The sequence below is a fragment of the Notamacropus eugenii genome, chromosome X, assembly GCF_028372415.1.
Source record: "Notamacropus eugenii isolate mMacEug1 chromosome X, mMacEug1.pri_v2, whole genome shotgun sequence".
Classification (NCBI taxonomy): domain Eukaryota; kingdom Metazoa; phylum Chordata; class Mammalia; order Diprotodontia; family Macropodidae; genus Notamacropus; species Notamacropus eugenii.
In genome coordinates, this window is record NC_092879.1 from 26,332,469 (window position 1) to 26,457,374 (window position 124,906).

Sequence of the window (124,906 nt, forward strand, 5' to 3'; positions counted from 1 at the left end):
CTTAGGAGGTAGGTGCTATTATGATCCCCATTTCCCCGGGAAACTAAGATAGATAGAGGTCAAGTGACTTGTCCAGAGTTGTACAGATACTAAGGGTCTGAGGCTGGATTTGAACTTACTTCTTCCTGAGGCCAAGATCAGTGCTCTAACCATTGTGCGACTTAGTTGCCCCAAACATAAGGTATCGTATTAGATGACCTCTGAAGTTCCTTCAGTCTCTAAATGTATATGGGGCCTTGGGCAAGTCTTCCCCACCCACACACCCTGGGCCTCAGTTTCCTTATTTGTAAAAAGAGAGGGTTGGAATGAATGACCATGACAGCCAACTCCAGAAGCAGTCTCATCATAGTCATTGTCTTCAAAGTCTTTCCCCTTTTCCTGATGTCTACTAACCCAGCCCTTGGAACCTTGGCTAGCCCTGTGCTCTGAAGACCCATCTTTTTCTTTAGAAAGAACACCAGACTTGGAATGGTGAAAGACCTGGGTTTGATGCCAGTTTGTTCACCTTCTAGCTCTATGATCACATCCTGGCCACTTAACGTAAACAGCAGGGGCCTATCTGTAGAATAAGGCTAATAAACTTAGTCTTCCCTCCCTCGAGGCAGGGTGATAAAGTGCAAAGAGAGCCGATCTCAGCACCAGGAAGAGCTAGGTTTAGATCCTGCCCGTGATACACTCTGGCTATGGGGTCCTGGGCAAGTCTCTGGTCTCTCTCTAAGCCACAATGGTCCAAACAATGGTCGTTCTGCTTCCCCCACAGCAGGGTTATGAGACAAGTACTTTGCAGACTCTTACGTACAAGACAAAGATGTGTTTTTCTTGTAATAGCTGCTCACATCACTTGACACTTAATGAGGGACTTTCTGTCTGTGATCAGATCGCAAAATCTCTGTGATCCAGGTGGCCCTGTTCATTACTCTGCGGGAATTCTTGTCTTAAATTCCATTTTTGTGTTTTAACTCTTTTTTTTTCCTTTGGCAATCTGGGGAAGTCTATGGACCCCTTCTCAGAATCAGGTTTTTAAATGCATAAAACAACATGCATACATTCCCCAAGGTCATTACTTGAAATACAGTTATCAAAATCTCTTCTGAAAAACAAGTTCATGGACTTCAGGTTAAGAACCCTTGGTTTACATGAACCAGGTTTAATCTCAGGGACTACCCCGAAATCAACAAACGCTGGGGTTTGTACACCCCCACCCAAAGTTTACTCTGGGAAATCGCAGAATCTAGCTCAAATATGGGTCTGAGTATCCCAGATGTGGGTAAAAGGGGATCTAGTTTTCATGTCATAATTCATGCTAAAATAAATATAGAGGTGCCACTGGACTGCTATCCACTCTGTGGAGAATACAAAGCCACGTAAATCACAATCAACACAACTGTCCTCTTTCCCACCTTCCTCTAGACTCTTGAAGGCCCGCAGGATTATAGTACCACCCAATGGGTTGGCTTCCTTTTAGAAGGGAAACAAATTTGGGATTGAGTCTGCAGAGTACCTCTTTAAGCCCTATTCAGGTATTCACTGTATTACTGGAACCCTAGTGGGTAAACTCCCCCTAAAAGAGAAACGTACCTGGGGTTGTAAGATAGGAGACCTCCTGACCTGCCTGTTCACTTCCTGGTGTTTTTTTTTAAAATAAATTTTCACATTAGTCATGTTGTAACCAGTAGGAGAAACCACGAAAAAGAAGAAGAAGAAGAAGAGGAAGAAGAAGAAGAAGAAGAAGAAAGAGAGAGAGAGAGAGAGAGAGAGAGAGAGAGCGAGAGAGAGAGAGAGAGAGAGAGAGAGAGAGAGAGAGAGAGAGAGAGAACAAATAGTCAACTTTGCTCTGTATTCAGACACCATAGTTCTTTCTCTGGATGTGAATGGCGTTTTCCATCGTGATTCTTTTGGAGTTGTCTTAGATTGTTGTATGTCTGAGAAGATCTAAGTCTATCATACTTAGTCACTGCATAATGTTGCTGTTACTGTGTACAATATTCTCCCGGTTCTGCTCACTTCATTCAGCATCAGTTCATGCAAGTCTTTCCAGATTTTTCTGGTCTGCCTGCTCATTGTTTCTTATGGAACAATAATATTCCACTACACTCACATACCACAATTTGTTCAGCCATTCCCCAATGAATGAGCATCCCCTCAGTTTTGAAATCTTGGCCATCACAAAAAGAGCTGCTATAAATATTTTTGTCCATGTAGATCCTTTTCCTACTTTTATGATCTCTTTGGGATACAGACCTAGAAGTGGTATTGCTGGGTCAAAAAGTATGCACAGTTTTATAGTCCTTTGGGCATAGAATCAAATTACTCTTCAGAATGGTTGGATCAGTTCACAACTCCACCAACAATGCATTAGTGTTCCAATTGTCCCATATATTCTCCAGCATTTATCATTTTCCTGTTTGGTCATGTTAGCTAATCTAATAGGTGTGATGTGATACCTCAGAGTTGTTTTAATTTGCATTTCTCTAATCAATAATTATTTAGAGCATTTTTATACACTCTATATAATTTTGATTGCTTTATCTGAAAACTTTGTATCCTTTGACCATTTATCAACTGGGGAAAGACTTGTATTTTTGTAAATTTGACTCAGTTCCCTATATGTTTTAGAAATGAGGCCTTTATCAGAGACACTGGCTGTAAAAATTGTTTCCCGGTTTTCTGCTTCCCTTCTAAAGCATTGGCTTTGCTTATGCAAAAACTTTTCAATTTAATGTAATCAAAATTATCCATCTTGCATTTCATAATGTTCTCTATCTCTTGTTTTGTTCACAAATTCCTCCATTCTACATAAATCTTATAGGTAAAACATTCCTTGCTCTTTTAATTTGCTTATAGTATCAGCCTTTGTATCTAAATCGTGTACTCATTTTGACTTTATCTTGGTGTATGGTGTAAGATGCTGTTCTATGCCTAGTTTCTGTCATGCTATTTTCCAGTTTTCTCAGCAGTTTTTGTTAAATAGTGAGTTCTTATCTCAGTTATTGTTTTTTCTAGCTCTATGAAATAAATTTTTGGTAGTTTGGTATGGCACTGAATAAGTAAATTAATTTAGGTAGAATTGTCATTTTTATTATATTATCTTGGTCTACTCATGGGCAACTGGTATTTTTCCAGTTGTTTAGATCTGACTTTATTTGTATGGAAAATATTTTGTAATTGTGTTCCTGTAGTTCCTGGGTTTGTCTTTCTGCCTGTTCACTTTCATCCTAGGAAGCCACCATGGCATCCAAAGAAATGGTACTGTACTAAGGGATTTGGATTCATGACCCACAAGGAAACAAACTTGAGGGTTTCTAAAAAGGACACCTCATTTCTCGAACTGAACCTCATGGGTGATGACAGAGGACCTAATCCACTCTTTTCCTCCCCCATATGATGGCTGATACCAAAGCGTCAACGGCAATTCTCTCTCCTAGAGGTTGAGGCTGCCCAGGAACTCCCCTTCTCTTGGTAAAGAATTAGACTCCCAAGCTCTGGTTGCAGGCAGTGGGTGCTACGTACTGCCTACTAGGCAGGTGTTACAGCAAGGACCCCAGCATACACAGGAGGGCCTGTTGTATAGGTTCTTAGATCTGCCTTTCTAAAAGGCAGCCAACTTTTGAGGGGTCAACAATCACTTTAATTAAGTATATATATCATTCACTTAGTTCAGGGGAAAAAGTCAGCACCCAGAACTTCAGAGAAAATACAAAGAAATAGTGATCAACAGACAGGGCTTGCAACTTTCTGACTGTAAGCAATACATACATAGTTACCAGAGAGAGAAGCACTAGCATCTGGGTTTTCAAAGCCGGGGGGCTCCTTAGGGGCTGTCCAGAGTCTTGTATGGTCAAACAAGCACTTTCAATGAGTAAGCCCCAAAGTAAAACCTCACTTTGGAGTATTTATACACTTTACAGTACCAGAGGGCTTCACGAACCTTGAAAACCACTCCCTCATTAGAAATTAACAAAAGGTATGAGGCCTTCGTACAAAACAAATCTCTCCTAATCAAATTTCCCTTAATGGACAGGTCCATTAATGGGTGGAGAAGTGTGGCACTGTCTGGGACCTCCCCCCTCCTTTATCTAAGATGACTGGGATTCAATAACTCTCACCACTCTGGCTATCTGGGACCATAGATTTAGATTTGAATGGGACCATAGTGGCCATGGCTTCTAATCCCCTCATTTTACAGATGAAGAAACTGAGGCACACTGCAGTTACAACTAGGGAGTCTGTAAAGGCAGGGTTTGAATTCAGGTCTCATGTCTCCAAGTTCAATGGCATATTCATTCTATCATACTACCTCTCAAAATAGTTCCACTCTCCATGGGGATTATCACTCAGGTAGAAATGTTATTCGGCCACCTTTCCAAGGCTGAGGCCAGCCTAGGTTAGTGCACATGGAGTGTTTCCATGAGTTTCTCTCCTTCCCTCCACCAGGAAGTCATTGACCACTGTTAAGGCGGGGAACTTTGGGGAAAATCACATACTTCCTCCAGGGCCCAGGGTCCCTTATCTGACACCAGCTGATCTGTCCTGTTTCCAATGGGAAAAAGGCTCATCTTTTAGGAAATTTCAAAGGGCATGAGAAAATACAGCCCAAATCCCAGGTCCCCTCCCAGTTGGTGCATCAAACTGATCAAGAAACTCTCCAGATTGATCCCCCAGGAGGTGCCCATAGACCTCTCAGTGTGGTGCATGTCCTCTCACAATCTCCACACGCTCACAGTGAGACTTTTCTCAAAGTCCCAAGCCAATTCTCTTTCTGAAAGATCCCTGTGAGGTAAGAGATAGGGCCTAGCCCTGGGTTCTAATTGGTCTATGGGACTTCCAGCTGAGAGGATCTCCCCTACCAAAGCAAAGGCTTAGAGCTTTGCATGATACACTGAGAGTAAAGGACTTTGCCCAGGGTCCCACGGCAAGTGTGTATTAGAGATAGAACTTGTCAGGTCTTCCTGGTTCTGAGGTCAGCTCTCTATTCGCTATCACTCTGTCTCAAGGGAGGGCAGAATAGTCTTATTAACCCCATTCTACAGATGGGCACCCTGTTGTTTAGGTTAAGTGACCAGGGCATGATCACAGGGCTAGAAGGTGGCCAAGGTGGCATCCAAACTCAGGTTTCTCTGTACTCCAAGTCTTCAGAGAGCAGGATGGACCTTGCCTAGAGGCAGTATGAATGGCCCTTTGGGAGGGGTTGCCCAGTTCTTTCCATGAGATCTCTGCTTTTTATTTCCTCCTATAAAAAGATCCCTGAGAGTAGACAGAGGGGTGGGGGATCTAATGTTAGCATCCTGTTGCTTATTGATCCAAAAATGGCTGTAGGGAAGGGACACCTGGGTCAATTTGGCCCATATTCCTTCCATGTTTGGAGCTGGTGGTTCCCAGGGGCATGGTAACAATGCTTGGCACTGAAACCCATCAAGATGGCCTATTACTATCAATCGCTTCCATTTCATTCAATAATATTTCTTGTGTACGAGTCTCTCTGCTAGTCCTTGGAGGAGGCAAAGATGACCAGGAGGGAAGATGGCATGGAACGGAGATATGGTATTGGGACACCAAATATTGGCCACACTTCTAAAAGGAGAGCTCTTTGGAAAGAAAGAAGTAAGGAAGTTGTATTCCAGTCCCGTGTCTGACATAGACTTGTTGGGTGACCCTGGGTAAGTCACTTACATCCTCAGTGCTCTTGGTAGTTCTCTAAGACCATGTAGGTGCTGCCCTGTAGCCCCAGGGAAGGCTCAAAGGTTAGAAGTAGCAAAATAGACACTGACCTCTATTGGTAAAGGGAATTTCCATACCAGGAGGTCCCAATGGATGGATCAAAACTACAAACACACTGAAAAATCACACCAATTAGAGTTCACATTTAGAAAGTTTAGGTTCAAGTCTGAATCCTGTCCCACAGCAGTTGAGGGTCTCTGAGCAATCAATCAGTCAGCCACTTGAAAACCTTCCGTGACAGGAGGCTTACTCCCTCACTGGAGGCAACTCAGAGTGTCAGGAAGTTTATTCTGACCTCAACTGTAAATCTTTTTCTCGTTTCTGTATGCTTTGAGGCCAAGAAGAACAAACCGCATCCTCCTTTCACACGTCAGACCTTCTCAAATACTTGAACACTTCACCTTGTCTCCCATTAGTCATCTCTTCTCCCTGTACTCTCATGCTATCTGCATAGGGCATAGACTGAAGGCCCTTCACTATCCTGACTTCTCTTCTCTATTCCCACTCACACCTATGATTTCCCCGTTTATCAATGTTTTTAAAATGAAGGCCCAAACAGGGCATTGCCTGACCAGGGAAGAGGCCAGTGGAACCATCTATCACCTCCCTGTTCCTGGAAGCTCTATTTCTCATTGCAGCCTCAGATCCCATTGGATTTTTTGGACTGTCATGTCATGCAGCTAATGAGGCCTAGGTTCAAATCCTGCCTCTCACATTTACTGTGAGAACTTGGGCACATTATTTTCCCTCTTGGGGTTTCAGTAAAATGAAGAGGTCAGACTAAATGCCCTCTAAGGGCCTTTGATGGTCTGATATTCAGTGCCCCTGTGATACAGATAGTCTAATAGTATAGGACTTCTGAAGAGGGAGAGGTCACCAGGAGGGGAACCTGTTGGGGAATGGGCTTTTGAGCTATGTGTCCCGAAGGATCAAAGGACCAAGGAGGGATAACCATGAGTGAAGGCATAGATCTTGGGAAGGTCTAATTAGTGCCTGGATAGCAGAAGACACCCCAGTGTAGCTGGAACTGGGAGTTTGAGTAGGTGGCCAGAATGTCCTAAGAAGGCATCTGTTGCAACTTTCTGCCTCCTAGAGAGATCCCCTTTAAAGAATACCTGGAATGAAAGAATAACTCTTAACCTCTGCTTGAATACTTTCAGTGACAGAGAGATCACTACTTAAAAAGGAGTTCATTTCCACTCAGCTGACTTAAATTGGTAGATAGATCTTGCTTCATATGGAGTTAACATCTGTTCCCTTCCCCGCCCCCCCAGCATTGTTCGTCTTCAGTGCAACAGGTGTATTTTAATGCTGTGTGTTATATTGTACAATCTTGGAGTAGGGTAGCAGGAACGGATGACAGAGGGTCTCTGTAATGCCAAGTTGAGGAATATTTCATAGGGGATCACTAAAAGTGGCTGACCATGTGAGTGGTACAGTGGAATTATTTCAAGAAAATGAATCTGACAGTGTGTGTAGAACACCAGTGCATGAGACTGAAGGCTGGAGATGACAAGTATGAGCCTTTAGAAACAGTGCAGGTAGGAGCCTGTGCTTAGATGGGGGACATTGGCAGTGGAGAAAGGGGGAGCAAAGCATGCTCAGAATAGTGGTGAGATAGAATGGATGAGATTTAGCCACTGAATAATGGAAGCACAGTACTATGGGAAAGGATTAGGGTTTGAAGTAAAATGATGCGGGTAGAAATCCCAAGCTCTTCCATTTACGTTACTGTTATTCAGTTAATTAGGGGGGTGTCTAGCCCAAGCAAGACTTCCCTTGGTGGAATGGGTGGATGAAAACAATTTGTTCCAATGGCCATGAAGGTGGCTGAAGCAGGTGATGTGGAGCGCTTAGAGCTTGGTCAGACATGGAAGATGCCAAGGTCACACACTGCATCCTGAGCCATTGGCCGCTGTCTTGACTCTGTCCTGCCACTGGACTGTGATGACTCTGGTGGAGAGAGTGAGGCTGATGACTTTGTGCAACCCTGCCTCACTTAAATCCAATCTACAGACAAATCAAAAGACATCACCCATGCCATTTTACCATTTTACTTATCTTAGAGTCCTGTGGCCACAGGCAAGTGAGGAAGCAGCAGGTACACTGGGAGCTGTAGTCACAACCCTGCACACAGGCTGCCCAGGCCATAGGGTCGTTTCTCATTGGAAGCAGCCGTGGGATTAGGCAGTACCCTGGGTGTCTGAGCAGCCCTTTAAGGACTGCCCTGCTCACTTCCTGGTGTGAGGAAGGGGCTAGAAAAGGTGCCCCTAAAATTTTCTGCTGACCCAACATTGGCCTGATTACCACGGCAAGTGGGGAATCCCACTCTGTGATTGAAACACAAAGAAATGTACAAAAAAATATTCTGCAAAGATGATTCCACTCACGACTGGTACATGGAATGTGTGCACACAAAATCCAGTGGACCTGAAAGAGAAATAACTCGTGTTCCAAGAGAACTCAACAAGTACAGCATCCAAATTAGAGCCCTGAGTGAAACAAGGCTGGCAAATGAAGGCCAGCTTGCCAAAGGTGGTGCTGAACATACGTTTTTCTAGAGTGACCACGGTGAATGGGAGCACTGTGAAGCTGGCATAGGTTTTGCAATCAAAACTAATCTAGACAGCAAGCTAGTATGTCTGCCAAAAGGAGCGAATGACAGGCTCATGATGAGGTGATTGCCCTTTGCAGGTAAACATCACGCCACCATCATCAGTGCATCTGCTCCCACCATGAAAAACCCTGATGAGGTCAAAGAAAAATTTTACGAAGACCTGGAGACCCTCATCATCAATGTACCAAAAGAGGACAAGCTTATAATTCTGGGTGACTTTAACGACAGCGTAGGCTCAAACTACCAGCCTTGGCAGGGGGTCCTAGGGAGAAATGGAGTTGGAAATAACAGCACTGGTCACTTACTACTGAAGACTTGTGCATCTCATGACCTCATCACCAACACTGTCTTTCGCTTACCTAAATGCAATAAAACTTCTTGGATGCACCCTCGCAGTACACATTGGTATTTAACAGACTATGTGACTGTAAGGAGAAGAGACAGACAGGATGTGAGAGTGATGAAGGCAATGTTTGGTGCAGAGTGTTGGACTGATCATAAACTTATTTTCTCCATGCTAAATATTCTCAATCAACAAAAGTGGAGACCCCAAGGTAAATGACTACCAGAAGACTTAATGCTAACAGATTAGAGCACTTCTCATAGCAGGCACAGTTTGTTGCTGATCTGGAGGGAAAGTTGAACCAACAAACAGTTGGCAACAATGGAGCAGAAAAGGAATGGGTAGCTTTCAGAGATTTGGTGTACAGCACTGCATTTGCTCACCTGAGTCAGAACACTCACAAATGCCAAGACTCGTTTGATGAAAATGATGGGGAAATTCAGAAGCTGCTAAATGAAAAACAAGAACTCCACAGGATTTACTAGCAGGATACATCTCTAAGAAGGTAGCATTTAACTCCATCAAAGTAATATACAAGCAAAACTTAGAGAGATATAGGATTCTTGGCTCAGTAAGAAGGCAGACAAAATTTAGTTTTATGCTGATAGTAACAATTCAAAGAGCTTTTATAATGCTCTGAAAGTTATTTATGGGCCAAAGATCTGTGGTACATCTCAACTACTCAGTGCTGATGGAGCCACATTGATTAGTGATAAAGACATGATCCTGGAGAGATGGGCTGGACGCTTCCATAGTGTTCTCAACAGACCATCATCAATCAATACTGAGACCACTGACCATTTACCTCAGGTTGAAATCAATCCTTCCTTAGCTGAAGTTCCAACTGAAGAAGAGCTTTTGAGTGCCATTAGGTTACTCTCCTGTGGCAAAGCTCCTGGTGCTTCCAGCTGAGATTTACAAGGTGTGTGTGGGGGTATCCATTGCTCATACAAAAGCTGACTGAAATTTTCCAAGTTATACGTCAAGAGGAGATTCAAGGATGACTCCATTATCCATCTCTATAAAAGTAAAGGAAATAGATTGTCATGCGACAATTATGGGGTGAGGAGGGATGTCTCTCTCTTAGCCATTTTTGGCAAGATTCTTACCAGGGTCCTCCGTAATAGGCTGATCCTTCATGTAGGAGATGGTCATCTACCCAAGAGCCAGTGTGGCTTCAGAAAAGGCAGAGGAACAGTTGATATGGTGTTTGCTGCCCGACAACTCCAGGAGAAATGCCAGGAGCAGGACAGAGGCCTGTACATAGCATGTGTAGATCTGACCAAGGTCTTTGATACAGTCAGTCATGAGGACTTCTGGAAAATTATATTAAAATTTGGTTGCCCAGAGAAGTTCACCAGCATTGTATGTCAGTTTCACAATGGTATGCTTGCCTGGGTTCTGGGTAATGAATGATGCTCTCATTCTTTCCCAGTCAACCAATGGAGTGAAGCAAGGCTGTGTGCTTGCTCCCATGCTTTTTAGCATGATGTTTTCAACCATGTTGTTAAACACCATCAATTAGGATGAACTCAGCATCAAGGTCAGCTGCCACACAGATGGTAAGTTCTTCAACATGAAAAGGCTATAAGCCAAGATCAAAGTTGGAGAAGTGTATTGGTGCATGACATTTTGTTTTCAGATGATTATGTACTCAACGCAGCCCCTGAAGCTGAGATGCGATAAAATATGGATCTGTTCTCTGCTGCCTGTGCTAAGTTTGGCCTGACAATTAAAGCCAAGAAAACACAGGTGCTCCATCAGCCACCACCACACCATCTATATGTGGAACCATCAGTTACAGCAAACAGAGAAGTTTTGAATGTTGTGGATAAGTCCACTTACCTTGGTAGTGTACTTTCCAGGGATGTACACGTTGACAATGAGGTTGATGCACACATTGCCAGAGCTAGCTCAGTGTTTGAGAGGCTCTGAAGGAAAGTATGGGAGAGAAGAGGTATTAGACAGACTACCAAACTAAAGGTCTACAGAGCTGTTGTGCTGACCTCGTTGCTGTATGCTTGTGAAACATGGACAGTCTGCTAGTGCCATGCCAGGAAACTGAATCTCTTCCATTTGAATTGTCTTAGGAAGATTCTGAAAATCACCTGGCAGGATAAAGACACTGAACTCTTTAATCAAACTAAACTGCCAAGCATTCAAACTCTGCTTCAGAGAGCAGAACTCTGATGGGCTGGCCACATTGTTTGAATGCAAAATGTATGCTTGCCAAAAAAGACCATTTTATGGAGAACTCACATGGTAGTCAGAAGAAGCAATGCAAGGACACTCTCAAGGTCTCTCTCAAGAACTTTGGATTTCATTGTGGGACATGGGAGACACTGGCACAGGACCACTCAGCATGGCATGCCTACATCAGAAAGGGTGCTGTGTTCTATGAGCAAAGCAGAATTGAAGTAGTTCAAAAGAAACGCAAGATGTACAAATTTAGGGAATCCACCCCAAATATTCATATAGACTATTTGCGCCTGACCTGTGGTGGAGCATTCTGCACTTGCATTGTACCTATCAGCCACAGTTGGACACACCGTACCTCGACTCCAATATAGTGATGTCATTTTGATCCTCTGAGAATAAAGGACACCAATCAATGTTGTTCAGTTGTTTTTCAGTCATGTCTGATTCTTCATGATTCCTTTTGGGGTTTTCTTGGCAAAATTACTGGAGTAGTTTGTCCTTTCCTTCTCCAGTTCATTTTACAGGTGAGGAAACTGAGGAAAAAGGGTTAAATGACTTGCCCAAGGTCATATAGCCAGTAAATGGCTAAGACCAGACTTGAACTCTGGAAGATGAGTCTTCATGATTCCAAGCACAGTGCTTCATCCACTCAGCCACCTAGCTGCTCCCTTCAACTTACTACTTGTGTGATATTAGATAAGTTGCTTGACCTTCAGGTCTCCGTTTCCTTTCCTGTAAAAGGAAGATGTTGGACTAGATGGTTTCTAAGGTTCCTGTTAGTACTAGGTTTGGGTTCCTATGACTAGTTTATTTTTAAGATTCTACAAAATGATTGGACATGAGGGAAGGGTCTGGGATAACTTTGAGGTTCTTAGGCCTAATGACTGAGAAGAATGAGAAGGAGACTGACAGAGAGGGAAGCCAGAAGGAGAAACTGGTTTGGTTGAGGAAAGATGATGAGTTATGTTGGGGTCGTGTTGAATTAGATGGGATGGGATGTCCAAGGGGAGACAGCGAGAAGGCAGGCAGATATGAGAGTGTGGGATTTAGGAGACAGGACAAAGACAGATACAAGAAGCAATGAAAGTTGATGAATTCACCAGGGGAGAGAACACACACAGAGGATCCCAGGCAGCTGAATGCTGAACAGGAGAGATTCTCATGATTTCTGTCATAGGCACTTCTAGAAGGGCACCTCCCTTCCCCAAGGAGTATGATATGACCTACTCTTCTTGACAGTGTCTCCAAGGTCATGGTGAAGCAGGTGTGGAGAGCTCATTCTCTTTCTAGGACTATAAGAGTTCTCCTGCAGGGTCAAAATGGCCAGTAGTGCATAGTAGAACAGGTCTAAAGCTGGAGGGGAACTCAGGGGCCATCAATTCCAACTCCATCATGTTGTTCAGTTGTTTTTCAGTCATGTCCAGCTCTTCATGACTCCTTTGGGGTTTTCTTGGCAAAGATACTGGAGTGGTTTGTCATTTTCTTCTCCAGCTCATTATACAAATAAGGAAACTGAAGCAAACTGGGTTAAGTGACTTGTCCATGGTCACACACCTAGTCAATGTCTGAGGCCAGATTTGAACTCAGGTCTTCTTGACTCAAGGTTTGTCACTCTATCCACTGTACCATCCAGCTGCCCCTCATTTTAGAGATAAGAAAACTGAGCCCCAGAGATCTGAAATGATTTGCACTAGGTGATACAGACACTTCTGAGTGTCTGAGGTGGAATTTCAATACTCTAACCACTACACCATGCTATCTAGGACACATATTAACAAAGATTGGGAAAAAGACTGGTGAAGGATGAAGGTATGAGGGTATAATAGGGCACTCCCAAACCTCAGAGAGCTGCCACCATATTCCTTCTTCCCTTGGCTCTGTAAATCTCTCTCTACTCATTACCTTCCTAGGACTAGTCCTTAAAACAAACTTAAAATACTTTTTGAAGAGGATGCTGTACCAGTGACTTGCTACATTATGTAGAGCCACTCACTTGACATTTCTGAGTCTCAGTTTCTTCCTCTGAATTTTGATCTGTCTCCCAGGTCAATATAAGGTCAGTCCCAAATCATAAAAAGCAATGATGAACCTTCATTCCTTTTTTTTTGAAGGGCTTTATAAATCTTTTTTAGATTTTTTAAAAATTTATTTAAGTTTTCTACATTCATTTCCACAAAATTTTGAGTTCTAAATTTTCTCCCCATCTCTCTCCTTCCACACCCCAAAGTGCTGAGCATTCTAATTACCCCTACCACCAATCTGCCCTCTCATCTAACATCCCTCCCTTCCCTTATCCCCATCTTTGCTTTTGTTCTGTAAGGCAAGATAAATTTCTATACCCCATAACCTGTATTTCTTGTTTCCCAGTTGTATGAAAGAAGAATACACAACAGTTGTTCTTAAAACTTTGAGTTCCAACTTCTCTTCTTTCCTCCCTCTCCACCCATCCCCATTGGGAAGGCAAGCAATTCAATATAGGTTATATATGTGTAGCTTTGCAAATGACTTCCATAATAGTTATGTTGTGTAAGACTAACTATATTTCTCTCCATCCTATCCTGCCCCCCATTTCTTCTATTCTCTCTTTTGACCTTGTCCCTCCCAAGAGTGTTGATTTCTAATTGCTCCCTCTTCCCATTGCCCTCCCTTCCATCCTCCCCCCAACCCAGCTTATCCCCTTCTCCCCCACTTTCCTGTATTGTAAGATAAGTTTTCATACCACAATGAGTATGGACTTTATTCCTTCCTTGAGGCAAATGTGATGAGAGTAAGCTTCACATTTTCCCTCTCACCTCCCCCATTTCCCCTCCATTGAAAAGTCTTTTTCTTGCCTCTTTTATGAGAGATAATTTGCCCCATTCCTTTTCTCCCTTTCTCCTCCACAATACATTCCTCTCTCACCCATTAATTTCCTTTTTTGTAGATATTATCCCTTCCTATTCAACTCACCCTATACTGTGTGTGTGTTTGTGTGTATGTGTGTGTGTGTGGGGGGGGGGTGGGTGGGTGTGCATAATCCCATCAACTACCCAGATATTGAAAAAAGTTTTAAGAGCTACAAACATTGTCTTTCCATGTAGGAATGTAAACAGTTCAAGTTTAGTAAGTCCCTCATGATTTCTCTTTCTTGTTTACCTTTTCAAGCTTCTCTTGATTCTTGTGTTTGAAAGCCAAATTTTCTTTTCCGCTCTGGTCTTATCTTTAAGAATGTTTCAGAGTGGGGGGCGGAGCCAAGATGGCGGAGTAGAAAGACACACATACGCTAGCTACAAACCCACAGCCCACAAAATATCTGTAAAAAAGAACTCCCAACAAATTCTGGAGCAGCAGAAGCCACAGAACAATGGAGAAGACGAGATTTCTGTTCCAGAGAGCCCTGAAAACCTCTCATAAAAGGTCCGTCATGCTGCATACCCAGAGCTGAGCCCAGCCCTGCCTTGGCTGCGCTGCACTGAGAGGAGCAGATCCGAGCAGACGGAATCTCCAGCGGCCACTTGGGTCCCTCTACCCATGGGCCCCCGAGGTTGGTGAGAGGGTCATCTTGTCTTGCTGAGAGGGGAGTGGGGTGCCCCCATAACTCAGGCCCCCTCGGGAGGCAGCAGCAGAGGTGGGAGCAGACTGGGGATCCCCAAGCAGGCAGGAGCCCAGATCCATTGTTGAAGGTCTCTGCATAAACCCCCTGAGGGAACTGAGCCCCGAGAGGCAGCCCTGTCCCCACCTGAGCACCCGAACTTAATCTCACACTGAGTAGCAGCCCTGCCCCCGCTGAAGCCCTGAGGCTGGGAAGCAGCATTTGAATCTCAGACCCCAAGCTCTGGCTGGGCTGATCTGGAGGCAATGTGGGTGTGAAGAGAATATACAGAAGTCAAGTCACTGGCTGGGAAAATGCCCAGAAAAGGGAAAAAAATAAGACTATAGAAGGTTACTTTCTTGGTGAACAGGTATTTCCTCCCTTCCTTTCAGATGAGGAAGAACAATGCTTACCATCAGGGAAAGACATAATAGTCAAGGCTTCCATATCCCAGCCCACTCAATGGGCTCAGGCCATGGAAGAGCTCAAAAAGGATTTTGAAAATCAAGTAAGAGAGGTGGAGGAAAAACTGGGAGGAGAAATGAGAGACACACAAGTAAAGCATGAAAAACAAGTAAACACCCTGCTAAAGGAGAACCAAAAAAATGCTGAAGAAAATAACACCTTGAAAAATAGGCTAAATCAATTGGCAAAAGAGGTTCAAAAAACCAATGAGGAGAAGAATGCTTTCAAAAGCAGAATTAGCCAAATGGAAAACTGGTTCAGAAGCTCACTGAAGAAAATAGTTCTTTCAAAATTAGAATGGAACAGATGGAGGCCAATGACTTTATGAGAAACCAAGAAATCACAAAACAAAACCAAAAGAATGAAAAAATGGAAGGTAATGTGAAATATCTCATTGGAAAAACAACTGACCTGGAAAATAGATCCAGGAGAGACAATTTAAAAGTTATGGGACTGCCATGACCAAAAAAAGAGCCTAGATATCATCTTTCATGAAATTATCAAGAAAAACTGCCCTGATATTCTAGAACCAGAGGGCAAAATAAATATTGAAAGAATCCACCAATCACCTCCTGAAAGAGATCCAAAAAGAAAAACTAGGAATATTGTGGCCAAATTCCAGAGTTCCCAGGTCAAGGAGAAAATATTGCAAGCAGCTAGAAAGAAACAATTCAAGTATTGTGGAAATACAATCAGGATAACACAAGATCTAGCAGCTTCTACATAAAGGGATTGAAGGGCATGGAATAGGATATTCCAGAAGTCAAAGGAACTAGGACTAAAACCAAGAATCACCTACCCAGCAAAACTGAGTATAATACTTCAGGGGAAAAATTGGTCTTTCAATGAAATAGAGGACTTTCAAGTATTCTTGATGAAAAGACCAGAGCTGAAAAGAAAATTTGACTTTCAAACACAAGAATGAAGAGAAGCATGAAAAGGTAAACAGCAAAGAGAAGTCATAAGAGACTTACTAAAGTTGAACTGTTTACATTCCTACATGGAAAGACAATATTTGTAACTCTTGAAACTTTTCAGTATCTGTGTACTGGGTGGGATTACACACACACACACACACACACACACACACACGCACATGCACATGCACATGCACACACACATAGAGACAGAGTGCACAGAGTGAATTGAAGAGGATGGGATCATATCTTAAAAAAATGAAATCAAGCAGTGAGAGAGAAATATATTGGGAGGAGAAAGGGAGAAATGGAATGAGGCAAATTATCTCTCATAAAAGAGGCAAGCAAAAGACTTATTAGTGGAGGGAAAAAGAGGGGAGGTGAGAGAAAAACATGAAGTTTACTCTCATCACATTCCACTAAAGGAAGGAATAAAATGCACACTCATTTTGGTATGAAAACCTATCTCACAATACAGGAACATGGGGGATAAGGGGATAAGCAGGGTGGGGGGATGATGGAAGGGAGGGCAATGGGAGGAGGGAGCAATTTGAGGTCAACACTCATGGGGAGGGACAGGATCAAAGGAGAGAATAGAAGTAATGAGGGAGAGGATAGGATGGAGGGAAATATAATTAGTCTTATACAACATGACTATTATGGAAGTCACTTGCAAAACTACACAGATTTGGCCTATATTGAATTGCTTGCCTTCCAAAGGGAAGGGGTGGGGAGGGAGGGAGGAAGAGATGTTGGAACTCAAAGTTTTAGGAACAACTGTCGAGTACTGTTCTTGCCACTAGGAAATAAGGAATACAGGTAAAGGGGTATGGAAAGTTATTTGACCCTACAGGACAAAAGAGAAGATGGGGACAAGGGCAGAGATGGATGATAGAAGAGAGGGCAGATTGGTGATAGGGGCAATTAGAATGCTTGGGGTGGGGGAGGGGACAAAAGGGGAGAAAATTTGGAATCCAAAATTTTGTGAAAATGAATGTTAAAAGCTAAATAAATAAATTAATTAATAAATTAATTTTTAAAAAAAGAGAGAAAAAAAGAATGTTTCAGAGTCCTCTATTTCATTGAAAAATCATTTTTCCCCTGAAGTATTATACTCAGTTTCTTGATTTTAGTCCTAGTTCCTTTGACTTCTGGAATATCCTATTCCATGCCCTTCAATCCCTAAATGTAGAAGCTGCTAGATCTTGTGTTATTCTGATTGTATTTCCACAGTACTTGAATTGTTTCTTTCTGGCTGCTTGCAGTGTTTTCTCCTTGACCTGGGAACTCTGGAATTTGGCCACAATGTTCCTAGGAGTTTTTCTTTTTGGATCTCTTTCAGGAGGTGATTGGTGGATTCTTTCAATATTTATTTTGCCCTCTGGTTCTAGAATATCAGGGCAGTTTTTCTTGATAATTTCATGAAAGATGATATCTAGGCTCTTTTTTTGGTCATGGCAGTCCCATAACTTTTAAATTGTCTCTCCTGGATCTATTTTCCAGGTCAGTTGTTTTTCCAATGAGATATTTCACATTACCTTCCATTTTTTCATTCTTTTGGTTTTGTTTTGTGATTTCTTGGTTTCTCACAAAGTCATTAGCCTCCATCTGTTCCATTCTAATTTTGAAAGAACTATTTTCTTCAGTGAGCTTCTGAACCAGTTTTCCATTTGGCTAATTCTGCTTTTGAAAGCATTCTTCTCCTCATTGGCTTTTTGAACCTCTTTTGCCAATTGAGTTAGCCTATTTTTCAAGGTGTTATTTTCTTCAGCATTTTTTTGGGTCTCCTTTAGCAAGTTTTTGACTCAGTTTTCATGCTTTTCTTGCATCTCTCTCATTTCTCTTCCCAAATTTTCCTCTACCTCTCTTACTTGATTTTCAAAATCCTTTTTGAGCTCTTCCATGGCCTGAGACCACTGAATATTTATTTTGGATGTTTGGGATACAGAAGCCTTGACTATTATGTCTTTCCCTGATGGTAAGCATTGTTCTTCCTCATCTGAAAGGATGGGAGAAGATATCTGTTCACCAAGAGAGTAACCTTCTATAGTCTTATTTTTTCCCAGTTTTTGGGCATTTTTCCAACTAGTTACTTGATTTTGGGTTCTTTGTCAAGAGTAGGGTATACTCTATGGATCTGTAAGTTCCCTCAGTTCCTCCAAGGCAGTACAATCAAGCATGTACACTGGTCTGGGAGCAACCAGAAACTCTTGTGTCCGCAATCTGTGTGTACTAGAGTTTCCTCTCCACAACCACCTGGCCTCCAGTTCCACCAAGCCATCACTGATGGCTGAGATTCAGATAAGCTGCTCAATTCCCCCAGGGGCTTTTGGTGGGGGCAGGGCTGCCATTCAGTATGAGATAAAGATCAGCTGCTCAATTCCTCCAAGAGTATTAGGTCTGTGTGGAGCAGGGCTGCCACACAGGGCTGAGGTAAGGATCAACTACTCAGTTCCCCCAGGGGTTTTATGATTCAACAATGGATGTGTGCTGCTGTGGGAGCTGCTGCTGCCTGACACAGCCTCTGCCACAGCCACTGAGGGCGGAGCTGTGGGAAGACCCTGCTCCCTTCTTGGCCAGCCAAAAAAAACTCTCTCACTGACCTTTGGTGCCTGTGGGTTGAGGGATCTGCAAACTGCTGCTATTGCTGCTGAGGATTCCACCCCCGAGGCCTGCTTGGGTCCTCTTCCCAGTACCATGCCATGAGGCCAAGGCTGGACTGGGCTCCGCTCTATGTCGGGTGGGACAGACCTTTCCCATCAGCCTTTCAGGTCACCATGGGCTGGAAATCTCCTCCACTCCGTTGTTCTGTGGCTTCTCCTGCACTAGAATTTGTTGAGAGTCTTTCTCTACAGGTATTTTATGGGCTGTGGGGGAAGAACTAGTGTATATGTGTCTTTCTGCTCCACCATCTTGGCTCCACCCTCCTGAACCTTCATTCCTAAGAATCATAAAAATAAAGAACCACAACATTGTTGTGGTGAGGGCTAAACTTGTGCCCACAGCTTGATTTGTCAAGAATAGGAAGTAGGACTATGAAACAGAAACACACACACACACACACACACACACACACACATGCACACACAGAGTTAAAGTAAGGGACTGGGGCAGAATCTATTATACTTTAGCTGAAGTACAAAAGGCAGGAGTAGCAATCATGATCTCAGATAAAGCAACAGTCAAAATAGATCTAATTATAAGAGATAATTAGTGAAACTACATTTTGCTAAAAGGTACTACAGACAACAAAATAACATAAAAAAATTTATAGTTAGTTCCTCTGATAAAAGCCTCATTTCTGAAATATATCAGGAACTGAGTCAAATTGATAAAATAAGAGTGATTCCCCAATTGACAAATTATCAAAGGGTATAAACAGGCAGTTTTCAGGAGAAGAAATCAAATCTATTAATTTGTTGTTGTTCAGTCATATCGACTCTTCACGACTCTATGGACCATAGCATGCCAGACCCTTCTATCCTCCACTATCTCCCAAAGTCAGACCAAGCTCATATTCATTGTTTCCATGACACTCTCTATTCATCCCATCCTCTATTTAAGCCTCAGCTTCAGTAGTTGAACTTCCAGGGAACATTCTGAATTAATTTCTTTAAGTTTTGACTGATCTGACCTCCTTGCTGTCCAAGGGACTTTCAAAAGTCTTCTCCAGCACCATAGTTCAAAAACTAATTCTGCAGCATTCAGCTTTCAAAACACTCACAACCACACATTGTTACTGGAAAAACCATAGCTTTGACTATATGGACCTTTGTTGGCAAAGTGATGTCTCTGCTTTTTAATAGGCTGTCCAGATTTGTCATAGCTTTCCTTCCAAGGAGTATCTCTTAATTTCATGGCTGCAGTAACCATGATATTAGAGCCCAAGAATATAAAATCTGATAGTGCTTCTATTTCTTCTCCCTCTATTTGCAGGAAGCCAAGATTTTAGTAGTTTTGATGTTAAGCTTCAAGCCAGCTTTTACCCCCTCTTTTTTCATCCTCATCAAGAGGCTTCTGAATTCTTCTTCACAACTTCTGTATATCTGAGTTTGTTGATATATCTCCTGGCAACCTTAGTTCCGGCTTTTGATACATCTAACCTGGTATTTCGCATGATGTATTCTGTGTATAAGTTAAAATTATTTATAAGTTATTTATAAGGTGATGATATACAGTCTTATCATACTTTTTCCCCAATCTTAAACCAATAAGTGGTTCCGTGTTTGGTTCTAACCATTGCTTCTTGGCCTCCACAAAACTTCCTGATGAGACAAGTAAGATGAGCTGGTACACCCATCTCTTTGAGAACTTGCCAAAATTTGTTGTGATTCACACAAAGACTTTAGTGTAGTCAACAAAGTAGGAGATACTTTTCTGGAACTCCCATTCTCCATAATCCAGAGAATGTTAGCAATTTGGTGTCTGGTTCCTCTGTCTCTTCAAAAGCCAGCCTGCTCTTGCAGAATCTTAAACATAACCTTGCTGGAGTGTGAAATGAGCACAATTGTTTGTTAATTTGAACATTCCTCACCATTGCTCTTCTTTAGGATTGGGATGTAAACTGATCTTTTCCAGTCCACTGGCCACTGTTATGTTTTCCAAATTTACTGGAATGTTGAATGCAGCCCTTTAACAGCATGATCTTTTAGAATTTTAAAGAGCTCAGCTGGAATTCCATCACCTCCTCTAGCCTTATTGTTAGCAATACTTTCTAAGGCCCACTTGACTTCATTTTTCAGAATGTCTGGCTCTAGATCGGTGACCACACCATTGTAGTTATCAGTGATGTCAACATCTTTCTTGTATAGTTCTTTTGTGTATTTTTGCCACCTTTCCTTAATCTCTTCTGCTTCTGTTAAATCCTTACCATTTTTTGATATATAATTTATTTTTCAGTTCTTAGCATTCACTTGAACAAGAATTTGAAATCAAAATTTTCTCCCCATCTCTCCCCACCCCCCCACCCCAGGACAACATGTACTCCATCCACCCCTTCCTCCAGTCTGTCCTCCCTTCTATTACCCACTCTTCTTCCATCCCCCTTCCCCTCTATTTTCCTATAGGGTAAATAGATTTCTATACTCCATTGCCTGTATAGCTTAATTTCCAGTTGCATGCTAAAACAATTTTTAACATTCATTCTTAAAGCTTTGAGTTCCACATTCTCTCCCTCCCACCCCACTCAACCTCATTGAGAAAACAAACAATTCAATATAGGTCATACATGTGTAACAATGCAAAGCACTTCAATAATAGTTATGTTGTAAAAGACTAACCATATTTCCCTCTGTTCTATCCTAACCTTTATTTATTCCATTCTCTCCGTTTACCTGTCCTCCCACAATAGTGTTTGATTCTGATCATCCCTTTCCCCAATTTGCTGTCCCTTCTATTATCTTCTCTCTCCTGTCCTCTTCCCCCTTGCCTTGCTGCAGGGTAAAGTAGACTTCCCTATCCAGTGGAGTGTGTGTTATTCCCTCCTTAAGTCAAATCCCATAACAGTAAGGCTCAATCATTTCCTTTCATCTCCCCTTTCTTCCCCTCCATTGTAAAAGCTCTTTCTTCCCTCTTTTATGTGAGATGATTTGCTACATTCTACCTCTCGCTTTCTCTTACTCCTAGTACATTCCATTCAACAGTAAATTTTATTTTTTTAGGTATTCTCCCTTCATATTCAGCTCACCCTGTACCCTCTGTCTATGTGTGTACATACACACACATATACACATGTACATATACATACCTACACATATATAATATACACATACATACATACCCATACATACCTACATATAAATATATGTATTCCTTCTAACTACCCTAAAGCTGAAAAAGGTCTCATGAGTTACAAACAACATCTTTTTGTGTAGGAATGTAAACAGTTCTACTTTAATGAGTTCCTTAAGGCTTCTCTTTTCTGTTTACGTTTTCATCTTTCTCTTGATTCTTGTATTTGAAAGTCAGATTTTCTATTCAGCTCTGATCTTTTGAACAAAAATGCTTGGAAGTCCTCTATTTCATTGAAATTCCATTTTTCTCCTGAAGTATTAGACTCAGTTTTACTGAATCCTTACCATTTTTGTCTTTTATCACGCCCATTTTTGTATGAACATTCTCTTGATATCTCTTTCTTGAAGAGATCTCTTGTTTTCTTCTATTTCTTTGCTCATTTAAGAAAACCTCTGGAAGTTTTCATTCAGTTGAGTATATCTTTCCTGTTCTCTTTTCTCTCTCATTTTCCTTCTTTCTGCAGCATATTTGCAAGGCTTCATCAGACCGCCATTTTGCTTTCTTGCTCTTTTTTTTCTTTGGGATTTTTTTTGTTGCTGCCTCCTGTCCAATATTGCAAACTTATGTCCATAGTTCTTCAGGCATTCTATCTGTCAGACCTAAATCCTTAATTCTATTTATCACCTCCACTTCATATTCATAAGGGATGTTATTTAGGACATACCTAAATTGTCTGATGGCTTTCTCTTCTTTCTTCAATTTACGCCTGAATTTTGCAATAGAAAGCTCACGATCCAGTCATCTGGACACCTTATGACCTGAAGGGCTCCTCTTCTGCCATCATATCTTTTATCAGTCTGATATTGTCCATATAGTTTTCTTGGCAAAGATACTGGAGTAGGTTTGCCAATTCCTTCTCCAGTAGATCACCTTTTGTCAGAGCTCTGCCACTATGGATCTGTCTGTCCTGGGTAACCCTGCATAGCACAGCTCATAGTTTCGATGAGCTACATGGATCCCTCTGCCATCACAAGATAGTGATCCAGGAGGGGAACCTATCAATAGTCAGATGAAAAAAAAATGCTCTGTATCACTAATAATTATAGAAATTCCAATTAGAACAACTCTGAGGTACCATCTCATTCTTATCAGATTGGCTAATGTGACAGAAAAGGAAAATGCTAAATGTTGGAGGGGATGTGGGTAAATAGGGACACTAATGTACTATTGGTGGAGTTGTGAATTGATGCTCCCACTCTCGAGAACAATTTGGACCTAAGCCCAAAGGGCTATGCAATTGTGCATACCCTTTGACCTAGCAATATTGCTACTAGATCTGTACCCCCAAGAGATCAAAGAAAAAGGAAAAGGATCTGTATGTATAAAATATTTATAGCAGTTCTTTTTGTGATGGCAAAGAATTGAAAATTGAAGGGATGTCCATATGCCCATATGATTGTGATGTGGAGTATTATTGTACTGTGGGAAATGACAAGGGAGTGATTTCAGAAAACATGGTAAGACACAGAGATGAACTGATGCAAAATGAATTGAGAAGAACTGGGAGACCATTATATAAGGATGATCAATGATGAATGACTTAGCTATTTTGATCAATACAACAATCTAAGACAATCCCAAAGGACTCATGATGAAAAATTCTCTCCACCTCCAAAGAGAACTGAACAACTCTGAGTGCAGATTGAAGTATAATTTTCTCCCTTTATTTTTCTTACTTTTTTGCTATATGGCTAATATGTATTGCACGATTTCACATGTATAAGTGATATTATATTGCTTGCCTTCCCTAGTAGGCAGGGGAGTGGCTGAAAGAAAAGAGAGAATTCAGAACTCAACATTTTTTTAAATGTTAAAAATAGATTAAAAAAAAAAGGACAGGATTACAAAAAAATAGGAAGTAGAGCCAGATGTTGTGGTACTCCTTTGTAACCCTTGTTACTGGGGAGGCTGAGACTAATGGATCTCTTGAGTTCAGGATTTCTGTGCTACGATAGGCTAAGCAGATTGGGGGTCCACAGTGAGTTGGACAGGGGCACCAGTCTGCCTCAGAGCTGAACCAGGGCAAGTTAGAAATGGAGCAGGCCAAAGCTTCCAGGCCAATTAAAGTTGAATCTGGATTGTGCCTGGACCATGTGTTCATCTCCTTCTCTCCACTCACTCCAATTCAGTTCTTCACTGTGTCTCTCCTGTACTATTGCAATACCCAAATTGGTCTTCAAACCTTCACTCCAAGATCCACCTTTCACTTTCTGGACTTTTCCACCTACCAACCAACAATCTGACTCTGTTCATGTATACTCCTTTGCCCCTCACCCACTTTACAGCTTTCCTTTGTGGGTTGTCCTTCCCCATTGTAATGAAAGCATCTTGAGGGAAGAGACTGGCTTTTTTGCTTGATTTTGTATCCCTGGTGCATAGCACAGCGCCTCAAACATAGTAAGCACTTCATAAATGCTCCATTTATCTGTCTATCTATCTGTCTGTCTGTCTGTCTATCTGTCATCTATCTATTGTCTATCCATCTATCCATCTGTCTATCCATCTCTCTATCTATCCATACATCTATCCATCTATCTGTCTATCCATCTATCTATCTACTCTCTGTCTATTAATTTCTCTATCTACCCACCTATGTGTTTATGTATCTATTTATCAACCCAGCTATCTATCCATCTATCTACCTACCTATCTATCTATCTGTCTGTCTGTCTGCCTGTCTGCCTATCTACCTATCTATTCACCCACTCACCTATGTATTTATATATGCATCTATTTATTTATCTACCAATCCACCAATCGATCAGTCCATCCATCCATCTATCCATCCATCCATCCATCCAATCATCCATCTACCTCTCTATCCATTTGACTAGATATTTAATACATACTTGTTGACTGATTCACCCTACCTCCTTTACTATGTCTGTTCCTTGAATCCTTGAGTTCTTTCCTTTGTCAATTCTTAAGGATTCTTGGGAAGGAACTGAGGACCCTGAGTGCATTTACCATGCTCTTTAGCTGGGAATTCAGCTAGACAGACCTTGTGCAAATGATTTCTCTAGCAGGGCTTTGTCTTCTCCCTAGGTCCCTGGGTCATCCTCTCCATATCCGCTCTTCCATGTACTCCTAGTGACAAGGATTTAGGAAGGGAAAACTCAAGAAATGACAGCAAAGAGAAAGATTCTACTGGTCTTGTTATTCCTATAATCAAATGAAATATCTTTTAGTTGTAGCATCCTTATGAGTGCAGGAGCATCATGTTCTTTAGTCAATGAGATCCTCTCACTATACACTTTCAGGGTCTGCTAAGGGTGATGCCCCAGCCTGCTGTCACATCCCTATCCTGAGGTGACAGAAGGTAGCCTGACTTAGGCTACTTTGCACATGGAGAAAGGGCCTGGGCCTGGGACTTCATGGGCAGGCAGGATTCCTGGGAGGAGGAAACTCTCTCCCAATCAGTCTTATTGAATCACCTGGAGCATGTTGGATTAAATGACTTGCCCAGGGTCACATAACTATGATGTCTCAGAGGCAGGATTTGAATGGAGCTGTCCCTAACTTCAAAACTGGCTTTTTACCCACTTTACCATGCTCTTATTTTGCACACGAATTAATAACCAATTCATTAGACTGATAAATTATCCATGAATTACTCAATTGGAGACAGAAGACCTGTCTTCAAGTCCCAGCTGCAATACTTCCCAGATGAGCCATTCCAGGAAGGTCACTTACCCCAGTTATTTAAGTCATTTATGAAGTGATGTAATAATACTCCCAGAGTTTGGATTCCCTCATCTATAAACTAGAGGGATGTGGGTCACATGATCTATTTACCATGGCTTTATTCTCTATGAAAATGTAGACTGCCAGTATAAGACAAGCATGGCATTGGGAAAGGCAATGGGTCATAATGGAGACATTATGGACCTAGAAACAACCAATCTTGAATTGGAATTGGCCTCAGACCCATACTAGCTGCTCGGCCCTAGGTCAGTCCTCTGTGCCTCAATTTCTTCATGTATAAAATAAGGGGGTTACACTCTAGGGTCTCTGAGATATCATCTAGCTCTAAATCTGTGACCCTAGGCAGTTGGGTAATGCAATGAAGAGAGCACTGGACTTGGATTCAGGAAGACCTGAGTTCAGCTGTGTGACCCTGGGCAAGTCACTTTCCCTCTGTCTGCCTCTGTTTTCTCATCTATAAAATGAGGATAATAATAGTACCTCCCTCTCAGGGTTGTGAGGATGAAAGGAGACAGAATGTGTGAAGTGCTCTGTAAAACTTAAAAAGTTATGCTAGTTATGAAGATGATGATGGCTTGCTCCCTTCCACACTTCCACATCTGGCCTCATGGTCTCTCTCTAGGGTCTATCCCATTTTCTCTAGAAGCCAGAATTCTGGTTAAGGATGATACTAGGTTTCTGCTACACTTAATCTCAAGGGTGTCATCCAGATACACTCCTTTTGGGGGATGGGGAAGGGTGGCTGTGACCATGTTGAGGAAGGATGACAGATTTTATGTCAGGATAAAGGAAGGTTTCCTAACAGTCTGAACTGTGCAATAGCAGAACAGGCTGTTGATGGTTTGGGTTCAAGTACAAGTCATCCCAGATGTCTCACCCATCAAGTAATTTCCCTTGTTGTGTCTCTCTTCCCAGCGGTGACCTCTGTGCTCTGAGGATGATAATGTGACCCAAAAGGGAAGGGGAAGCATTTGGGGGTCAGGGCCAAGACTTCTCATTGATAGTAGAGTGGGGAAGGTTTGGATAAATGAGACCCTACTCCAGCTAGCTGTGTTGGTAAACAGAGGCCTTGACTAGGCATAGAGTATCATGTGACATCGAGGTGGCCTTGGAGTCCAAACTCTTCAGGGAACAGAGGAGTTTGGGAGGCCAAATAACTTGCTCAGGTAACTGTGGGAGCACCCATTTGCACCCAGGCTTTCCTGACCCATATCTAACCCTCCTTCCATTAATGGCCTTGAGAATGGATCAAATTAGATATTATCTGTCAATCACCTTGCAAACATTAAAGGGCTACACAAATATTAGTTGTTATTTTTATTGCTATATTGTTGATTATCTGCCCCTGGACTCCTGGTACTCCAGAAGCCTTTCTGTTGTCTGCTCATACAACACAATAATTCTCCCTCCTTCAGGTAACGCCAGGTTCTCCCATTCCTCCCCTCCTCCCACCCTAGCTGCTCTCCCTCGATTGGCCTCGGTGATGAAGGGGATGAAATTTAGAATGAAAGGCTTCATCCTACCAAACCTCCTACACTGGACTGCCTTGTCTCCTTCTGAATTGTACACACATTGATGGGATCACTCATTTGTCCCTTAGAGGTCAAGCAATCAGAGAAGGTCAGAGCTGGGAGGGGCCTTAGAACAGGGAATGTGAAGGCTGGGAGAGACCTTAGAATAGGGAATGGCAGAGTTGGGAGCGATCTTAGAACAGGGAACGTCAGAACTTGGAGGGCTCTTAGAATATAGAATGGCAGAACTGTATGGAACCTTAAAACAGGAAACACTAGAGCAGCAAAGATGGTCTCATTTTATGAAGAAACTGAGGTCCAGAGAAGAGAAATGACTTATCCAGGGTCTTACGGTGAGCTGGTAGCTGAAGTGGGACTTCTCCTCAGGCTCCATTCTCCTCTTTCCCCCTTTCTTCCTACTCTGCTTTTGACTTGAGGGAGAGGGGAAGGCCATACTGCCCCATCTCTCTGCCTGAATTTTCACTCTATTTCTTGTCATTTCATACACCAACCAGCTGGTCACCATCACATATTTAGCAGGCCTTTGCAGATTATTCATTGCATTTCAAAGTGTTCTCTTCTCCACAACAAACAACCCAAGCTATTAACCTTTCCCAGTAGGTGGGTTTTTTTCCATCGGTCTCATCACATTTTCCAGAACCATCTCCAGGACCTTCAGCTGTCAGCAAATCTTAAAGAACAAATACAATTGACCCCATGACTGTACCATTGGGAAATCCATGTACCCCAGAGAGTGGGCTAACCCAAATGGAGCAATATTTTCATCATGGGACTGACAGTGGACACACCCCCTCCACCCTCATGGGCAGCTTCCTTGTGCCATAGTTAGTGGAACCAGGGTGGGGTAGTCCAGATTGAAAGACTAGGGGATGGAAGGGTTGCATCTAAAAGTCTCTGGGATGCACAGAGGGCACAGGGAACCCTTTTCTCTTCACCCTTTTCCTGGCTTGAGCACAGTGGCCAGGATGAAAAGGATGGATCTGGGTTAGAGCTGGAGCTCTCTATGGAGTATCTCTTAGTCCCTGGATGATGGTCACAGGACCTCAGAGTTAGAAGGGATCTCAGAGCATCTAGGCAGGAATCCCTTCCATGACATCTTCAACAAGTAGCTGGAGCTCTCTAACTTTGACCAGAAGACCTATGGTCCTAGGAAATTCACTGCTACCCCACCCAAGGCAGCCCACCCCACTTTTGGACCAATCTAGTTATTAGGAAGTTGTAGTTTTCTTTCTGATATCAAGTTAAAACCTGTCTCCTTGCAACTTTACTGAACTGCTCTGAGTCCCACCAAGCAGGAATAGTGGCTAGGACCTTGGATTTAGAGTCAAGAAAACCTCAGTTAAAATCTTGTCTTTATAGGTACTTAGGATGTTTGTGACACTGGGCAACTTACTTCCTTCTGTGGTCTTAGTTTCCTCATCTGTACTTGTAGACTTATCCCTATTCCAGATGACCATCTTTTATAGACCTACTGATGGTTGCCACATCCTCCCCTAACCCTAATTTTTTCTCTTGGCATGCCTACTTCCTTCAGCTGATCCTCTTTTGCCATCTGAAGATTTCTCATTATCTTGATCCCCCTTGTCAGCCGCTTATCTGTGTCCTTAATCAATAGTGCCCAGATGGGGCCTGAACAGGGCAGAGTCAGACTAGATGTTCCTTTCTGACTAGAAATTCTGTGACTCTGTGGACAGTGGAGTTGTGACCTTGTTTACTTGGGACACTCGACCATCCTCATTGCAGTCTAAAATCATGCTGTAGTTCCTGGGCCAGGCCCCAGGTGTCAGAATTGGTTACTGGTTCTAGGTTAGGATCACTGGGAAACTTCAGAGATGCCAAAGGCCAGAAAAGTGCCTTCCTCTGTTCATATTCCATCCTATTTGCTGCTGGAGATCAACTAATTGATATGGACGATAAGCACTTTGCGTGTTGACCAGGGACCAGTTGGGCTCCTAAGGCCTCTGAGGTCCCTCTTTATAAGTCTAGATCAAGGAGCCTCTGTGTGAACTTGGACAGGTCACCACCCCTCTTGAGCCCTCTGTTATAGGGTTTCGTCTTTGAGCCCTTCCTGTTATGACGTCTGTGAGGTGCAGCATTTGCTCAGGGTCTACATGTCAGAACTGGGACCCAGGCACAGGGCTCCTGTCTCCAAATTCAGCACTGCTTTGGCTGCCCAAGAGGCATCGGTGAAGACAGAAAGAGCTTTGAAGAACTAAAGGAATCGTTGTGCTAGATGAATGAGTGACCCTGTGGGACAGGGGGTCTTGCCTGGCACCCCCTCAAGGAAGACTAACAATTGATGAGGTGTTTGATCTCATTTGTGCTGTGATGTCAGAAGCAGGGTTCCTTCTCTGAGCTGCAGTCCTGGGGTGGCACAGTTTGTACTGAAAGGACACTCTTTCCTTCAACCAGTGCCAAATGAGCAGATTGCTCTTTTCTTCTGGACATTTAGGGTACAGCTCAAAGCAATAATTAGCTTAGGCAGCTGGGGTTTGACCCCCGCTAGCTGAAGAATGCATTTGCTGCCTCTCTTGTTTCTGCCTTAATTTGGGGGGGTGAAGTAGACCCCAAGAGAGGGCAAAGAATCAGGGTCCTTGGAGAAGGAGGAGGAAACAGGCCACCCCCTCTTCTTTCATGCCTGAATTCCCAATCTGTCTCTCTCAGAGGGTCCTCCTGGTTTCACTCACCCACAAACCACTGGGGGCAGACACCGGATCTGGGCTCTCCATCCCCCACTCATCTTAATTTGGCTGAGGCGCCAGGCCTCTGAGTTACAGATCTAGCACTGATGGAATGTTTATGTTAATTCAAATATTCGCTCAACAAATATTTAGAGTGTCTGCTATGTACATAACTCTGGACTAGTTGCCTTGAGGCGTACAAAGAAGAAAGTGTATGAATAGTGAAAGGGTGGAAAGAACACTGGATTTAATGTCAAAATATCTGGGCTCAGACCCTGCCTCTGTAACTTACTAGCTGTGTGGCCTTGGGCAAGTCAGTTCCCCTCTGTGGAGAAAGGGAAGGGGAAGAGGTAGGGAATAAACATATCTAGAGCCTACTAAGTGCCAGGCACTTTTGTAAACTTATTCTCACTTGTTCCTCATAACATACCTGGGAGGGAGGCACTGTTATTATCTCCATTTTACAGTTGAGGATTCTGAGGCAGAGAGCAGTGAAGTGACTTGTTCAGGGTCACACAGTTAGGAAGTGACTGAGATAAGATTCAAACTCAGGTCTTCCTGACTCCAGGCTCAGCACTCTGTCCACTGTGCCACCTAGCTTCCTTTCTGAGCCTCACTTTCCCCCTTATGGCAGTTAGATGAAATGATATCTGAATAGATTATAGGCCATAAATGTGGAACTGGAAGACACCTCAGAGATCAAGTATTCCAATTCCCTGATTATGAAGATGAGAAAACTGAGGCACAGAGAAGTGATTTTCCCAAGGTCTGAAAGATGGCAGAGGGGCTCATTGAGGTGACAAGGCTAACACATGTGAAAATATCACTCCACATAAAACACAGCATGACAAAGCACTAGTGAGTGAGAAAGGTTGAAAGAAGTCAGAAAAGGGAGGGAGCAATAGGGTACTGGGCGAGGACATGAAGGTGGAGGGTGGATCATTGCTAAGTCTTGACTACCAGGCAGGATCCAGAGAGGCATTGCAAAGAGGAAAAAGAAACAGAGTCAGAGAAGTAGGAATGAATATGTTGGGGTGGGCAGACAGGGAGGCAAAGAGGAGACCCATCACCTAGAAGAAAAGGGTTTCCATTGGGAAGTAATGGGAGATTAGTAGAGGGTTGCTATGACCCCAGGTCTAGAGCTCGGAGGCTCTTGAAGCCAATACCTTCATTTTATAGATGAGGAAACTGAGGTACAGAAATGAGAAGTGACTAACCCAAAGTCGCATACAGGAGCAGAACGCGCGAGTTGACTCTAACTGATTATGTGACTTGCAATCTCAGGGAATCAATGAGTGAAGCCCTGCTTATTAAGAGCTTACTTTGTGCCAAGCAACATGATAAGTACTGGGGATTCAATTCCAGTAGCTCACATTCTAGTTGGGGAAAACAACCTATAGAGGAGGTTTCAGTTGCTGGAAGGCAGAGTGGCAAGGCCCTGAGGTCCTAACGGTCCACCAGCAGGAAGGATGACAAGGTTCAACTGTTTCTAGTGAGTTTGATGAGCTAGTTGAAAGCCCTCAATAGAAAAGTGTAAATCTAGGTAAAGTACCAAAGAGATGTATTCATTGAAGTCTGCTCCTGTACCTGCTCATGGTGTGTGAAGGGGACCCTCATTTTTCAAAGACCCTGCTAGTGGAGTGCAAACTTTGTTAGGTTCCACCATGTCGGGAAGGCTTGGAGCACAGTCTTGTCAACAGACTGTGTCTCCGGTCCTCGGGCCAGCCTAGGTGAGCACAGAGAGGCCCATCACCAGTAGGCTGAATTCTTTGGCCATTTCAAGTCATTAAGGAGACAGACATTATGCAAATTACAAGTAATAATTCAGTCTTATAAACAGCTACTTTCATGAAGGCCATGGCAAATTATTCAGAAAAGAATGAATGGCTTCTTTCAGAGAACCTCTGAGTTGGAAAGGACCTCAGAGGGCCTCTAGTCCACCCTGGACCTGAACAGAAACTCCCTGTACAACTTCCATGACAAGTGGTGATTGATTTTTACTAGGTATTTCGTGGAGGGCATAACAAATCATCAGAAAGAGGGCAGCAGGACTGGGAAATGCCTCTGAGGTCCCTTCCATAGAGGAGATTCCATGAACATTCAGGGCTCAACCAGATGGCAGAAATTCAGCTACACTGGAGAAATCTGCCCAAGTGTCGATCACTTCACTTTCCATCAGTTCATGTAAATTTTCCATATTTTTCTGAGAGCATCCTGCTTGTCATTTCTTATATATAGTACAATAGTATTTCATCACAATCATATACCACAACTTGTTCAGCCATTCCCCAACTGACGAGCATCCCTTCAATTTCCAATTCTTTGCCACCACCAAAAAGAGCTGCTAAAAATATTTTTGTATCCATGGGTCCTCTTCCTTTTTATTTTTTATCTCTTGAAATACAGACCTAGTAGAGGTATTGCTGGGTCAAAGGGTATGCATGGTTTTATAGCCCTTTGGGTATAGTTCTAAATTGCTCTCCAGAATGGTTGAATTAGTTTACAACTTCACCAATAGTACATTAGAGTTTTAGATTTCCCACATCCCCTCTACTATCTGTATTTTCCTTTTCTATCATATTAGCCAATTTGATACATGTGAGGTAGTAGCTCAGTTGTTTTAATTTGTATTTCTCTCATCAATAGTGATTTTGAGCATTTTTAATATGACTATAGACAGTTTTGATTACTTTTCTTAAAGCTACCTGTTCATATCCTTTGATCATTTATTACTTAAGGAATGGTTCTTATTTCTACAAATTTGACTCAGTTTTCTATGCTTGAGAAATAAAGTATTTATCAGAAAAACACTGCAATTTTTTTCACAGTAATGATTACCAACTATGCATTTGTCTCCATCCAATTTTCCCCATTTATCTTACTTTCTTTCCTTTTATCCTGTTCATTCTCAAGGGTTTTGCTTCTGACTTTTACCTCCCCCAAACTGCCCTCCCTTCTATCAGCTCCCCTTACTTTTCTTATCCCCTTCCCTTCCTACTTTCTTGTATGATAAAACAGATTTCTACACTCAACTGAGTGTGTATGTTATTCCTTCTTTGAGCAAATGCTTATGAGAATAAGATTCACGTTCTCCCTGATTCCTCCATTTTCCCCTCCACTGTAAAATCTCTTTCAGGCCTCTTTTATGTCAGATAATGTATTCCATTCTAACTCTCCCTTTCCCCTTCTCCCAGTGAAGTCTTCTTTATCATCCCTTAATTTTATTTTTTAGATAATCATGCCATCACATTCAACTCACACCTCTGCTTTCTCTCTGTATGCTCCTTCTAACTGTCTTAATAATGAGAAAGTTTTAGGAGTCATAAATATCGTTTTCCCATGTAGGAATATAAATAGTTTAATCTTATTAGAACTCTTATGATTTCTCTTTCCTGTTTACCTTTTTATGCTTCTTTTCCATCTTAAATTTGAAAGTCACATTTTCTCTTCGTCTCTGGTCTTTTCATCAGGAATGCTTGAAAATCATTAAATATCATTAAATATCACTTTTTCCTCTGCAGGATTACACTCAGTTTTGCTGGCTAGGTGATTCTTGGTTGTAATTCTAGCTCTTTTGCCCTCTGGAATATTACATTCCAAAGTCTCAGATGCTTTAACATAGAAGTTGCTAAATCTTGTGTTATCCTGATTGTAGTTCCATGATATTTGAGTAGTTTCTTTTTGGCTACACGCAGTATCTTCTCCTTGGTCTGGGAGGCCTGGAATTTGGCTAAAATATGGAGTTGGGATCTCTTTCAGGAGGTGATCAGTTGATTCTTTCAAGTTCTACTTTACCTTCTGTTTCTAGAATATCAGGGCACTTTTCCTTGATAATTTCTTAAAAGATGATGTCTAGGCTATTTTTTTTTATCATGGCTTTCAAGTAGTACAATAATTCTTAAATTATCTCTCCTGAATCTCTTTGTCAGGGCAGTTGTTTTTCCAATGAAATAGTTCACATTCTCTTCTATTTTTTCATTCTTTTGATTTTGTTTGATTGTTTTTTGATGTCTCATAGAGTCATTAGCTTCCACTTGCCCAATTCTAACTTTTAAGAAATGATTTTTTTTCAGGGAGTTTTTGTACCTCCTTTTCCATTTGGTCAATTCTATTTTTAGGGGTTCTTCTCTTCAGTGAATTTTTGTGCCTCTTTTACCATTTAGACTATTTTAAGGTGTTACTTTCTTTTCTTTTCTTTTTTTAAAATTTATTTAAGTTTTCAACATTCATTTCCACAAAATTTTGGATTCCAAATTTTCTCCCCATTTCTCCCCTCCCCCACCCCAAAATGCTGAGCATTCTAGTTATCCCTATCACCAATCTTCCCTCCCTTCTAACATTCCTCCCTTCCCTTATCCCCATCTTCTCTTGTGTCCTGTAGGGCCAGATAACTTTCTATACCCCATTAGCTGTATTTCTTATTTCCTAGTAGCAAGAACAATACTCAACAACTGTTCCTAAAACTTTGAGTTCCAACTTCTCTTCATCCCTCCCTTCCCACCCATTTCCTTCGGGAGGGCAAGTAATTCAGTATAGGCCATATCTGTGAAGTTTTGTAGATGACTTCCATAATAGTCATGTTGTGTAAGACTAACTATATTTCCCTCCATCCTGTCCTGCTCCCCATTTCTTCTATTCTTTCTTTTGATCCTGTCCCTCCCCAAGAGTGTTGACTTCTAATTGCTCCCTCCTCCCACTGCCCTCCCTTCCATCATCCCCCCACCCTGCTTATCCCCTCCTCCCCCACTTTCCTGTATTGTAAGATAGGTTTTCATATCAAAATGAGTGTGCATTTAATTCCTTCCTTTAGTCGAATGTGATGAGAGTAAGCTTCATGTTTTTTCTCTCACCTCCCCACTTCTCCCCTCCACTGAAAAGTCATTTACTTGCCTCTTTTATGAGAGATAATTTGCCCCATTCCATTTCTCCCTTTCTCCTCCCAATATATTTCTCTCTCGCTGCTTAATTTTATTTTTTAAGATATGATCCCATCCTATTCAATTCACCCTGTGCTCTCTGTCTCTGTCTCTGTCTCTGTCTGTCTGTCTGTCTCTGTGTGTGTGTGTGTGTCTGTAATCCCACCCAGTACCCAGATACTGAAAAGTTTCAAGAGTTACAAGTATTGTCTTTCCATGTAGGAATGTAAATAGTTAAACTTTAGTAAGTCCCTTATGATTTCTCTTTGTTGTTTATCTTTTCATGCTTCTCTTGATTCTTGTGTTTGAAAGTCAAATTTTCTTTTCAGCTCTGGTCTTTTCATCAAGAATACTTGAAAGTCCTCTATTTCATTGAAAGACCAATTTTTCCCCTGAAGTATTATACTCAGTTTTGCTGGGTAGGTGATTCTTGGTTTTAGTCCTAGTTCTTTTGACTTCTGGAATATCATATTCCATGCCCTTCGATCCCTTAATGTAGAAGATGCTAGATCTTGTGTTAACCTGATTGTATTTCTTCTTCAGTATGGGCATATCATGCCAGATGGTTCTGTTCCAGGACCTCCCATGTTTCACAGTCAATTCCAAATTTCTTAAGAGATACCTTGGGAACATCTTTGTAAGCTCTTCTTCTGAACTCCGTGAAAGTGCTTGCCATGTGCGAGTTCTCCATAAAATAGCCCTTTAGGCAAACATACTTTTGGCATTGGAACAATGTGGTCATCCCATTGGAGTTGTGCTCTCTGCAGAAGAGTTTGAATGCTTGGAAGTTCATCTCAAAAAAGAACCTCAGTGTTTGGTACCTTATCCTGCCAGATGATTTTCAGAATCTTCCTAAGACAATTGAAATGGAAATGATTCAGTTTCCTGGCATGGTGCTGGTAGACTGTCCATGTTTCACAGGCATACAATAAACAGGTCAGCACAATGGCTCTGTAGACTTTCAGTTTGATAGTCAGTCTAATACCTTTTCTCTTTCACACTTTCCTTTGGAGCCTCCCAAACACTGAGCTAGCTCTAGCAATGTGTGCATCAACCTCATTATCGTTGTGTACATCCCTGGAAAGTATACTACCAAGGTAGGTGAACTTATCCACAGCTGTAACCAATGGTTCTATGTATAAATGGTGTGGTGCTGGCTGGTAGAGGACGTGTGTTTTCTTGGTGTTAATTGTTAGGTCAAAATTAGCACAAGTATCAGAGAGTTAATCCATACTTTGCTGCAGCTCACCCTGAGAGGCTGCACTGAGTGCACAATCATCTTTGAATAAAATGTCATGCACCAACATACTCCCTTCACTTTGGTCTTGGTTTGTAGCCTTTTCATGTTGAAGAATTTACCATCTGTGTGACCGCTGACCTTGATGTCGAGTTCATCTTCACTGAAGATGTTTAACAACATGGCTGAAAACATCATGTATGGGAGCAAGCACACAGCCTTGTTTCACTCCATTGGTGACGATATCCAGAACCCATATGGGAAGCTGATGTACAATACTGATGAACTTGTCCAGGCAACCAAATTTTGGACCCAAGACAGAGCCTTGAAGAAGATCCACAGTTAGGGGGCAGCATATGGATGATGTTCAGTCTCCTTTAGACTTCAAAGAAGTCAAGTAGGTAGGAGAACCAGGAAAGCAGCATCATGAAGTCCCAAAGAGAAGAAAATATCCAAGGTGAGAGTCATCAAGGAATGAAGGAAGGAAACCAACATTTATTAAACATCTACTGTATGCCAAGTCCTGTGCAAATATCTCATTTGATCCTCACAACTACCCTGAGAAGTTGTTGCTACTGTTGCCATTCAGTCTTTCAGTCATGTCTGATCCCATATGATCCCATTTGGGGTTTTCTTGGCAAAGATACTGGAGAAGTTTTCCATTTCCTTCTCTGGCTCATTTTACAGATGAGGAAACTGAGGCAAATGGGTTGAAGTGACTTGCTCAGGGTCACACAGCAGTGTCTGAGATCAGATTTGAATGTAGGCCCTCCTGACACTGAGCTCAGCACCTTATCCACTGTGAAACCAAGCTGCCTCTATCAATAATCAATCATGTCAAAGGCTGCAGAGAGGTGAAGGAGAATGAGGATCGAAGAAAACAAAACCCTTCATATTTGGCAACTCAGAGATCAGTGGTAACTTTGGAAAGAGCAGTTTCAGTTAAATAACGAAGTTGGAATTCATATCACAAGGGACTGAGGAGTGAGAGGGAAGGAACGAGAAGCAGAGTTGTGGACAGCTTTTTCTAATAATTTGATGGGAAACAGAGTAGAGACATACACTAGTTTGACAGGATTGTAGGCTCACATGAGGACTTTTGAAGCATGGGGATGCCCTGAATGTGTCTGCATGTAGGTAGGAGAAAAGGTGGTCAATAAGGAGGGACTGAAGATTAGAAACAGAGAGCCAAACATGACCGGGACAATCTGCTGGAGGAGATAGGACCAAGGATACAAGTAAATACAAGGGTTGACCTTGGCTTGAAAAGCCCTTCTTTTTTAGAGACTGGAGTCAAGGAGAGAATGGGAGATGATGGTGCGAGGTTCTAGAGTAATGTAGAAGGCAGGTCATATCCATTGTGTATAAGTATAAGGCCAGGTCCTGACAGAATTGTGGTACAGAAAGCATAAGTCTTGAGGTTGGGAACAGAAGGCAGTCCAAAAGAGAAGCAATGAGGGAAGAGGACACAGATTGCCTTGCTGTAATGAGGGCTCAGTTGAGAGGCAAAGATATCAATTGGGAGACCAAGGCAACATGGCTATGTGACTTTCTCCAGGGCTGTCAAGCAGCACATGAGTAGGAGAGGAGGTAGAAGGTAGGTTGTGATGCAGGGTTGGGGTCTGTCAAGGCCTAAGTGTTGATAGGATAAAGGGCAAGGGGTTTAAAAGCACAGGACAATATCAAGTGGAACTGGTCAATTGGTTTTATGTAGTAAAAATTGGAAAGGGAGGAGAGTGAACCTAGAGCTGGGGTGCTGATGTAGAAGGAGGCACCAAGAATAGGTTTAGGAGGATGAAGGCATAGGGAGGAGATAGAATGATAGGGGGTTAGGGTGGGATAGAGGAATTTCAGAACTCTTGATCCTGGAAGTGGTACGGTCATACAAGTGACTGGGAGATCCGGGTAGTGACTGACCATGGCTGAGAGTGAGCTGAGCTGAGGCCAGGGGATGACTTTGAAGGAGCATCGTGCTACCAGTGCCTCTAACTGAATCCAGTGCCATTTGCTATCTCAAGTACTAGTCCAAAGTCATTCTCTGGCTCTAGATCAAATGCTCTAAGCTGGGCCTTCCCTAAGAGGGAAGTTCTCCCATCTCTTCTCTCTTTGCCCTCTGCACCCCACCCCACACTGGCCATCCCCAATGGGAGGTGGGTATATTTCCTTGATCCTCCATATCATGGGGTCAGGAGGTTATGTTTGAACACTAAGTCCTTCCCCTTTGTTAACTGACAGAGAGGGCAGAGACCTCAGTTTCAGACAGGTGGGTCCTTGGGGCACACACATGTCCACAGACCAAAGGGAAAACCGGGGGCCATTTCTGTGATCTTTCTGTGTACAGTCACTTTCTCCCTATTTGCCAAGTCTTGTTTCTCTGCTGTTGCATCAGGGTTGCAGGATGGCAAAGGCCAGATCAAATGAAATATTTGGAAAGCATTTTGCAAACCTCAAAACACTATATAAATACTCCTGTGATAATGATGATGATGAAGATGATGATGATGATTAGTCATCAGAACATGGATTGCCCACTGTCTTTGCCTTTTTCCTCCCTAATTTTAGATTTTCTAGTTCCCATTTTTGAAGGATGACTCCCTGTCCAAGAAAAGGAAGTGAAAGTGAACAATGTGAAAGGAATTTGTGTCAAAGCTTCCTATTGCCATGGGACTTGACCTTTGAGGTCATCTGAAAGCCCCAGGGACAGTTGTTGACAACCTGAAGCTTCTCCAAAGAGCCCTGACCAACGTCCAACTCCGTCATTTACTGCCAGGGGGACCTTGGGCAAGCCTTCTCTGGGTCTCAGTTTCCTCATCTGTAAGTAAAGACCTTCCCTAGATGGCCAAAGGTCCCTCAAAGTTCTAATTCATATGGCCTTGCTTTGTTTGTTCAGCCAGAAATGATGTCTTTCCTGGGCCCTCATGTAGGACTCTGTATCTCGTGGATCCTGAGACTTAGAATTGCACTGGACTTTCGAGGCAGGCCAGTTCAACAACATTATTTTACCATTGGGGAAAGTAAGGCTCAGGGAAAGGCAGTGAGTGACTTGTCTAAGGTAACACACAGATGATTAAGTGGCAAGGCTGGAACTTGAACCCAGGTCTCTTGACTCCAAGTTCAGTGTTCCTCCCAAAACAACTCTTATGAAACTCTGTTGTATTATGTTATTTTGTGTTCTGATCCTCTGAAACATTAAGCTCCCTGAGGACAGGGACCACTGTCTTATTTCCCTAGGGCCTGGAATAGCTCCTTACACATTCAGGGGCTTGATCAATGTTTGTTTAACACTACGGATATTTTCAGAGTAGCCAGGTGTCATAGCGCACAAAACACTGGGCTTGGAGTCAGGAAGATTTGAATTTGACTTCAGACACTCACTATTTGTTTGATCCTGGGGAAGTCACTTCACCCTATTTGCTTCAGTTTCCATATCTGTACAACGAGCTGGAGAAGGAAATGACCAAACCATTCCAGTATCTTTGCCAAGAAAACCCCAAATGGAGTCATGGAGCATCAGACATGACTTTAAAAAAAAGGCAAAAAGATCTTTTCTTTCTTTTTCAATTGAATTATGTATGTATGTATGTATGAATGAATGAATGAATGAATCTATCTTTCTATCACATGCATTTTTTACAATTTTGAGTTCTAAATTCTGATCGTTCCTCCAGCCCCTTCTCCACCCATTCAGAAGGCAAGCGATATGATTCCCATTATGTACATAAACTCAAGCAAAACAATTTCCATATTTGCCATGTTGCAAATAATAATAAAAAAGACAAGAAAAGTTAAGTGATAAAAAATCTGCTTCCATCTGTTCTCAGACCCCACGAGTTTTCTCTCTGGATGTGGATAGGTTTTTCCATCTTGAGTCCTTTAGAATTGTCTACTATATGCCTTTGCAGAATGTTTGTGGTGTTACCCTGTTACACTTCTCCTCTTAGCTTAGCTTTAGCGTGACTGAAGCCTTTGTCAGTTTCCGTAACAGTGTGCTTGCTGACTAGACATCCCTCCAAAGCAGGAAAGTGTCCTAACATCGCATCTCCCTCACAATTGTACACAGTGGGGGCTTAATGGATGTTTCTTTGAACTTCCACAGAGACAGTATGATTGGTGGCCTGTGAGATAACTGCCTTAACTCCACCTCAAACTTTTCCTTCATCCTTCTTACCCTACTCAGCCCACTCTACATTTATAATATTAATGGTAGCTAACATTTCTATACCAATTACTATGTGCCAGTGCTAAGTGCTTTACAAGTATTATGGCATTTGATCCTCAAGACAACTCTGGGAGGTAGATGTTATTATTATCCTTATTTTACAGGTGGGGAAACTGAGGCAAGGAGATTCAGTGAATTGCCCAGAGTCACACAGCTATTGAGTGTCTGAATTCAAATTTCTGACTCCAGGCTTCATGCTCTTATACTTGGTTCTGAAACTGTCAGCCCCTTAAGATCTATCCCACCATAAACACAGTGCAGCACCCAGCCTAGTCATTTATTATTTGCTTCTTGAAAGATGAATTAGCTCTGAATCCAGATGTTTCTGGGGCAGGTAGGAGAAAGAGAGGCCAAAGTTGGCCATTGTGCCTTGTTCCCTGACATTTTGTGTCTGTATGTGCTCTTGGGGTGGGAGGGGGGAGCTCTGAGTGGTGGGTTCTTCTGCTGGAAGGGGGTTCATCATATTCGGTAGAGGAAATGGATCTCATGACACCCTCCCTACCCCCAAGTGTGCCCTGAATGGGTGTGTTGTTTAGAGAAAGAGTTCTTAGAGAGAAGTCCATGAGCATGTTTTCCCAATATTTTGATAGCTGTATTTGAACATATTTGGTTTCCTTTGTGATTCTATGTATTTTATGCATTGAAAAATCTGATTCTGAAAAGTGGTTCACAGGCCTTACCCAACTTGACTGTCCAAGGGTCCAGGACACAAGAAAGGTTCAGAACCCTAGGTCTGGAGTCTGTTTATGTAATTATCTTAACCAACATGCTGTCACTTGGAGTGACATTCAGAGTCTCTGGAGATTATCTTGACCCAAATATTGTCATTCTTAGAGGGCATCTTCACATGACAGATATGGAAGCCTAGATCTACCTTGGAAGGCATCTAATCTAGTCCCTTCATCTTGCAAATAAGGAAACCAAGACCCAGGGAAGGTTAGTGACTTACCTAGGGTCATCTATCAGTAGTCAATGTCTGAGGTCTTCTTTTTCTTCTAACTACTTTAGTGTTGGTTATTTACATGTGGCCCACATCTATGTCTCTTGGTGTAACATTCTGCAGTTTCCTGATCAGCACCCTGTGGTTGGTTCACTTGTCTCAAGGCCTCATTGACTAGGAGGAGCTAGATGTTTCTTCCTCACTGGCCTATATGCCTGGCCTTCCATTTGTGTTCAGCTCTGAGCCCTTAAGAGGATCCAAACCAAGACAATGCCATCCATGACAATCTAGAACTCGAGGAGTGCTTGGGACCTTAATGACACTTAATTGCTATCTGTTATAGAATGCCTCAAAATTCAGCAAACCACCTTTCACTAAACTCCAGGCAGGGTAGGGCTGTCCCTCATGTTCTCCCTACATAGGTGACCATGAACCTTCTCACTCTTCAGTCTTTCTGAAATCAATTAGTTTATGTAGCAAAAAAAAAAAAAAATAGCAGCTCCTTGAGAGCATCCAACAATTTTGACTTTGTCTTTGTATTTCTTGCCTGAACTCAGGTAACTTCAGATAAGGAAATTCCCTCTCCTAGGGCAGACTTTAGCTTAGAGTGGCCCACAGGCATTATGGGTGACCAGCCCAGGATCATGCAGCTCCTTCAGCTGCTAAATGAGTAGCCAATATTTGTAGACTTTTGTTAACCTAACCCCCTAGCTCAACAGAGACTCTATTTTCTCCTTTCCCAACTGGCCACCCAGTCATGTCTTTTAAAGGCTTCAGACGATGGGAAACTCACTCCCTTTACCTCAGTCTATACATGCTCCAGTTGGGCGACCCACAAAATCTATGGAATTCATCATGTCATCTTCTTCTTCCTAGAGGTCCTTCAGTAACTCCTTATACCCACAAGGATGAATACAAATTCCCACCCATAAGCTTGGAGGCACTACCAGACCCCATTCTTTCTTTACTCTATGCATTAGCTCAGTCCACCCACTAGCCATTTCCTGAATATGGCTCTTTCCATTAGCCATCCAATTCTTGGGCTCCAAATTGATTTCCTCTAGGAAGTTTTCTCCAATTAACAAACTCCATTGGGTTTCATGGTGGGGTGGGGTGGAGGCAGACCAATTGAGTATGGAATTTGTAGAACTTGAAACCAGGTCTTCTGACTTGGAGGCCAGCCTTCTGGGTGCCAGTCTCATACATTCCCACTACATGTGGCACCACACCATACACCCCAGTTTTTGAATTGGAAAAACCCTGTCTCCTCATCCATTCCCTTAGGTGCTTGTGAGGGATAGGGAGTACACATCAATGTCAGAGGTTGTTGCCTTTTAAGGTTAGTACTGGGATTAAGGTGAAAGAAGGGTAGGGCTAATCATGACAGAATGCAAACCATCCAATATTGGTGAAACTCTTTATTAACTTTGTGTAAAAAAGTTGAAACAGCATTAGAGCTACACGGCAGGAGACAATCATCTTGTCATTGTGTGAATTGTGCCAACTGTACTGAACTGAACTTTTCTGTGGATCAAAACCTATGGTCTTCATTTAAGAAAGAAGACCATGTTAGCTTGTTACGTATGTGTCGTAAGAGGATATGCCATTTGGAAGGCGATGCAGCTGGAAACTCTTAATATTTGCCAAAATACAATTTCCCCGAAAGGCTATTCTTAATGGGGAAGGCGCTAGAAGCACATCAAAGAGTGTATACAGAAAGCAGCAAGAGCTACAAAAACAAAGCAAGCCAAAGATCGGGACTAGAAGAGCAAAGCCAACAGGAAAAAACAGGGGTAAGGGGAAACCATTCCCTAAAAAGCAGACATTATTTGAAGCTTATATTTCTCATAATGCATGCTATGTAAAATATTAAATATCTTAGATGTTTTTAGATATGTGCTAAATAAAAATGAGATAGTTTTTAAGTTTAATTTTGCTACTGGTTTTTTGGTACTTGATTCATTAGGTAAAAGAGAAAGCAAAGAGGATACTGGGGAAAAGTGCTGCTTCCCTGTTCCCTTCCCACCCCTCTCCCTTAACTTCTAAAGCACAATTGCCCCAAAAGGGAGCTACCTATCTGGCCTACACTGGAACACTGAGCCTGGCTAAGGTGCAAGAGTGGAGGGAGTGGGCAAGCAGGAGGGACAAGCTGAACAGGGAATTCAGAAAGCCTCATGAATCTCTTTTTCTCATTTGTCCAGGGGGTGGGGGGTGTACTGTGTATTCTGTGGCAATTAGCTTATGAAGAAATGGTGTCGGCTTCCCCAAATGCCCCAGAAGCCCACCTTGGTGTTGGTCTTGGCCTGATTCCTGTGGGTTCTTATACAAGGCCATACATGTGTACGTAGGGCTCAGCCCCAGGGAAGGGGTACCTTCAGATCATAGGGCAATGAATGGGGCAGCCATATGTAAAAATAACACTCCATATTCAAAGTTCCATTTTCCATAGGAAAAGAAAATTGTAAATAACCAAACTAGATTTTAGTCTAAGAGTAGAAAAAGAGCAAACACATGACTATGCAAATAAACCTACTTGCAAACTTTAGGAGAAAAAAAAAAGTTTTGTTCTGTCTTTGAAGTACTAGAATAATAACCTGCTTCTATATAACAGACCAAACAGGCCCAGGAGAATCCTGGGATGGGAGATCTCATGGTGCACAAGCAAATGCTCTAGTCCCTGGATCACAAAAGAAAACAGCTCTACTTTATGACATCTTAAACACAGCTTTCTCACCTATACAAGAACAGCATACCCTAAGAATTGCAGGTTAGAACTTTGGCATGGAATGAATGGGACCCTCCCCCTGCCTCCAATGTATCCTACACCTTCCTCCTTATCTAGACTTCAATCCCAGATGACATGGGACTTCTAGTAACTTCCTCACACTCCCAAGGGCCTGCCCTTTGATAGTGTGAGGAGGTTACAGACTAATGGCCCCAGATGGTGGTGGGGCCTCTTGAATTTGGGGAGGAAGCTAGGCAGGGGGGATGGAGCCTCAGGGGCTCAGGTGGTGTTTTCAATTTCTGTGGCCTCTTCAATGAAGTTGGCAACAGGGCTGAGAAGAAGCAAGGGAAACAGCTTGTACTCCCCATTAGGGTCTTCTGAAAGCAGTGGGGTTTCAAAAGACTCAAGTGGATTCTCATAATCATCTGACAGGCTGGGTGCTACCAGGCAGAGAGGATCATCGGAGTCCTCCAAGTAGGTGGGTATATCCTCCTCATCCTCCAGGTCAACCAGGAGAAGGTCTCCAGAATCTTGGGATCTGTCTTCAAAGGAAGGCAGGTCTTCAAACAGTGAAAGCAGAGGGTTGCCCATGTATTGGACCAGTTGCATGTCTGTGGGGAGACGGGTCAAATATTTGGTTACACATGAGAGACACAAATGTCCTGGAAGCAAGGAGCCCTCCCACAGGACAAATGTGTATGTGGCCAGCCAGAGAATGATTGACTCACCCTACACAGATCTCATTACAGTCACCAAATTAGCCATCCCAGAAACTGGTTCCAGGGCCAAAGGCTGTGCTCAGCAAAACCAGAGCTGGCTCACGCATTCTCCTCTGAACCTCTGAACCAATAGCAGGTCTCCTCCTTGTTCTTACTACAGGTACCTCCTCACAAAGATTACAGGTTTCCGATAGAACATTGATGAGAAGCACTTTAAAGCCCTGAGCTTTCACTTTGGGGCTAGGTATACTCTCTCAACTGACAAACATGCATGTCATGAAAATGCAACATGACTTGCAGATCCCCAATTGAGTCCTGAAGGGTCCTCAGAGACCAACTTCCTCCTCCTTTACATGACAGGAAACAGATCAAAGGAGGGGAAGTGACTTACTCCAGGTCACACAGATGATAAGTGTCACAGGCAAGATTAGAACCCAGGTCCTCTGATGCCAGATCGGAGGCCCCCAGTAGGGTCTTTGAAAGCTGTTGCAGCTCCAAATGTCACCATCTCACAGCTAAGCTGGTGACATGCCTCTGAACTTGGCCAATCTGTGGGGAAATGGATCTGAGGAAGCCCCCAAGAAAAGGAAATTTGGAACAATGATGAACTTCCTCTACTGCCTTTTGGGAGCCTAAGTTGACTCTGGGTCTTTCCTTTAAAGAGCAGGGCATATCATCACTTCCTTCCACCTGACAGAAGGGCAGAAGGCCCAGAAGGCCTATGAGGCAAGGTAAGGCAGAGCTAGCTCCATCTGAAAGGTGACAAAACAGAGGGTCATAATTTGTTTAAGGTCCCAAGGTAAATGACCCAGTGGGGGTGGGTAGGCCTAGAAGCCAGAAGGTCTGCTGCTCGCCAGCCCAGGCCTCTCTCCTACCTTTATTTCCATCAGCTTCAAATACACTGGTCATTCCACCTTCTTCAGCACTCTTTGTGGGAGCCAGGGTCTGGAGGGGGAACAAAGGGCAGGTATATGTTTAGCGGCTTCTCATTCCTAGAGACAGAATTAAGTTCCTAGGAATAAAGAGCCCCTCTACTGAGACATTAAGGGAGCAGATGGAGAGAATCAGTCCATTTTCTTCTCTCATTCCATGGGCCTGGCTTTTTTGGCTTGCTTCTCCCTAGACAGGGAGAAATCAATCAGTGGTGTTGCTGAGCCAAGTGTACCAAATGGTCCGGTTGTGATTCTGCCTGAGCTAATATTGACCAATATTTCTCTGAACAGACACCAGCAAACACTAAATGGGGTACTGAAGTCCAAACAAGCCAATTTGTCAAACATGCCTAGTCTGTCTGACAGGAAGAGGAGAAGAAGGAGGCTTTCAAGTTCTCCTGGGTCGGTCGTAGCACGAGGGCCAATGCCCTGGGAGGGGCCTGCCGCTTAGAGTTTAAGCAATGCCATTCATTCCCTTTCCTGGCAGGAAAAGAAAAGCTCTGGGAAAACAGGAGAGTGGACTTTAGGAAAAAAACACCCTACAACAAGTGAATAATTTCCCAGGCAGAACAGACACGTGTGATGAGAAGGCAAGGCGGTAGCTTGTGAGCAGGAGCAGAGTCCTGCTTTGCTCAGAGGGAAGGGGCAGCAGAATCTCCCAGAGAGGATCATGGGCCTCTTTGAGATGTCCAGTCTGAACCATCGCCACCTAGTTCATGTGTCAATAGTGCAGGGGCTATTCCTTCTGGTGAGCTGAGACTGGCTTCCAGCCAGCTGGGACTGGAACTTAAAGAACAGCCTGAGACTTGTCTGCCCACTCCAAACATTCACAGCCCAAGGGGAAGAACAAAGGATAGGAGTGCCAAAGGGGGAAAGATCATTAGAGAAACTCAATCAGTTAAGTCAGCAGAGTTTGTGTACATGCCCTAACTCAGGAGTCGCTCACTTGTAGGAGACCTTCACCTGCACCCTGCCCCCTTTGTAAAATGAACAGGTTGAACTAGATGGTCTCTAGGGCCCCTTCCAAATCAAGTCAACATTCTGAGTTCCAGTTCTGACACTCTCTATTCTAAGGCCTCTCCTAGTTCTACAATTCCACTATAACACGAAAAGGAGCCCTTTGGCTGCTAGACTCTAGTATTGAAGATGATTTTGTTATTCAAAACAATAACTACACTAAATTCTCATCAATTCAAATACATAGGCATTTGTATAACCTGTGGAAGGTCTGCTAAGGAAATTAAGTCACAGAGTACAGGGAGAATGGCTAGACTAGGGAAGAGAAGAGCCTGTTTTCAAGCAATTCACAGCTAATATGTTCATTACAAATGCTCAGTAAGTAGGTCCCCAAAGAATCATGACTTGGCAACTCTGTGATTGAGTCGGTGCACAGACCTGAAGCTGGCAAAAGTACACCTTGATATTACCCAACTCCATCAGTAAAGTGTACCAGCTGTGTGAAATGAATCATCAAGTCTAGGTTCAGTCACAGACATGGCCTGGCCCACAAGGACCACAGAAGCCAAAGACTAAGAACTGGGAGCATGTACTAGACAGAAAGAGTAGGGAGAAGGGGTGGCCAAGAAGCTGCTCTCATCACGGTCCTTCTCTGCTCAGAAAGACGCAGTGCTTTCCCAATGTCTTCCCAACAAAGCCTCTTGACACATCTACCTGACATTCATGGACCTCCAAATTCTGCTGCTACTTTACCAACTGTCTGGTTTGATTTCACATTCTTCTCTGCCACGCTCCATGTGCTTCAACCAGATTGGCCTGTCTGCCTGCCCCCCGAACATGGCCACCCTCTCCCATCTCTGGACTTTTATTTACACTGTTCCCTATGTAGTTTCTTTACCCACCATTAGCCCTCCTTCACCTCCTGGCTTCTTCTGCCCTTCACCCAAACTCGAACCTTCTGCAGGAGGCCTTTTCCAGTTCCCCATGGATGCCAGTGCCTTCCCTCTGAGTCTGTTTCTAATGGATCCTGTCTAGATCTCATTTGGATACAGTTGTCTGCATGCTTCTCCCCCATAAGACTGTGAGTTCCTTGAGGGCAGGGCCCATCTCTTGCCTTTTTGTACCCCCAACACTTAGCACAGGGCCTGGTGCATCAGTGCTTGCTATAGTGTAGGTAGAATGGCCTTCTCCCAGACCAAAGGCTCCCCAGCGACAGGCACTGTGGGTCCTAGATACTTCATTTCCACAATGTTCCATACATGGCAAGCACTTCTACCTCTGTTCAATGAGTTCACATGTGTGGGTGTGAATGGGATGGAATGACCAATATGAAGGATGAAGGGAATCCTGGGAAGACGTGCATGAAGTGAAGGACAACCCTTGCACAATCAGCTATAGATGTAGGACCGAGCTGGGCCTTGGGAGGCACGGCCTAGAGGCGTGGAATTCAGCATCCACAGTATTCTTCTCCCTGTGAAATCATTGTTACATGGGATGACTGGCTGCGTGAGGGAGGCAGAATTCAGAAATGATGGGGATGCACAAGGGCTGATCTAAGACTGGCGGATCTTGGCACATATAGCAGCTCTTTCAGAAAAAAGCTGCATGTGCCATCAGCCAGAATTGCCCTTTCATGCTTTCTTACTTAACTACATTAACTGTACATTGTGGGATTTGGAAGAACTGGCTGACAAAATAAAGCATATCAACAACTATTTTGTGTCAATAACCAGATGTGTTTGCCCTGGACAAATCCTTCCGAAGGCTGCCTCATGATGGGGATTTCTGTGTGGGGAAAGAGAGGAAGACTCTCTCTCCTCCAATCCTTCCTCTCTCCAGCTGCCCAATGAAGCCCAGGTTGGACCATATCATTGCCCATGTCACTGTCATTCAAAATGCTCCAGGGCCATCCTCTTGCCTCTCTGATCAAAGAGAGTCTCCAATCTCTCTCTCCAGAACACCCCAACACTTTGGACCCCTCCTCCATTTTCCAGTCCTGGCCACCTTGCCTGGAGTACTACCCAAGCTGCTTTTGAGACTCAGTTCAGCTGTCACCCTCCTACCTACAAGAACACTTTGCTGATTCCCCAGGCAGGTCACTGTCTCTCCAAAGGCCTCAGTTCTCTCAGCCGTAAAATAAGAACTTGTACTTGATGGCCTCTGAAGTCCCTTCTAGTTCCAGTACTAGGATCTCCAGATCCTACATGAGAAGCCAAAGTCATCTGGAGAGTCACTAAAGTGACCTGTGGGTCTCTTCTGGTCATCTGGGATCTAAGAAGCTGGTTTCTGCTTGAATAGAGGATAGTAGTGACCATTGAGTGGTATGTTCCATCCAGCTGTGCCTTGCCCATGACTAAATGATGAGTCATCTCTTCACACTGCTCTCCAAGGGTGCAGGCCCCCCACCTTTAGGACTCAAGCAGCCAGCCAGCACCCATCCCCTTCAAGTTCCACAGCTCCCTTGCTTGGAGCAGGAAGGTACCTGTGCAGGAATCTAGGCCAACCTGTACCTGAACTGGAATCCTGTAGGCAGCCAGGCTCCACTGGAAGACTTGGAGAATAAGAATCCTAATCATAATGGGCAAGCCCCTGGGGCCACCACTGACAGGAAGTTCTAATTATGGAGGCTGAACTCTGCCTCCATACAACTTCCCCTCAGTGTCCCTAGTCTTGAACACTGGAAAGTAGGGAAAATCTACTAGTCCTTTTTCCATATTAAGTCTCTTTAAACACCATCCTCCCCTCCCCTTCATATTCTCTAAACTAAATGCCATCAGTTCCTTGGTCTCCAGTACTCTGAAGTAACCCTGTCTCCTTCCCTCCAGACACAATATCTCTCCCACAAATGTAACACCCAAACAATATAGTGGCCCTGTGAATCCCTCCCACCTCTGCTTTCATTTCAGACCCCGTTCCACTGTTAAGATCTTGGAAGCTCTTTGGGCTGCCATATCACATCGTGGAGTCCTACGGAGGCTGAAGTTCACTGAAACCCCTCTATCTTTTTGTATGGACTCTCAGTGAGCCACATTCTCCTTTGTCTAGCTTGAACCCAAAGGTTCTCTCAAGCTAACCCCTCTGTTATCTTCCTAATGTTACCTTCCTAATGCCCAATCAGCAACAATGATCTTAATTTGTATGTAGGTCATAGGGAATCAGGACAATACAGACAATACATCTCATTTCAATTCTCTTGTTAGTAATCCCACCACTGGATTAACATCCTTTGCAACCAATATACAGTGTCATAGTTCGACAGTAAATACATATACAGAGACCATCTGAGAACTTTACAAGATCGCATTCACTCTTACGTCAGCCATGTTGGATGAGGTTCCTATTTCATTCATGCTCAGGATTGGAAAATCAGGAGTTGAAATCTGAGGAGAAAAAAAATTAATGTGAACATAATCCTTTAAATCCAAGAATTTAACTTCAATGTCCCTGACCACGATGACTGTGGGAGTGCAGGGAAGGGATGCTACTAGAGCCAACTCTTACCAGTTCTTGAAAGCTGTATTGTAACTTTTCAGTGTGATCACCCATACCTTGGAAATCAGCAAATGCAACAATGAAGGGAGTTTCCATTCTGGGAGTCCCCTATAATGTAATCCCATGGTTGCACCAAGAAAAAGGTCTTGTTCTAGCATCCATTGTTCATATGCAACTGTCACTTTTACAAGAACTGTTTTAAGTGAATCGGGTAAGAGTGAGAACAACAATAATAAAGATTACATCCCAAGATAAGCATGTTAGAAAAGTTCAAAGAAGGGCTGTATCTTGTGTTGATTTTCTAGTTCAGAGATTGAAGGCTAAAAGTCACATTGATAGGAAATAGTGGGATGAGTATTGTTCTAGGGGCCAAGATGTCTGGATGAGCATTGTCCTCAGGGCCAAGAGGCCAGGGTTTTGCTCCCAGTCTGGCTCTGCTCTTTCCCTATTCGCTGTCTGTGGAGGAGAGGGTTATGAAAATGATCAAGTGGAGAGAAGAGTCAGCATTTTATTCTTCAAATACAAATGTTTGTGAATCCTTGGCCTAATGTTATCTGCCCAGGGCCCTGATTAAACAGCCACCCTCACCTCCCTCATGAGCTCAGGGCCCGGAGTCAGTTTCTTCGCAGACAGCATGGAGTGGAGCTCCTCCAGATTAGCTTCAATACAATTCAGAAAATCCTGCATTTCATTCCTTAAATGAAGAGAAGAGTGGACATTAGAGATCTATGCTGAAAAGGAAATGAAAACCCATGGAAAACATGGCCATCTAGTTGACAGGGGATTCATCAGGCTTGAGCCCAACACCACAGGATAACCTTGGGCAAATACCACAAAACATAAATTTCACAGATTGCGGCATGTCCTAGAACATGAAACCACCAAACATATAGCCTTCTCCAGTCAAAGGGATTTCATGTCTAGCCTACAAAGCCCACTGCTATTCAAAAGGATGGCAGTCCCATCACTCATAGGTCAGAACTGAGACATAGCACCCTCCCCACCCTAACAGGCAACATACCAGAGTTCTGAAGTCTGAAAGTGGGAAAGGAAAATGTGTATGTGTATGTGTGTGTGTGTGTGTGTGTGCATGCACATTCATGCTCGTGTGCATGTGCAGGTAACATCCCCTAAGAATTCTAAATAGGAAGCCCTCCTCAATCTCTTCCAAAGGGAGTCTTTATTCCCAGGTTAGAGTTGGATCAAAGTACTCCATTGGTCTAAGAGGAAGGGAGGAAGGAGCTACTAGGAATTTCAAAGAGCTTGTCAATTCTGTAAAACAAATGAGATTTTGAAATAGCTACATTTCTTCCAGCAGTAAGTAATGTCCTATTTGTTCAGACTTTCTCTCATTAGATAATAGGCATTTAGTGTTTGCAGATGAATGAATGACTAAACTGTATTTTGCTTGAAATTTGCCAATGGATGGGAAATACAGCATTCAGAAAAAAATAATTAAGCCGATCTTGTAAGCGCAGAAATATTTACAGCTCTTGACTTGGTCCCAAAGTGTAAGCAATCATTCATTCAATGAGGTTCGCTGAAAAAATCCCACCTATTTCAACTGGCTATTTGTTAAGCACCTACTTTCTATAGGCCCAGTGTTTAGCATGGGGAACACAAAGTTTCAGGAAAGCCAAAATGGTTCCCATCCTCCAGTCTGCAATCTATCATCAGGAGAATCCCTTATGAACATGAGGGAGAAGTGAGATGGGGCAAAGGGGAGAGCCACCCCACATACTGTGGAGGTTTGCTCTGGCTACAATCCCCTGGAGATCCTGACTGACTAACCCTAACCCTAAATGCACTCTTCTAAGACCTAGTGTGTGCAGGGAGAACTTTGGACCACTTATTTCAGTTCTTTCTTGCTAGAAAGAAAACAAAAAATAAAAATGAGAGGAAAAAAAAACAAAACAAAAGTAGTTTGGCCAAATGAACCACTGTGTCCAGCAGGTCCAGTGTTACTTAGTGAGTATGGGAGGTGAAAGATAAACACACAAAAGGGAATAAAACTGTTGTCTCACAAGAATGCACAAAGGAGATGACATTGAAGCTAGCCCCCTCTAGGTCTCAGTTTGCTCATCTGTAAAATGGGGGGCTAACACTAAATGATCTCCAAAGCCCCTTTCGGTTGTAAATTCTATTGCTCTATGAGTCTACATTACATTCTATGTGAAAGATTTTGCAATAGATTTTGCCATATGGAAAGAAAAAAAGAGAAGAAAATCAACAGAAGGATATGCTGCTGAGCAAACTATTCATTTTCCTGGGCCTGGCAAAGTTCACTTGTGCCCAACCTCTCCCCACGAGACAAAGAGGGCAGCCAGGAGAGCAGAGGCCCAAATCAAATGATAAAGGCCTGCTGGTGGGGCTGAGGCCCAGCCATGGCCTCTCCCTCACATACCATTTCCAGTTTTTTCCTGGGTATAGATCTGCTGATGCTAGTGTCTTCGTGGCTCCAATTTAGCAGGGCTTTTTGCTGAAGCACACGCAACTGACTCGCTTCAGGAAATGAAGACATCCTTTATGCTACTGTTTTGGGGCCAAGCCTCAAATAGCTAGTTGCACATGTAAGAATTATGTCCCAGATGAGGGATTTCTCACTGTCCCCTGAAGATGCCCTGACTCTTCTTAGTCCTTAAGCCTGGGATTCTCTCGCTCCTTTCTCTCTCTCCTTTCTCTCTCTTCCTCTCTTTCTGTCTCTCTCCCTCCTCCCATTCCTCTCTTCCTCTCCTTCCTCCTTGTTGCTCTCTCCTTCCCCCATTCTCTCCCTCTCCCTCCTTACTGAATTCTTCCTAATTCATCCTTTAAAGTCCAGTTCCAATATCACTGCTCTAATTCCTCCCTCTCCCAGTCAGTCAGTCATGTCGTGCCCTCTCTCGTGGAGTTCCAACATGTGAGTTAGCTGTGGCCCCATGGGGGCAGGCACACAAGTATGGAACAAAGTCAAGAGCTTCCCATGTTGGGGGTGAGTGGTTCTTCCCATTCTTGTTGCGTTTTTGCTTTTATTTTGGGTGGGTGGTGAGAAGAGAGGGAGAGTTAGCTTCCATGGGTGCTTCTTGTTAGCTCACCAAACTTTACGTGGCCATGGGTGGTCAAGGACAGGTTTTTAGAAGCCTTGAATTGTGATTCAGAGGAGCTAGATTCAAATCCTGACTCTGCTACTTACCAGCCTTTGGGCAGGTCACTTCTCTCTGGGTCTCAGTTTCTCACCTTATAAAATGATTGGGTTCAATATAATATCTACTTTCCAAAGTTCACTTGGAGGTCAGAAGAAGCAATACAAGGACACTCTCAGGGTCTCTCTTAAGAACCTAGGAATTGATTATGTGACATAGAGACACTGGCACAGGACTGCTCAGCATGGCATGCCCACATAAGAAAAGATGCTGTGCTCTATGAGCAAAGCAGAATTAAGACAGCACAAAGGAAATGTAGGATGTGCAGATTTGGAATATCCACCCCAAATATTCACATGGATTATCTGTGCCCAGCCTGTAGTAGAGCATTCCGAGCTTGTATTGGTCTGATCAGCCACAGTCGGACTCACTGAAACTTCACTTTATCAAGGTGACGTCATTTTGGTCCTCTTCAAAAACGAAGGACAATAACCAACCAACTTTCAAAAGGAAGCAATCTATGTGTAAGAAAGACTCCATTTCCCAGAAGCCCTCCTTTTCTGTTTTCTATGGGAAGATTCATGTTTACTGATATCTGTCCAGTTTGTAACAGGCAGAAGGATAAGACTTGTGATTTCAATTGATATTAACAACTCCCCTTACCAAAGGACAGTGTAAGAGGGGTGCCTGGGTCAGCATGGATTATTGGCAGGACTCGAACCCGGGGCTTTCAGGCTCCAAGGCCAGCGCTCTATACATTAGGCCACATTTGTCTCTAAAGTTCATAATAAAAAGTCAATATGGAAAAACATATACAAGATAGATGAAGGGACTAGATGAGACAACCCTGAAGCAGCCCTTGTATAGCCTATGAACCCACAAGGCTTTGGGCCTTGAAAGTTTCACTTTCCTTGAAAGTCTCAGCTATCCAGGCTGACTCAAATGAGCTGAGATGAGGAGGGTTTCAAGGTTACTATAAAACGTGGACTTAACTGTAGCAATATGGAAAGTGAGTCATGCCCGTCAGTCACTGCAACCAAATTTGAGGACCCCTTCCTGAATGAGCTCTCCCCCACTCTGCTAGCCCTCCCTGATGGGGCATAGTACCTGCTCATGAAGCCACCACTCTGGGTGGATGCATGGTTGCCATTCAAGATGGAGTCAATAACCGAAGCAGGGTCTTCCGAGTCACTAGCCTGGGAGGAGTGGAACTCCAGATGGAGCTCCTCAATATCCTCAGGCTCCAGGGAATCCTCAGTGATTTGAAGTGGGCAGTCAGTCACATCCAAGTCCAGCCCGAATGATGGTATCACATGCACTGGGGAGAGATGGGTGCTCCTAAGAAAAATCAACATGTGAACATCCATCAGCTCAGATGCATTAGGCCTCCTCAGCTACTACACATATGACAACATTCAAAACAAGGCAAATGGCATCACAAGCATGTCCAGCGGAGGACATCTAAGACAGGGAACTCAGCAGATTTGTACCAACAGCAGACTTTTACTTTTTTGAGGGGAGACTTGTGGGGAAGTTGGAGGGGGGAAGTAGCAGTGATGAAAAAAAAAACAAAAGAAAGGCCATTAAAAAATTCACAGAAGAGAGAAGGATGTGCAGAAGATTCAGAAAAGCAGGGGTGTTCAAGCTAGTGTATTCAACTTAATATGCACTTAAAAAACTGTTCTTAAAAAAAGAAAAAAGCTGTCAAGAGTAGAGGAGGAGAGTTAGCCTGAGCAGTGTCTCTAGCACATAGGTAGGCCTGCATTGGGATGTGAGCCCTTTCTCTGTCCCCTGAGGGAAGTCTTCTTGATGCATTATTCAGCTCCATACTGCCATTGTGGACAGCCTATCTATCGCTCCCTCCACCCACCATGGTTCACTCTCTAGGGCCAGCAAAAGACAACACCCACCAGGTTGGATGAGGAATGAACACACCCACATCTATCAACATGGGAGTGTGGTCCAAATTTGGAAGCAGTGACATGGAGTTCAAATCCCAGCTTTGTCACTTAATCCTGCATGTCCTTAGACAAATCATTTGTCCATCCTGGGCCTCACTTTCCTTCTCTGTAAAATGGTTAGAGTAGAATGGCTCAACCTAGGACCCTATGGGTGATGTTGGGCCACTACAAAAAGAGAATGTTGTCTAGATGGCCTCCAAGTCCCATCTAGTGTTCAGCCTCTGATGATGTGTGTGGTTCAAGCACTGTGTGTGACAAATAGATCGAGCCATCATCCTCATTTAATGGCTTTGGGCAGCTAAGGGACAATTGGGGAAGTAAGCACCAGAGAGGGCAGAGCAGCAGCTAGCATGGTGCTCCTCTCCTGCTCAGCTCTCCTGGAAGCCAGGCTCCCATCAGCCACCTTGACAAGGAGTGCCCTGCAACACCATTGCCCACCTCACTGAAGCTTTAGGGGCCACAAAGGGTTTTCTCATAACCTTGGGAGGAAGGACTGCAAGGATTACTCTTTTCATTTTTACTGATGGGAAAACTGAGGTCCAGAATGGAGAAACAGTTTGTTCAGAGTCACAGCCAGTGTTGAAGTTGGGCTTCTGGCCTTTTCCCTTCCATCATGAGGCCTTGAGTTTAAAGATGCTTTTCTTACAGGAAGCCCCCTGCTCTCCTTCCCCCCAAGAAGTAAGAAAGGATGAGGAGCTGAAGGAGAGAAGGGGAGGGGGGAAGGAGACCGAGGATAATTCTCCCCAAGGATCAAATGGTCCTCTGCACGAGGCTAATTAAGTTGGACTTCCAGGGCTAATGAAGTTGCCTAAGTGTGATTTTCCATCTTCTTTCTTACTTGTTGGTTTGGAGGGCCATCAGTATAGCAGAGCTGCCTAAAAATCCAGAATGGATAATTGGGCTCCTCCATCTCAGTGCACCATAGACAGGCCCACTTAACAACCATCACTCACTGCATTAGCTCTTAGGACATTTTAACAGCGAAGTTGAACTCCACTTCAATCCTTGTTCTTACTACTCTGGCTCTGGCTGAGCCCTACTGTGGACAGTCGGTACGTGCCCCCCCCTTCCCCATTCTTTCCTCCTGCTCCCCTCTGTGATCTGCCTACACTAAGATGGCAAACCTTCCAGCTGGCACTTTTAGCCATAATCCCAGCAGGCCTAGGAGGTGAGCAATGCTAAGTATTACCCTCTCCCTTTTTTTACAGATGAGGATACTGAGGCTCAGAGATGATCTGACTCATTCAGTCCTCCAACCCCACCCCCCCCCAGCCAAGCCAGTCAAAGGCAGGTTGGGAAAGCATGTCTCCTGATTTCGAATCCTGGGCTCTTTCCATCAGCCTACTCTGCAGGTGGTGTGGGAGCTAAAGCTCATCGGACAGAGGCCAACATCTGGAGACCAGCACCAAACACCTATCCCCATCTTCCTACCACAAGCCACTACTCAAAACAACTCCCCTACACAGGCAAAACTGTCTCCCCTCCTCACAAGACTCCATCCTCCACACCCACTTCCTTGCTTCTCAAATGCCCTGCCCCAATAGCTCTTGCCTGCCAACTTCCCCCCACCAAACAATCCTCTCCTCTGCCCAGTGCCTCCTTCCCAATGCCAACATCCTGAGGCTCCTTCTGGGGCCAGGAGTTCCTCCCCTGGAATGTCCTCCTTCCTCAGCCAGCCTCCACTTGGACCACCCAGACCTCGCCCATCCCCAGTCTCTTTTAGCTCCCCAATCCCTATTTCCCCACCACAGAGGGCCCTTTATGCAGACAAGCTGGATATTTCCCTTCGTGTTTGCTTTTGCAGTTACGTGGAGCCTCACATTCACCAACGGATTTTAGCGCCTTTTCTAGGCGGCCCAAGTTTCCATTTCAGTTTAATGGCTCCATTTAATGATATTCTTTTAACAAACCTGACATTTCTATCCTCCATAAGGCTACTCTGAAACACTTTATTTCTCTGATGAGTAAATGAGATTGTTCAATTGAGCTCTTCAGTGCTGTCTTCCCTGAATGCGGTGAGCTCTGCTGGTCCCGGGCCAATGATGGCTTTGGTCTCCCTCTGGGGGCCTCCCTAGTGGGCCTTGTCCTGGTAGGGACAGACCCTGAGGCACTCAGTGGAGCACCTGAGCTGGTAGGGCTGCCAGGAGTGAGAGTATCATGGGACTGAGTGCCAAGGGATCAGAGAAATCCTAGTCCTAGAGATGGCAGGGCCCTCCAAGGCCATAACTCCTCATTTTCCAGAGGATGCACAATGACTTCAAGATAGAAACACTTCCGAGGTCATCTGGGTAATCAGACTCTGGCTCTACCCAATGACCTTGAGAAGGCGGCAAGGAACTTAAATGCTTCTAGGGTAGGCCTTGTGATTCCCACGGGAGGATGAGCCTCAAGGTCCGCGGGGCTCAGTACTGAAGGCTTGACCAAGAACCAGGAAGGTTTTCAGCCACTCATGGAACCACTACTTGGGGCAGAGGGAGGACCCATTCTCTAAAGAAATCTCCAATCTTCAAAAGGCAGAATACTAATAGCACCTCACATTTCCATAGCACCTTAAACTTTGCAAAATGCTTTTTAGATGTTAGCATGATTAATACTCAAAACAACCTTGGGAGGGAGGTGCTATCTTCATGTCACAGATGAGAAAACTGAGGTCCAGGGAAGGGAAAGGACTTGCCTAGGGGCACCCAGAAAGTAAGTATTTGAGGCAGAACTTGAACCCGTAATATCTGAAAAGTGCTTAGCACAGTTCCCAGTAGTTAATAGGCACTTAATAAATACTTGTTCCCTGCCTTAATTCCAAGGCCAGTGTTCTATCCATTACTCCATCCAGTACTGAAGAAAGACAACAGGTGGGAATGTAGATGAACCAGTGTAGAACCCATTGCTCCCAACTGGGACAGTAACAAAAAATTCATTTTTCCATTGACCAAGAATAAGCTCTGCTTCATGACCAATGCAGTGAATAAACCATTGAACTGGGAGTCAGGAAAATCTGGGTTCCAATCCCACATGAAACACTTATTAGCTGTGTGTCCCTGAGCAAGTTCCTTCCTCTCCCTGGATCTCAGTTTTCCCCTCAGTAAAATGAGGGGCGGTTAGACTAGGTGGCTCCTGATCTCAGGCAAGTTCCTTCCTCTCCCTGTGACCCAGTTTTCTCATCTGTAAAATGAGGGGGATGGACTGGACAATCTCTAGGGTCCCTCCCAGTTCTAAAATCTAGGATCCCATGACTTTGGCACACTATTTGCCCTATTTATAACATCCCCAAAAGTCAACTGACACCTACACAGTACCCTTACTCTTGGGTCCTGAGCATAGTCTCTTTACCACCTCTAGTAGGCACAAAAGATTCCAAAAGGGAATCCCATGCTTACCCTTCAAGGAGGCTTGATGGATCTATAGAAAGAGTTGGAGATAAAAGTAGAGTGGGAGCTGGAACCCCAAATCCACTGAGGTCATCATCCACAGAAGCTGTGACATCTTGAAACATGATGCCATTGGGGTCCTTGACTGTTGGAGAACCAGGGTCTAACACATCCACCTAAACAGAAGCAGAGGGCAGACGAACTAGGGATGAATAGCCCGCCATTGTGACATTTGGTTTTCCACAGCTCTGATGATACAAAAGGGACTGAAGAGTTCACCAGAGCTAACAGATGGATACAACTTGAACCTCCCCTTCCCACCATTACTTTCTCCATCAAACTCACAGCTTCCCCATTTTCCACGGGGATCGGGACACCTTGGCGGCTGAACTTCGAAGGCGGGGAACCAGACTCGTCTGGCAATGACCTGAAATGACACCCCATTCCCGACACTATTAGCAATAAGAATCACACAATGTTGGCCACGCAGACTCCAGAAGAGGTAGTGAGCCTGGCCCCAGTTGGAACTCATGTTCTAGAGTTTAGGTTTCTGTTGGAAATAACCTCATGGAAGGGTTTATTCAAATTCAACACTCCAACCCAACAAGGGAGAATTCTTTTTATAAAGTATTTAGATTTATAGACTCTCATATCATGAGTGGTCAATAGGAGTAGGCCTTGTTCACAGAAGTCATCTTTCATTTGTTTAGACATTGTGGAGGATCAGCCTGGTCCTCCAGTCTGGCTCCAACCTCCTTTTTTCCAGCCTTTTCTCATGCAAGTCTCCTTCATGTGACAGGCAACACATCCTGTTTCAAAGTTCAATGGCCTTGGGAGCCAGAAGCCCCCCAAGTTTGGATCCCACCTCTGGCATTTGTTAGATAAAGGACCACGGACCAAGTCACATGATCTCTCTGAGCCGGCAATTCTTCTCATCTGTGAAATGGGGAGGCTATTGGCATTCCCTTACAAGGTTGGTGTGAAGAAAGTCTGAGCAGAACACCCAGGAAGATCAATGCTCTCAATTTTGGAGCAAACCCCACTCCCCAAGTTCCCTCCTCCCTCAGTGAGGGAGCCCTCTCCCCTTTCCCCTTTAAGGGCAGTAGGCCCTGTGGGACCCACCGTCGCCTTCTTTTTTATCTCATCTGCCCTTTTCTCACGGTTCTTCTTGTACAAGCACAGGCTGTCTTAGCACTCTGCCTCCTCAGTGCTTACCATAGCGGCGCCTTCCACACAGTTGATGCTTAATCAAAGCTCGCTGCCTCCGACTGGAGAGTCAAGTCCCTGGCATGGTACCGGGGGCTGGCAGAAAGGGTGCCCTGTAGGGAACGCACTGAAGCCCAAAGCTCTCACCTTTCAAGACTAATACAGGCATGCCCATAATCTTGGGACATAAGAGGCCCAGTCTATAGCTGAGGGTTACAGGATGGGTCTGGGAAGCTCCTGAGAGTGCCAGGGCTTGGGGATGGAGGATGAATGCTCTGCTGCATTCTCAGATTGATACCAGGACCACCTTTGGGGGCCATGATCTGGTCTTAGAGGATCCTAGGGCAGGGCTGGGGAAAGGCGATTTCAGAAAGGACCTTCTTACTCTAATAGCGTTCTTACTTCGAAGGTTTACCGCGGACTTTCCTCACAACAACCCTGTGAGGTAGGTGGTGCACGTGATAGGATCCCCAGAGAGTCAGAAGAACAAAGAGGCTCCAAAAAGGTGATCCTCAGGCAGGGTCAAAGAGCTAGACAGTTTCCGAGCTGGAAAACAACCTTGGGGCTCTCGATTCCAGCCAAGCCCTCTTCCTGCTACCCCAAACTGCTTCTTCATCATCCTCTTTGAAGCCAAGTTAAAACCCTATGGTATCTGGGCATTCCCCAGACTAATTCCAGGTCTGGGATATCCTAAAAGATAAACTGAGTGCCAGCAACTAGGGCCCTCCCACCTGAGGATCGGGCTGCCCAAGTCATTTTGCCATCATTACCCACTAACCCCTCTAGTACCACCTTCAAAAACCGTGAGTTGCTGCAGCCAGCAGCTCAGTGAGGGCCTGGCCAGCTCTCCTGGGAGGTACCACTTCCCACCCACAAGGCACATGAGCCACATATGGCCTGACTAAACACTCTGAACCAAAAGCTAAGACGTGCATCTTGAAAGGCTTGAGGCTATTGGGGAAATTATGGCCGGTTACAGAGAGAATACTCGGAACCAGTAATTTCACCTTTTTCTTTTGACGCCCACAATGTAGTTTCTTCTCATCAAACCAAGTATGAACTGGAAGATCTGAGAAGAACACAAAGTATATTTCAATCAGCACCCCATGCTTCACATGAACAAAGACTCTTTGAAGCACTATGAGATACCAGCACATTCACTCCTAGACACCAATGCGCCCAATGCATTCTCCTCGCCTTCAGATGATGACAATTTGGTGGCAGCCCAAGGGTCCAAGGTTCTGGCACATTCAACCCTGCCAGAAAGGCTTCCAGCATGGCGCCTGCGACAGAGGGAGCCAATGTTCTTGGGGTCCAGCCTGGCTGAGTAAGCCCTCAGAGGCTCACAACCAGTAGGCTGGGTGCCGAGGGAAGGAAGGAAGGAAGAAAGAAAGGAAGGAAAGAAGGAAGGAAGGAAGGAAAGAAGGAAGGAAGGAAGGAAGGAGGGAGGGACAGAGGGAAGGGAAGAAGGGATGAAGGAACAGAGGAATTGTTTGACTGGGGCAACCCAACCCATGAAATCATGGCTAAACCAAGCTCACGGCTGATGGGCACTTTCTGCCTACATCAATTCAGAGAAGAGCAAATGGAAGCCTGCAGGGGGCAACTGCTACCTTTGATAAAAGCTGCTGCTGTTGGCCAAGCTTCTGTTTTAGGCTGCCCACTTCCTTCCAGAGAGCTTTATTATTCCTGTAACATACAACAGATCCCCAAAGTGAAAAGGGTCAGGAGGAAGCTGGGCCTGTGGATGAGAAACTGGTTGGCACTCTGGGTGCCTACCAATGGGGGCCGTGTATGAGAGGAGCCCAGCATGTCATCAATGGGCAGTGCCCGCAGCCTGCCTTCATGTGGAGGCCTGTCTGTTCTCTCGGCCTGTTCCTTACCCTTCTCTCCTCCCCTGACCCCTCCATCATAAATGCCCTATCTTGGGGGATTGCCATGGACCACTTCAGATGTGAAACCTTCAACCAGGCATTCATATTTAGCTCCCTTTGGCCTCCCAGGCAGTTGATTAGTCTGGGGAATTCATGATAATCTTCACTCCTTAAGAGTGAAGGTTTCTAAAAGGTTTTCTAAGATCGAGAAGAATAGGATTATCTCCCCAGTCTGAGGAGTGGAAAGAATGATGGAGTCAGAAAGTTTGGGTTCAAATTCTGTCTCTGCCACTCACTGTGTGACCTTGGACAAGTCTCTTCCCCGTTTTTGAGATGGACCTTCCTCTCCTCTTGGGGGTTGGATTAGATTCTACCCAAGGTCCTTTTCAAGTGTCAAATCCCAAATTTTTGAGCCTATGTCACATCTGATGGCAATCCACAGGCCAAGACCACAGTGGAGAAAGAAGACTTTCTCACTAGCCTTTTAGGTGCTCAACCACAGATGCCTATTGCTCCTTTGCCCTCAATCACTGGCCCAATTGGCAGGGAAGCAGACAAGCAGAGGGGGCAAGAAAGCCCCCTCTAGAAGGTAAGGTGACAAAGCCAAGGCTGACTATCCGTGAGCTACAGAACAACTTGTGAAGCTTTTATCAGGGGTGGGCAAAGAGTCTCTCAGTCCAAATAAAATGAACAACTGCATGTTACCTTGCAAATGCTTTGAGTCTTACAAATGATGGGAGCATAGGCCTAGGAGCGCATGCTTCCCTCAAACTCCCCAAAGCACAGAGTGCCCCACTAACATCACAGTCCCATGGGAGGAGAGCAGAGCGGTCAGCTCCCTCTCTCAGTTGGGCTTTTGAAATCAAAGAATGTTGTTGAGCATTCTTTCTATTCTGTGCCAAGGACCAGTTGTGCCTGGGGTGGGAGGGAGAAGAGATGATCCATAAACACCAAGGATACAGCTGAGAACCCAAGTAAAGTACCCCAGGCCCAACACTGGCCTCTCCCTGGATTGCAAGCATCAGGGAGACTGGACACTCTTAGGGGTGGGAGGCACTTCACAGTCAAAATCTCGATGCTTCCACAACAAACATACACACAGCTGCTCTTTGATTCCGTGCCTCTCAGTTGCTGAGCACTGTGCCAGGCATGGACACCCAAATCCAGCAGGCCCTGCCTTCAAGGACCTTACAATCTATGGGGGAAACAACATGAAAACATGGGAGTAAACAAGAAATACCAAGTCAACACAGTGGCGCTTCAGTGGGGGCAGCTGGAAGGGCCTCAGAGAGGTGGCTTCTGGGAGGCAGTATCTGAGCAGAGGCAGCCAAAGACTCTGAGAGTTCGAAGGAAGGAATTGGAGGGAAGAGACAGAATAGTGTGTCCAGGGAAGAGAGAACCAGTTGGTTTACCCAGAACAGAGACTGCCCAGAAAGGGAATGATAGGGAATCAGTCTGGTGACTGAGTCTGAGGCTATCATGAACACAATCTGACAGCCATATGACTTAAGCAAAGGAGTCCATTTCCAGGGAAATACTGGATGCAAAAATTATACAGATTCAAGAAGAACAATCCAATCAGATTTGTAAATGGGATTTTGGAGGGGGCAATTTTATTACTTATTTTCTAGTTAGATCTATGCAGTTGATACACTTTAAGAGAAGAAAACAAAAGGAAAATAGGCTTGTGCCAGACTGAAAGGCAGGGCTTTATGTGCCAAAGGGAGGAGCTGGAATTTCATCTTAGGGGTTGTGGGGAATTATTGGAGCTCACCAACCGACGCAGGCAGACCCAGACAGACCGACAGCTCAGGAATATCAATTTGGTTGTAAAGGGGACAACGCGTAGGGGAGAGAAGAGCCTAGAGTCAGGAAAAACAATTAAAAGGCTATTGTGGGGGAAAAACCTTTGTGGCAAGTTTCTCTGATAAAGATCCGATTTCTAAAGGAACTGATTTAAATTTATAAGAATAAGGACTGTTCCTCAATTGATAAATGGTCAAAGGACGTGAAAAGACCATTCTCAAGGGAAGCAACCCAAGCTATCTATACAAATTAAATTGCAAATTAAAACAACTCTGAGGTACCATCCCACGCCCAGCAAATCAGCAAGGAAAAGGCCAAATGCTGGAGGGGCAGTGAAAAGCAGATCTATTAAGGGCCTATGAGTGGAATGTGAACTGGTCCAGTCATTCAGGAAAGCAATTTGGAACTAGGCCCAAACATTTACTAACTGTGCATGGCCTTGGAGCCAGTGATACCAACGTTAGGTCTGAATCCCAAAGAGATCAAAGGAGGAGGAAAAAGAACCAGATGTACACCAATATTCCCAGCAGCTCTTTTAGCAATGGCAAAGGATTGGAAATTGGAGGGAGATGGGTGGGCTATGTGTCTATCCCTTGGGGAATGGCTGAACAAGTTATGGCATATAAATGTGATGCAATTCTAGGGTTCTGTAAGAGATAATATGATGAAGGAGGGGGTTTCAGAAAAACCTGGGAAGACTTGGATAAAATGAGACAAAAGGAAGTGAGCAGAACTTGGAGAACAATCTATACAATGGCAACAGTACTGGAAAGACAAGCAATTTTAAGACTTAGGAACTCTGATTAATGTAGATGGATCCAAGTAGATGGATCTAGAGGGGGAAGGGGTTGGAGGAGCAAGAGTCAAAAATTAAGAAGGCCTCGGGGCTGTGAGCCTGGGCACTGAGGAGGAGGGTGGCACTCTTGGCAACAATAGGCAAGGTAGAAAGAAGAGTGAGTTTCCAAGGAACAACAGAGATGAGAAGCAATGCAGGACAGGAGAGTTGATGTAGGAGCCACAGAGGGAGCTGGGAGGGCTCAGAACTATGTGGTCAAGTTTGGGGACACCTCGCCTAGATCTGGGAACCATTTACTAGGGATGATAATTAAGCCCATGGGAGCTAAAGAGATCACCAAGAGAGTATGGAGACAGATATAACATGGAGAGGGATACAACGTGGAGAGAGATACAACGTGGAGAGAGATACAATGTGGAGAGGGATACAAACGTGGAGAGGGATACAAACGTGGAGAGGGATACAACGTGGAGAGGGATACAAACATGGAGAGGGATACAAACATGGAGAGGGATACAACGTGAAGAGGGATACAAACGTGGAGAGGGATACAAACGTGGAGAGGGATACAAACGTGGAGAGGGATACAAACGTGGAGAGGGATACAAACGTGGAGAGGGATACAAACGTGGAGAGGGATACAACGTGGAGAGGGATACAACGTGGAGAGGGATACAAACGTGGAGAGGGATACAACGTGGAGAGGGATACAACGTGGAGAGGGATACAAACGTGGAGAGGGATAGAACGTGAAGAGGGATACAAACATGGAGAGGGATACAAACGTGGAGAGGGATAGAACGTGAAGAGGGATACAAACATGGAGAGGGATACAAATGTGGAGAGGGATACAACGTGGAGAGGGATACAAACGTGGAGAGGGATACAAACGTGGAGAGGGATAGAACGTGAAGAGGGATACAAACATGGAGAGGGATACAAACGTGGAGAGGGATACAAAGGTGGAGAGGGATACAACGTGGAGAGGGATACAACGTGGAGAGGGATACAAACGTGGAGAGGGATACAAACGTGGAGAGGGATACAATCGTGGAGAGGGATACAACGTGGAGAGGGATACAAACATGGAGAGGGATAGAACGTGAAGAGGGATACAAACATGGAGAGGGATACAAACGTGGAGAGGGATACAAACGTGGAGAGGGACACAAACGTGGAGAGGGACACAAACGTGGAGAGGGATACAAACGTGGAGAGGGATACAACGTGGAGAGGGATACAAACGTGGAGAGGGATACAAACATGGAGAGGGATACAATGTGAAGAGGGATACAATGAAGATACAGAAAGAACCTGAAAAGGTAGAACCAGACAGCAAAAAGAAACACAAAGAACAAGGGATATCACATACATTCACAGAGGAGAGAATATCCAGAAGTCAACACAGAGGTTAAGAAGGCTAAAGATGGTCACTGGTGACTTGGTGAGATCATCTTCAGCTGAGTGGTGGGATCTGAAGTCAATGTGCAAGGGCCTGTGATGTGAGTGAAGCCAAGAAGTAGAGTTGGCCCTTTTTACAGATAAGGAAACTGAGGCTCAGAAAGATGTTGAAGCCTCCTACAGTCACACAGGCATTAAGTGGAAATTTGAACCCAAGTATCTCCTGACTCCAAGACCAGCACTCTTTCCAACATGCAAATGGCAAATGTTAGACAATCCCTTGCAGCTGCAATGGTCAGTGCAGATGCCAGTCACCTGGCCTGCTTGGCACAGAATCTGGGAGGGACTTCAGAGCCCAGCTACTCTGACTCCCTCACTTTACTTAACAGAAAACCACAGTGCAGGGAAGGCAAGGCACTTGCCCAACCTGGCCCAGTGACTCCATAACAGAGCCAGAAAGGAAAGCCTCTGTCTTTTGAATCCAACCAGAGGGTACTCCATTTCTAATGGGATATTTCTACATGTCTCATTTCTTCCTTCCTCTATGGAAAGCCAGAACATATGGTGGAAAATGAGTTGAGACCAGTTAAAAACTCCCATCCCCTGAGTTCCCTTATTTTTCCAGGAGTTTCACTTGCAATAACTCTGAGTATTATTGCTATGACCATTTCACAGATGGAGAAGCTGAGGTTCAGAGAAGTCAGGCGACTCAACTGAGGTCACAAAGCTATTCCCAGGCAGGGCTGAGCCTAGAAGGCCAGCTCCTGATGCTGCCAGATTCTGGCATGTGATGTGAGATGGGAGAAAAGAAAGAAAAGGGAGGAGCAAGGAATGGAAGGGGCAGCCTCCAAGCTCCAGCCTTGCACTCTGATGGGCAAGGAGCTTGGAGTTTCCACCAAAAGGGCACGGCCCCTGCCACCTGGATCCACACCCACCTCTTCAGGCTTGCCAGCTTGCTGTCCATGCCAATCTGCTGCTCCTTGATCTCCTGCATCTCGGCGAGAGCTTTCTGAAAGTCATCAGAGCACCCTTTGAAATCCTCCATTCTCCCAGATGACACCTAAAACCAAAAGGGTTTGTACATGGGTTCAGCACTTGGGCTCTGCATACTGCCCCCAAGAGTCTTGCCCTCTCCTCCTGCCCAAATTCAGATCCATAGTGGTGCCCAGGCTAACTGCTTCCATAATGATGTTGGGCCCAATGTCATGTGGCGAGAACACTAAGGATGTTAGCATTAGCATGCCTGTGATCCAGAAGAGAGCCAAGAGATCCAGCAGTGGGATAGGGAGTGCAACACCTTCCTTAGGTTCCAGTACTGACTTGGTCACTCACACAGGGGGCCTCATCTCTCTGAACTCCAGGCTCCTCATCTCAAAAATCCTGGTTAATAATACATGTCTCACTAATCTTCACAGCCCTCTTGTTTTCTAAAAGCCAAATGCTATTGAAATGGAAGTTACTACTATTACCAGTACAGAGAGGGACTGAGCCTCCACCAAAGTAGATGGACACGCAGCCTGTGGCCAACCATCTTAGCGAGGGGTGGCCTGGAGTACCCAGAGGTTCCTCGATTGGCCCAGGGTCACTCAGCTGGTATGTCAAGGTAGGCCTTCAACACAGGTGTTCCTGGCATAGAGGAGAGAGGCTGCTTCTCACTATTATTATTGTTGTTTCATCCTTGTCATTATTTACATATAAAATTGAAAAGGAAGGAGAAAACTGACTATTTATATTCAGTAAGTTAAACATCCTAAAATATAGCTATAATGTAAGATGAATAATAGGGCAGACACTCTGAAGTTCACAGGAGCTAACGTACCAGTATAGAGCCAGTAATCAACCCCATGGTCTAGCCATATCTACCCACAAAGGCACAAAGCATGACTAACAATCAAGATAAACAAGAGGTTCTAAGAGGTAAGGAGGCAAATTTGAGCTCAGAGGTTAACACTGAGACAAGGTAGCACGAGACTCACATGGCTGAAATGTGACTCAGTATCCCCCCTAGTCCACTCAAAAGAAACAGGTTCAATAAAAGGGTAAAGATGCTTTACATGAGGAAGTCACATGAGGAAGTCCAAGAACCAGAACAGGGAAAGCATGATGAAAAACCAGAGTCATGATCAATCAAGAGAGAAATAGAGGTGATTTCTTCTTTGATTACTGACATATACTAGAGACCACTTGGACAGCAAGAGGATATGGATGAGATATTTGGGAAATATCTGGCACAGAGGAAGGACAGAGTAGTGATGGGGGCAGGGGTGAGGAAGAGAGGTGGCTTCAGTTATCCAGACAAAAGCAGAGCAGCTAATGCTTCTTACCTTGACTTAACAACATTTTCATCCCTTCCAAAGGCAGAAGAACAAAAAGAGGGAAATCCATTCTGGAACCAATTCTCAACAATGAGGACAAACTGGTTGCCAAGGCAGAAACGAAGGGGACCTTGGGAAGACATGATCCCTATCTTTTAGAGTTTGTAGTGTATGAGGGAAGAACCAGAAGCAGTCTGACATGTACCCAAAACTTGGGGAGAACAGATTTCAAAGCCTTATAAGAACGGTGGGCAGGATCACACCTAGTGAAAGGCTTCCAAAGAAGTCAGCCCAGGAAGAATGGGAGATGCTCAGGAATAAAATTCTGAAGACACAAAGGGAAACCATTCCAGTGATAAGGAAAAGGGGGTCTTGTCCAAAGAGACCAAGGTGGATTCACAGGAAACTCACTAAGCAACACAGAGAACTGGAAGCAAGAGCAGGTCACAGAGGACTGCAAAAGCACTGTATGGGCCTGTAATAGTGTCAGGAGTGCAATGAGTGCAGAGAAAGCTAAGGAAAGCAAAAAGGGACTTTCATTGTAACTCTACTCGGCAAAAGAGGAGGATTAAAGAAAGACTGGAACCCTTCCTTTGGATTTATGGGGGATAACTCATTAATGGGGGAAGAAAGAGCTGCATAATTCTAATTTTGCTTATGTTTTCTCTGCCAAGGAGATTGAGCTGTGGACAGAAAAGGACAGAACAAATGTGACTAATGGGGAGTTGATAGCAAATATCAAGCATGGAGATAATGGGAGAGCACCTAGTTACCCTTGATGACTTCGAGTGACCTGACGAAGATGAACTACATCCTCAGAACCCCAGGAATCAGCAGGCATGATCGTTGAGCCCCATCACTGACCTTTGATAGACTGTGACACAACTGTTACAAAATGGAAGAGAATGAAGACTAAAAACTATGGGCCAGTGAGCTTAACATAGATTCCTGACAAAATCCTGCCAGGTCTTATTAAAGGGATGGTTAGTAAATATCTGAGAAGGAGGCAGTGATTGCCAAGAGCCAGCCTGGCTTCATCCAGCTCGGCCAGTGTGGGGAGAGCCTCACTTGTAACAGGGTTACTACTGTGGTAGTACTAACTACTAACTACTAACTAACTTAGTACAACTACTAAGTGGTTCGAGAGAGTGCCACAGGGACAGCCTGAGCACATTATTTGCTACAGTAGCTCAAGCTCTTCTTGTGTAAAAGATGGAGTGCTGTGATGTGAACCAGATGAGAAGACAATTAGATGGCATCAGAACTAGTGGTAGAGTCTGGAGAACAGCAAACCAAAAAAAGAGTCATAAATGGGAATGGTTTGATGTCCAATTGGAATGAAGTCTCCAGTGGCAGGCCCCAGGAATCTTGTGTTCAGCCCTGGCTGTTTAACCTTTCATGAGTGATTTAGATAAAAGGCTAGATGGCATGCTTGTCAAATGTGCTGAGACACCAAACTGTGAGGGAGAGCCAACATGCTGGATGATAGCTCAAAAGATCTTGGCCAGCTGGCACACTGCAGTGAAGGCACTAAGATAAGTTCAAGACAGCTAAATGTAGTTTTATACTTAGGTTCCCAAAAAATCCACCTCACAAATACAAGAAGGCGGAGGAGGCCTGGCTGAAGAGCCAGAAGCTCAAGTGAAAAAGACCTAGGGGTTGTAATGGACTGACCATAAGCCCCCTGTGGGTCAGGAGTGTCCATGTGGCAGCTTCCAGGAAGGGGTTCTGCCCTGGGCAAACCACAGGCCACTGTTTAAATGGAGAGCAGAAAGTAAGATGGGAAAGGCCCTCATGCTCATGTGCTGAAAACTGAAAGACCTGAGGACGTTTGACCAAAACAATGGAAGAGTTTTGGTGAAATATTTATATATACATATATATATATATATATATATATATATATACACACACACACACACACACACACACATATATACAGAGATATACAGATACATAGTTACAGATATCTAGATAAAAACATAGATGTATATACACACGTTTATATTATGCCTGTATGTATCTACACATATACATACATACATACCTACATACATACATACTCTTACGATAGTTGTCCTCAAAAATTTGAAAGGCTAAGTGGAAAAGTGATGAAACTTGTTTTGCTTGGCCCCAGAAGACAGAACTAGAAGCAATCGGTACAAGGTCCAAAGGGGGAAACTAAGGTTTGGCATAAGGGAAAACTTCCTACTAGAGCTGTCCAGAGTGGACTGGGCTGCCTCCAGAGATGCTAGGCCCCTTCTCTTTGGGGGACAAAGATGGAAGAACATTTGGTTGGCCATGTTGTAAAGAGAAGTCTTTTTTGTGGATATGGGCCGTACAAAGTGTGAAATTCAAAGATTCTGTCCCTTTGGCCTGTGATCAGTCAGAGACACACCCTCATTAAGCCACACTCTGTCACTCACGTTCCCCTCACCCAGGATCCAGTCCTTAGGCTTCTATCCTCTTTCTTACCATCACCAACCTGAGATTGAGCTGAGCAATGGAGGCACAATACATTGTATGTCGATGATGGGTCGATTTTAAAGCCAGAGACTTTTATTTTTTTTCTGATCAAACATTTATTTTAGAACAACCCATCTTCCATAAGCAGAATTTCAGATGAATGTATTGGTTACTGGCTGTTTCATTTTTTTCTCTTTATTTTTCCCCCCAAATGTATTAATTTATTTGTTTTCAGTTTTCAACTATCATTTCTATAAGTTCCAAATTTTCTTTTTATTTTATTTTAATTTAATTTAATTATTATTATTTTTTAATGTTTTACAATCACTGCCATAAAATTAAGATTTTATCCCCCCCACATCTACCCCCCACTACCCCCCTCCCTCTCCACCCAGAGACTTTTAGAGCCGTTGTCAGAGATTAGCTACTGTCCTCTTCTACACAAAGCTAGTGCCTGCCTCCCACCTTCCTGACCAGGATTTAGTTGGTATTTCTTCTCTTTCAGTTTATTCCATGAGGACTTAGAGATGTGTCTGCTGTCTCCCCTGAAGAATATCAGCTCCTTGAGAAGTGTTTCTCTAGGGTTTAGCACAATGGTACTTAGTGGATATACTTCTGCCCTCTCATTTTACGGACAAGGAAACTGAGACCCCAACAGACAAAGTGACTTCCCCAACTTCAAGCAGTAAGTGACCAACATATGTGGACCCAGCCCAAGCCCTCTGACTTTAGTGCCCAGGCAGCCCATGCCATAAGGCTCCCCTCTCAGATGTCTGCTTTCCCTCTGCCTTGTGAGTTTCTAAGAACATTGCCTAGAGGCCAAGTACAAATTCAAATTGCAGTTCGTGTTTACTAAGCAATTCAGTGTTTACAAAGCAGGTAGTGCAAGCAAAAATTATCCTTCAGGTACCGAGGGGGCAATGCCCTGGCCATGAAGGCACCAGCTGGGTTACAGCCCCTTTGCCTTTATGAGAACAACAAGGCTGATGGTGGGAGGTGGCCTGCATGGCGGACAGAGACACCAGTTGCATTAGCCCTGCCGATTTCAAAGTGCCTTAAAGTGGATTCCTTCCCTCGGACCCCCAGGGTACTATTTCTTACATGTAAAAAGTGAACTGTGAAAAACAACATGGTGCCTTTCCGCCTCTTCATGTCCCCTCATTTATGCATTACATTGAGTCATTAACAGAAACAAGCGTGGGCTGGAGCAGTCAGGCAACTGCAGCCACAGCAAAAAGTTGGGGCTCCCTGCTGCATTCCCTAAGCCACTGTGAACCCAGTATCATGCTACAGAGTAGAGGGGCCCCACATTTGCAGAATAGACAACTTGGTGAGGAAATAAGATGGCTGTGCCAACAAGCTGAGAAGCAAGAGGAAGGCTAGGGTCACAGAACATGGGGCATGGACTATGGGGCCTTTGGGTCACATCAGCAGAGCCAGTCCCAGACCAGCGAGCTCCCTGGTGGAGGGCCCTTCTCCAGGACAGAGAGGGCTCCTGGGAAGTCAACATCTCCTCTGCAAGATGCACCTAAGATTGCTGCCCGAGGGCAATGAGAAGGGAAATGTCAGAGGCAGTCCTTGAACCTAGGAGGGAACAGTCAGAAGCCCAGAGTGCGGATGCAGACTTAGCCACTAACTAGCTTAACTGAGCAAGGGAGTTCATCTGCGTGAGTCTGTCTCCTCATGGATCAAGTGGGGATAAGAACACACCTTTATACTATTTCCTGTTCACAGAGGCATTGTGAGAATCAAGCAGGATCAGAAGGACCTTCCATAGCTGGAAGGAACTCTGGAGATGACATAATCCAATGTCATTTCATTTCACATAGGAGCAAAAAGGCAGGATTTGAACCCAGGGCCTCAAACTTGACACCAAAGCCAGGGCTCACTCTCCTATATGATACTGTGCTATTGGGACTAAAATGTCCTACAAAAGGGTCAACTAGCATCATTTGAGTCATGGAAAGATATCTGCATGCCTGCTATGCAAACAGCCGGGAGGCAGGACAAAGCCATGTGGGATCAGGGCAAAATGTGGACATTCTGATGGGTGAGTCAGTAGGAGGAAGCACACATTGGAATCCCCACTGACTTCCCCATGACATGACGGTTACATTGCAACTCTTCTGTGGAGCTATATAGTAGGCTAGTAGAGCCCACTACAGTCCCATTGCTTCTTCCTCCAAAGAATCATAAGAGGTCTCAGAGGGAACAGACACTGTGGAGACAGGCTGTGTAGACCAACGTTCTGCCTGAACCCTGGTTAACACTTCACCATGTCTCCCTCCTCTCTCTTTCCAAATGACATAACTGAGGAGAACATCTCCAAACCTCCTCACGACCATAAATGCCATCTGGGTTGGCTTCTCCAGAGTGAGGCCCTGAGCTAACTCAACTGAGGCAACATTCCAAAATGGCCTGGCCTTGCTGGGATACATATTTCAGTTCAGTCAGGGACCGTGGCATCCATGTGCACTGTTGACAACATCAATAGATGTCAGACCCGCACCCTGTCTACAAAAGCAGAAAAATCAGCCTGGCAATGCTGTAGCCTGCCTTGGCTGGCAGGAAGCTCTAGGGGTCTGGAGAGACAGGGCACAGACTCAGCCCAGCAGCTGCTGCTAAACCACATGGGCTCACTGGGCAAACAATCAAAGTCTAGCTTCTCCTTTGACCACTTCCTAAAACTTCAGGGAAGATTCATGGGCCTAAGGGTCAGTGGTCAGAAGTAGGAGGGGCTGCCAGCAGAGTGGCCTGGAGCTGATGAAGAAGTCTCCTGGCTGATGGAGGACCCTGGTAGCAGCAGCACCCTGGGCCCCCTGGATCACTAAGCCACATGGCTACCAGGAAGATATCCAGGAAGTCCTTCCCAAACCAAGGCTGGCACCAAGCGACCTACCTTACGCTTGATGTTCTCAAGAAGGTTCTCTTCCCCTTGTTTGAAGAACACATGCTGGAACTCAATCACCGTATTCTTCTCTGGGACAACCATCCCACTCTCCACTGCAACCACCTTTCGAAAGCCGTCTGGCAAAGAAAGAGCAAAGGTCACTGGGATGGTGCTGAGCACAAGGTGGAAAATCACCCAAATAACTAAGCAACAACTGCCAAACATTTTTACATCCCTGAGTACCATAATGGGCTTTAATAACCAGGCTGCCTTTTAAATATAGGGATTCAGAGCTCAAAAGCCTGGCTTTTGGCATGGTGGTATTTTTTTAATGACACATAATGACCAATTTCAGGATAATAGGCCATAGGGAGAGCAGAGACAATTGAAATCCATAGATGGTCCTCAAAGCTCCTTCAACCAACAGTGTCGACTTTAGCTGACTCCCACCAAAGTCCTTCTGTAGTGTTGCCTGGGAGAAAAATGCAACAGCTTGGATTGTGTTTCTTTTCTTTTTTTTGTCCTGCTCTTGGAAATGACTCAAAAAGAGGCAGGTGGAGGAATGGCAAATCCCGGCAAGCAAAGGCACCTGGGTAATGATGGGCAGCGTGGGCACAGAGAAGCTGGCTGAAGGTTGGGGGATGATGACAACTGCCCTGGAGATGAGAGTCTTGGAGGGCCAGGGGGCCTGAGGGCCAGCATGAGTGAGTGCTTGGTTATTGTCTGGTTTCCTCTGGGCTGCTGGCTCTTAACTTTCTGTTGGCCATGGAGCCCTTGGGCAGGCTACTGAAATCTCTCGAGAGAGCCTTTCTCGGTAGGTTTTGAGATAAATTCTTAATTCGTTATTGAAGAAAATGCTAACTTTTAGGTAGAAGATGTCTTTCCCTTGCTGTTAAAGTTCATGGAGCCCCTGAAATCCATCTTCAGAGACTCCATGGACTCCAGTTAAATCATACCTACTCTGAGAGGAGATCTGGTCTTCGGAGTTCACATGCCAAGTCCAGAGGCCAGAAAGATTAAAGAACGAAGGAGAAAGGCATCCAGGTGACAAGGGGGGCAGGCATTAGTCTGTGTATCTATAGCAGCATTGACTGGTTTCCAAAACTTTACTTCTTCCTCACATGTTCGAGTTTAATTATCTCCCCTCCCTCAACCACATGTACATATATGTATGTACCTTCCCTTGGGAAGACAACTTTCTAAAACAGCTTACTGTGATATAACACCATCTTTACCCATAGAAAGCAGTGCCTTAAACATGCCAGTGAGGGTCTGGATGTGTGGTCCTATACTAATGATTCCCAGAATCTTCATTTCCTATGGCCACCAAGAGCCTAAGGCCACTGGCTATGCTGCGGAAGGGGAAAATGGCAGGCCCTAGGGGTTGATATGGACTTGGCATGCCTTTTGTTTTTGTTTGTATCTAATCCCCATTTCCTCAACTAGAAGGCCCAGGAGGGCAAGACAGGCCTGGTGGCGACGGCTTGGAGGAGCAAAGTCTCAAATGGGTTTTTCTCTTCTTGTGGCTCGCAGGAGGCAATCAATGCCTGGTCACAACTAGCTAGAAAGATAGAAACAAAGTCCAACACTGAGCAGGAGATCTGAGCAGGAAATAGCCATAGCTGCTCACCTACTCGTCTTGGGGCTCACTCAGGGTGGGAAAGAGAAACTGTCCAGGGGTTCAAACTGAGCCCAATGTGCTCTTCCTCTTTAACCTCAATCAAGTGCCCTGGAGCTGTGGGCCCTTCAGAGTCCCTGTCCTTCTCCCCCAGGGCACTGCCAGAGCCAGGCCTGACAAAAGTCTCTCCAGGCAGCCCTAGGCTCCAGAAGGCTCTTCAGGTCAAGCCCCATCTCTGGCAGGGCCACCTGGGTCAGGAGGGCTGCCAAGGACAGCCCTGGGCTGGCTGAGCTGCTTCACCCCTCAAATCCAAAGCAGCAAACCAAGTTTGAGGCCTATGTGTGAACAGCACTCAGAGCACCAAGATGAAGACAGAATAACCAACCCGACCCTCAAAGAGCATGCATGCAAAGCCCTCCAAAAACCCTAGATCTGTTCAAGGTTCAGGTGCTGAGTGTCTGCTCTCAGCTCAAATTCCCATGGATTTGGTAATCTTATTTACTGCATACTCAAGCAACCCTAGTCAGTCAATGGACAAAGGGTCTCCTCTGTGCCAGGTGCTGGGGACCCAAAGGCAAAGCCTTTGTTCTTGAGCAACTTACACTGTCCCATAAAAATGGGAGACAAAAGCTTCTGAAATGAAGTGGCACTGGTGTGAACTAAAGACTCAACCAAACCAACATGAGGCATATGATAGGAGGACATGGGAGGGCCTTCTCTAAACAAATCACCTCAAGGGATAGGATTCAGCAGAAGCCCAGGACAGTGGTGCAGATGCTCACCCACCAATGAAAAATTTCATAGGAATTCTTCCTGTTCTTAAGTGCTGTGACAGCAGAGGCCAACAGTGGGACCTAGCCTACTGAGCCATAGTGACTTAATGACTGGGCTGGCCACAAGATGGCCATGAGACTCGTCCAAAGAATAGGCTGGCTAAGTGAGCTGAGTCTCATCCCCCACTGCTGGCCAGCCCCCAGCTCCTCACCTGCCCTGATCCCTGAGAGCATCGCCATGTGGGTCAAGGGCAAAGGGAGAGCATAGCCTTCTGGTCTCCAAAGCAGGCCACAGGAGAAGGGTCTTGTAAACTGAAAAACAAAGCTTGCCATTGGCCATCAGTGTGGCTTCTGCTTTCAGGCAAAGGCTGGACATCAGTAGTGACTAGCAGGGCCACCCTCAGGGGCAGGGGGAGAACTCCAGAACAAACTCACTCAAAAAGGCAAAAACTTCCTTTTCTCAAGTGAGCTTTGAAAGCATTACTTCCCCCTCATGTGGCCAGAAATCTAACTTGCCATTTTAATTAATTTCTTCTCCCTTCACCAAAATTTCACAGAAGGCATCCTGCTCTTGGGACCTGGCTTTGTTCCCTCAAAACCTAGAGAACACAAAGACACAAGCAAGAGCTGAGAGCCAACTATGGCCCTCAGACGCAGAGCACAGGCTTTATGACTAACTGACTTCTTGGCCTACCAGCATTTGGGGAAACTCACAGGGTTTCATGGACCACAACTGGGTCCTATTCACAGGGCTCCCAGCCTGGCCTGCTTGACCTGTCTTTGAGCAGAAAGGTGCACCTCCTTCATCCTCTCATGAGGTGCCAGAGGCCCTTTACATAGGCCCTCTATCCAAACCCCATCCCTCCTGTTCCCCCCGCCCCCTTTCAGATTCTTCTCTCTGAGGCCTTGGAAGCAAAGTCTCAGCATAGTTTGAAAGCCAGGCCAGAGTTTTTAAGAAGGAAGAAATCCACCCACGCAGAGGACCAGAGGGACCCAATGTGCGTCAGGACGTTGGCCACAGCTTGTGTGTGCTGCTTTCTTTTCAGGCACCTGCTCACATGTCAGACATTGGAAAAGATTGGAAACTGGTTTCCTGAAACAACTCAGCCAAGACAGAGGAGATGTTTGGCTCTAGGCCTGACTTTCCATGTCTGCAGTGACCAGGAGTTAACCTGAAGAGAATGTCCAAAGCTCACCTAGGATTTAACTCCCCATGGGAGCACAGAAGACAAAATTCTCTGCCTTGAGGGAGCCACAGAGTCTGGCACATCATGGCCCCTGCGAACCAAGGCCAAGTCAAAATACAGCTTTTTCCTCCCTAAGTCTGAAGGGGCAGAAAGGATGTGAAGTAATTTCCCATCCTCCTCAAGCACTATCTTAAGAGTCCAGCACCAGCCTAGAGAAAGGCAGTGTTGTGCAGTGGCTAGAACGCTGGTCTCAAGAGTTAGGAAGACCTAGGTTCCGGTCTAGCTCCTGCCTCATACTGGCTCTGGCATATCGTCCCAGGGTACCCAGGCTACTCTCTAAGACAATGCCTTGCAAAGGAGAGGGAGCTTCCTCACTGGGAATTCAATCTCCCTCCTTCCAGTTACAGAAGCGGTCATGATCCCTTCAGCAAGAAGATTCAATAGAATGAAATGGGGTCCTGTTGCTCTGAGGTCTGCCTTCTGTGGCATAATCAGGCCCTCTGGTCCTTCTCAGCAAGACAAGCCTGGCTTTCCTATTTTGGGACCAAGCAAGACACAGACACAGACACACACACACACACACAGACACAGACACACACACAAAAGCGCACGCGCACACACACAAGCACACGCACATACACACACACAGTATCTACCCCTAGAGCTAATTAATTCATTGGCTCCTTGTTCTCCCAACAGTCAAGTGTTTAGACCCAACATAGGGAAGAATGCTGGGGCTTGGACGAATAGCTTTTATTCCTCCAAGAACTGGAAATCTGGACCCTGACTCCAACAGGTCCAAAAATTTTACTGAGACAAGGTTTGTGCTTCGAATAGGAAGGCCCCAGGAAGAGAGAAACTTGTCTCTGAATGATGATATGATGATGGCTAGAAGCTGGAATGGTTACCATCAATGTGGAGCGAGGGTTCAGATGTTAAGGGCATCAGTGTAAATTAATGAGCCTGGTCCAGAGGATGAAGCACTGTACTTACACATATTGAGCTGGCGGACAAAGCTGGAGAGATTGTTGTGTTTGAAGTATTTGGGAAGCAGCTCCTTGGAAAACTTCTGTCCATCCAAGATACAGAAGCTCTGGCCATTCTGGGAAGAAGAAAAGAATGGAAGGTCACACACTGAAGACAAACATACACAGCAAAGGAGTGTCCAGAGGATGGATAAGCACATATCAACCAATGCCAGAGACTCACGCAAACCTCTGGCCAAAAGTCATGGCCCAACCTTCCATGATCCCCTTTAGAGGGATACAGGCAACTTAGTCACATGACTCTGCCCCTGTGTATACACAATGAACTCTCCGAATCCATGCTTTGAGCAGTGGGGTGGTGGTGGAGAAAAACCACAAGGACATAATATTAATAATTTAATTTTATAAATATTTTCAAGTACTTATTATATGCAAGGCACTATATACCAGTGATTTAAAAAAAACTCTTCCCTCAGTGGATTCTATTCCAAATACAAAATAGAAAAAGACACGGTCAATACAGATTTTGTATTTCTCTTCAGTGAAGAGAAGAAAGCACTACCAAGAGGGGCCTTCAAGCTGGGCATCAAAGCTGGACCTTATAGGAAGCTGGGGATTCTCAGAGGTGGAAACATGGAAGCACTTGCCAACCTACTAAGCACAGGTCATTCCAGACTCACCATATTTCTTTTTCTGATGGGGATCCAGGGAATGCTAGAGATAGAGTCCATTATGAGTTTAGCAAAGTACTGATAAACTACCTCATGCTCTTCTGGGATGAAAAATGGAGAGATATGGCCTAGATGGCAGTACAACTGGGTGGTTTTAGAACTGCTTGAATGGATGGACACCAAGAGTAGTCATTAATTCATTTGCAACAGTCTTTCCGAAAATCATTTATTCTTATCAGTGACGTGGATAAAGGCCAATTTGCTGATTTGCAGACAACATTAAGCTGAGAGGGAGGGTTAACACACACTGGATAATAGAGTTGGGCTCCAAAAGACTCTTGATAGGCTGGAGCACTGTATATATTAAGCCCAAGATATCAATGAACTTTACACATTCAATGGAAGAGAGCTATGGTTAGATGATAGTTTGTCTGAAAAAGTGAGCTGCAAACTCAGCGAGTCAAAAATAGTATTGCTCCATGGCAGGCAGGATATGAGGGAGAGGGGAAGAAAGTCAAGAATGATTCCAAGAATGTGGACCCAGGACACTAAAGGAATGGTGATCCCTAAACCGAAACAAGAAAGGAGAGAAGTGAAGGGGTAGGAAGGACATGTGGAGTTTGACAAGTTGATAACCATAACTTTTAATTTTACAGCCCACACTCACTAATAAGTATTTTAGTCATTGTCTTATGCAAACCTCCCAATGGTCTTGGAAGGCAGACAGAGCAAGCACTGTTAGCGCCATTTTGTAGATTATAACCATTGAGTCTTCTGCTGTCTCTTTATCTTAGCATGAAAATGGCCCTGGGTTCCTAAGTAGAGCACAAGTTCTGGCTGCCCTTACCAAGTTGGAAAGGCTTGAAGGATGGGCCTATGGAGGGGCTGGATGTCTGTCAGAAGGCAGCCAACCAACCCTCAGCACGAGTGGCCTCATCACCAAGCTGACCACAGCCATCCTTAATCATCTAAGGGTTGGGTTACAACCGGGTGCCCCAGCACAATCACTGAACTAAGGAGTGAACAAGTGACTACTCCGTGTTTAAAAGCCCACTTTCCCTTCAAAGACCATAGCAGGTCAGTATTCACATTCCTCTAGACAAGGAAAATGACCTACCAAGTGACTGGGAATGGGCAGCTTCCATTTAAACCCTTGTCTTTCGACTCAAAGTCCAAATTAGCCAATAAAACAAAAATCTTTGCTTCCTTCCCCATTGGGAAAAAGGACTATCCTCTTCCAAAAAAAGAAAGAGACAAACTTAGTTGACACAGAATTTAGATCCTTAATTTTATGAATTTTAAAAAACCTAGAACTAGAAATCATGTAGTCCAATTTCCTTATTTTACATATTTTAAAAAAGGGGGAAAAATTCAAAATGATCAAAACTAAGCCATTCAGCAGTTTGTTCCAGGCCACAAGCTAATAAGTCAGTCAAAGAGTTAAGACTAGAACACAAGTTTCCTGACTTCCAGAGTAAAATGTTCTTTCCAACAAACTGCAGACTGACTCCCTTTCAGGGGGTAACACTGAGTCCAATTTCTAAGGTCTCTTAACTCCTCCTCCCTTAACTCTTCAGTAGTTGACTACGAAATCAATGTATATCAATATTGGTAGGGATCTTGGTGATTATCTAGTGTTATACCCTCATTTTATAGTTGGAGAAACTGAGACCTAGAAAGAATTAATTTGCCTGCAGTGAAAAACCTAGTCAGTGGTAGAGCTGGGCGAGTCTAATTTAGTTCTGAAGAAATGGACTTAGTGTCCTTTCATATCTATCGCCCCTACCCCCAGCCTCTCAAGCGAGATCCAAACTGGCTTCCAGAGGGCTAAGGAGTCACCTTGAATAGCTGGGTTCAGTCTAGGTTGGTTTTTGTCTGATAATAGACCTAAGAAGCCTGAAATCCCTGGGTGGTCAATGAACTGGGAGCTCCAAGTGGGTGTTCTGCTGGGGGTAGGGACTGGAGAGAGGCTGGATTAGGAATTAGCCAAGTCTGGGCTTTCTTTTACCTCCTGCTGGTAAAATCATTCCTAGCATTCACTGTGGCTCACATCTGCGTTCCTGAAGTTAACCTGGATTTGACTGCTCCAAGGAAAGAAGAACCCCCAGGAAGTGGAAATTCTATCCAAGGTCTTTTTAGCCTTTCCTTCCCTTTGTTTGTCCTTTGAAAGACCTCAAATAGCTCATACATGGATGAGAAAGAAAGGCAGGCTACAGAAACAAGGAACTTGGATCAGTCAGCAAATTGACTGATTGGCACCTGAACAAGCAACAGCTTGACTGTAGGCATGAGAGAGTTAAATCAAATTGGGCCATTTCCTTTCCAATTTCTTCAGTCTAATATCTAGCACTTACACACTAATCCAAAACCTCAGGTGTGTTAGAAAAAGGTAACAACAGATTAAAAATCCCAACTTCACAGGTGAATTGGGGAGGGCAAATTTACTTGGCCAAGGGATTCACTTCCACCATGTTTAAATAGGAGGTCCCTCGTTGGGAATTCAAAAATTGAATTTACTTGATTTACACATTCCACATCAAGACAGGAATACCTGTTTATGACTGACTTTGATTTGGGGAATGAATGGGTGATTTCATTGGTGGAGGAAGTGCCACCTACTAGTACAGCCTGGAACCTTCTCTACCCCTTCTGGTCTGGAGGGGCGGACTGCTGGGGCACTGAGACATCAGAAGTCACACAATCAGTATTTGGGAGAAGCTGGGTTTGGTTTGTTCCTAATTCCAAGGAGAACCCTAGCCACTTGCCTCATCCGATATCATTCTGGTTATCTTTCTAAATTTGGGGTAAGGATAGAAAAGTGGCCTGTTATTTCATTGATATGGGGAACTCACCTTCTCTTCGGCTTCTTGTCACCGAGACATGAAGGGCCTTGCCCACAGGCTCATCCAGCCAGGGGTGTCAGGGGTGGCACATGAACCCCAGCCAGCTCCCTAGCCACTAAAGCAAACTACTTTTTTATATGTTAGCAACATGAAAATGGTCATGGATTTTTGTCAATAAGTAAGTCTGTGTATTATAAGATATGTTTGTGTCATAAAATGCTAATAATTTATTATTTTTACTTTACTAAAATGATTTGAGAAATATATTTACATGGCTTGTGTTATGAAAAGGGGGCGAGGGCAGTACAATTTTTTATTTCTACCAAAATGAAGTATGCTCTCTGCTCTCTGAGGTCTGCTCCTCCATAAGATGGGGGTGGGGACTGACCATGCATCCCTGGGGCCCCCATTCTGTTTACCAGGAAAGCCTAGCAGTGGAGTCAGCTTTCTTTTGAGCCCCACCAGATGGCAGTATTCCCCAGGCTGGCCTTCTCCCGCCAGGCCCCATTCTTTTCTACTTAACCTCCTGCTATAAATATCCAAATCTAATCACTCAGATACAGGAACTGCGCAGAGAGAGTACATCACTTCAAGGAAAATCGGTTTGTTTTTCACCAGCCTGCAACCGGGCTTAAAGTCTATATCAGAGAAAACAATTTAACAGAGATTTCACCATTGGCCAGGGCTCAACGTTCCCTCACTCAGGATACACAAGCAAAGCAAGAGACCTGATTGACACAAGGCAGAATGTCTGACCAATTAATTAGAGCAGTCTAAATGGCTCTTCCAGTGGGGACTGAATTCCCCGTTCCTGGAAGGGCCTTTGAGGGATGCTAAGCAGGGAGGGCAGACTTTGGTGGAGGCCATTCTGGTTGGGGGTGCCTGCATTTGGGCACAACAGACCATTTACCCAGTCTTACCTTCTGGATTAATCAGGAGAAGAAATAGACTGGGGAGAAAAAGCCAATGTCCAGCAGCTCCAATATGAACAGAATTCACAACATCATAGGTCTAAAGGAGACAGCTGAACCCAGGATAGGAGTGTAGGATAGGGCCCTCAAAGCTTGGCTTGATCCTAGCTCATCAAAGGTGCCAAGTTTACCAGGGAGTCTAGTCCCTCACTTTATGAACACAGGGATGCCCTAAAATGTGGTATACAAGGAGTTAATGGACATAACATGGTTCTGTCCTGTGTTACAGGAGATACCAAATCACAGAATTTCAGAAGTGGGAGGACCTGTGTGTAATGACTAGTCCAACACACATGCACACGTTGTAACCTCCCTGGGCTTCAGTTTCCTCTTTTTCAGCTCAAAAGTCAGTGGTTTACCAAGTGGGGTACACAAGTTAACTCACTAAGGTGCAGGAAAATACCAAAAGTTGCTCTCCTTCCCTGAGCCAGCCCCCAGGCATTTGCCATAACAGCCTACCCTTCCTAAAGTGTCTGGCCCTGGCTCCACTGATGGGGCTCTTTCCCCCCAAGGGAGCCCCAGAAGAACAGGCACAGCTACTGCAGCCACCAGTGGATTTGGGGATCAAGTGGTCTGCAGCCCTGTTCCCAAGAGCCTCACCCCACAGGACAACACAGACGCCAATAATAAAAGCCATTCACCACCAGGTGATCAGGACCCATCCAGGCATCCTGCCATTTGCCCTGCTGTTGATCCATCCCTTTTTCCCACCAGAAATAGCCATTCTATGGACTGGGAACCTACCCCTACCCCCAGGGACCATTCCCTACCCTCATTCCCAATTAGGGAAGATGGAAATTTACAAGTTGAATTTTCTAATATCATAGATTTAGAACTGAAAGTGACCTAAGAGACAATGGAGTACAACCCACTCATTTTATGAGGAAACTGAGACAAGAGGTTAAGTGACTTCCCCAGGGTTCCAAAGCTAAATAAGTGTGAGGCAGGATTTGAACCCAGGTCTTTCTGACTCCAAGCCAAACACTATCCATTATTCTATGTTGCTTCTCAACAGAAATCTTTGCATAATCAGTGAGTATTAGTAAACAAAGCCACAGTTTCCATTTGGATCTATATGGATTTTTGAGGGATCTTTTTTCTCAAGTTATAATAGCAATTAAAACCAATAACCAAAATAACTAAACTTAAAACCAGACCTTTAGGTTGCTGTATTAACAAGTCTTAAACTACAAAAAAATCAAAATAATGAGGCATATTCAATTATGCTACTCTCATTCCAAAATTCTCATTTTTAACTGAGAATAGAAAGGCTTTCTATACCTTTAGTAAATAAAAACTTTTATAGTCATCTTCATCATATCCTTTTAACTTCAATTATTTAGATCTCTTACTAATTTACTTATAAATGATTATAAACTTACACATACTGGGGAGTGCCTGCTTGGACATTTTTTCCCAATGGGATAAATAATCACAACAGCTTGGGGCTGGTTGCTTTAGGTCTATAATCCTACAATCTTTCAAGGCCCAGGTCAACAACCATGCTTCCTTCCATCTATCTGTCTATAATATAGACCCCAAGGCCTTTCACCATCCTGGTTTCCTTCTCCCAATGATTTCCTACTTATCAATGACCTTCCTCAACTGTGCTGCCTAGAACTGAATGGAAAAGCCCAAGGCTGGGGTTCAAATGTCACCTCAGGGGTGCGGTCTATCACTCTGGGCAAATGTGGAACCCTCCCTTGACATCAGTATTCTCATCTCTAAAATGTGGGGTTCAACTAGACAACTCCAAGATTCTTTGTACTGGACAGAATAAGAATGCAATGTGCCATAGATAATGCCAATTAGTGTTTTTTTAATAAGTCAGTGTTTTTTAGTTAAATTTGTTACCATTGCTCTCCACAGTTCTACATCAATCAGATCACTGCACAGAGGGAGCCTCATTTCCACAGCTTTTCTTAATGTAGCTCAAGATGGCATCAACAGCTTTTTGGCTACCTTGTCACTCCATTTACTACAACTGAATGTGTCCACCCAAAGTCCTCGGATTTCTTTTTTCTAACGGCTGGCTGACCATATTGTATTTGTGAAGTTGATCTTTTGAATCCAGGTATAAGCCTTTCCATCTGTTCCCATTTAATTTCTCTTCCCCCCTTTGTTTTATATTCAACCTAATGTTCTCTGTCAAGATCTGTCCCTCCCACCATCGTATCATCTGCAAATGTGGGAGTGGGGGGACATATGTAGCTTTATCCAAGTGACCAATAAATATTTTAACACAGTACATGGCCGAATGGTGACCAACTCACAGCCACTCCAAAGAAGAATGAGAGCAGACAGATCAATTTTTGGCAGTTCTACTAGAATTAGAAAGAAGCAGCAAAGATGGTCCAAGGCAATTGGGGCACAGAAGGAAGGACTATCAAATAAATAAAGGGTGAAAGTCTTTTGTTACACACTCTTCCACAGCCAGCATGGAGCCCAAGCTCCCCTTGAGGAGCTCCCTGTCCAGACTTAGACACTAAAACTAAAAACAAGCAGTTAACAATAAAGCACCAAGGTGAACCAATTCAGTGCCCTGAGAATAATATATTTCATTTGTGGCTTACTTTATTTTTTTAACTCCATTTTATTTTTTGCCAAAATCCACCTTCTTTCCTTCCCATCCCAGCCCCAAATTGAAAAGGAAAAAAAGAACCCTCCTGTTACAAAAGTGCATAGTATAGCCAAACTAATTTCCTCATTGGCCATGTCAAAGATGATCTATCTCCCTCTGCACTGTGAATACTTCACCTCTCTATCAGGGGTGGAGGTGTCAGGCCTCCAGAATGGTGGCTCCTCATTACATCAAGCAGAGTTCCTAAATCTTCCCAAGTTGTTTGTCTTTACAGATCAGATCACTCCTGCCCCCTGTCCCTCCTGTCTCATAATGTCAACCTTGATGGGAAAAATGATTCACTGTGATTTTCTTGAATTTCCTGCCCAGAATTCAGTGTGGTGTTTTCGGTTGGGGGGGTTTGTTTTATTTTGGGTGGGCACAAAAGGTGGTGTACTTCTTCCTGCTCCTCTGGCATCATACTGACTCTGCCTTATGGCTCACTTCAAAAGCGTCCTCCACATAATAACCCTAGGAGGTGGTGCAATTGTGTTTATCCATTTTACAGATGAAGCAACAAACAAGGGAGTGCAAATGACCTGGCCCAAGTCAATGCTGGTAAGAGACTGGGTTGAGACTTGACACTGAGTCTTCTGATTCCAAAGTCTAAGAACACTCTTGACCCTAAGCAACAGTCAGGAAATGGTGAAGATCCACAGGTAGCACTGAGTCTGCACTTGGGCCATCAGAGGGCCCAGAGGCTTCTGAATAAATGCAATGGACTCAGGCAAACATCTGACAAACTTTCACAAATACTAGCTGCTTCCTCCTTATGGGAGGATGGACTGTGGGACCTTCTCATTGACTTCACAGGATAGCCTCATAGCAGGCAAAGAAGGCCAAATGAGTGACAATGGCTTTCGGCCTCAGTCAGGTTTTCTACCTCAGCAGCTGCTAGATCAATCAACTAACTGATCAATGGTGACTTCTGGAGTATTGGCAATGGGATTAGTGCCAGCAAATAGGTAGGCGGACTAGAGAGCAGGTATGGCTAATGGAGTAAGATGATCTCATTCAATTAGGTAAACCTCTGCTCTAAAAAAAATCAAAACAACAACTGCTTTCTTTACAGACATTCCGCTAGGTACTGGGTATGGTCCTGGCAATGGACACTCAATAAGAAGCAAGGAGGGAAGTGGTGAGACTGCTAGATTTGACAGCAGCTGCAAATGAGTGTGATGAAAAACACTTAAAGGAAGAAACAGAAACAACAAAACAACTGAGATGGAAGGCTGTAAAATTATGGCCAAGCTTGGCCCCAAAGAGGAGATAAGGAGGCATTACTTGCTCCTTTTTTGTGACTACTACATAGGATGGAATCTTTTTTCAATCAGTTGTTTAGTTTTGTTGAACTGGTTTCCAGACGAGACAGTTGTCTGAACAGATGCAGACCACCCCCACCCCCAGTTCCCATTTACCTACTCCAACAAAAAACTCCAATTTGCAGCAGTCTAAATAACCATCAGGAAATCCAGTGAGAAACTACGAGTGATTTCTATTTCAAAATTGCACAAAAAGCTAGCCATTTAGCTCAAGGGCAACATGAAAGAGAACCACCACCAGCAAAACTGGCATCAGCACCAGGGCAGGCAGCATGACCCCAAACTACCCAGAAGCAGACTGAATACACCAGGAACTCCTAAGGCACTGTAAGGAGGCAGAGGTCAGTACAGGAACCCAGGGAATGGAAGGAAAGACCAAACAAGGCCAAACCCCATATCCTAAAACTCAAAAGATGAAGGAGCCTAGCTCTGGTACAATGCCCCAATTCAAGAACTAAAGTTAGAGGGATGAGGAAACAAAGCAAGCAAGCAAGCTACTGACCAGTAAACTGAATTAGTCTAGATCTGGAAATGCCCCCAAATTAATCCCAGATGGAGACAAAGTTTCTGATAACTCCAAGCAGAGACTGAAAAGAAAAAAAATGAATTTTCTAAAAGGAAATGAACAGCTAGAAGAAACAAAGGGATTTTAAAAACAAAATAAAATCTCTGGGGGAAAGAAGTAGAAAGAGAATGCATTGCTTAGAACAGAAAGTTGTAAATCTTGCCTAAGAAATGCACTCTTTAGGGCAGTTAAGTGACATAGTGGATAAAACACTGACCCTGAGTCAGGAGTACCTGAGTTCAAATCTGGCCTCAATTTACTACCTGTGTGACCTTGGTAAGTCACTTAACCCTGATTGCCTCAAAAAAGGGCAGATTAAACTCAAAAAAAGAAAAAGAAAAAAGAAAGGTACTCCCTGAAAACTGGAAGAGACAAAACAAAAACCAATGACTGAAAAAGCAAGAAGTATTGGAACAAAATCCAAGATTAAAGACAAAGAAGGAAAATGTATGCTATTTAATATCAAACACGACTTGGAAAATATGTCAAGGAAAAGAAAATAATTCATGAATCATTAGACTCCCTGAAAACCATGGTTTTTAAAAAAAAGCCTGGAAAGTTCAAGAAATTGTAAATGAAAACTACCCAGACGTATTAGAAACAGAGGACAAAGTGAAGATGGAAATAGTCTGCCATTCACTTCCTGAAATAAACCTCAAAAGGAAAAATCCCAGGAATATCATTGCCAAAATCCAGAGCTCCTACATCAAGGAAAAAAAATATTGCAAGGAGCCCAAACAGCAAATAGGAAAAGAGTCACAGGCAGGATCATCTAAGTTCTGGAAGCTTCTGTAATAAACAAGAGATCTAAAATACCAAAAATATAGATGCACCTCTTCTATCCCCCAAATTTTTTTCAAAACTGAGTATTATCCTACAAATGAAAAAAACACTGAAGTTTAAATATAATAGAGGACTTTAGACCAGGGCTGAATAGGAACTCTGAAATACAAACCTAAGAGTCCAGAGAAATCTGGAAAGGGAAATGTATTTCACCAACTGGAAGGAGCCGAATAATGATGTAGTGCTAACAATCTAATGGGGCAGAAGAAACAAGGGTCCCTTCAGAACCTTAATGCCTTCAAAGGGTACTGAAGGAATTAAATAAGAAAGCCAGAAGACCTCTGGGTGGATTGGTTCTGTTCTGAGGGTTTGAAGAGGGGAAACAAGGGAGGACCAAAGGAGGAATACACTAGTATAGAGGAGGAAGAATGGACACAGAACTATTTCTCATCATCAGAGTGCATGAGAAGAGTATACAAATACAGAGGAAAGAGTAGAGACAGAAAAAACCAGATGAATCTCAAGAAAGGCTGAATGTACACACTGGCAGAGAAATACATCAAACTCAAAAGTCAAACAAATGAGGATGGGAGAGTTAAGGGGGAGGGGTGCCCATGTGGGGATGAGCAAAACCAATTCCCTGATCTTCAAATGAGGACAAAAAAGGAAAGAACAGAATGGGGTTCTAAGGGGTGAACTCTTAAGTAGGGAATGGCTGAACAAATTGGGTTATATGAATGTAATGAAATGTTAGTACATTGTAAGAAATGACGACAAACGATTTCAAAGAATCCTGGGTAGTAGGAACCTTGAGAACAACTTTCTACAAGGACAACACTGTAAAGTAAAACAACTTTGAAAGTTGATTAATGTCGTGCCGGCTCCCCTTCTCTGATGATGATGAAGCGTGTCCTTTACCTTGTGACAGAGAGGCCCTGGACTCGGGGTGTAGGGTGTCGCAAGGGGCACACATTTTTGGATATGGCCTCTAATGGATTTGTGTTGCTTAACTAGGCTTAGTTGTTACAAGGGACTGCTTGTTTTATTCACTAAGTTTTTATTGGGGGGAGGGGGGTTAGCAATAGTGATGCCAAAAAAAAAGTCATTGAAACTTTTTTAAAAATATACACAGAAAAGAAGGAAGTTCAGAAGGAAACACAAACAAACAGTTTGGAAAGTAATGTGTGGAATTTATCATATATATATTTTAAAGTAAGAGGGATGAAATAGAGTTTCACTGTTCCAAATACAATCCTCCTTCTATGTTCCGCTAGGTATATGGAAATGCTCAAGGTTTATTTGGTGTTTAAATTAAGAATAAGAAATTTTAATTTAATTTGAAAATATAGGTGATGTAAAATATCGGTAAAATTATTTTAAAAATAAAGACAAAAATTGAGGGATCTTAATTGTTCATGGTCATGCTAAGATAATAATTTAAAGAATCAGTCAATGGTGTCAAACTCAAAGAGAAACTGAGACAGTCAACTGTCCATGGGGATCCTTATGGACTACATGTGGACTTAGTTTCAAAATGTAATGCTATCTATGTTTTATTGTAGTTTTATTTATTTTGTTAAATATTTATCTGAATCTATTTTAATCTGATTCTACACTGAAGAGTGCTAGTGTTTCACGACTCAGAAAACTAGGCAAAATAACAACAAAATTCATCTGGAGGAAAAGGTCAATAATCTGAATGGAGGAATGAAAAAAGGAACGATGGAGACCTAGCAGGTCTCAAGTTATACGGCAAAGCAGTAATTGTCAAAATAATTTGGTATTGGTCAAATAATAGAAAAACATGTCAATGGAACAGATTAGGCACACAGAACCTAGACTGTACCTAGGGACAATCGAACACAGTAGAAAAATTCTCAATAAACCCAAAATATACCAGCTACAGCCATAAAGACCCTTTCCTATTCTACAAAATCTACCGGACAAACTAGAAAGTAATCTAAAAGAAATTAGGTTTAGACCACCTACCATATGCCACTATAAACTCCAAATGAATACATGATTTAAACACAAAGGCTCTTAGAGTTAAGAAGTGAACTTTTGATTTCATTGGTGTGGGTAACTTTAAAGTCTTTGAGAGTTGCCTAGAGCACAGAGGGCTAATTGACTTGGCCCAGAATCTCATGGCCAGGATGGGTTGGTTAGAAGTAGGACCTGAACGGAGAGCTTCCTTATTTCATGGTTGGCTCTCTGTCACCATGCTGTCATTCTAGAAAAACCTCTCTTATCATTAACAAATTAGAGGGGAAGGGAAGGAAATATCTTTCACAATTTTGGATATGCAAGAAGATGCAACTAAGCAATGGAAGGCAAAATGGACAGCTTTGATTACATAAAATTGAAAAAGTTTTGCACCAATAAAAATCAATGCAGTTATAATTAGAAGGGAAACTGCTAATTGGTTAAAAGAATCTTTGAAGTAAATTTCTCTAAGAAAAGTTTGCTATGCAAGATACATAAGGAATTGAAACAAGTATGTAAGAGTCATTTCCCATTGTGAGCAGGGATTTTTTTAAAAGAACTGCAATCAATACCACATGAAAAAAATGCTCGGAATGACTTACTATAAGACATGCAAATTGAAGCACTTCTGAGGGTCCACACCTCACACCCATGAGTTTGGGAAAGATGATCAAATGGCTAGAGCAGCTAAGTGAGAATAGGCACACACATGTCCTGTTGGTCTGACCATTCTGGAAAGCCATTTGGCTCTTTTTGCAAAAAAGTTACTCAGCTCTGCATACCCTTTGACCCGGCAATGCGACTAAAGCCCAAAGAGGTTAAAGACAGAAGGGAAAGGCTCTGTGTATGTCAGAATAAGAACAGCAACCTTTATACTGTACAGAGTGGGTGCTCATCGCCTGGGAAATGGCTAAACACATTGTGTTCTCTGAACGGAATGAAATATTGCGTTACTAAGAAATGATAAAAGGACAAATTTTGAGGACCTTGGCAAGGCTCATGGGAACTGATGTATAGTGAAGTGAGCAGAACCAGAAGCACCATCTAAATGACAGCATTTATTAAATGCTTGCTGTATAGAAAGCACTGGGAATACAAACAAGAAAGTCGGGGGTGGGGGTGATGCAAGTCAGGCAGAAGGGACACAGGTCCACAGGGACAGCGGCAAAGGCAATGCTAATGCCTCTTCTTCAAGGCCATTTCCTCTGATCCAATCAGATGTGTTTCTGATATTGACACGTTTGGCAGGGCCAGGAACTTTGGTGCCAAAAAACATACACACATGCAGACAATCCATGAAGTGAAAGCTAACTAGGAATACTCCTTTGTCACTCCTGGTCCTTTGTATTCCTTCTGGGATCATCTATGCTTTGCCAGGTAATGTTTTTGTTTACTAGGCTAAAAAAACACAAGCAAACCCACAACCCTGTATTTAAGCTTTGTTAGTTGCTTATTTGCAGATAATAAGATTTATTAATACCTATCGATGGATCCCCTTCAGGACTGTCCTGGGACCTTCTGGTTCAGTGTCTGGAGGCTGGGTGGAAGGACCCATTGATGAATGTTAAGGTAGGCCATAGAAAAAAAGCTTATTATTCTCCCGGAGCTATCAACACCCCCCCCCCCCCCCCCCATCTTCCCTACCCTAGGTATTGCTAACTCAGTATCTGGTCTTTACAAAACTGCAACTTGGAAAGACTCAAGAAGGCCAATCAATGTGATGGCCAAGCCTAACTTCAGAAGTCTGAAGAAGGAGCCTGCTTCCCTGCTGCAGCCATGGTCCATTCACTCTGCCTGATGGAACTTACGTGCTAAAAAGAGTTCCCATTTGTTGTGAGGACTAAATGAGATAAGGATGTGTAAAATGCTTTGCAAACCTTAAAGAGCTAGAGACAGGAGTTAGCTGCTATTGTTGGAAGGAGTTGGTGGGTGTTGGAAGAATGCCAAAGAGGGCCCAAGAAGCATTTTAAATAAGACACAGAAGAGGGCAAGAAGTAATTCAATTTTGTTATCACCTTGTTACATTTAATGCAGATTTTTAAAAAATACCAAGCTGGAGAGAAGGGAGGTTCAGCTTCATATAGACACTAGTTTTTGTCCTTTGTATATGTTGATGTTTATTAAGTTCATGATAAAAAAGAAATTTTTTTTTTAAAAAAGAGAATAAGACAAAAAAGGTTGTTTCAGAGCTTTATAGACTTACTTCAATCCACAGATCTGTGATTTCAGAACTCACGGGAGGATGAGGCTGAAAAAAAATTTCCCACCTGATGGCCACCCTTGGGATAACAAGCCTCTCCAAATCTGGCCCAAACTCCAAGGGCCCTTCACAGGCCCCAGCTCCAAGCCTCTCCAGCACAGGAGGCCCTGCCAGATATGGCCAATGCTCCGCTGGCTTACCCACCCTGAGGCCCAGGCACTGGGGGAGAACTTGAGTCAAAGACAGAAATGTAATTTGGTGGAATTAATAGAGTGACAAAATTGGACTGATATGAATGGCCTAGATTTGATTTGCTATTCATTTTACTCTTCAATACTTGGATTCATTCTAGAGTTAATTTCATTAACTGACAAGACAGAAAGAACATAGTTTTTCTCCTACAAATAAATACTTTTCTTTCAGCCTTTGCCTTCATCCCTTCCCCTCGCCAAGAACAAGGAGCAATTCTAACTTATGGAATGTTAGACATTTTTAGATGGTGTTCCACAGTGGCCTAGGAAGTGTGTACCCTAATGGTAACTAGGAAAACACCGGCAGGGTTGTAACACGGTGTTTGTGGACAGGGGAGTCATTCTGGCATAAACCCCAAAAGGAAATGGTTTTCGTGTAGTATGGTAATAGGCATGAGGCTTGGTCTGTGTGCCTCCTGGAGTGAGGAGGGAGACTGTAGCACATACAACATGCACACCCATGGAAAAGCTTCAGCAGGCAACGGAGAGAGCATTTGATTTCAGAGTCCCAGAGTATGGGTTCAAATCTCTGCTCTGCCCTCCCCCACCTTGGTGATTTTGATACATCACTGTTCAAAGCTGTAGAATGAGGGAGGGAGCTGCACTGAATGATCCTCAAGGTCCCTTCTAACAGGCAGGTTCTGTGATCCTTCTGGGCAACTCACAATGAAGGCCAACAAGTATATATATTAAAACCAGCATAAGACTACCGTGCCACTAAACGATAAAAGGGAGGGGGAAGCTACCAGTTGTGATTCAACCAAGTATTTATAAGTACTTTCTTCTCTGTGCCTGGCATTGTGCTAGGCATTGGAGAAACTGAGACAAAATGCAGAGTCCCTGACCTGAAGGAGCTTGCACAATCTCTTGTGGGAGACACATATACCAACAAGTGTGTGCAAAATCATACAAGGTATGAGGGGGCAGGGAAGGAGTGCAGTTGATTTTTTGGACTCCAAGGGGAAGTTGACATTGACGCCTATGAAATTCCGTCTGGGGAGGTACCAACAGCTGGGAGAGATCACAAATGGCTTCAGGAGGAAGATGGTTCTTGGGCTGGGCTTTCAAGTTCACTAGAGGATTCTGAGAGGAATTGCAGCTGGCTGGGTGAGCCATCTGGTGGTACCCAGGCAGCTGGCTTCAGTATCCTCTTGCTCTGAGGCCTGGCTCTCACATTACAGTATTCCCTGCCCTACCTCGGGCTTGGCTCTCAAGAACTATGGGGGTGGATTCTTGCTCTTTTCTTGGGCTAAGAGTTTCCCAGAACAATCATACATGTGTTGGTTAACACATGCAAATTTAACCATGTAGGCCCCTTGGGACTTAGAATGACTTAACCCCTGGAGTTTTTTGAAGCACCAGCATGAAAAAAACTCTGATATACTGTCCCCAAATGAGGAGTCTGTTTTGGTGCCCTTAATAGTGAGTGTGCTTAGACTAGTTCATGGTTGTGATTGGGGTATAAGTTCCACTTTGGCCACCCACTCCCTAGCAAGACCTTAAGCAAATCCCCTCTGTACTCTGGGCCTCCATTTCCTCATCTGTAAAATGAAGGGGTTAGGCAGATCCAGTCTGCTCTATGGTAAAAGTCTCCTCCAATTCTATGCCAATTCATGACTTTTTGAAATTATGCGGGAGAAAAACTTAGTAAATGTTGCTATTTGAGGTCATTCTCCAAAGTTTTATGAATTGGGTCAATCAACTGGTACAAAGGAATGGGGATCAAAAGTTAGAAAAGAGTTAAATGACAACGCTTTGTGTAGTGGGAGGAACAACGGACTTGACCCAGCCTGGGCTTGAATTCCAGTGAGGTGTATGACCTTGGCCAAGTCCCTGCCCCTTCTTGGGGCCTCAGCTTCTCCCTATGGAGAAGGTTGTGTAAAATAGAGCTAGGAGACTTTAAAGGCCTAGAGAAATAGCAGCTTTTATTACTGCCTTGCTTGCCAAACGAAGCAGTCTGTCTGATCTCTGGAAAAGGGTTACTCCAAGGTGCAGATTTTTGTACTGCCCCGATGGGCCTAGCAGGGCTGAGGGGCCTAGGTCTAGAGCTGGGAAGGACCTCATTCCACCAGGAAGTGACCGGACAGACCCACTGGCATACAGCTGATCTATAACCAAGCAAGGATTTGAACCCAGTCTCTCTAACTCCAGAGGTTCTGCCCTTGCTAAACAGAACCCCCAAATGGTTATTTTTGTCACCTCCCTCCATAGCCCCAAATCTGCTCTACTATTAGGGGTTTAGCAAATGTTACAATTCGTTCTGATGTCAACTGACATTCAGATGGGCAGACAAACATAGAAAGAGTCTGAAAGAGAGTTCCGCACTAAATAAACAGACTGTTCAGAAGGGATGATTATTGATTCCCAAGCCTCTGAGACTCCAGTCATCCCTAGCTAGCCCTCCTCTTCATTTCTGTGTGTGCCCAAGCTGTCAGCCTGGCACCTGGCCGTGGTTAAGCTTGAAGAAGGGGTCTAATTCCTGCTCATACGAGGGCTGGGTTGAGCCGAGCAGTTTTTGAGGTCCAGGCCAACCTAGAGGCTTATTGATCAAAAGCTGAGAAAGCTATCTGACTAGATAGAGGTGTTTAGGTACCATCAAGAAGAGAAGAGAATGAGAGAAGCCTTCTGAGGTCCTTTCTAGCTCTATAATTCTACAATTTGACAGTAAGCAGGGATTCCAAAGAGCCCCTATGGGGGCGGGGAGTGGATAAGGGATCTCTGCAGAATGAGCCCAAGTCAGACCTCGGTGCAGAAGAGAAATCTCACAAGGGGAGGAGGAAGAGGAAGGAATAAGTGTCTTCAAATATTTGAAAAGATCAGACTTGTACTTGGACCTGGGGGCAGAGCCCTTAGAGGCAGAAACAAGCTCAAGAAAGAAAAAGCAAGGTTAGCAAAGGCCCCAAGCAGAACTTGCTGCCTACCTCAGGGGGTAACTGAGTTCCAAGGTGGTCAGTGTGCCAGGCACTGTGCAAAGCTTGGCAAAGGGGAGGGGAGCTAGCTGATAAGTCAACAAACACCATTTAACAAGCATTTATTAAGACCTTTCCCAAGTTCAAAGTTTGGGACTAAAAAGGAAAAACCAAAATGGTCCTTGCCTTCAGGGAGCTTATTTGGGGAGGGGGGAGAAGAGTTATCCATGGAGCATCAGGCTGGGCAGGAGGGTAGCATCTGAAATCCTTCAGATTCAATTCAACAAACTTTTATTAAATGCTTACTATGGATAGAAGCTATTCAGTTCCAATGCAGGAAAAACCAGTACCTGCTTATTGGAAAGATACAACCTATACACAGAGGTAAATGTGTACAAACCAGTCTGAAGAGAAATATTACTTATGGCTGCAGGGCTCAGGAAAGGTTTCCCATAGTATCCTAGACCGAGAGCTGGAAAAGATCTCAGAGATACTCTAGTACAGTCCTATTGTTTTACAGATGGGGAAACTGAGGCCCAGGGAAGTGAAGGGACTTAGCCAAGGTCACATTTAGCATCTTACCTATCTATAGAACTGAAGGGACATCAGAGGACATTTAAATTTAATCCAACTTCCCCATCTTATGGAGGAGGAAACTGAGGTAGAGGAATGTAATAGGGACTTAGCAGGGGCAGGTAGTTAAGCAGGGGTCCCCTAAGCTGAGCCTTTGAGGAAGATAGGGGCATGGGAAGTGAAAGGGGCTGGGGAGGGACAACTTAAGCAAAAAGGGAGTGGGATGGGGAATGGCACTAGCCTGCTTTCCCACTTTCAGTTTTGGAATTCCATCATTATAAGCCCACTGGGATGACAGGGAACAAACAGGCATTTGCAGGAGGACAAAAGCAAACTCTTGTAGGAGATAAACTAGGAGGGGGGAGGGGAGGACTCTGCATCCAATGCAACAAAGTCTTTCAGGCAAGAGTTAGAGGTTTCTCCAGGCAAAAGTAGCACTCTGCAGGCAAGGAGAGGTCCAGAAAACTTTCCCGCCCTGCGAAATCTTGTTGGCAACACTTGCCCCTTGCATACTCCCACCCTGCAAACTGCCATCCCAGGGTTCCGGCAGGACCGTGGCAGACAAGAATAGCCCCAAAAGAAAACAAACACACACAAAAGAAAAACAACCCCCCAAATCTCGCGCCACAGCAGGAGTAGCCCCTTTGCAAAATTCGCAGGGCAAGAGAAATCCCCCCTCGTAACTCTTGAGCCCCCCTACTCTTGGCCAGCTGGAGTAGCTTCCCTGCAAACACCCCACTGTGAAAACTCACATGAGTAATAGCCACTTGGAAACTCTTTCAGGGGGGCCCCCAACCCAAGCCTTTCAGCCAGAAGTCTCCCTGCAAACTCTCCCAGGTAAGCCCAGCCGCTGTCCTGCTCCCCAATTTTGGGAAGAGAAGTCCTCTGGCAAACTTTCTTACTCTTAAAACTTAGTAGCCCCCCATTCTTTCCAGTAAGAGTAGCCCTCTTGCAAACTCTCCAGCCCTAGAAATTCTGGCAGATAAGAATAGATATCCCCAAATTCTTGACTCCGGAAGCCACCTCAAAACTTTGGGAGGTATGAAGAGCCCCCACAAATGATTCAGCTCTGTAAATTCCTTGGGGTAGTAGTCCCAAAACTCTCCCGCCCAGCACTCCTTGGGAAAGAGCAGCCCCTCTCCAACTGTCCCATCCTGCAAGTTCTTTGGGGATAGAGTAGTTCCCTCCATCTGCGAAAAAGCACATCCACTCTGAAAAATTCCCCATTCTCCTGTCCTGCAAACTTATTGGTGGTGGGGGGGGGGGAAGAATAGCTCCCCCGAAACTCTCCCTCCTTGTAAAACTCCTTGGGGTATAAGTAGCCTTCCCTCAACTCCCCCGTTCTGCAAATTTTATATGGCAAAAATAAGCATACCCCCACAACCTCAAGCAATCCCGCTTTAGAAAAACTCTCTGGAGTAGGACTTTCCCAATTCTCCTGTCCTGCAAAGCCTCCGGGGGCAAGAGTAGTCCCTCCCCAACTTTCCCGTTCTGCAGACTCCTTAAGGGGAGAGTAATCTTCGCCCCCTCCCCCAGCTAAACTAGTAATAGCTTCCTAACTCTCCAGTGCCACAAACTCTGTGGGGCAAGAGTAGCTCTCCCCGCTTCCAACACTCCCCCGCTTCGAAAAACTCTTTGGAGTAAGAATAGCACCCCAAAGTTCCCGTCCAGCAAATACCTTGAGGCAAGAGTAGCCCCCCAAAAACTCAAGTTCTGCAAAACTCCTAGAAGCAGTTAGCACCCCAACACTCCCACCCTGCAAACTCCTTAGCGCAAGAGTAGAGCCCCCCAAAAACTCTTCCGCTTTGAAAAACTCTTTAGGGGAAGAAGAACACCCCCATTCTCCCATCCTGCAAGTTCTCCGGGGCAAAAGTAGCCTCCCCCCTAAAAAAAGTTCTCTAGTCCTGTAAAAACTTCTTAGGGCAGGAATAACCCAAGGCAAATTCTCATCAGCAGTGGCCTCCACTAACTCTCTGGCCCGCAGATCTCGGAGACAGGAGTCGAGCCCTCTCCCAAAAATCCCCAAATTCGGTGGGGCAGGACCCCCCCCCCCCACTCTAAAATCTATGGAGCAAGGTCCGCCCACCCCTGCAAACTTGAGCGCAACCAGAGATCGCCGGGGACCCCGAGAATCAGCTTTGGGCACTTTGGGGAGCACGAAGGAAACGCCCCCGGCCCCAGGGGCTCCACACGGGGGCGTCCCCTGAGGAATCAGGGGAGCAAGAGGAGGGGCGCATGCGTAGGCGGGGCTCCGGAGCGCTGCCCCCTTCCCACGCGTCCCCGGCCCTCGCAGGGCGCTCCGACACCTCGCGGAGCCCCATCCTCGGGCTTGCGCCCCAACCCGCTTGCTGCGCACGCGCAGCCTCCTCGGCCCTTACCCGGCTCCATCCGATCACGTCGTCGGTGCTCGAGTCGTCGACCAGAGCCCAGAGCTTGGCCAGGAAGCCGGGCAGTACCGTGGAAGCCCCCTCCATGGCGCTGAGAACAGGACCGAGGCGAGAAGGGAAGCAGACGCAGTGCAGTCGAGAGCCGTACTCCGACAACTGGCCAAGATGCCTCAGGCTGTCCAGGGCAGGCCGACCACCGGCCCCGCCCCATTGCTGGGGGGCGGAGCCTCGAGCCTTAAGGCGGGCTCGGATTGGCGGTAGGACCACACGCGTCACTGCTGGGGCATGGGGCCACGTGACCTCGAGGCACGCGTTGGGGGGGGGCAGCCAGGAAAGCGCTAGAAGCGCGCACGAGGGAGGGGAGGGGAGGGGAAGAGAAGGTAGGGAGGGGAAGGGAAAAGAGGGGAGGGAAGGGTAGGGAAAAGAGGGGAGAAGGGGAGAGTGCTCATGCCTTTGGCATTGGTGAGCCCCTGGGGGCCCAACCTGAAACTTTCACTCTTGGTCTGAAGCGAGTCAATCCCTTGATGGCAGACTTTGAGTAAGAGTTGGAATGGTGTTAGAGCAGTGGGGGGACACCTTAGAGACCCACCTCGACTAATCGCTCTCCTTCACAAGGGAAAGAACTGGCGGTCTTAGAGCTGAAAGGACTTGACCAAGGTCACACAGCTTGGACTAGAGGCAGATTTTAAATGTAGGGCCTGGGATTCCAAATCTATTATCGTAAAAGGTCCATAAAAGACCTAGACATCATCTATCTAGTGCACAGATTTCCCATCTTTTCCAGCCCACCCCCTTTGCCTTGATTTCAGTAAACCTCAGAGCACCCACTACTCAATATGAGATGAAATAAGATTCAGAACTTATTGTGCATATGCACAGAAGAAAGTAGAGATCAATAAATAATAGGTACTTAATCCAATGCTTGTTGACATAATTAACATAAAATAGAACAGTGATTTACTAAATATTCCCATTCTACTTGACAAGCCTCTCCTACCTACTATGTACTCCACACATACTGCAAGTTGGGGACCTCTGATCTGGCCCAAGTCCCCTGTTTTCACAAAGGGGTGGAATAATCCTAGAGAAAGGATATGTCCCCCAAACCAAAAAATGTCAGAGCTAGAGGGTCTTTAGAACTTATAAAGTTCATCTCCCAGGACACTTCATCTCCCTTTCTGTGCCTTAGCAATGGTTATCCATTATCAGCCCTCCCTCCTTCAAAACAAAGTCAAGTGCAAGTCATGACATCATTTCTCTGATGGCATGGTCTTCTTCAACGAAGGAGGAGCCCAACAACTGTGGTTATCCTCTTCCCTACCCCACCCTTCAGGCTTGGAATGCTCTGTTTCCCTGCCTTGATGGCTTCCTTCAAATCCCAACTAAAATCCCTCCTGCTACAGGAAACCTTTCCCAACCCCTTGGAATTTTAGTGCCTTCCCTCTGGTCATTGTTATTCAACTTGTATATAGTTTGCTTCGTATTTATTTGTTTGCTGGCTGTGTAGGCACTCAATTCATGTTTACTGATTGATTTGGTTAATGTAGTTCTAGACTCTATCACAGTGTCTGGATCTAGACAGGCTTGGCCCTGGAGAGTGGAGGGGAAGGAGCTCCCTGGCCTAGCTGGGAAGCCAAAACAGTCAACAGGAGGTTTAGCATTAGAAAAGCAGTGTTAAATTCAAAGTTGTAGGTTACAGACTGTGAGGGCGCTGGAGACCATCCTTTGAAGCAGTACAGCTTAAAGGATGGATGCAAGGCTGCAGTTAGAGCCAAAAGGATCTGTATCCAGGCCCTACCTTTGACATCCTGTACTGTAGGAGCTGTGAGCCTGTGGGCAAGTCCCTTGACTCTCTCCATATGACAGACAAATCAATGAAGAGGTTTTCCATTCTGAGAGTTCCCTACAGGGATAAAATCACAGGTACAGATACCCCCCCCCCCCAAAGAAAGGGTAAAGTTTAGGGAGGTCTCAGTAACATTTTAGGATCTTCTCTGTGCCAAACCACCTTCTCTTTTCCTGCTTTAGTTCTGAGATTAGTAACAGTTAACATTCCCATCTCTGCAATGATAATAGTAGTAACAGTATAATATTGATGTTCAGTCATGTCCAGTTCTTCATGAGCCTGTGGACCACACTTTCTTGGCAGAGATACTGGCATGGTTTGTCATTTCCTTCTCCAGTGGATTAAGGCAAAAAGAGGTTAAATGATTGGCCCAGGGTCACACAGCTAGGAAGTGTCTGAGGCTGTGTTTGAACTCAGATTTATCCTGATTCCACCCTACTGAGCCACCTAGCTGTCTCTGATAACACTATAATAGCTAGCATGTATATAGTTCTTTAATGTTTACAACATGTTCTATAAACTATCTCATTTATCCTCAAGTCAGTCCAGGGAAGTAGGTGTTACTGTTAGTCCCATTGTAGAGACAAGGAAATGGAGGCAGACAGCTTAAGTGACTTGCCCAAGGTCACAGAGCTGTTATCTGAGGCTGAATTTGAACCCAGAGTCTTCCTGATTCCAGACCCAGTGCTGTGAATTTTGTTGTGTGACTCCAATCACCTTTCTCCCTGATTTCTCAGTTCAAAACACCCCAGGCCAGCACTCCTCTCTATGAGTTCTCTTCCTATATTAGAATACATGCCCTTTGAAATAGGGACTGCCTTGCTTGCTTGTATTGGGGGGAGAAGAGGGCTTTGGCTGCTCCCATCTCCTGATATGGATGACCAATGAGTTTCCTCTTGTATCTTTCTCTACCTAGCTCATCCTCCCCTGCTATCACCAGTGGAAAACCTCCCCCCATCACCATCACATATCTTAGCATTTGCCAGGTCTCTCGTTTGCCCTATCTCTCTGACCACTGGTAACAGTTATACTGTATACTTGTGTTTCTCCCTTAGACCTCCTGGAGATCTTGCTCGGTCCTCTCCCACCTCGGCTCATTCCTCTGTGACTAGAAGCCCCCAAATTCTTTCTGCCTCTTGAAATCCTGCTCTTCCTTCCAGGGCGCCTTCTTAGTGAATTTTTCTCTCATCTTCCCCCCCCCCTCAACTGTTAAATCCTCCCTCTCATCAAATTTCTTACAGCATTTTCTTTCCTCCTCTCCTTTGCAGTGACCCTGTTCCATTTTGTATTAGTTGTTTCCATTACTGTCTTATGCCCCCCATTAGACATAAGCTCCTAGAGCCATCTCTAATGCCACCTTTTTTTTTTGAGTTTAATCTGCATTATTGACATTTTCTCTATTACTTTCTTTTTTTAAAAAAATATTTTTATTTGTTTATGGTGTTCTACAATCACTTCCATATATCTTAGATTTTTTCCCCTCCCTCCCCTTCCTTCCCCCCCTACCTGCCCACTCACTCCCTGAGAGGATATATAATTTTATATAGGTTCTACACATACATTCTTATTAAATACATTTTCACCTTAGTCATGTTGCACAGAAGAATTAAAATGAATGGGAGAAATCATAAAACAAACCAAAACATAATATAAAAGAAAATCATCTGCCTCATTCTGTCATCGAATTCCATAGTTCTTTCTCTGGATGTGGAAGGCCTTAAGAGACCATTGGAAATTTTTTAAGTCCTTGCATTGCAATGAAGTCTACCAGAAAAAATCCTCACACACTATTGTTGTTGCTGTGTACAAAGTTCTCCTGGTTCTGCTCCTTTCACTCAGCATCAGATCATATAAGTCCTTCCAGGCCTCTCTGAAGTCTTCCTGTTCATCATTTCTTATAGCACAATAGTATTCCATCACATTCATATACCACAATTTATTCAGACATTCCCCAATTGATGGGCATCCCCTTGATTTCCAGTTTTTGGCTACCACAAAGAGAGCTACTATAAATATTTTTGTACATGTGGGACCCTTTCCCATTTTTATGATCTCTTGGAGATACAGTCCTAAAAGCAGTATTGCTGGGTCAAAGGGTATGCACATTTTTGTAGCCCTTTGGGCATAGTTCCAAATTGCTCTCCAGAATGGTTGAATCAGCTCACAGCTCCATCAACCATGAATTAGTGTTCCAACTCTCCCACATATCCTCCAACATCTAGTGCCACCTTCTTCAGTAGGCTTCTTCTACCTACATCCTGCCCCCAGCCATTAATGCCTTCCCTTTATCACCCAGTAGGTACCTTCTATGTACAAGTTACATCCCACGTGAGAATGGAAGTTGCTTGAGGGCAGGAACATATTAGCCAACAATAGGTCCCAGACCAAGCTCCACTTGGTCATTGTTTGGGCCCTGATGGTTCAGAGTGAATTTTAATAGCAACTGTTCCTATTTTGGGCCAGAAACCCCAGGGTTTTACCTTCCCAGATTGACTTTTTTTTTGACTAGGTAAAGCAGGCCATGTTCTGCCTCCTTTCTTACCTATCCTTAATCACCAAAAGGGTGTTGCCTCAGACAAAGTGAGACCTGTTAAAGAACTTAATTTAAAAAGGCCACTGGACCCAGGTGACTCCAGAGGCCAGAGTAAGCCTGGTGACCTTCCTTGCAAAGCCCTCTCTCACTTAAATCCAGTTCACTAGCAAGTCATGGCATTACCCTCCTGATGTCATAGTCCTCTTTGGGAACAAAGGACAAACAGCAGTAACAGCCCTCCTCCTGGAATGTCCTCTCTCCCTTCTTCACCTTTTGAGTTACCTGTTCACTGTAGAGGGCGCCACCATCTCCCAGTCCCTCAGATTCACAACCCAGGAATCATCCTGGATGCTTCACTCTCTCATCCCCCAGATCCAATCTGTTGTCAAAGCCTGGCAATTTCACCTTAGCAACCTCTCTTCAATACACCTCCTTCTCTCCTGTCATGCAACCACCACCCTAGTGCAGGCCCCTATCACCTCATACTTGGACTACTGTAATGGCTGCCTCCCTTGATTCTCCCCACTCTAGTCCAACCCCCATTCAGCTACTAAAGTGATTTTCCTAAAATGTAGGTACAATCATCACATACACACACACACACACACACACATACACACACGCACGCACACACCCTCAATAAACTCCAGTGGCCTCCTATTGCCTCCAGGAGCAAATATAACATCCTCTGTTTGCTGTCAAAGCCTTTCCTAACCTAGCCTTCCTACTTTTCCTGGCTTCTTACCCTTACTAGTGAACCCAGTGACTCTGGCCTTCTGTTCTGTTCCATAAACAAACCCCTCCATCTCTTGGTTCCCAGCATGCTTTCTGACTGTCCCCCAGACCTGGGATATTCTTCCTCTTCCACTGATTACTGACTCCCTGACTTTCTTTAAGTTTCACATTCTGCAAGAAGCCCTCCCCAGCCCCTCCGAATTCCAGTGCCTTTGTTCTGTTCATCATTTCCTGTTTATCCTAGCTTGCCTTGTATATATATTTATTTATATATTCTGTCCCTTATGATATTGTAAGCTCCTTGAGGGCAGGGGCTGCCTTTTGCCTCTTTTTCTAACCTCAAAGCCTGCCACATACTAGACCCTTAATAAATATTTATTGACTGATTGTTCTTATCAGGCCTTCAAATCCTAACTCCAATGCCCCCCCATCCTGGGATCTTTCTCTGATTCCCACTGGCACTAATGAACTCAGGCAGCATTTGATTTGAACTTTTCAGATGTACTGAAAAATGAACTAGATTAAAAATTAATTGGTAACTAAATAATTTAATCCTAAAGAATGAGTGGGTCAAACAATGAATCTTAGAAACAATAACTTCATCCAAGAAAATGACAATAATGAGACAACATTCCAAAACTTATAAGCTGCAGCAAAAGTGGTTCTCAGGGGAAGTTTTCTATCTATAAATGCTTACATAAATAAAATAGAGAGAGAAGAGATCAGCAAATTGGGCATGCAACTAAAAAAAAACTAGAAAAAGAACAAATTAATACCCCCCCAATTAAACACGGAATTAGAAATTCTGAAGACCAAGGGAAAGATTAATAAAATTGAAATTAAGAAAACTATTGAACTAACAAATAAAAGTAAGAGCTGATTTTATAAAAAACAATAAAATAGATAAATTTTTGGTTAATTTGATCCAAAAAAAAGGAAAGAAGAAAGTCAAATTACCAGCATCAAAAATGAAAAGAGTGAATTCACCACCAATGAAGAGGAAATCAAAACAATACTTAGGAGTTATTTTGCCCATCTGCATGCTAATAAATTTGACAATCTTAGTGGAAAAGATGAATATTTGCAAAAATATAAATTGCTCAGATTAACAGAAGTGGAAATAAAATACTTAAATAACTCCATTTCAGAAAAAGAAATTGAACAAGCCATCACTGAACTCCCTAAGAAAAAATCTCCAGGGCCAAATGGATTTACAAGTGAATTCTATCAAACATTTAAAGAACAACTAATTCTAATACTATATAAATTATTTGGGAAAATTGGCAAAGAAGCAGTCCTACCAAATCCTTTTTATGATACAAATATGGTGTTGATACCTAAACAAGGAAGAACCAAAAAAGAGAAGGAAAATATAGACCAATTTCCGTAATGAATTTAGATGCAAAAATTTTAAAGAAAATACTAGCAAAGTAACTACAGCAATTTATCTCAACAATAATACATTATGACCAGATAGGATTTATACCAGGAATGCAGGACTGGTTCATTATTGACCATTCTATAACAAAACTAACAGAAATCATATGATTATCTCAATAGATGCACAAAAAGCATTTGACAAAATACAATACAAAATACAATACCTAAAATGATAGGTAGCATCTATCTAAAACCATTAGCAAGCATTATATGTAATGGGAATAAGCTATAAGCATTTCCAATAAGATCAGGCGTGAAAAAAGCATGTCCATTACCATCACTGTTATTCAATATTGTACTTGAAATGTTAGCTGTAGCAATTAGAGAAGAAAAAGGAATTGAAGGAATTAGAACAGGCAAAGAAGAGACAAAGCTATTACTCTTTGCAGATGATATGAGGGTATACTTAGAGAATCCTAGAAAATCAAGTAAAAATCACTCGAAATAATAAACAACTTTAGCAAAGTTGCAGGATATAAAATAAACCCACACAAATCATTGGCGTTTCTATATATTGAAACAAAGCCCAACAGCAAGAGATAGAAAGAGAACTTCCATTTAAAGTTACTGTAGGCATTATAAAATATTTGAGAGTCTGCCTGCCAAAACAAATCCAGGAACTATACGAACACAATTACAAAACACTTTTCACACAAATAAAGTCAGATATAAATAATTGGAAAAATATCAGTTGCTCATGGGTAGACCCAGGTAATATAACAAAAATGACAATTCTACCTAAATTAATTTACTTATTTCATGCCATACCAATCAAACTACTAAAAAATATTCTATGGAGCTAGAAAAAACAATAACAGTTCATCTGAAAGAACAAAAAGTCCAGAATGTCAAGGGAATTAATGAAAAGAAATGCAAGGGAAGGTGGCTTAGCTGTACCAGATCTTAAATTATATTATAAAACAGCACTCATCAAAACAACTTGATACTGGTTAAGAAACAGAGTGGTGGATCAGTGGAAGAAATTAGGTACATAAGACACAACAGTCAATTACTAATCTACTATTTGATAAATCCAAAGACCCCAGCTTCTGGGATAAGAACTCACTATTTAAGTAAAACTGCAGAGAAAACTAGAAAATAGTATGGCAGAAGCTAGGCATAGACCAACGTCTTACACCATATACCAAGATAAAGTCAAATTGGATATATGCTTTAGATATAAAAACTAATACTGTAAGAAAACTAGAAGAGCAAGGAATAGTTTACTTGTCAGATTTATGAAGAAGGGAAGAATTTGTGATTAAATAAGAGATAAAGAACATTATGAAATACAAAATGGATGATTTTGATTACATTAAATTGAAAAGGATTTGCACAAAGCCAATGCAACCACGATTAGAAGAGAAGCAGAAAGCTGGGAAACAATTTTTATAGCCAGTGCCTCTGATAAAGGCCTCATTTCTAAAATGAGCAGAACTAGGAGAGCCTTGTAACATAGTACCAGCAACATTGTGAGATGACCATCTTTGATTGACTTAACTCTTCTCAGCAATGCAATGATCTAAGACAATTCCAAAGGACACATGATGGAAAATGCTATCCATATCCGGAGTAAGAACCACGAAATCTGAATGCAGATTGAAGCATGCTCTCTCTCTTTTTTTTTTTGTTTCTTCTTTCTTGTGGTTCCTAGTTCTAATTTTTAGTTCTAATTTTTCTTTACATCATGACTAATGTGAAAATATATTTAATATGAATGTATAATATGAAATGACTAATGTGAAAATATTTTTAATATGAATGTATAGGTAGAGCCTATATCAGATTGTATGCCATCTTGGGGAGGGGGAGAGGAGAGGTGGGGGAGGAAATTTAAAACTCAAAATCTTATGGAAGAGAATGCTGAAAACTAAAAATGAATAAATTTTATACATACACACATACATATATGTGTATATATGTGTATGTATGTGTGTGTATATCTATCTATCTATCTATCATCTATCTATCTATCTATCTATCTATCTATCTATCTATCTATCTATCTATCTATCTATCTATTTATCTCACTAGGGAATGGTTCCTGGTTCTCTCTTTTTTCTCTTTCTCATATACATATGTATATGTGTGTGTATATGTATATATGCGTATATATACACACATACATATACATATATATTAGTTCCATATATAATGAATATATGAGAAGATAATAAGATGAATATAGGAGATATTTTATGCAAAAAAAATCCCCATTCTATTTGCATTTCTTTAGCTCATACAGAAACTTTAAGATTTCACTGCAATCAAACTTATCTGTTTTATCTTGTGGGGAGAGCGTACTGGTGTTCAAGGAGGACTGGCCTGCCGAGCCCTTTCCAGAGCTGCTCATTCACCTTTGGTGTCTACCTGCCACCCAGCTCTCACCTGTGACTCCAAGAAGCTGTAGCATGTACAGCAGTCATGTCCAGGTAAACGGTTTTGGCAAACAGGAAAAATGCAGTTGAGGTTAACCAACAGGCTTCAAACCCATTGGTTAGTTTGATGGGTGTCTACCCCAAGTATGTGAAGACTTCCCCCACAGCTGAATGGATGAATGAGAACAGTTTGTTCCACTGATTATGAAGGTGGCTGAAGCAAATGCTATGGAGTCCTTGTAGTAGTGGTTTGTCCTTCATTCTCTAAGAGGACTATAATATTAGGAAGGTGATAAGGCAACTTGCAAGTGAAATGGATTTAAGTGATGGAGGACTATGCAAAGTCACCAGCCTCACTTTCTCCTCTGGAGCCATCTGGAGCCAGTGGCCAGATATGGATCGGGACCACTGGAGATGGGCCCTGTGGAGTGCTTAGAACTTGTTTAGACTTCAAGGTCATCCTCTGCATCCTAGGCCATCATAGTCATTTTGACTTTGGTCTTGCCACTGGACTTTGATGGCTCTGGGAGAGAGTGAGACTGATGACTTTGAGGAACTCTGCCTCAAAGCAATTTATGAGTAACTCAAAAGACATCACCCATACCATTTTACCATTTTTACTTACTTCAAAGTCCTGTGGAAAAAGACAAGGGATGAAGCAGCAAGTGTGGATACATTGGTAGTTGTAGTCACACTCTTGTACAAAAGCAGCCCAGGCCATGAAGTTCTCACTGGCCTGAAGCAGCAGTGGGATTTGGCAGCTCCTTGGGTGTCTGAATAGCCTTCTTAAGGATCACACTGCCCACCTCCTGGTGTGAGGAAAGGGCTAGAAAAGGTGCCTTAAAAATTGTCTGCTTCGACTACTTTCTTTTTTTGTTTTGTTTTTCTTTCTCATGGTTTCTCCCATTTGTTATAATTCTTCTATGCAACATGACTAATGTGAAAATGTCTTTAATAGGAATGTATGTGCACAGCCCATATCAGATTGTATGCCATCTCTGGAAGGGAGGGGGAAAAGAGGGGGAGAAATGTTAAAAGTTATGGAAGTGAATGTTGAAAACTAAAAAGAAATAAATTAATAAATGAGGGGGGATTGTCTGATTCACATAACCCTGGCCTGCTTACCATGGCAGGTGGGAATCCCACCCTGTGATTGAAACACAAACACAAAATACAGAAACTTTTGCAGATGATTCCACTGGTGCATGGAATGTGGACATTATGGATAACACAAAATCCCATAGACCTGAAAGAGAAACAGGTCTTGTTGCAAGGGAACTCAGTAGGTATCACATCCCAATAGCAGAAACAAGGCTGAGTGAAACAAGGCTGGCAAATGAAGTCCATCTTACTAAAGTTGGAGCTGGATACATGTTTTTCTGGAGTGGCCACAATGAAGGGGAGTTCCACGAAGCTGGTGTAGGTTTTGAAATCAAAACTAATCTAGTCAACAAACTTATATGCCTGCCAAAAGGAGTGAATGACAGGATCATGACAATGTGATCACCACCTGCAGGTAAACATCACGCCACCACCACCAGTGCCTATGCTCCCACCGTGATGATCCCCGATGAGGTCAAAGAAAAATTTTATGACACCCTGGAGCCCTTCGTTACCAATGTGCCAAAAGAAGACAAGCTTGTAATTCTGAGTGACTTTAATGCCTGAGTATAGGCACAGATATGGCAGGGAGTCCTTGGGAGCAATGGAGTCAGAAATAACAGGAGCGTCTACTGAAGACTTGTGCATTTCATCACCTTCTCATCACTAACACTGTCTTCTATTTACCTAAATGCAATGAAACTTCGTAGATGGACCCTCACAGCAAACATTGGCATTTAACACACTATGTCATTATAAGGAGAAGAGACAGATAGGATGTGTGAGTGATAAAGGCAATGCATGGCACAGAGTGCTGGACCAATCATAGACCTATCTTCTCCAAGCTAAATATTCTTATTCAACAAAAGTGGCAGCCCCAAAGCAAGACTACCAGATGACTTAAAGTCAAACCAATTATAGTGGTTCTCCAAGTGTGAAAGATTTGTTGCTAACTGTGTTGAAAGATTATTTGTGTAGCATGCTCTGCTATATTTAGAAAATGTGAACTAAAGCTTTACTGGAAAGGGAAGATGAAACCTCTATATTCTATGTTTGTTTATTATGGCACATAGCCAATATTAGATTAAGTTTCAAACTGATTGCAGTGGTGCATGAGACAAGGTGGACATGGTCTATAAGGCATCAAATTCACTGTTTAAGGCAGTTTTGAAAAGGCATTCAATGTTCAGTGCTCAGGTAGGTAGGAAGAAGTACTATAGTCTAGGAAAGGTGGGGTGGCAAATGTGTAGGATTTTTTTAAACATTTTATCATAATTGCACAATTTTGCATTTTTACTGGATGTCATTTAAGTTTCTTATAATAAAACCTATTCTTGTTGAAAACATGATAGGCTTAAAAGATTTCTAGTGTCTCTAACCTCACCCTGCAATCCACTGCTAATCATTTCTTATATACACTTTAAAGTTGGCGGTTAGGTGGTGCAGTGGATAGAGCACTGGCCCAAAAATCAGGAAGACCTGAGTTCAAATCTAGCCTCAGATACTTTCTAGCTGTGTGACCTTGAAGAAGCCACTTCACCTTCATTAGCCTCAGTTTTCTCATCTGTGAAATGGGGATAACACCAGAACCTACCTCCCGGGGTTGTTGTGAGGATCAAATGAGGTGATAATTATAAAGAGCTTGACATAGTACCTGACACATAGTAAGTACTATATAAATGTTAACTGCTGTTATCATTATTATTATTATTGCTATTATTATTATTCTGACTCTGACACTTATCTCCTAGGTGTTCTTAGGCAAGTCACATGCCCTCTCTGGGTCTCAGTTTCTCATCCATAAAATGAGGAACCAGACTCCAAAATTGAATACTAATTGAATCCTAATATCCTTGGGAGGAAAGGTAGGGGTGCAGGAAGAAGTGAAAGGTATTATTATCACTATATTACAAATGGGAAAACTGAGGCTCAGAGAAGTTAAGTCCAAGTCCAAGGTCATACAGCTAGTAAGGCAGGATATGGGAGCTGAATCCATGCTTTTTGACTCAACTCCCCTAATGAAAGGTAGTATGACATAGTACAAGGGTTTTCCAACTTGGGTAAGAATACACCCTGGGGGTATGAGAAGAGAATGTGTCAAGGGGTTACAGGGAATATTTGGTAAATAACTGCATTATCCTATTGAAATATTTCAAAAGGATTTAGTGAAAAAAATGTGTGGATTGTAGAGAGAACTATGAGGTGATACAAGTGGGAGCATTATTGTACATCTGAAAAATTTGAAAAAGACCGTGGTAGGAATAATTCCTACTGGCCAAAGTCAAACGAATGAGGTTTGGAGATGAAATCCTTTTAATATTGAGCCAGAAAAAATCAACAATAATGAATCATTGAAAGACAAGTTCACTGATCTCTACAATAGCCAGAAAGTCCACATTGATTTTCAATCAATGAAGTTTCAAAATGTTCAGTGTCCCCTTAGAGAAGCTGTCTTACTAAGTATGCTCACAAGGCTTGGATTTTCTTTATAGCAATTTATCTCTGTGAAGCAGGATTCTCAGTTGTGTTTCCAATCAAATGCAAAGCAAGAAACAGATTGGAGGCTAAACATGGCATGTAGATTTCTCTTTTGAAAACTCAATCAAGAATAAATTGTCAGTTGACCAAAAAAGCCAGAATTAAACACCTCATTTATTTATTTGTCTGTGTTCTGATAAACATTTAACAACCTTATGCTACTAAAATGTTGTTATATATAAAATAAAGATTTCTTTATGAAAAATTAATCTCTTTATGGCCATGAAAAATGTGTACTGCCTGCTGGGTATGCAATGGCAGATGTAATTTCTAATTGGCTGTGAGCTCAGTGTTGTAGACCTGCTAGTTATAGAACTTGTCTCCAATACACTTCCTCTTATCCCCTAATATTCCCTTTCTGTTCCCCCTTAGCCTAATGCTCAAGTTCAGGGCAATTAGAATCAGACACCTATAGCAACAGCTGTGCATGTACCATAGGGAAAATTCTCTCACCCTTCTTCTTCTTCTGCCCCCCCACCCCTACAGATCAGCCTATGCACTTCTTAGAGATTAGGCTCTAGGATCCGAGGCAGTGATCAGTAAGAGCACCCCTCCCTTTGACTTGGGGTGGTTCAGAATGTGTCCCACAGCATGAGCAGGAAAGGTATGTTTCAGATCTCATTGTGTTCTCTTTCCTCCAGAATCACCTGTCTTCCAACTTTCCTATTTCTATCAAGGGCACCATCTTTCTTCCAGTTACTCCAGTTGACACTGTCAGCAGCCTCTTCTTTCCCTCATCCCAGGTAGCCAATCATTTGCCAACTTCTGTAGTTTCTGCCTCCACAAAGCCTTCTTTCCTCTACTCTCCTCGTCACTAGCCTAGTTCAGGCCCTCTTCACCTCTTGCCTAGATTACTGCAATAGCCTCTTAATTAGGCTTCCTGCCTCTCTCTCTTTGCTGTTCAACCCTGCTTCCACTCAGCTGCCACTTATTTTCCTAAAACAGAGTCTAACCATGTCACTCTCTTGCTCAAGAAGCCACAGGGGATCCCCATTGCCTTTATGATCAAATATTATTCCATCTTTAGTTCACCGTTTCCCAGTGTCTACTTTTGTGTACATTTTATAATGTGTGTGGCTTTTATTCTAGTTGTCCATTTATAGGGATAGGGACTGACTTGGCGATTTTATATGGGCATATATGCAGCTTCTGAGTAACATCCTTTTCCCAATGGAGTTTGACACCTTCTCTTGTCCCTTAATGTCTTAGTGTTGGTTGTTCTGAAACACTGCAAGGGTAAGCGATTTGTCTGAGACAGGGAAGTCGTGTGTGTGTATGTGTGTGTGTGTGTGTGTGTGTGTTTATGTACACACATGTTAATGGAACATCGTTCGTAAGCATGGTCATTGAATGAACAATTAAGTTCAATAATCACAAAAAGAAAGCCAAGATGGTGTGATAAGCCTTGGGTTTTTCTGGCCTCAAGGACATCTCTCTCTTCACTACCACTCACTGTCTCTCCATACACAGATATAATTTAGAAATAATTACATGTGCACATACTCAAAACTTTTTTATTGATAGAGAAAAATGATGAAAAAAGTTTGAAGAGCCTAATTCCCTAGCCTAGAGGGAACAGTCAGTGCTCGAAGTTGGCCATTGTCCCTTGTCTACTGGCTTGCTCTCTTTTGTCCAGGCCACCTGGCTCCCTTTTCTTCCCAGGGACCTTCTTCAAATATCTCTCCAGATATGTAGCTCAGGGATTTATGAAGGTTTTAATTCATCTACTGATACAGATTGTAGCCCCCCCCCCCATCTCAGTAGATCATTATTTCTTCATGAGTTGCTATGAACAAAATAAAACCTCATCGTTTTGGTTACCAACTTTCTGGCACTGGGCACTGAGGACTTTACCAAGGCTGAGCCTTGGACGACAAGACAGCTCAGCACCAGGAAACATCCTGGAAGATTTTCTAGCCAAGGCCATTGGGCCTTCCTCATCTCCTGAGCCATCAGAGGAGGGGGGGGGACTTTAGTGGGAGCCCCAGGAGCCCCAGCAGCTGGTGTCTTCTCCTACTAGGCCCATGAGCTGCAGATTTGGGACCTCTGAGTTGTTGCCAGGGCTAACCCTTTTTTGAGTCTGCTTCCATCACAGTAGGCGGCATCTATCCTTGGACCCTTAACCTGGAGCTGCATTAGACAAGATTCGGAGCAATACTGCTAGAGCTATTAGAGGTTTTCAGAATTCAGAAGTAACACATGCTAATTGATGTGTCTGGAGCTTAACTGGAAAGACCCTTGAACAATAATATAATTTAATACTCATTCTTGATACTTGGAACACAGACTGTCAGGCTATGAGGGACCTTAGAATGGTATATACAAAACATTCTAAGGGTCTTTCCATCTATCTCTCTGCACTCCAATCCATTCTCTACACAGCTGCCAAAGTGATCTTTTTCTATAACAAGTCAGTTCAATAAATATTTATTAAGCTCCTACCGTGTACTAAGGCACTGTGCTAAGCACTGGGGATACAAATATGAAAAAAGAAAACTAGTCCCTACCCTTAAGGAACTTACAATCTCAACACATAAAAGAACACATAAAAGAAAGTTAGAAAAGAGTGGAGGGGGGGACGGGGGTACTTGGCATAGGGGTATGATGTTCTGTGGAGCTGAAACCAAGCAGAGCTGCTTGTGGAAAATGGAGAGTTACCTAGAAAGTTCTGAGCCTTCTATAACGGAAGTCTTTGCCCTCCAGTCCTCAAAAGTGAGTCATCTGCATGGTGATGAAATTTCAGGTGATCAGTTTATCCTGGGGGAGGCATGATATTTTGTGTGGAGGTGAAACCAAGCAGAGCTGCTAATGAAAAGTGGTGTTACCCTGCATCAGTTAAGTCTCTGGGGAAGGGAAGGGGATTAAGTTCCTAGCTTAGCTTGGTTCCCATAGAGCACAGTTCCAGTTCCAAGTTCAAAATCCTTCTCAGGCTTGAGTTCCAGGTGCCCTGGCTTCTCAGGGCTTCCATGTTGGATTGGCTGGCTGCACCATTCCTGCAATTTTGGCTCCAAAGTCTTCATGGCATGAATTTCCTATGCCTGTGAGAACTTTCAGCACCTAAAACCAACGACAAATAAGGCAAAACAGAAACACACATCCCCAGGCCCATTTCTCTGAGTCAGGGGTAAAAGAAAGGGAGCCAGGGAAGGAGAAACCTTCCCCTCTTACTGATTCAGTCATGGCCTACGCTGGGCAGAGCAGAGTCCCCAAAAGAGTGGTTGTTTCAGCCTCCCAGTTTTAAAGACAAAGGCAATCAGTCAAAGGAGGCTACCCCCACTTACACGGTAGGGGATGCTGAAGCCTCCATATTAGGCAATCCAGATGTGCTCCATAGACCCCTCATAAACTGAACATGCCCAGACCAGCCCAGGTTACACATTTCCCCCGTTTGAAATTTAGCGTCCCCTGAAAAAAAAGGTAGGCATGCATTTCTTCCTTCCTCTCTCTTTCTCTCCTCTCTCCTTTGTCTCCTCTTCCTACCTTTCTTCTTTCCTTTCTTTATTTCTTTCTCTCCGTCTCTCTCCTTCTTTCTCTCCTTCCCTCCCTCCCTCCTTCCCTTCTTCCTTCCTTCCTTTCTTGCTTTCTGTTTCTTTCTTGCTTTCTTTTTCTTGCTTGCTTTCTTGCTCTTTCTTTCTTTTGCCACAGTACTAGTCCCAAATTCAAAACAGTTCTCTATGGTCTCAATATAAGCAATGTTTATTCACTTACTTCCCCAGTGCCTTAGAGTCGAGTTTCTCACTCAATTTACATTACCACGTAACTCAGTATCACGTTATCATATGCAATCTCACATGTAAAAATTGCAATTATTTCCAAATACAAAATTTTGAGGATTTGGAGAACAAAGAACATTTGATAAAGTTCCCCAAATCAGTCAACAAAAGAAGAGATTTTTTTCCCTTAAAGTTTACCAGATATCTTTGCTTGCTTAGCTTTATTAGCCCTACTGGACCTCTCTCAACCTACAAGTAAAATAGCAAAGATAAAGAAAATTGGCTTCTGTCTCAAACAGAAACTGGTCCACACTGAGCTTTCCAAACCACATGGAGCTCACCCCACAGGGATTTGTGGTCAAGTTGGCATTGCTCCTTTCTCAAAAGAGAAAACTATCCTAAGTAAAAACTCTTCCATGATTCTCTCAGTGTATAAGGCTATTCAACTGGAGTCTAAACAAAATGTCCCTTTCTACACAGGGCACATGAAAATTCTCTAGGGGTCCTGTTTGCATAGATAATCCCCACAGAGGTCCAGGCAAATTCTTCTGGGTCCCTCTTCCTGAAGGACACCTGAAATTCCTTCATGAATTCTTGCCACTGCTAGGGTAAACCAAGTGAAATTAAAAATTTACGCAGCACTCAGGAAGACAAGTAGTCTTAGTTAGAGAAGCAGCAAAGGATTGGAGCTACCTGGGGATTTCAGAAAGGGGCTTTCTCACCCTAAAAAGGTGTAGGACACTTTGCTTTTCCAAAAAGCAAGTAGTCTCAATCAGTCTCAATCAAAAAGAGCAATATGAGCTTTTTCTCCTAGTGGTTCCAAATTGCTGCCATTGAATTCAATTTTAAGTACTTATACAGGACTCCATAATATAGAGCACATCAATATCCAATCCTTATACAGAATTCAATACTGCAAAAAGTATCAGTATTTAAACAGTCGAGCAATCAACAAATGAGAAGTATGCCAAATGATACTTCCTGCTCACTCCCCTACTCAAGGATTTCCAGTGACTCCCTATTACTTCCAAGATCACAATATAAAACTCCACAACTGGCATTTAAAATGCCTGATAACCTGGCCCCTTCCTGCATCTAGTCTTCTTTCACCTTTCACTAACGATGTGATACAACCACACTGGACTACTTGCAAACAGGACATTCCAAATGCCATCTCCCTGCCTTGGTTGTGCCCATGACTGGAATGCTCTGCCCCTTCAAGCCTTCTCTTAGTTTTCTTTGCTTCTTCCAGGTCTCAGCTCAAATTCCTCCCTCTGCAGGAGGCCTTTCCTGATCCACCCCAGCTGTCAATGCCTTCCCCTCTCAGATTACCCTCATATAACTGTATATATTTTGCATGTACCTAGGATATTGCTGTCTCCCCCACTGGAATGTAAACCCCTTGAGAGAAGGAACCATGGTTGTTTTATTTTGGGGTTTTGCTTTTCTTTGTATTCTCAAAGAAATATGTGCACCCTGCCTGGTACATAGTTAGCACTTAATACATGCTTGTTAAAGGTACACTAGATTACTGTTTGGGAAGCTATGAATTGGCCCAGCCATTCTGGAAAGAAATTTGGAATTATGCCCAGAAAGGGAGTAAACTGGGCATGTTCCCTTTGACCAAGCTATATCACTACCTTGGCCTATATACCAAAGAAATTAGACAAAGAAGAAAAGGATCGATTAGTACAAAGATATTGACAGCAGCTCTTTGGACAGAGGCAAAGAATTGGAAGCTAATGTATGGCTATTGAAGCTATTGAGGAATGCTAAACAAATTGTGGACCATGAATGTAATTGTCAATGTGCCAGGAGAAATGATGAAACGTTTTCAGAGGTAAATGAGAGGACCTTTCTAACTGATTGATGCAGAGTGAAATGATTAGAAAAGTAATTTATACAACAACACCATAGACAAAGACATCTGTGACAGATTTTAGAACTCTGATCAACACAATAATAAACCATAAGACCAAAAGAAGGACAATGAAACACGAGTCAGCTCCTGCCAGAGAGGTGAAAACTTAAGACTCAGAAAGAGAAATCCATTTTTGAACATGGTTAATGTGGAAATTTATTTTTGCAGGACTATAGAGATATACATTAAGGAGTTTTTTTTTTTAAATTTCATTCAGTGTGCAGAGGGGGATGACTAGATCAATGGACAAAATTAAAAATACTTGTTAGGATTAGGTGAAATTTTTAAAAAAAATATCCTTTTCAAGAAAAATTACTTGACTGAACAGGAAGGGACCTAGTAAATCATTAAATCTGAAGATCTCTAAACTTTTTTTGATTATATACCCCACATCAGTAAAACAATTTTGAGTGCACTCCCCCCAATATATGTATTCTTATTTATGAACTATATACCTGAACTATTACATATGGTATAAATTATACACAAAAAATAAAGATGAGATACAGATAAAATAAACAGTATTTTAAAATGCTTTTATGTCATTTATTAACAACAGGAAGCCTTTTTTATTCTTCCTCTGAGAGCAATGTGATTTGAAAAGACTTCAAAATTTTTGAAAAATCCTCGCATATGTCCTAGGAGATAGAGGTGGATTCGTAAATAATAATTGCTTGTTAGTAATTAATCATTTAGTTAATTTGATCACTGTAGCTAGCCAAAAAGGTGAAATTTTTTAAGATGCTTTAAAAAAAGAAAGATACACAATGTGTGTAAAATTCAAACAGCAGCAAAAGTCATCATTTTCTGGTTCAAACTGGTCACCACTCCTAATACAAAACCAATCCAATGTCAGTTGTCTCTGTTATCCCCCCCAGCAGAAAGTTTTCCGTATAAATCTATTCCCCTTTCTTTCCATGGTTCTAATGCAGGGCTTCCCAACTTTTTCCTGTCCCTGAATCCCTTGGCTTTTGGTAAACTTTTCTGGACCTACTATTCCATGTAAAAAGAAGTACATTTCTAGAATTTGCTGTTCATATACCTGGAAGAAATAAAATGAACTAAAGATATTTTTAATCAAGAAAATTTTGTTTTGTGAGCATAGCAACATTTTTAGTATCACAGAGTTGTTCTTTCTCCAACCTATACTTTTTATCACTAGGCATGACTACTTCTGGACAATTTCTTTTTTTTTTTTTTAAATTTCATTAATTTGTTTTCAGTTTTCAAAAATCACTTCCATAAGTTTTAAATTTTCTCCCCCTCCCTCCCTGAGATGGCATGCAAACTTATATGGGTTCTTCACATACATTCTTACTAAACACATTTTCACCTTAGTCTTGTTACATAGAAGAACTAAAATAAATAGGAGAAACCATGAGAAAAACCAAACCAAAATATAACATAACACAAGAGAAAATAATCTGCTTCATTCTGCGATCCAATTCCATAGTTCTCTCTCTGACTGTGGAAGGCATTTTGCCTCGAGTCCTTTGGGGATTGTTTAGGTCCTTGCATTGCTGTGAAGGGCTAAGTCTATAAGAAACAGTCCTCGCACACTGTGGCTGTTATTGTATATAATGTTTTCCTGATTCTGCTCATTTCACTAAGCATCAAATCATATAAGTCCTTCCAGACCTCTCTGAAGTCTTCCTGTTCAGACTTTCTTATAACACAATAGTATTCCATTACATTCATATACCACATCTTGTTCAGCCATTCCTCAATTGATGGGTATCCCCTCAACTTCCAGTTCTTTTTTTCAAAATTATTTTATTTGTTTTCAGAGTTCTACAATCACTTCCATATATCTTAGAATTTTTTTCCCCTCCCTCCCCCTCCTTCCCCCTACTTCTTCACTCCCTTCCTGAGACGGTGTACAATCTTATACAGGTTCTACACATGCATTCCTATTAAATACATTTTCACCTTAGTCATATTGCATAGAAGAATTAAAATGAATGGGAGAAATCATAGAACAAAACATAAAACAAAATAAAATGGTCTATTTCATTCTGCAATCGAATTCCATAGTTCTTTCTCTGGATGTGGAAGGCATTTTACCTCAAGAGACCATTGAGAATTTTTTAAGTCCTTGCATTGCAATGAAGTACTAAGTCAACCAGAAAAATTCCTCACACTCTGTGGTTGTTGCTGTGTACAAAGTTCTCCTGGTTCTGCTCCTTTCACTCAGCATCAGTTCACATAAGTCTTTCCAGGCCACTCTGAAGTCTTCTTGTTCATCATTTCTTATAGCACAATAGTATTCCATTACATTCATATGTCACAATTTATTTAGCCATTCCCCAATTGATGGGCATCCCCTCGATTTCCAGTTCTGGGCCACCACAAAAAGAGCTGCTATAAATATTTATGTACATGTGGGACCTTTTTCCCATTTTTATGGTCTCTTCGGGATACAGCTCTACAAGCAATGTTGCTGGGTCAAAGGGTATGCACATTTTTGTAACCCTTTGGGCATAGCTCCAAATCACTTTTCAGAATGATTGGATCAGCTCACAGCTCCACCAATAATGAATTCAACTCTCCCACATTTTCTCTAACATTTATCATCTTCCTGTTTTGTCATGTTAGCCACTCTGATAGATGTGATGTGGTACCTCAGAGCTGTTTTGATTTGCATCTCTCTAATTAATAGTGATTTAGAGCATTTTTTCATATTGGACAATTTCAATAGGTTAAGTTATTTTTACCAAATCTTCCTATACTTTCCAGACAAGCCAAACGGGGAGCCCTTGGCTTAATGAATGGGATCCCTTAATTTCATATTCATATTTGTATATTTTAGTTGTATTTTTGTATATTGGGGGAACAATCAATCAATAAATATTTATTAAGTATCTCTCCTATGTGCCAGGCACTGTGCTAAGCATGGGAATTCAAAAAGAGGCAAATGATAATTCCTGCCCTTAAGGAGATCACAGTCTAATGACAAGACATTAATCTAATGACAAGAAGGCAGTCTTACTGGACTGTAGAGTATGTGAGGGAGAGAAAAATTTAAGAAGACAAAAATTCAGGAAGGGGCCTAGTTGTGAAGGCCTTTAAATGCTCTTCTAGAGGTAAAATGGAGCCACTGGAATTTATTGGGTTGGAAGAGGTGGACAGGAAAATGATTGCTGTGACAGCTGAGCTGAGTAGAAGATTGATTGGCAAGGGGAGTGAATGGAGGCAGGGAAACCAATTGGCAGGTTAATATCCAGGTAAGAGGACCTGAACGAGGGTGCTGGCAGTGTTAGAGGAGAGAAGGGGGAATACAGGAGAGGGATTGTGAAGGTAGAAATGGGCCTGTAGGGTGAGTGCAGGAGAAGAATCCAGGATGACACCAAGGTTGTGAGTCCACTTGGCTGGGAGGACAGTGGTGCCCTCAACACTCATAAGGAAGTCTAGAAGAGAGGACCTCCTTGGGGTGGGGGAGGGGGGAGATATTATAAAATCTGCAATGGAGAGCACAACTCATTCTTCACTCTCCTGGCCCTCTCCTCTGTGACATGCTCTTCTCTCAAGGTGTTTTAGCACACCTCTCCTCCTTATCTGACTGGTTTTTCTCAGTTTCCTTTCCTGGATCTTCCTCCAGATCACTCCCTCTAATCATGGGTATCCTGGAAAGTTCGATCCTGGGTCCTCCTCTCTTCTCCCTCTTGACTATTTCACTTAATGATTTGACCAGTTCCCATGGATTTCATTATCATCTCTGTGCTGAGGATTCTCACATATACCTATCCTGCCCCAATATCATACCTCCAATTACCTTTCAGAGATTTTGAATTGAATGTCCAGTAGACATAAACTCAACATGTCTAAAATGGAATTCATTGTCTCTCCCCCCTAAACCCTTCCTCTTATTTTCCTTATTACTGTAGAAGGCATCATCATCTTCCCAGGACCTCAGACTCACAAACTAGAAGCCATCTTGAATTTCTTACTATCTCTTACTCCCCCCTCCCAACCACATGTCCAATCTGTGACCAAAGCCTGCCTAACTTCACCTTTGCGCCATCTCTTGAATACCCTGCCCTCTCCTTCTCTCCTCTGATATGACCAATCTTCTGGTACAGTCCTTCATCACCTCACATCCAAACTATGGCAATAGCTACTGGGGCCAGAGGGGGCAGGGTCTGCCTGCCTCAAGTCTCTTCTCCCTCCAGTCTGTCCTGCATTGGGCCACCAAAGTGATTTTCCTAGAGCACAAGTCTGACCATGTTACCTCTCCCCCTCAATAACCTCCAGTGGCTCCCTATTCTCTCTAGGATTTAAAGCCCTTCATAACTCAGTTTCCAGTCTTCATATACTCTTTCATCCAGTGACACTGGCCTCCTGGCTATTCCACAAACAAGACCCTCTATTTCTCAGCTCTGGGTACTCTCTGTGGGGCCCCCTATGCCTGGAATGCTCTCTCTCTTCCACTGACTACTGACCTCCCTGGCTTCCTTTAAGTCCCACCTAAAATCTCACCTTCTACAGGAAGCAATCCTTCAGAATTCCAGTACCTTCCCTCTGTTCATTATTTCTTATTTATCCCATACAGAGCTTGCTTCTACAGATTTGTTTGCATGTTGTCTCCACCATTGGATTGTAAGCTCCTTGAGGGCAGGCAGTAACTGTCTTTTGCCACTTTTTGTATCTCCAGCACTTAGCATAGTGTCTGGCACATAGTAAGCAATTAATGATTTTTATTGATTAATCATCCAGACCTGCTCAGACTGTGAGACTCATTCTGTCCCCTTCTGAAAGAAAAGGAAGTAGAAACTTTTACTTACTGATCACAGTCTGTCTCTCTTCTCAATTTGATGTGATCTGGAGGGGCAGGTATAGAGATATTAGGTTGGGGTGGGGTAAGGGTAGTATTTTCCTAATGGCACCAAGGTGTCTGGGGGTGCCCTAAGAAGCAGATGGCCAAAGGCAGAGGTGGGAAGTTTCATAGTGGTGGGAGGGATAGGCAGTAATATAAGATGTGCTTGTTTTGGGGACAGGCCTCCTGATTGGCTATTGCACAGAGGGAGCAGAGATATAACTCACATTCTCAAATTTTCATTGGTGGAGAATCCACCCCTTGGGGTCAAGATATGACCTTGAATGGAGAGACCATTGATCTATATCCAACTGCTTTACCTTGGAGGTAAGGAAGTTGAATTAGGCACTTCCATGGCACACTGGATAGAGCCCTGGAGTTAAGAGAATCAGAGTTCAATCTGGCCTTACTAGCTGTGTGACCCTGAGCAAGTCACTTCATCCTGTTTGCCTCAGTTTCTTCATCTGTAAAAGGAGCTGGAGAAAGAAATGGCAAACCACTCCAGTATCTCTCCCAAGAAAACCCCAAATGGGATCACAGAGTTGGACATGACTAATCAACTAAAAAATAACAAGTAAGTTGAGTCCTAAAGAAAAATGATTTACCCAAAGTATAAAGCAGGAGGAAAAAAAATCACAAATTGTTGTATAGCTGTTTGTACTCCTATTATCAAGGCCAGTCACTTGATTGACTTAAATGCAACTTTTTCCCTTCATGAAAATGGTGGTGTGAATGTATGTAAGTGTGAAAAGATAATATAGACAGACATACCTCAGGGATATTACGAGTTCCCTTCCAGACCACTGCAATAAAGTAAATATCACCATAAAACAAGTCACAAAGATTTTTTTAGTTTCCTGATACACATAAAAATTATGCTTATCCTTTACTGTAGTCTATTAAGTATGTCTAAAAATGTATATACCATAATTAAAAATAGTGCTAAAAAATGCTAACCTTCATCTGATCCTTCATTGAGTCACAATACTTTTGCCGATGGCAGGTCTTGCCTCGATGTCGATGGCTGCTGACTGATCGGGGTGGTGGTTACTGAAGGTTGGGATGGCTGTGACAATTTCTTAAAATAAGATAACAATGAAGTTTGCCAAGTCAATTGTATCTTCCTTTCACTTAACCACTTAGAGGTCACTGTAGGGTTATTAATTGGCCTAGTTTCAATATTGCTATGTCTCAGGGAATAAGGAGGCCAGAGGAGCGGGAGGGAAATGGGGAAAGGTTGTTTGATAGAGCAGTTAGAACACACAGAACATTTATCAATTAAGTTGATGGTCTTATATAGGTGCTGTTCATGGTCCCCCAAAACAATAGTATCATCAAAGATCACTGATCACAGATCTCCATAACAGATATAATAATAATGCAGAAGTTGAAATAGAGTGAGAATTACCAAAATGACAGGTGAGCTCATGTTGTTGGAAAAATGGTGTCAAGAGATTTGCTCAATGCAGGGTTGCCATAGACCTTCTCTTTGGAAAAATAAATGCACTCTCTGTGAAGAGCAATAAAGCAAGGTATGCCTGTAATGCTTTGAATGACCAAAAGTGTGTGTAAATCCCATGCCCTACATTTCCCCAGCCCTGTAGGACTCTGGCTTCAATTCAATAAAATATTTCTGAAAGCTCTTATTATGAACAAAGGACTGTTCAAGGCTCCAGGGATAAGAAGGGAAGGACCTACACAGTCAGAGGGTCAGAGATCCAGAACAGGAATGGACCAGCTAATCCAAACCCTCATTTTACAGAGGAGAAAACTGAGAACCTGTCCAAGATTACATATAGGATCCTACACCTAGATCTGGTGGGGCCTCAGAGACCAGCTCATCCTCTCATCCATTTCCTTTATTTTACAGAGGGGGAGCTAAGGCTCATGGAGGTTTAAGTCATGCCTTGGAGTCTTGTGGTCATATAGGTAGTTAAATGGAAGAGGTGAGATTCCAAATTGGTTCCAAGTTCAATTTTGGCCCATCTTTACTCTACCACACTGAAAGAGCTGGGGCTTGCATTTATATTCTCAATTACTGTTGCCCTTGTGACACAAAAGCATGGTACCAAGTCCCTTGGGTGTTCTCCATGTCTGTCAATTCCCTCGGTGAGCAGTAAAAATGCCTACTCAAGTCAATTGTGCAATTCATGAGGCCAAAAGAACACAAGAATTAAGACAAATTCAGTTTCAGGGAGGGAGAATAAGTTACAATAGTGACTTCAGGATGGGCACATAGTGTCAGAAGGGACTCCAAGGTCACCTGGTCCAACTCACAGGGTTCCATGCTCCTGCAGAGAGGCTCCAGAAAGGCTCTCCCACACATAGCACATGTGAGGAAAATAACGAGAGTTAACATTACGTATCAGGCATTATGCTAAGCGCTTTACAACTATTATCACATTTGATCCTTACAAGAACCCTGGGAGGTAGGTGCTATTATGAGCTCCATTTTACAGATGAGGAAACTGAGGCAAACAGAAGTGAAATGATTTACTCAGGGTAAGTTCTGAGGTTGGAATTAAACTTAAGACTTCCCAATTTCTGGCTCAGAGCACTATTCACTGAGCCACCTGGCTGTCCTATAGCTGGATATAATACTTTGCTCCCGATTCTGGAGGCAAATGTCGCTGCTTATTGAGGGCAGGTAGGCAGGAGGCTGGTCTGACTGAGCTGGTAATTTCTTTGTGGAGAGGGAATTTAAACGCTATGTATTCCATTATCCCTATGACCTCCTGGAACCCCTCTCTTATTCCTTAGCCCCCCTCCAACCTACTACTCTCCCTCACCTACTTAGACTCTACCAAAGGAACATACATACTAATTTTTTGCACCTTTCAAATTTCTTACCCTAGAGTCCCTGCAGCCCTGTACTAGTGACAGACCTACTTTGTAGAACCCTACATCATGGAGTGAGGGAAGGCTCATAACCCGAGGGAAACACAGAAGTTGGCTCCCAGCACCTGTGCTCCTCCAGCCTGACATAGGTCCCCTCTAATGCCTTTCCCCTGATCTAGGAACTCTAACATTCCACTTTACTAGTCTCACAAATATCAGGAGAGATAAGCTCCACCTTCCCTGCTTTTATATGCTGGTAGGGAGCAATCTAGAAAAAGCTGGTACCCTCCTTAGTGCAATTGACCACAGCTGCCTTCTTAGCCCCCTCAGGTCAATTTCACCGCTTTCTTTGTTCAGCTAACACCCAGGGTTAGCCCTTCTTAATCACAGCCTCACTGGAGGCCCCTCCTGCCCGATAACTGCTTCTCCCACCTGCTAGCTAATACCAGAAATTTCTTCAACAGGAGGGAAAGTCTCTTATTCTGCAATTACAAGTCAGGCTGAAAATTCAAATATTCCCGAGTGACTTGAGTTTCTTTTTTTTAAATTAGATTTTATTTTATTTTCATATCTGCATTCTCTCTCCCACCCACCACCTATTGTGAAGTCCAATTTCTGACAAGTCAATCATCCCTGCTTTTTTTAATTAAAAGTGAAAGAAGAATATGATGATATGTGAAGCAATCTTTCGCATGCCCCCTGACCTTTCCAAGCTCTTACACCTAAAATTCACCCCTGAATTTGCTATAAGCTTGTTCGTAGGGCTTTCTCTCTTCTTGGTCCTACTCACAAAATCAGAAAGGTAACTCAAGGTCCATTTAGTGACCAATACATCCCAAAATAAGAAGCCCCTTTGCAAACACCTGGTCAGCCATCAGCCAGTTTTTGTTTGCTGACTCTCAGGGAACAGGAACTTGGCATTTATTCTCCAAGGCAGTCCCATGCCACGTTGGAAGCCAGTTCTCATTGTGTTAGGAAGCTTTTGTGACGTCAAGTCTATATTTGCTGCTCCTGGTTCGGCTCTCGGGGGGATAAACAGTACAAATCTAATCCCTTTTCCACATGACAGTTTTTCAGATAATTAAGATAGCTATCATGTTCCCTCTGAGCTATCTCTTTAGGCTAAACCTGTCTTCTCATATGGCATAGGCCCTAGGTCCTGGCCCTTCATTAACGATCTTTAGATTCCTTCCTCCCAGAACCTCCATTTTGGGAAAGGGTTCATGGCAGCCAGCCATCATTCTCTAGGCCTTGCTACCATGCCTGTACCTCCTTCCATCATTCCCCTAACCTCTTGTTAGCTCCCCCTTTCATGTATTATCTTCTCTTTTTAGAATAAGTTCCATGAGGATAAGAATTGCCTTTTTTTTACCATATTTGTGTCATCAATGCCTAACACAATTCCTCCAATATTTATTGTTGTTTACTTGTTCAGTTGTGTCCGATTCTCTGTGACCCCATTTGGGCTTTTCTAGGCAGATATACTCAACTGGTTTGTCATTCCTCCTCCAGTTCATTTTACAAATGAGGA

At 43.5% G+C, this 124,906-nt stretch overlaps 1 protein-coding gene across 2 annotated transcripts; it reads right to left on the minus strand.

Moving 5' to 3' along the window:
- Positions 1 to 42,256: 42,256 nt before the first annotated feature.
- Positions 42,257 to 97,725, minus strand: LOC140515916 (heat shock factor protein 3-like). Of its 2 annotated transcripts, XM_072626745.1 has the most exons (13): positions 97,511 to 97,723; positions 77,449 to 77,557; positions 72,887 to 73,014; positions 66,142 to 66,266; positions 60,943 to 61,018; positions 60,337 to 60,398; positions 58,469 to 58,550; positions 58,133 to 58,299; positions 53,905 to 54,135; positions 50,267 to 50,372; positions 49,501 to 49,566; positions 45,173 to 45,242; positions 42,257 to 44,189 (listed from the first exon to the last, which is right to left on the minus strand). In XM_072626745.1, exons 1-13 carry the CDS (start codon positions 97,604 to 97,606, stop codon positions 43,858 to 43,860), a joined length of 1,650 nt encoding a protein of 549 aa, XP_072482846.1. In that variant the 5' UTR covers positions 97,607 to 97,723; the 3' UTR covers positions 42,257 to 43,857. The 2 variants fall into 2 exon arrangements, with proteins under 2 accessions (XP_072482846.1, XP_072482847.1); XM_072626746.1 differs by lacking the exons at positions 60,337 to 60,398; positions 60,943 to 61,018 and having other exon boundaries at positions 97,511 to 97,725.
- Positions 97,726 to 124,906: the final 27,181 nt, after the last annotated feature.

Coding starts and splice junctions, on each gene's coding strand:
- LOC140515916 (XM_072626745.1), bottom strand. CDS start 97,606: ATGGAGGGGGCTTCCACGGTACTGCCCGGCTTCCTGGCCAAGCTCTGG. Junction 58,551..60,336: donor GTGGGCGTCAAAAGAAAAAG/GTGAAATTACTG, acceptor GTGTCATTTCAG/GTCATTGCCAGACGAGTCTG. Junction 54,136..58,132: donor CCATCAAGCCTCCTTGAAGG/GTAAGCATGGGA, acceptor GATTTTTCTTAG/GAGCACCCATCTCTCCCCAG.